Source organism: Lacerta agilis, chromosome 7, assembly GCF_009819535.1.
Source record: "Lacerta agilis isolate rLacAgi1 chromosome 7, rLacAgi1.pri, whole genome shotgun sequence".
Taxonomy (NCBI): domain Eukaryota; kingdom Metazoa; phylum Chordata; class Lepidosauria; order Squamata; family Lacertidae; genus Lacerta; species Lacerta agilis.
The window spans coordinates 25,209,682-25,331,942 of NC_046318.1; the positions used below are offsets into that span (position 1 = coordinate 25,209,682).

At 42.3% G+C, this 122,261-nt stretch overlaps 1 protein-coding gene across 1 annotated transcript; it reads right to left on the reverse strand.

Moving 5' to 3' along the window:
• Nucleotides 1–19,518: 19,518 nt before the first annotated feature.
• On the reverse strand, nt 19,519–113,628 carry OFCC1 (orofacial cleft 1 candidate 1; the record flags this gene model as incomplete). Its single annotated transcript, XM_033154646.1, has 14 exons — nt 19,519–19,741; nt 52,186–52,307; nt 56,054–56,142; nt 68,802–69,003; nt 69,639–69,902; nt 85,629–85,868; nt 89,443–89,557; nt 94,048–94,118; nt 98,229–98,395; nt 98,851–98,865; nt 100,715–100,798; nt 104,699–104,785; nt 113,041–113,217; nt 113,538–113,628. Coding segments are annotated over 14 exons (1,947 nt in total), but the record flags the coding sequence as incomplete, so codon positions are not given.
• Between the last annotated feature and the right edge of the window lie 8,633 nt (nt 113,629–122,261).

Below are 122,261 nucleotides of genomic sequence, written 5' to 3' on the forward strand. Positions count from 1 at the left end.
GAGGAAAGAAAGAAATGACAGGAGAGTGCGCTTCTCCTTTGCCACCACTCAAAGTGCTCTGGTGAAACAGTTTGCATATATGCTTAAGTATTGTGGAAATTAACACCTCCTTTCCAGGTATGGGAATCAGAAGTCTGACAAGACGACAATTAATTAGGTTCTTCTGCATCACTGCTTCTACATAATTAATGTGCTCATTATGGATTTTCAAGTATCTTTTTTTCTTTCTTTCAAGAATCACCAGCAAATTTTAGAAATTCCTAAATGTTCCTAACATTTTCATAGTTTTCCTTAAATTTAAATGAATGGCAAGCAATGAAAATGTCTCCAACGACATCAAGTTCACAGATGTTTTGTTTGTTTTTCCCCCTAAGCAAAACCCCGTTTGTTTCACCATGACATTTCATTTTGCCTGAGTCTGTAGTGTGGAACGGCTGCACATTGTATTGGATATCGTGTGGCAAAGTAAAGGATGCTGTGAGCAGCTCCTGAGAGCTGTTGCTTGCTGACTCTCTCTCTCTCTCTCTCTCTCATATTTATCTTTCTTCCACAAACACACCACCATGTAATCATCTGATCCGGGGATGCAGGAATCCATGACTTGGAGTATTTTATATAACCATTTTAAGCCAGGTTTTATTCTGTTTCCTTCTTCATTATTCATAAAATAGGATATCATGCCACCAACATAGGACCGTGCAGAGTCAAACAGCAGCTGCAATCTGCAAGACTGTTTCCATTTTCCATTAGGTTACTGGTGGGCAACATTCATTCTTCATTAGGATAATTTATTAAAGTAGTCCTTTGTGTGCGCACATCTGTTAAAATGTTTTTTTAAACTTCCTAACATGTTTTATGGGCAAATGAATCTTGTTTTTTGTCCAGCCTGCATTTAATTTTCTTCTCCTAATCTCTATTTTCCCTTATACACACATGTAAAAGAAGAAGAAGAAGTGTTTGTAGATTTTGAACCAAGAATTTAATGGCAGAGATCTTTGCCACACTGGTCTAGTTAATTCCAGGTGCCACACAAAGCTACTCTCCCACCTCTTAAAGATATTCACTTTTTCTGATTACTGGGCCACAGGGAAATGAAAGCTAATATTAGTGAATGGTTGTTTATAATCACAGTTTTCACTTTCTTTTCCTCACCCCTTTCCCCCCTTTTCTTACTTTTAAGAGGTGAGTGTCACTGTCACTGGAGTAGGAAGGGCAGGCGTAGGGGGCGGGGCGCCCCGGGCAGCGGGATCTCAATAGGGTTCCATCTTGGCACATGCCACACCCCTGCAGGTGGCGCGCCATGCCCCCAGAACGTGTGCCAGCCCCGCCCCGCCTGCTTCCTGCCCCCGGTGCTGGAGCACGAAGCTCCGCCATGGTCACTGTTTATATAGCAAAGATGGCAGCATGCTTGAGGGAACCCAAAGGGCAAACTCCTCTCTGCATTGTGCCTGGCACCATGTTGGTGTGTGGCTTTCGTTGTTTTGCTTGGATCAATCTGCCTATGCCCCATGCCTATGCCCCAGTATTGAAAAGGGAAACAATCTAGTTCTGCTAACAAGAAAATCATATGGTTATTCTATAAAGTTGCATATTCAGCAAATACATTTGCTACGCTGCTGAAAAAATTAAATGAAAATAACCAAATGATTTTAAAAAAAATATAGGGTAATATTTTTTGCTGTACGTTATTTTTGCATAGCTTTAATTTTGGATTCTAAATTCTTTGTAATACTTTATTCAGTTGTGATGGCATTCCTTTTCTAATTTCTTTTTGCAAAGTGGTGAAATCCATAAATAAAGACTGACTGCACTTGGAAAAGCATTGCATTCTTTATTTTTAGGGTTTCAGTTTTTCTCTGCAAATATCACTGCTAGGAGCCTGGTGTGCTCTCTCCCTCCCTCCCTCCCTTAAACAAAAGCTGGTGTGCACCATTGGCAGCAAAAGAGGAAAAATGCAGTAGAAAAATCAGTACCCTATCTGGATACTTGCATGGAACATGCCCAATGTAGATTTGGAGGACCCATTTATTAACTTTTCCAAATCCTTGAAAAGCCATATTGAATTTATTGGACTTGATTATCACAAGGATATCTCTTGAAACTGAACGATGGAAGGCAACATTAGATCCTTTCCAAAGCAAGGATTTTGCCCTTAACTATTAACAGGTAATTAATGCATTATGGAGGAGGAATAAATAGGTGGCAATTAAATAACATATATTAATGACTTATTTATTAACATATTAACAAGTTGGCCTGAGAGTAATAAATGCAAATTAGTGTAAAGTGCCAAAAATTGTATCGATAATAGGCCCCCAAGTAATTTTGTGTGTTCAACCTAATTACAAATATATTTTCTTTTCAAAAAAAAAATTACTGCCGGCTAATTTTTTATGGTTTCCTATAATATCATTTTAGAATTAGAAAATTAGCCCTAATCAGTCTCATTTCCAGGAGCAATTGTCCTGTTATCTTTGAGGAGGCAACGTTCAAGCCATGTCGTTCAAGGATTTCAAAGAAACCGAGTGGGAAATTCTGCATACATGAAGAGCTTGAGCTTTGAATTGAGGCAATGATATTTTCAGGTTCATCTCAGTGTTTTCATTGGACAGAGTTCCTCCCAAGAATATGAGATGATAAGATTTACTAGGAACTCCGTGGAACCAAATTCACTTCCAACAAAAGTGCTTAGGATCCAGCTGCATGCACTTGCCTGACTTCCCTCCAGCCAAGTTGCGACTGCATATGAGAATGGAGACGGGGAGAAGTCAAGATGGCGGCAAGTTTTGGCATTGTGCAAACATGCCAGCAGGAGCACCGGATTGACGCCACCAGTGCATTTGCAGCACCCTGACCACTGCCTCATTTGTTGCTGGACTTCAACACTTATCAGCCCCAGCCAACTTTGCCATTATTTAGGGATAAAAGGATGCTTTCGAATTATGGTACTGGAGGAGATTCTTGAGAGTCCCATGGACTACAAGAAGATAAAACCTATCCATTCTGAAGGAAATCAGCCCTGAGTGCTCACTGAAAGGACAGGTCCTGAAGCTGAGGCTCCAATACTTTGGTCACCTCATGAGAAGAGAAGACTCCCGGGAAAAGACCCTGATGTTGGGAAAGATGGAGGGCACAAGGAGAAGGGGACGACAGAGGGCGAGATGGTTGGACAGTGTTCTCAAAGCTACCAACATGAGTCTGACCAAACTGCGGGAAGCAGTGGAAAACAGGAGTGCCTGGCGTGCTCTGGTCCATGGGGTCACGAAGAGTCGGACACGACTAAATGACTAAACAACAAAAACATTGGGAGGGTCACAGCTTCCCCATCACTGTTCAAGGTGTCGATACCTGTAACAGCTTTGGGAACTGGTAGACAACCTAGCTGTTTTTCATGTGGCATGATGATATATGAATGGGGAATTAAATGCCACAGTTCAGGCATGCTGGCAAATGAAGGCCATATGTGTCTAGGGTTACCCCATGATAAGCATCACAGTGAGACTGCAGTGAGACTTACCTGAGACTAAGTTCCATTGAACTCAGTGGGACTTACATCTGAGTAGGCATGAGGACAAGTGCAGTGTAAATTAATTTGGTCTCGAACTGAAATCCCATTCAATATTCACCTCATTCACCAACAATTAGAACACAAATACATTTGTAGACATGCAATCTATGTACTTCAAAATATTATTATCCCATTGTTGCTAATGAAGGTCCTAAGGCACACATTGATTAAATGTATACATTTCCATGGGGGAATAATTAGGTCAATGATATAAAATTCATTGTCCCATTATTTAATTGCAAGGGTGAATCATGAATACAACTTCTAAAATTTGGTTTAATGAAAAACACTTCATCCTGACCTAATCATATCAACCTTATGCTATCTAATTAAGGATGTAAAAAACATTAGAGTTGCAAAATATGACTTCCAGTTCCAGCTGCTAGCTGCCCATTTATTAATATATATTCTCTTAAAAATTAAAAAAAACCTTTTGATAAATACTTAATGATGGGAATGTGACAACATTTGTATGTTGGCAAATTATTTTAATAGAGTGATTCTTGACTACAGAAAGTGACCTTTTTTCCTATTTAATGGATGGCTAAAAATACTTTTGAAAATTATGATATGGCTGTCTTTCTGCCAATGACAAATTGCTTGTCTGAACAATGTAAAAATTATGAAATAGAAAAGCCTTAAATTCTCATTATACTGTAAATGTATCCTCGACTGCTGCATTTATCAATTTAATAAAAGGAAATTAAGCATATTTTAAAGTATGCCGTTGCAAGGCAATTTTTTAAATCTAGAGAATAAAAATCAGAAGCAAGCAGATAAGGACAAGAAATAATCCAGGGACACAGTAAAATCCCACTGAAATCAACAAGGCATGACGTGTAACCCTATACAGAAGTCCAATTGAATGAAACAGGACTGACTCCCAGGTAAGTGTGCACAGGATTGCAGCCTGAACTACTTAATTACTTGATCACACTCCACTGATTAGTCCTTACCTAACTCTATTTCAGATTTGGTAGTTATTTGCCCCACTCTCAGCCAAATCCCAATATTTAATATATAAATTAAGCTGGTCTTGTCCCTACGACACCCACAGTCCCTTTACTGGCGTTGCATTGGTTTAAAACCCACTAGCCTTGGTTCAGCACTCCTGAGTCCACTTTTATTCATGGAATTGTTACCTGTAGACAGGTGCACCAATTGTAGGGGGGAAAGATGTCACCAGCACCATCAGTATTCGTTATCGGGGGCCCAAGTTTGAGAGGGCAGAGGAGGCCAAACCGCCAAGCCAACTGTGGCATAGAATCAAAGGCAGGCTCCTCCGCTGCCCTGGGAACCTTATTATGGGAGCCACAAGCTGCTGCAGCAACAACAATGGAAGATTTCCAAAACAAGATGTTGTTTCAGCACTGCAAGAATTGCACTGGTATTAGGGGAGGGTCTCAAGGTACAGAGAAGGGAAGGATTCCTAGAAGGAATGTGAACAAAAGGGAGAACACTGTGGATGCTGATGGAGCTTTGCTTCCTGATTTCACCTCGGTGCTTTCCAACATTCCGGAAACACAGATTTCCACAGTGTCTGTTCAGGAACATCACACAATGGATTGCTTCCAAATAAGACCTAGTCATGCATTATTGAGCACAATAATCAAGCTGCCCTGGGAAGCTGTGAAGGATGGGATATAAATCAATAAAATAAATACAAGGAAGGAACAGAAAAGGTCAAGATCAGTGCCCATAGATTTGTAATGATGTAAATAGATTTGTCCTTCAGACTAGAGAAGGTTCCAGAGCTATGCTCTGTTCTGGGGAAAGTTCATCTGAGACGGATTTTCTAACAGGATTTCTTTCAAATTTCCATCTTGGTTCTGAGTCCTGGAAGTCATGATGCCTTCTTTGCAGGCCTTTCTCAACTGGCCTTGGAGGGCAGGGCCCTGACTTACTGCAGCTACAAAAGCTGAGGCTGATGCAAGGCCAGAGACCATCTTGGCTGCAAAAAGCTAAAGCAACTGAACATAATCTTTGCTTGGAGTATTGTTTAGGAGGTATGCGGTGGGGGGGGGGGCTGTTGGTGTTTTACGATATTATTTTTTTGTATCTTTATTTTAGATCTTATTAATATTTTTGGGAAATTGTTTAATTTGGTTGTGTACTTTTTATGTTTTATTTATTGTTTATGACAAATTTATGTTTGTAATGAAGCATTTTTTTGTCACATTGTAAATCTCCTTGAGCATGATTTTAACTAAAGAAATGCAGCATACAAATAAAATTATGCATGCATGTATGTATGTATGTACTTTCTGGAATCCGTTATAAGCCATGCCAAAAGTCAGTATTAAGTCAGTTTGTAAGCAGTATATCGAAAGTTTACCATTCTTGACTTTGATCCAATGAACTTTTTGTATTTAAAAATTCAGCTGGATTGCAAGTTAATTGATATAGCCTGAATGACAAAACAGCTAGTCTCTGCCATCTTTGCACATGCTCAGATGTTTCCTAATTAATTAATTAATTAATTACCTGCCTGTCACTCTAAGGTCCCGGGACAGTGAGATGGAAATGAACAAGTCCTGCCATATTATGCTATAGTACACATGCTACTTTTCCAAGATATTCTTTGGTGTCATCCAAAGTACTTGGAGAGCTTCAGGCTAAATAGAAGAAATTTAAAAATTAGATCCTGCTATTATTATTATTATTATTATTATTATTATTATTATTATTATTATTATTACTACTACTACTACTACTACATTTTGGAGTATCTTATACATATACTGGGATGCGGGTGGCACTGTGGTCTAAACCACAGAGCCTAGGGCTTGCTGATCAGAAGGTTGGCGGTTCGAATCCCCGCAACAGGGTGAGCTCCCGTTGCTCGGTCCCTGCTCCTGCCAACCTAGCAGTTTGAAAGCACATCAAAGTGCAAGTAGATAAATAGGTACCACTCTGGCGGGAAGGTAAACTGCGTTTCCGTGTGCTGCTCTGGTTTGCTGGCCACATGACCCGGAAGCTGTACGCCAGCTCCCCCAGCCAATAAAGTGAGATGAGTGCTGCAACCCCAGAGTCGTCCACGACTGGACCTAATGGTCGGGGTTCTTTTACCCTTTACTATACATATATTATTTGTGTATGCTGTAAGTCATCATGGGAAGACTGCATATTTGGACAGTAGCATATGAATTCATTAAATACTTGAACTAAATAAGTTTTCATGTTAATTTGTACCACTGGATTGTGACAAGGTAAGTTTGCCCATCACTACTAACATGCTACTAACATGAGTTTGGCCAAACTGCGGGAGGCAGTGAATGATAGGCGTGCCTGGCGTGCTCTGGTCCATGGGGTCACGAAGAGTCGGACACGACTGAACGACTGAACAACAACAACAACAATATATACCACTCACAGAACTATCATTACATACAAAGTAGAAATAAGGTTTAATATGATTGGTTTAATAAGAGAAGATGGTTCTTATTGGGGATTTTGTTGCCCTTCAGATGACAGATGCTGAACTGTAGCTAATACTAGTCCTACTCAGAGTAGATCCATTGAAATTAATGGACATGCATAGTTGGATGCAACCCAGTGGTTGTATTGTGATCTAAACTGAAGTTGGCTGACTGGGCTTGAATTTCCTGGCTTCATTTTACTCCTCTCTTAAAAATATGAACATGCTTGAACTCTCCTGTAATCTCCTAGATCTTTCCTAGAAAGCTCTTATGGTGAACTGAGTGTATACTGAGTTTATTCTGAAAGAGGTTAAAGTCCTTTGTCAGGCAAATCCGTGTGGAAAGCATTTCCTAAAGATAAAATTTTCCCTGAAGGTAGAAAGTTTGAAAACTACCACAATCTCCTGTTACATACCAGGTGCTAAATACTGACAAATGCTGATTTCCACAAATGCTGATGGTCAGATTTTAAACATTTAAACCAGATATCAATGGACTTCAAATTCCAAATACTAAAACATTCACTGAATATTTGAGCATTGAGAGAGCATCTAGAGAAAATTAAGCACCCAAATTCACAAAGGAGAATTTCAGGCACTAATGACTTCACAAATGGCTAAGTGTACAGTATCTGCTTGTTCAATTGACACATTCACCTTTTTATTATGTTTTCCAGGGTCAAAACTCTCGTTGAGAAAGAAACTGGAAAATAATTAGAACAGCACCAGATGTTTATAGCAGTGACAAGTGAGGCCATATATTTATACAAACTGCTGATCTTTCTCAGTTAAAGCTTTACAGACTTTGCATCCTTTTAGCTGCAGTGCTTTTTTATTAGACAGAATCCCCACATTTACTAATTTTTCACTCCCACTGCCTCCATATTAACCAGCCAAATAACAGAAATGCCACTGCCCCACCTAACCCACCAACAAATTTCTGGGCTGGTCTACATGTTTAGGGGATTTCCTGAAAACTGAAAGCTTTTGCAAGCTCTCTTAACTACTTAAACACTTTAACATTGTGGCCCAGTGCATCTCAGATAAAACTCCAACTGAGGGGAGTTAGACTTACTACTAGGTAAGCGTGTATTGGTCTATAGTAAGTGGATTATGAACTGGCCTCCTTGAGCCACTATCTTGTTTCCTCTCCTATGTCCTGATTCCTGATAAATGCCTTTAGGTGATTCTCCCTGACCAGATCCCTGAGTCAGTTCAGTGGTCAACTTGTCCTCATCATGCCTTTTAATGCCGCTGGTCTTAATACTGGACATTTCACTGGCTAATTTATAAACCCAGTTTCTGAACTTTCATAATATAGTACTATATTTACGTGAATCTAATATGCCATAGGTAGTGGCACCCGCCCTGTGGAACGCCCTCCCACCAGATGTCAAAGAGAAAAACAACTACCAGACGTTTAGAAGACATCTGAAGGCAGCCCTGTTTAAGGAGGCTTTTAATGTTTAATAGACTATTGCATTTTAGTGTTTTGTTGGAAGCTGCCCGGAGTGGCTGGGGAAACCCAGCCAGATGGGCAGGGTATAAATAAATTATTATTATTATTATTATTATTATTATTATTATTATTATTATTATTATTGAATCTAATGCACATCTCAACTTTCAAAACCTTGAAACCAAAAAAGTATTTGCTGGCACCATCAAATCTAATGCACATCCTAATTTTTGTGACGTAGTTTGGCCAAAAATGATGTGCATAACATTTGAGTAAATACAGTATGTGGATCGGGTCAATCATACCAGAATTAACAAATGAATTCCTCAAACATCCCTATATCATTCAAAGATGAATCAACTTTTTAATAATAAAAAGAAGAAGTTAAAGATACCCCTGAACCACCATGAAGCAAAGCTTTGATGGTATATTATTCTACTCACTTTTCGTTTTTCACCATTGATTCCTCTCCACTGTTCTGCCTTTTTCACAATGTAGCTCAACTCTTGGTTGGAGATTTCCAGGTCAAATGGAACAAATAAAGTTGCCTCATCACTCTGAATCCTTTTGAATATATCCAATAACCAGCCTTCATTGTACATCCTGAAAGGCAGAAAAAAGCACCCTTCACTGCTGTAAAAGTTATACTGCCAAAATCTAGACAAACAAAAAAGAAAATAAGGAAGCAATATTACAATGAAGTATTATCATTGAACAGGTATGCTGAGGAAGGAACCATATCAAATGAAAGAAGAAGAAGAAGAAGAAGAAGAAGAAGAAGAAGAAGAAGAAGAGTAGAAGAGTTTGGATTTGATATCCCGCTTTTCACTACCCAAAGGAGTCTCAAAGCGGCTAACATTCTCCTTTCCCTTCCTCCCCCACAACAAACACTCTGTGAGGTGAGTGGGGCTGAGAGACTTCAAAGAAGTGTGACTAGCCCAAGGTCACCCAGCAGCTGCATGTGGAGGAGCGGAGACGCGAACCCGGTTCCCCAGATAACGAGTCTACCGCTCTTAACCACTACACCACACTGGCTCTCAGAGAAATACCTAGCTCTCGTATTATTATTTTTCTCATTCCTTTTATTTAAATTCAATTTTTAAAAAATGTATGACCAACAAAACCACTCATGAAGCTTATGATGGTGATGAGTCCTGTCTGTCTCTTGCAAGGATTGAGATGATAACTCACAAAATTTCTCAGGGAGCCTTTTTAGTTGTGGCTCCCTGATTGGAGAATGCTCTCCCCAGTGAGTTCTGCCTGATGCCATCATTAGCTAAAACCTATCATCTCTGATGATAGCCTGACATGCTCTGGTCCATGGGGTCACGAAGAGTCAGACACGACTGAACGACTGAACAACAACATCATCTCTGTGGAATGAATCACATCAAAATTATATGCCAAATTTGAACATTTTTGTTCTTTTTCTAGTTGTAATGAGAGTCAATAAGTCATGCAGAGAACTGGATCCCCATTCCCTGAAAACTGGAGTGGAGAAACCTGACTAAAGTTCCTAAGTCAGGCAGATATATGTATTTGTTCGTTCGTTCATTCATTCATTCATTCACATCATTATGGTTGGAAGCAGAAATGTTTAACCTTTTTCATTAGGCTGAACCATATCTGCATATGCCTTTCATTCTCCTCCATTTGATCCTTGATATCCTAATTGATTTGCAACTAACCTTTGTCAAGGTTAGCTACACCTGTAAAGGAACTAAGCTCTTGGAAGGATCTTGGCTTTGTTCTAATTATCTTACGGCACAATTTTATATATAGATACCTGGATGTAATTTCCATTGAGTTCAATGGAACTTTCTCCTGAGAAACTACACATAGGATTGCAGCCTTAATTATCAGCTTCATTCTAGCCTGTGGGAGGCAAATCTGGTAAATAATCAACAGAAGTAGTTTCGATGGATCAGTTTCACAGTTGGTTATTTGCCATCCAAAACAGGTAAAGTTTGCAAGTCCTGAGTTAATTTCATGTATAAAAAGCATTTCAGTGAGATTTGTGTTGAAGTGTAAATGGGCAAAAGATGCAAAGTTGATGCATACAAAAATGTCTATGTGCACATTAAGCCTAAATATCTTAATGTGCAACAAGATACTTCCGTAGCCACTCAGAAATGCATTTATCAATAGACATTTCCGTGCACAATAAAACAAAAGTGTTTCTTTTTAAAAATCCAGGTATAATTATATTGTGTGCTTTGTATCTTCCACGGAGCGAAATGCTTGGGAAAGCTTCTGTAATGTAACCAGCTTTGTCATGCATGCTTTGGTTTATTATTTTGTTATGAAGAATTTTAAAAGATGCATTGTCCCAATGAAGTACCTTTTTTCCTTTATTGTAAAACATTATGCAAAGATTGATCCAGAAGGGAAAGAATCTTTGATGATCCCACACCTGTTCCCCAGACAATGAAGATGTTCATAATATTCCCATAAAAATCTGCCTTACAAATGTTTTAATTTAAATTAATTTTCCTGAGTAATAAACGACAGCAGCTAAAACTTATGAAGCCATTCAAAACTATTAAGTCAATGATTAAGAAGGCATTAACATCTCAAAAACTAATTAACTAGACTACCAGTACATTGGACTTGTGTACAGCTTGCAGGAATGTAGAAGATTTGAATTCCCTTTGTAGGGTTTTAAATTGCGTATTCCCTCCACCCGCCCCGCTTGATGCAATGGCGCTTCTGATAATATAAAGACAGAAATGATTTACTTGTGTGCAAACTATCCTTCTCTAGCTATCTCATTTGCCAGTCTGAAAAAAAAATATTCATATTGTTCAGCTAGCACACATTTCTGTGAATATTAGCATTAGCTTCATTTCCCCCCCCCCACCACAGATGATCTGTGCAAGGGTTCCACTCTTCATTCTCCCCATCCTAATGCTACTTTCAATGAAGAGAAAGAGAGAGAAACATTCATGTAATGTTAAACCATGCATAGTTCCACACCCACCATAAAAAAGGAAGTTCAGGTCAATGGGAACCTAATAGAGTGGATTAGCATTCTAAGGACAACTTAGGACTGTTATTTATGAACAAAATCTAGGCACCAAATCACTTGCTGTAAGCTTTGGCGAACATGCCTTACTCATCAATTGCACTGATATTATACCTGTTGGTTTACAACTGCATCACGGTTGATTCACTATCTGTGCTCTGTTTGCATTTCATGCATACAAATGGACAAAGGGTTGTATCCAGTTGAGTCATACACAGAGCAGATCACCTGAAATCAGAGGATGCATCTGTTCAGTTGATTTCAGTGAGTCTACTCTGAGTTTGACTTAGCTGGGTACAACCCAAATAGTATTTCGTAACTAGGAACATGAAATGTGGCATTCTGGAATTGGGTAGAGGTCTACTGGATATCAAGCTAGTCCCTGTGCCATTGCATGATGTCAGTGGGCCTGACTGCTGCCCCAGTTCCAAGCTGGTTCAGCAATTATCCTGGCCCCCACCTTCTGCCCCAGCTGGCTGATGGCTGGGGTTTGGATAGTCCCCTAAATTAGCCCCAAAAAAGTATTAGTCCATGCGACAAATCCCCAACGCTTTCAATCAATTTGAAAGAAATTTAAAATTTTAATAAATTTGAAAGATGAAGGAAGTCCAGGGGTGAAGCAATTCACCCTCAAATCCTTCCGTCCTTATTTTAAACAGCTCTATATTTCTGGACTTCTTAGAAATGAGAGCCTAATTCCAGCTTTAATGGCCTATTATCATAACCCATCAAGGCTATTTGAATGAACAACCTCTTACCTACAGTAAAGGGCCTCCCTCAGCATGGATCCTTTGCCTTATCACCCTGGCAAATTTGTGGCACTCTAGGTTTTCACCCCCCTTGACCCTTCGGTGTGACTCTAAGACACAAACTATCCTCTTTTTCCTTAGGCAAGTTTTACCCTCTCTTGAGTCTTCACTTCTTTGAGTTTTGATACACTGCTAGAACAACTAAGACGATTTTTCTTGGCACAACAAGGATGAATTTTATTTTTTTGTAAACATAGTTTTTAAAGATTCATGAGGTTACAATCTTAGTTGCATTTATACATCAATTCCATCGAACTTTTACTTCAAGTTACCCTAATCCTAACCAAAACACCCACTATCCTGGCCCCACACCTTTCTTCTTTCTTTCTTTCCACTCTACGCTCCCCACTCTCTCCCCTTCCAACTCCCAAAACGGCTGTTCCCTCCTTTTTTAACCGGGAACCGTCCCGCCCCTAAAGGACGCGCTGTCAGTTAAGTTGGAGGTGGATTAACTCTTACTAAGCCAGAGTGTGATGAATTGTCCATTTTAGGGCTAATCTGTTACAGTCCACAACATGTTGCAAATGCACAGCCCTCCTGCAGGCCATCAGTAGCCTGAAATGGGGCAGGAGGGAAAAGCACATTGTGGCTGTTATTCTTACTTACTCCAGGTAAATAGCTGTTTAAAGGCCTGAATTTAAACTTAAAGCAAGTTTAAGAATCTCTCTCTCTCCATTTGCTACACCAAATCCGGCATCTTGTGCCATTTTGTTTGATGAAATCATGGCGGGCCATTTGGACACAGAGGAAAGAATCTTACATTTTGACATAGTGAAAAAGAAAGAAGAGCTTACCTCACAAAATACAGGTACAGGGATGTAGACGAAATGAGAAACAGCATTGTGTAAAGCAGTAGGGTAATTAATATGCCCAGAACACCAGATTCTTCGATTCTTAAAAAAAGCCAGTACATCTTGGCACAGTCAGCAATGGGTTTGCCTGGAGCATAGTGAAGACGCTGAAACACACACACACACACAGAGAGAGAGAGAGAGAGAGAGAGAGCATAGTAAGAAGGTCAGTCAGTCAGTCAGTCAGTCAATCAATCAATCAATGGTAATGGTGGTGTTATCACTTCTATTTCATTGTTCATGGTGGTCCACAGGGATAGTTAAAGGTTGACAGCAACACTAAAGCGACATGGCACTGTGGAAGGTGGTTTCTCTAACCTGGTGCTGGAGGAGTTGTCCATATTTAGGATTGAGAAGCCATGCAATTGCTATGAGCTCGACCACTCAGTGTTTCAATGGTCTGACTTGAAAAGAAACTATATTCTGTCTGATAACCAATACTATGGCCCAAAGGCCAAAGCAACCCCATCTCACCCCAGTGGGCCACTTTATAGAACATGAAAAGAAGGGCCCTTTCAGTGATTTTCAGTGCAGTCAGGTGGTGACCCCCCCCCCACCAGCCATTTTTTTAGCCTCGTTTTGCTGGCATGTGCCATTCCACTCTCCCCAAAATGACACGCCAATGTGATGTAGCATCACTGCATGGCATTCAGGAGGGCAAATGTCAATACCAGCCAAATGAAGACCAGAGGAGCTGCAGAAGTGGCTTGCAGGTGTGTCCAGGTGCATGGACAGGAGTACAGTTGGCTCTGGAATTGCACCCTGGGCTTGCACTTCCCCCTCCCTGTAAGCAGCAGCGACACCCTTGCTGGGAGGCTGTTACTGCAGCTCCACCCCACCTGGGGAGAGACACTCCTGGGTGAGTGGCACAAATCACACTACAAACATACGAAGGGGGGGGGGATTTCACCCTCTCTTTAACCACTGCAAATACTGATTTGAGAACTTTCACCCCAGTTCTCCTAAAAAGCCAGTACAGATTCTGTCAGGCTTAGCCTCTGAATCGCTGGATTCTCCCTTAGGTTTATTCCTGAACTGCCAAGTTTTGCCATGGCCCTGTTTGGAGGGCCTGCATTTTCAAAACCAATCATTCTCTTTATTTTATTATTTATGGGGCCACCCTTGATTTTACATAGCAGTCCCAGAACGCTTTCCAACATAATCTATAAACAGAATATACAGAATAAAGCCAAGCAATATTAAATAATCACATTGGCACCTAATTATTTATGGAGGAAACAGAACCTCAGATATTTGCAGGACAGGGTTTCTGCTTCATACTGTTTATTATCACATGTCATTGCTTTTCTTTGTTTTGTTTTTTAAGTGCACTGTCAAGTGATCTGTACTTTCCCCTTTAATAATAATAAAAAAATGAAAGTGAGTCAACATGGGTCCCTATTTTCCAGGGTTATCAATCTGTCAACTTTCATAAGCGCTAAGTTCACTTAGAATTTTTAAAAAAGATATTAGATCATTAAAATAACTCATGTCACATTACCACAACATAACATTTTAAAATGCTTGATCTAAAATAAATTGATTGGCAAGTAAATCTGAAATAGCAGCCGAAGGAATGCCAACGGCGGGAAGCAAAATTGCAAGTACAAATATGGAAAACACATGTAAGGGATTTGGTTTCATTCTGAAATGGGATATGCCCCTTTTGCGTGGCACTCAGTCAAATGCATTCCTTGTGCGGGTAGTTTTGGTGGAAAATGTTGGCAATTTTCAACGCAGAGCACGATGTATTTTTCAGAACTTCTCTTATCAAAGTCAAATTAGAGGCGGTCACAGGCATTCAATTCTCAGATCTGTTTCCGCCTGAACTTGCTGCAGAGGATGGCAATTTATCCAAATTCATCTCATCATTTTCTTTAACCAGAAGCAGGGGCTCTGATGTTCTGCTAAGTGTTTAATGCATGTTCGAGCAAATAAAATATATATAGGGCGAAACCTGGTCTGTTGACATCAACAGCAATTTGAAAAGATGTGGCCCAATATTTCCCCGAGTAAATTGGCAAAGAATGTTTTGGGTTTTTGTTTTTTTTGATGGCGCTTATTACCAACATGTGTAAGTCATAGCAGTTCAAGAATCTGCTGGTTAAACCTGGTTCCCAGGGTATAGGATGCTGTTGCTTTGTCCTGACTGCCTGGTTCAAGATGTGCATTGCCAAGGCTCCACCACAGACCCCAGGCAGTTAGTGGAGGGAGGCAACTGGCAAGCTGAGCTGAGAGTCCTGGGGAAAATCTGACACACACCCTCCAGTTAATAAACAAATTTTTGTTTCTGATTCCTTACATATCTTGAAAGCACTATTCATACACTACCTGCATGCAGAATACTCCCAGTTTCAAGCTGGAGCAGGGCTGCGCTCACATCCCACCCTGACCCCAAACTACTGTGCTAGTTCTGCCCTTTGAGTAACTGCTGGTGCGTGCAACTCCTTTGTGCCAGCAGATATTCAAAAATAGCCATGGTTAGATGTTCCAGTCACGTGGAGCATCTGTGCATGAGCAACTGTTTGCACAAAGGCTGGTGTCCCCAGACAGACAACCACGCTCAATAGGAGAATGGGTCTTTTCCGTGGTACCCTTTCCATGTGGAATACTCTCCCTAGAAAGGGCTGCTTTGGCATCTTCCAGGTGCCATCATGCAGATACATTTTTTTATCCTCCTAGACCTTTGGACAGTGCTGATGGTGGCTCTTGGTATTCATTCTACATGGAAGGCATGGACATTCCATGCTGTTTTAGGTGACCTTTGGTTTTTTAAATGGACTTCATACTTCACATCACTTTGTGAAGTAAGATGCAAATAAACAAACAACTTGCAGTCATTGGAAGGAAGTGCTGGTGCCCATGGAGGCTGGTCCATTAAGGTGACCGGATCACTGCCCCACCAACCTCAGCCTGCGCAGTAAGCCAACCTCCACCTGCCTGCCTTCTTACTTAAAACCAGACTAGGGGATGAGTTTGGCCAAACTGTGGGAGGCAGTGGAAGACAAGAGTGCCTGGCGTGCTCTGGTCCATGGGGTCACAAAGAGTTGGACATGACTAAACAACAACAGGGGGTGAGACTGCAAGTCAGCTTCCTCCTTCTTAGTCTCAGTGTTGCCCTTTTAAAACTGAGCAGGGAGGAGGATGGGGACCAAACTAGAATTAGCTGCCTCCGCCTACCATTGGTCTCCTTGCCTCCCACCATACCGATCCCAAAAGGGCACCAGTGTCTACGGCAACAATGGTTGTGCATGTGAAAAGAGCAGCCTTGATGCAGCTTGAAACTGTGAGTGCTTTGCACATGAGTAATATGTGAATTAGGGCTAAAACCTTCCAAACTTGGTCCACTCCACTGGCCAATTCTCTTCCTCCAGAAAGCATTGGAAAGGGCTACTTTTGCTTCAGTTCACAGAATGCCTTGGGAGTGCCTCCTTTTTACATAGTGGAGGAGCAGATGCACCCACAACCCCCTGCAATTAGTGCCCACTTCTATGCTCCTTCTCCCTTAAGAGAGAGGGGGAGAAATAGCATAACCAGGCCCTCCGTACAACCATCCAGTGACATTGTGTGTAGAACCTTCCTTCCAGTGACATTGTGTGTAGAACCTTCCTTCCAGTGACACTGTGTGTAGAACCTTCCTTCCCCACTTGCAGAAAGACAATACCAATATAATGCCTGAAAAAGTTGTAGACATGAATGAGAGCAAAGGTTTGTCATTACAACTGTCAAAGTTTTTATTAAAAACAAAAAAAAACCCACATTTTTTCTACACATTTTATGCTATGCAGCTATAGCTTTTGGGGAGGGGGTTGGGAGACAGAAGTTATACTACATTATTTTTAGTTCCTTTCTTTAAAAATATTCCTTGGCTTTCCTGTGATATTGCTGTCGTCTCTAAGGTTGCTGCTATCATCAGAGCATTTCACTTTCAAATTTTTTTTTTAATCTATGTTTTTAGTTTTTGTTTTATTTATTGGGTAGCATTGGGGAGAAGGGAGATCATATGTCTTTCCATCAAAACTGTGATTAATAACATAAAATTTTATAATTTATTTTATTTTTTGAAAAAAAGAAGAAGGAAGACTTTTGTATGCTGTCGCCAGGGGTGGAATTTCATATCATTTGATGAGTCATTGAAGAAAACAAACTTTTACATCAAGGACTCATATCAAAGTTATTTTAAGTGACTTACCCCCAGGAAGGCATCCACTACAAACACTGCCAAAGGGTCCAGCATTGTCCACAGTCCCCAAGCAATGATCAGCTTTGACAAGTAAGAAGGGAATGAGCCAAACAACAGCTGACAGCCCCATCTCATCAGAACCATAAGAAGCATCACTGTGTTCAAGGTCAAAGGTCCCACTACAATCATGGCCAACTCTTCACTAGTGCGTACCAAAGAGTTCTGGTAGCACAAATCCACCGTATGAGGATAGAACTGGAATCTGGAAATAAAAGAGGGAGCAGAGGGTTCAAGAGACAGGTAGGTTATCTTATTTGATGGTATACATCACTTACAAAATTATTTATGTTGTGCATTTTAATAAGAAAGCAGCCAAAAGATGTATCTTATTGTGCCTCTCCAGTGATGAAAGGTTGCTTTGACCCAGCAGAGTGGAAGGGGGATGTGATTTCTCCCTCTGCAGGCCTCTTATCTGCTTATGAGGGCTGGGAGAGCTTCAGAATGACATTGAAAATGACACAGGAGAATGGGAATGTTACAGAAATCACCTCTGTGTTTTCACTCCATGCCTCCTCAGGAACAAAGAACCTCCTATAGGTGGAGGAACACCGATACAACTCTGGATATGTTATGCAATCATAACTGAACAGAATTTGGGTGGGCGTTTTTTAACACACACACATATGCCTCTTAAGGCACACTCAGAAAAATGTCATGGAAATCAGGGGGGCCATCTAGTGCTCTTTCAGAAGGCATGTCCTTAGCAGAGTGAATCATAGAATCATAGAGTTGGAAGAGACCACAAGGGCCATCCAGTCCAACCCCCTGCCAAGCAGGAAACACCATCAAAGCATTCCTGACAGATGGCTGTCAAGCCTCTGCTTAAAGACCTCCAAAGAAGGAGACTCCACACTCCTTGGTAGCAAATTCCACTGCCAAACAGCTCTCACTGTCAGGAAGTTCTTCCTAATGTTTAACTTAAATTTACAGTGAGTAAATTTATCTCCCGTGCTTTGACATCAAGACATTCTGATCTATGGGAGCTGTGGTCCTATTGTGCTGTTTTGAGCAGGTGGTGCTGTGAGTTAAACCACAGAGCCTAGGGCTTGCCGATCAGAAGGTTGGCAGTTCAAATCCCCGTGATGGGATGAGCTCCCATTGCTCGGTCCCTGCTCCTGCCAACCTAGCAGTTCAAAAGCATGAAGTGCAAGTAGATAAATAGGTACCGCTCCGGCGAAAAGATAAATGGCGTTTCCGTGCACTGCTCTGGTTCACCAGAAGCGGCTTAGTCATGCTGGCCACATGACCCAGAAGCTGTACGCTGGCTCCCACAGCCAGTAAAACGAGATGACCCCAGAGTCGTCCGCAACTGGACCTAATGGTCAGGGGTCCCTTTACCTTTATGTTGTGACCCTGCAAGGTAAGGTTTCAGTGGAAACCCTGGACAGCTCCATGCAAGTCTTAGACTGCAGAGTTGAAACATTGCTTCAGCAGCAGTCATCGTCAAACTGAACTTTAAGTAGGAGCTGCAGCTTTATCTCAGTAGCCAGATTCATCTTCCATGAAAGGAACTAAAGGGACCCAGCTACTTTAGCAATCATTGATTCTGACATAGTGGGGGAGACTGTGGTTCCACTAGCGCTTCTAAGCTGGAGTCAGAGGACTTCCTCAGGCTGGAGACATGCTGGTATTTTCGCATGTACACCTAGGGCTGGACCAGAGGGCAATTTCCTTTCTCATTCCAAATACCTGATCTCATCCCCTGAATTAGGGGAGTCTGGCCCCAAGGTCATGACACTTATCAAAGTCATGACCAAAGGGAGAAAAAATCCAGAACTGTGAAAATATCAAAACGCCAAGTGTAGGATTTGCTGCCTGAATGTGTGTTTCAGAAATTCTGGATTGATTTACAGACTATAAAGGCTTGATTTTAAGCTCTTTGCCTATTGGCTAGTCTTCCTTTCAGTAGTGTGGGAAGAAGACAGAGACTGAATGAGATGCCTATAAGATACTTCTGCTGTCAGCTTTCATAGATAGTCCACACCACCATTCCAATCTTCACAATTAACCAAGTGAATGGGAATTAAATAAGAATGGAGCTGGTTGCCCATAGACCCAAAGGTGATGCAAACTTTATGGTGCCTCTTTTTGTGACATTATGTAGCATAGTGCTATGTTTTCCAAAACATAACTTCATTTCCATACTTACTTCGTGACAGGAACTGAAATAGTGTGAAGTAAGACCCACTGGCTGAAATAATGAAGATACAGTCGGGCAAACCAGAGTAAAACCACTAGCAGCATAATGGACCACAGGTCCCAGGAATACCAGTGTCCCCTTCCAAGTTCAGAAAAGATGGCATATACACCAAAGTAGAGGTGCTTTGTGATGCTTGTGGACACTCTTGTTTCAACCGCAGGATGGCAGCTGCAATGGCAGAGATAGGAAAGATGATACAATGAACATAGTTGAACACAATGGACTCTTAGCATAAATATGAATGTGCACATTGTTTGTCAATGCCTTATATACTTTGTATCAGTGCTGGATTAAACCTTGTGGAGGTCCCTAGGCAGTCAAAAACTCGGGAGTGGGTGGGCTTGGCTTGTGCATGCACTCTAGTGAGATAACATTGAACTAAGAACGCTTAATTGTAATTTTCCTTCAAGATCAAGTCAATATTATTTCGATCTGTTGTTGTGGAGCCCCTAAACAGTGTGGGGTCCATAGGCCAGTGCCAACTCTGCCTATTTGACAATCCAGCACTGCTTTGTATTTGAAGTAGTCTGCTCAATTTTATTCAGGCGTGTTTAGGGCACAGAACAGAACAAGGAGTTGCTAATTACAGAAAGAGAGGTGTCAAGGGTCTCGCCTACATGAATAGTAAACTCTGCATCTGAGACACCCTTTGCCTCTTCTTAGGCGACTCACAAAGGTGGCTGCCAAGGATGGCAGTGGGTGAGGAATGAGTGGGTACATAACCAAACCGTCTAAGCCTGAAACTGTATTGTGTGACACTTAAGTTAGCAGTATGCAGAAGGACAGAAGGAAACCATCAAGAGGAGGAACAACTGGCATGGTGAGGCTATGCTGCTCACCTGACCTCCATCTGGCTGCAATGCTGCTGCAGACTGGGACAGAGAAGGGGATGGAGAGGTGGCAGCAAGGTTGCATGGTGCAAGTGTGCTGGCAGAGCCAATCCGGTGTTCCTGTTGGTGCACTTGCAGCATCATGCTGACCTCACTGCCACCTTGCCCATACAGCTTGCTCCTTCGTGGTGCGCAGCAGCAATGCAGCTGGAGGGAGGTCAGGAGAGCCATGCTGTTTGCTATTGAAGAGGGGAGCAGGAGGCCCCATCAATGCATACAGAGCTTCATGCCTCCAAAACTAACATTCAAAATTATAATTAATGGTAGTAATAAAATAAATGAATGAGGATTTCACAGATGCAAGCCAGTTATAAAAGGGCACTTATAAAAAAGCAGTAGATAGAAGATTGTTCATCATAAAATGAGAGATAACCTTGGGAAGCTTTGGCTAGTCAGCGGTTGTTTGATCTTTTAAAGGTTCTAAATTGCACTCTTACAACAAAATTTGCCGTTGGTTAAAAATTAAGCCACCACAGTTTTAAAACCTCGAACAAATTAATTAATGCTGATAATGATGCAAAAGCGCAAAAAAACAACCTTTTGGAAGAGTTCAGGATCTCTTTAATTACATAGCTTATTTGTTCTCTGTATTAGCAATAAGGCCCATTTCAGAAGGGAATAATTGTGCCAGCGCTATTGTATAGATTTTTGTTTCACAATCAATGAGTTAAGTGTTTAATGGTTCTATGATGCTCATTGGCCCATTTTTATATATAAACCAGCCTGAGAGCTGCTCTGAAACTGGCTGTCATAGGAGAGAGAAAGCAGAAAGGAAGTTGCACCATGCAATCATTTACTGCTCAATGTGGTGTGATCTGCCCTTTAGTTAATTACTCTGCTTCTTCAAAGCAAAGAAAAAAGGCAGACACACAGATGCAAGCTTGGCATTATGTCTGCAAGAAACTGGAAAATCTTTGCTGATTCAAAGCTGAAAAGACAGTCGCTTCTTTGACCTTTGGAAACTTCTAACTGTTGTGCATATCTCCATTGATTAAAATGACTAAGCAGCTCAGGCTGCCAAGCAGGATGTCAACACACTTGTAGCATTATTTTTATATTGGTGCTGTACTTTGAACATTCAAAAAGCCTAAAGGTCTTGCTATTGAAGCGTGCGGGGAATGCTGCTGTTGCTGTTGTTACTGTTTTTAAAAGTGTCCTATGAAGACACGCAATAACCAGTGCTTTCTACACACTGATCCCTATTTATTTAACCCAATTTCTTGACATGCAAAAATCTTTCCCCCTAAAAAGAAGAGCAATGGTGTGCTCTGTCCCTTCTGACTTTGGTTCGTAACAGAGGGCTTCTCACGTATCACAGGGGTGAATACTGCCAACGCAAGCTTGGAAAATGAGCACCACTCCCATCAAGTAGCCTAGCTATGGCTGACCTGAGATAGCATCACCAGTGCATGCTGGCTGGTCAGGAGAGGAACTGATCCTGCACCACCACTGGATGGGTCAGAGAACAGCAGCTGTCAGATGATAGAGGAAGGAGGTGGGGAGATGCAGGGAGAGGAAACCTCTAAGTGCACATGGAAGTAGCCCAGAGTCATCCTCTTGATAATGGGGTCACTGCTGTTTACCTGGATGAAGCAAGGTGGTAACAGGTATAGGTGCAGGTGACCATTGTGGCTGGGGTGCCTTTGCACAGCTTAGGCTGCTGTGGGTCCTTTTTCCATCCCTTGATAGTCATATCTGCCCACAGCAGCACATGCCTTAGTTGCATGACATTTAGACTGCTGTAATGTAAAAGGTAACAGGGACGCGGGTGGCGCTGTAGTCTAAACCACTGAGCCTCTTGAGCTTGCTGATCAGAAGGTCGGCGGTTCAAATCCCCATGCCAGGGTGAGCTCCTGTTGCTCAGTCCCAGCTCCTGCCAACCTAGCAGTTTGAAAGCATGCCAAAAAGTGCAAGTAGATAAATAGGTACCGCTCTGGTGGGAAGGTAAATGGCATTTCTGTGAGCTGCTCTGCTTTCGGTGTTCCGTTGTGCCAGAAGCGGCTTAGTCATGAACTGGAAAAACTGTCTGCAGACTAACACCAGCTCCCTCGGCCTGTAAAGCGAGATGAGCGCTGCAACCCCAGAATTGTCTGCAACTGGACTCAACTGTCAGGGGTCCTTTACCTTTACCTTTAATGTAAAAGGTAAAGGTGAAGGACCCCTGTATGGTTAAGTCCAGTCAAAGGCGACTATAGGGTTGTGGCGCTCATCTTGCTTTCAGGCTGAGGGAGCCGGTGTTTTTCGACAGACAGCTTTCTGGGTCATGTGGCCAGCAGGACTAAACCGCTTCTGGTGCAACAGAACACCGTGATGGAAGCCAAAGCTCACGGAAATGCTGTTTACCCTCCCGCTGCAGCGGTACCTATTTATCTACTTGCACTGGCATGCTTTCGAACTGCTAGGTTGGCAGGAGCTGGGACAGAGCAACAGGAGCTCACTCTGTTGTGGGGATTCGAACTGCCGACCTTCCGATTGGCAAGCCCAAGAGCCTCAGTGGTTTAGACCACAGCACCACCTGCGTCCCTCTTTGCTGTGATATACTGTGTATGGAGTTGTCTTTTAGAAGTGTTGGGAAACTTCATTTGATCCAGAGCACTGTGGTTAGACTCCTGAACTGGTACTGGGTATCAGGAATGCATGATTCCTTAGTTGCAACATGGACTTCCAATTCATGTTCAAGCCCAAGGCAGATTGCTGATTATGACCTAGAGATTGCTATGACATGGACTATGTCCGATTTCTTGAAAAGGCATACATCTGTTGACTTGAAGACTGCTGAAGGATCTGACCCTACAGATGCCCTATTAGAATGCAAATCAAGCTGAGCTGAAAAACAGAAGTCAAGCCACCAAATAATGCTTCAAGTCCAAATGGACTTTGAAAAAAACCATTGCCTGTAAAACTGATATCACGGAGCACAATATATACCGAATCCCAAGGAGTTCCAGAGTGCCTTTTCTCAATTTATGAGTGTACTCCCCCCCCCCCAAATGCTAGGCATGTAAACTCAGCATGGAATCTAAAACTCAAGCTGTGTTATTTCTAGCTCATATTTCATCAACTCTGTTAAAGATCCTGAAGGAGAAATTCTGCCCTCAGTTACACTTGGGCAACTCAATTATCTTAAAATGGAATTATACAGGAACAACTCAGAACCTGGTGGGGGAGGGATGCTTGCACCTGTGGACCTAAAATGCAGATTTTTTAAATATAATTTTTTATTTTTGTAGCTGAAACATTTCCAAGGTGCAATGGCAGGCACCTGATGCTAGCTCTTCTCTACCCGCCTTTTCTAAAATGAAAGACTGGAAAGGCTACAAGTTTATTGATGTCCATGAAACATACATGAGATAATAGTGATGGCTGACAACTCTCCTGGCTTTCATAGAACTGTGATGAAATCAGTCTTAGACTGAATTAAAAGCCATTGTTCATGAATTTTTGGGCGGAAATGCAAATTAGGTAGGTTCTCATTAAAAAGCAAACTGAACCAATTTTCTCTCTCTTCCCTAGAGAACAAGTGATTTTCTGTCTTAGCAGGCAGGCCTGTACAGGTGGAAAGGGCAGTTTTCAGCACCCAGCAGTCCGTCAGGATACCCTCCCTGGGAGTTCCCTCAAAAAGCAATAAAAATACAAGTAAAAAACAATAAAAACAAGTCAGGTAAACCATAATTGAAAACAATAAAACAGGCAGTAGAAACCAATTGCAACACATTTTCAAATCAGCTTATGGTCTGATTTGAAGGCCTGTCTGAATAAAAATTATATTTCCCTACTAACTTTGGAGAAAACCTGGTATTATCTTCTACTATGCATTTCAAAAATGCTTTGTCTATTTTTGATAGATTCAGCTGAATATCAAGATATTGTTGCCAAAATTAGCACAAGGGTTTCTGCAGTGGGAGTGTTTGAATCATGGGTGCCATTTTGAGTAAAGATGGCAGACCAAAATGAGACTTTGGCATGACTTTTGACATGCCAGGTCCAATGTGTTCTGATCTGGAAGCCACTGAAGATATTGTTACACCATTTGGAAGGACTTCACTAAATTTGGCATCATGGGTCCAGCCTGCTCCAATTTGGATGGCTCTGAAGACACCGTTGCCCAATTTGGTGTGATGAGTCGCAACTGCATCAACCTGAACGCCTCTTGAAATAAAGCCACCTGACTCAGCATGAGGGTTCCCAAGGTGAAGGTGACTGTCTTCTTCGATGTTTTGGTGTTGAGTGTCATTTTGAATAAAGATGGCAGACTGAAATATTTTCACCCATGTTTGAATGCTGTAGGGTGCAATGAACCACGTATCAATGTGTGTATGTTCTCGCGCACACAGAGCACAAAAACTCACCAGCTATAGAATCCATTTAAAATTCTCTCCTTTTTTGTTTCTTTGAATTCTCTTCAAGACTGAGTCCACCAGATATTGGATGCAAGAAGGTTGCATGCAACGCACTTAAGTGGCCAGATGGTTTTGACCTTGATCAGGAAACACCTCTAATGCTAAACATATTATTTAGGGAATTAAAGTAGTACCGAGTAGCAGGAAAGAGGCTTGTGGATGCAACAAAGCAATAAACACATTTCCAATTTAAGGCAACCAGACACACACAAAATGAAATATCCTAGGGGGGTAAACCATCTACAGAATTTCCCCATTTTCATTTTTTAAAAATAATAATAATAATACAGCGAAACATTCTGTAGAAAAGAAAGGGAAAGAACAACAATAAGCAGGCTTGCTTCTGCTCTGAGAATCCCTTGAATATGGTATGTTGCACCTTCCCTACCTTGACACAGACTATCTCCCCAAGGACATTTGCTTTATCTAGAGAGGGGAAATTTCCGTCTTCCTCCAGACTAAATACTGTTTGAAATCCTGAAATGATTATTCACTCAAACACCAGCTGCAACCTGAAGGAAAAGCACATCTTTGCTTGCAGGGCACTGGGGAAGAGACTCTGGAATTGCTTGTCATGAAAGATCCCCTCAGTATTAGTTGGAACTTTACAGCAAAAGTAGAGCAATTCTGTGAAGAAAAGCCAGGCCATGACAGCTAGGATTCTGGTCACCTTTGTCAACTTCCAGAGATGGAAAAAGAAATCATTTTAAAAAAAAAAATACTTATTTGGGGATATATTCATTGATAATTTTGTACTGTAACTTTTGAATAAGTGTTTTTTTTTAAATTTAAACAAATAAATAAAATACTTATTTACATGACAACAAAGGCAGAAGAACCCACTGAAGTTAGCAAGTCTCACTACTGTCGACATTCCCCTTTCTACTGCAATATAACCACATTGCTGTTGTAGAGTAATCTTATCCCCTGCCTCCTATGTTCTTTTTGGTAGTTTCTGCCCAGGTGCTTCAGTAAGTTATCCAGATTTGTGGATATGCAGCAGGCTGCTCACCTACTAGAGAATTATGTCTCTACTATCCTATTTGGAACTGATGAAATGGCTGTTGAAAGATTGCTTCCAACTCTGGAGACTGCATATCTTTTCACAGCATTTTAAATATAGCTTACTATATAATAAAACTGTAAGGATGCCATCATGCTGCAGTTTGTGCAGCAGCCCCTAATATTTTTATAATTCAGTTTTACTTGCTATTTTGCTGTTTGCTTTTATGCGTTTGTGGAATTTCTTCTTGAAATGAAAGGCAGCATATATATTCCTTTAACAGATAATGAAACAAGCAAACAGATAAATATTATCTCAGATAAATTGTCACAACAATCTTATCAGATAGGTCACAATTGTCAATACTCTGTTGCAACTGAGGGGCTAAGGCTGAGAAGCTGATTTGCTTCAAGTCACCCCATGAGTTGGTGGCTGATGAAAGATTTGAGCTGGCATTTCTTAGCTTACTTTCCAGGCCACTATGCTACAGAAGCTCTCATTTTTAAGCGTAAAGTTTAGATCGTAAAGTTTGTAAAATAAAATAGAAACAGTGAATGCAATTAAATATTGGAACAGAATACTCAATGAGTTTGGTTCTGCCTAATTAGCAGAAATCAAAACCAGGCACCTTTCCAAGTACATTTAAATGATTTGGTGTTCTAGTACTAGAGAAATGTCAAAGAACCTAGAGTCCATGGCATTATCTTCTACTTGTATTGAACTCTAACCATTGTCAGATACATTAACCCATGCTTAACATAATATTTTGCTGTTGGTAGATGGGAGAAACAAATGTTCAGGGGGAATAATATATTTGAGCAAATTTTGCAAGCTTTTAAATGCAAATCTTATCCATGTTTCTTGTGACTTGTCTCTCAAATGGAGACAATGGTGCTATTTTATTAAGAAGCATTAAATAAGTAAAGAGGGAGCCTCTATTAGAGGAGATACAAGTGTTATTAAGAATCAATTGAATAACGACAGATTTTGCTTTACTTAAAACTCTTTTGAATGTCTCTCTTTAGCGGGGAAAGTTCAATTGGTAAGAGGAAGATAAATGGGCTTGGAAAAATTTCAGTAAACTAAAATGCATCATGGAATTCCAGCATTAAGTTTTTCTTCTCCATTTTATAGCGAGCTATAGTAGTTAGTCAACTCTTTCAGAGTGTAATTTGGGCTGATGGCTCTGAAGAAAATCCAGCCATTGAAAAATAGATTTAATTCCTTTTGAACCACTCTGATTTTTTTTTTAAAAAAAATTATTTTTAACATGTCCCAGCACTGCAAAATCTGATGAGAAATCCACCTTGAACTGTGCGCACTTTGACACACAATCTCTCTCTCTCTCTCTCTCTCTCTCTCTCTCTCTCTCTCTCTCTCCCTAGGGCAAAATGATCCTATATTCAGCAGGGTTTTATCACAGTATTCTAAAGGACTCACACAGAATGTACCTGATAGAACTGGACCAGAATGTCACCCATGATAGAAATTACGATCAAGACATGGTGGATACATAATGAGAACCTTATCTATTTTGCAGTGGGCTGTGATTGGTAGAGAGTACCTTTAGGGGGTTGTTTACAGAAATCAGGTCTCCTGCATTAAAGGGGAAGAGGAAGGATACTGTGTAAGCCTTTATGCAGTGTTCTTTTTGTTTGCTTGTTATATGACACAATAGATACTGGCTTTATTTATGGTATTCAGACAATGCACAAGCTTGCTCAACTGCTCTTGGGGAGTTGCTTCCTTACAAACAAAGCCTCAAAGCCCAGAACTTCAATACAATATTACCCAGGTAGTTTAGAAAAGAATAGCATCACCATTTCCTCTGTTTCCAATTCTCAGACTACGAGTGCCTTTTCGATCATGTAGCCAGAATGCCACCTCAGTACACAAGAGGGAGGTATCAGTGGCCTTGGAGGGAGCCCAATATTTGCAGAAGAACAAAAGGGATTTGGGGGAATCTATTGGGGGTCCCTCCTAAACAGTTGACTCTGAATTGAATGTGCACAATGGCCATGTACAGTGGTGCCCCGCTAGACGAATGCCTTGCTAGACGAAGAACTCGCTAGACGAAGGCATTCGTCTAGCGGAAGGCTGCCCCACAAGACGAATTTGTCTATGGGGCTGCCTCGCAAGACGGGGAAAAAAATTTCGTCTAGCGAAAACCGCGGTTTGCATTGGTGCTTCGCTAGACGAAAAAATTGCTAGACGAAAATACTCGCAGAACGAATTATTTTCTTCTAGCGAGGCACCACTGTAATGCTAACTGATGGTGGAAGAAACAGGGAGGACAGAAAGGAGTGGTTGGAATCCTGACCCCCCGTACTCCAGAATGCAACATTTGGTTGCAGTTCCTGCTTGTTTCATTAGCAAATTCAGTTGGTTGAGGGATGGAAGGATCTGCCCATTTTGGTTCTCCCAGTTTCTCATTTTTTCAGTCTTAAATTTGATTCTCCACATTTCTGCAACAATTTGCAAATTTTATTCTTAAAAAAAAAACTCATGAAAATTCATCAGTATTTCAGTGCAAATTTCCCCTGATGCATTTTTGTGTGTAGTTTTGGCTATTGTACACATTTTTGCAAGCAATTGCTCCCGATATAACACGTCTTGGTATGCTGTCTCCATTAATATGTTCATTTTAGCTAGAATGTGAATTTTTGTAAACAATGGTTTACAAAATAATTTCAGATAATTTCAAAGGATGGCTGTATTTTTGTTCAGATAATTTCAAAGGGTGGTTGTATTTTTGTTCTTATATTGTGTTGGGAAGTGTGGATTTCATAAATTTGGCTTTAAATGTGAACTGAATCAAATCTCTCCCCTACCCCTAACTGCAATAGTTTGTTGCAGATCCCACTTGCTGCATTCTCCCTTTGAAAGATATATACAATCATTTGCCCTCCAGATGTTGCTGAATTCCAATCCCAATCACTCCCTTTGGCTGGTCAGGGATGATGGGAAATGTAGTTCAAAAATTCCCCATTTCCATATTAGTGCCTCTAAGTGCATTTATATGACCCTGGCATCAATGACAAATCTACGAAAACATTTCTTCAATTCATATCTTCCTGCCTAGATGGTATCAGATGCAATCACCTCTTTTCTTGGCATGATCTCCTGAAACCGAGTTCTGATTGGTGTGTGGCAAAGAGCAAGTCACCTACAGTCTAGTTTATAATCACATTAAGTGCTAGTTTGTTGAACTCAACTGGATTTGACTTCAAGCATGACCTCCTTGAATTGGGCCTGGAAGCACATAGGCAGATTATGAGAACATTCTCTTGTATCTTCTGGAAATGTTATCATATTCTAGCAGTGGCAAATGCAAGAAATATCAACCTGTTCATTATTTCACGGAAATATGCATTTTATGGTTATGATATATACAGCAGTCTTGTATAAATCATCTACATGTGACCATGTAGAAGACACTCTAAAATAGTATATATTAAGTAATATTATTAATACAGTGGTACCTCGGGTTACAAACGCTTTTGGTTACAAACACTTCAGGTTATAGACTCCGCTAACCCGGAGTTAAGAACTTTACCTCAGGATGAGAACAGAAATCATGCGGCGGCAGCAGAAGGGCTCATTAACTAAAGTGGTACCTCAGGTTAAGAATGGTTTCAGGTTAAGAACAGACCTCCAGAACGAATTAAGTTATTAACCCGAGTTACCACTGTGTTAGAGTTGATATTTCTTATAGCTATTTGTTAAGATACCATCATGCAAACTGGGCTATAATTTCCTATAAAAGAGGTGGGTTTTTGAGTTCATTTGTTTTTTGAAATATTTCTTTCAAAAAGAAAATTAAAAGGAAACTCAGCTATGAATCTGATTCTAAGGAGTTTACAAAAACTTTTTGTCCTTGCCCCTTTGGACTTGGTTCCCAGAGCCCTTCCCCCCCTAAAATGCTCTCCTTTCCTTTTCTTTTTTTTAAAAAGGGGGGCGCCATATTTTATTTTTATTTTGCTGTCAATATACATTTCATTTTCATTCAGCAGAGCCATAGAACACTTTTTCTTTCCTTGCAGAGATTTTGAGGCATTCAGCACATTCTTGAAGTGGAAGAAGAAATACAGAGGAAAGGGGGAGGACACTCCCTTGGTGATTTATACATCTTTCTGTGTGTGTGGGTCATGAAATGTACCACTGCACATGTCAAGAGTTCCTCGTGGCATTTATTGGAGGTCAAATGTGACAAGAAATTTCCCAGCGCAAAGAAGAAAAGTGAAGGGACTTGAAAAGAATAGGTTCAGATTGCCCTAAGAACAATCATTGCAGGAAAATAAGGCAAGAACTGTTGAATGAATTCTATGAATTGTGATACGCCGATAGAGCCTTTTCCAACCTCCTGCTCTGTAGATGCCTTTGGACTCCTAACTAGAAATGGGGGGGGGGGGAGAGAGAGAGATGCAATTCAGTTTGCATTTAAAGCTGTAACTGCCTAAATTTGTGCCTTTTGAAACAATGCTCAAACGAAAGCAAAGCTGTCGCTTGAAATCGGCACTTCTGGACTAACTGTGAGAATTAGAGAACAAAACGAGAAAAAAATTCTTGATGAATGGAAATATTTTGTTGAATAATTGAAAAAAAATCATGGTTATGTTAAAACGCATGCAGGATTTGAAGTATAGCAAGAAATGAGAATTTATAGTTTAATAATTTAGAATTAATGTACATATAGTGGTACCTTGGTTCTCAAACCTAATCCGTTCTGCAAGTCCATTCCAAAACCAAAGCGTTCCAAAACCAAGGCGTGCTTTCCCATAGAAAGTAATGCAAAATGGATTAATCTGTTCTAGACTATTTAAAAAAAACAAAAACAAAACCCTAAATCAGTAATTTAACATGAATTTTACTATCTAATGAGATCATTGATCCATAAAATGAAAGCAATAAACAAGGTACTGCAGTCACACAATCAATCAAGCAATCAATCAGTGACTGAACTGGGTTCCACACAGTCACAAAAACGAAATGGAAAGAGCCGCAAAAACAGACAGACCTCAGCGTAACACTCAAAATGGAAGCATGGCACTCAAAATGGAGCATGTTCAGCTTCCGAAGAAAGTTCGCAACCCAGAACACTTGCTTCTGGGTTTGCTGTGTTTGGGTTCCAAGTTGTTTGAGTACCAAGGCGTTTGAGAACCAAGGTACCACTGTAATTGATAAAATGTAATCAACATAGCAGCTTTATAAGGGAATAAAAGAGCACCATGGAAGGGTCAACTGATATAAGAGATTTGTTCAGATTGTATTTTAAAACAATTGGTAAAATTTGAAAATTTAATTAAAAATATTATTTTAAAAAGTATTTTGTAATGCAGTTCTCCAGCCAGTAATGTGCACCCCCAAAAAAGCTTATATTAAGGGAAAGTGTGCATAAATATGCATATATTCATGAAACTGAAATGCATTATATTATGGGTAAACGTGCATCTTAGGAGAAATTCGCAGTAAAATGCTAATTCATTTTCATGAGAGCTTCTTTAAAGTGATCCGCAAACTGATCAGAAAAATGTAGAGGACTGAACTTAAATCTGGGGGGGGGGGAATGAGAAACTGAGAGAAACTGAAACTGACTGCTTCCTCCATCCGCAACTCCAGTTGCCATCAGGTCTAGACCGCATGGCTACTGGTCAGGAGGGTAGATGGAGCCACAATCCAGTAACATCTTGGAGGATGCCAGGTACGGGAAGCCAGCACGCCTATTTCCTCCTCTTTAAAGTTATATATTAAAAATCAGGAATACTCTAGTCTAGTCCTAAAAAAACTTACTAGGTGGTAAAGCCCATTAATCACTGTGGGCTCTACGTCTGAATAAACATGCATAGGATTGCATTGCCCTGTTAGTGCATTAGGATCTATCCTAGCGATTGGCTGCTTTTGGAACAAAATCAGGACATTTCATTCCTTATTGAATTAGCTAGAGCCAAGCAGCTTAGATATGCATAATGATACAAAGAAAACTTAATTCATGATGTTTAATAGTGTATTCACTGTATCTTCCATGCTTTGATGTGCCAATTGCCTTTAATCGAGTTACTCATGCTCTCTCTTTTTATTTTAAAGGGCTTGTTTCACAGAAACTGAAGCAAACCCATTTATGATTGCTGGAATCTTTCCATGTGCTTTTCATATTGTCTCCAAATTGCTGACCTCTTAATAGTAGGGAGGAAGTGTAGAGTGAGTTAGAGGGCTGTAAAAATAATCATTCCAGCAGCCCATCTCTTCAAGCAGCACACCCACACAAGTCTCAGTGAAGTAAATGACGGCAGCTCTCATAGTTTGTTTGGGGAAATACCTTCCTTGAGATTGGAGAATCGAGCCTGATTACAAGATATTAATCTTGCATTTCAGGAGTGTGTTTGCATTCTGCTCAAATGCTTTCAAAAAGCATGAATTGTTAAGAGGTTCCTGCAAGGGGCAGATTCACCAGCTTCCAGCAACCAGTGCCATGCGGTGGACAGAGAATTGAACTCGATCCGTAGAGACTCGGTTTCAAATCCCTCCTCAGCTACAAAGCTCATTGGGTAGCTCTGAGCCTCTCACTAGCTCGACCACACAGCAGTTTGGGGGAAAATCCAGGGTGTTACCATGATTATTATTTACCTCCAACCTAAGGTCCCAGGGCAGGTGACAACAATTAAAACACAATGTTAAAACAGTTTAGAACAACGCACAATCACTGATATAAGGTAGAATCTAAAAGTATAAATCTTAAAAGTGTCAAAACCAGGGTAAAGAGGTGTGCCTTCTGTATTTGCTGAAAACTGTGTGATGAAAATGCCAGACACCTCTGTGGGGAGGGTGTTACACAATTTACGGGCTGCCACAAATAATGCCCTCATCCAGATTGCGCCCCTGGCAGAACCGTCCAGATTTAGCCCCCTAACCATGGACAAATTAGCTCTTCTTTCCACCTCTCCTCCAACCCCCCCTTCACCCATGCAATTCCTCACACACTTCACCTTGATATTTTTATTTATAGACATATTTATGGACATATTTTAGCCAATTTTGTGCCCCCCTTGCCTGTGCCCCCGGTGGGGGCCCACCTCATCACCCTCTAGCTACAGCCTTGGGTTGCGCACGCGCGTACGTACACACACACACACACACACACCAAGCTTATGAGGCTGTAGGAACTACCAATAGAGCCCCTCTGCCTATCTTAATACCCAAGGGGGTATTTAGGACTTAAACACTAATGTTCCCTTGAAAGAAGGCTGGAACCAAAAAAATGTGGTAATAAACAAAGTGTCATTATTTCCACAGTTCTGGGCTCTAATAGTCATAGTCCCATTGAATGATTTATGAAAGACTCTGTTGTAGGATGCAAAAAATAATAATGATTTGAGGGGCACATCACTAAAACATATTAAGACCAACAGCAAAAAAAAACCAAAAAAAAAAAACCAAAAAACCAAAACAAAACCAAAAAACTGCATTGGGCGTGAGCAATGTACCAAACATCAGGAATTTCAGCATCCTGTGCTATTTACTTAGAAAAGTTTAATGAGATTTACTGAGTAAATACTCATTGGATACTGTCCAGGAGAGCTATGATACTGCTTCCACAGAGTGAAGTTGCTGTGAGATTAGATCTGGGATGAGTGGATATACCTATTTCTAGTCAATATCACTTTTTGCATCCTTTTACTCAAAACTCTGATCTTCATTATTCAGCCATTTTATATTTTAAAAAATCCTCACAAGATATGTATTTAAATTTGTTTTCTCCCCAAATAGCATCTAAATGTGTTTTTTCTCTCTCATCATTTTTACTTAAATGCATATTTTGATATATTTAAACTGACAACAATTGCATCACAACATTTGGAGAAGTGTGACATCCAGTGGATGTTGAAGTTCTGATCCACAGTTTAATGCAAGCAGTGCAGATGAGGTCATTTCATATAAGATTTCGGAAAGACTGAATTTTTCAAACATCTCAGACTAGCTGGCAAACAGAGCAAGCTCAGCTAATTGGCTGAACGATGTTTGAATACTGAGATTCCACCAGATATCAAAGAGTTCTAGGGACAAAGAAGGTGGCAGTAGAGTGTCATTTACGAAAAGATTCTTTAAGGTTCGTGAGCTGTGAAGAACAGTGGCATAATGCAAAACTGAAAACAAAAGCAAACACTTTTTGCAATTAAAAGATAGTAACACTGTACTCTAATTAGTTCTCTCAGGAAGTAAACATGTCTCCAGTTAAGTGAATGAGTGACAATTACTTGGATTATTGTCATACTTAAAATGTCAGAGCTGAACGACCGCTTCCAGCTCATAAGAATAAATTCTACACATTTAGGTGTCAGAAACAATAAAGTTACATATAGACATGTTTTAATGGACATAAAAATTCGCACAGAGAGAAAGAGTCCGGCAGAACAGTGTACTAAAAATGACTAATGATCGATTGGGCATGCTGTCTCCCTCAGAATAATCACAGTTAACAAATATAAAGAAAAGTTAATCTTATGAGCACTGATTAATACCAAACTTGCACATAGTGGAGGATGGAAATCTAAGCACCACGCCAGAATCACTGCACTTGGACAGAGAGGGAGCGGCAGCAAAAAGGTTAGTGCTGTGTGGATGCATCAGAGGGAACACAAGATTGGGTCTGCCCATGCAGCTGCACAGCACTGACCTCCCTGCCATATTCCTTTCCCTTTCCTGGTAAGCCGATGCGAAAAGGCCAGGTGTGCACTGCCAACAGTCCCTGCCAGCTGCTCCGGGCTATTGTCAGGCACCTGACATCCTTGTGCAGTTGCTGTGGACCAGTACTCTGTCAGGGTCTACTGCTGACACCTGTCTTGCCCATCCTCATGCTTTATACCAGGCTTCCTCAACCTCGGCCCTCCAGATGTTTTGAGACCACAATTCCCACCATCCCTGACCAGTGGTCCTGCTAGCTAGGGATCATGGGAGTTGTAGGCCAAAAATATATGGAGGGCCGAGTTTGAAGAAGCCTGATTTAAATGCTCTGACCTGGCGCTGGGAGGAGCCCTAGGTAATTTTCACCACTTTTTTTACTACTACTACTACTACTACTACTACTACTAGGCAAACAGCATTTCTGTGCACTCTGGCACTCGTCATGGTCCTCTGTGCACCAGTAGCAGTTTATTCATGCTGGCCACATGACTTGGAAAGCGCTGGCTCCCTCGGCCTGAAAAGCGAGCAGAGCACCGCAACCCAATAGTCGCCTTTGACTGGACTTAACCGCCCAGGGGTCCTTTACCTTTTTTTTTTTACTACTACTAATACAGGCAGAGACCATTTTACGTGTATTCGGTTGACAACCACAGACACGCTCATCGCCGCAGGCCCTGAAGTAACCTGAAAATGGGGCAGAATGGGGCAGAATGGGGCTGGGGCTTATGGAAGCGGTTGGGGGCGTAACAAGGTGGGGCAGATTTATGCATGTTCCGCTGATGCGCGGAGGCCAGGAAAGCAACCCCCATGCAAAAGGGGAGCTGCCTGCAGCAGAACAACAACAATACCAGAAGTGAAAAGCCGAAATGAAACCCTCCCCAGGCTTCTGCGCATTTTTAAAATGGAAGAGGTTGGGGCAGGAAAATTGTGTCCCTTTTGGAATCTGCTTCCTGGAGCAACTACTCCACAATTTTTCCTAATAAAAGTGTCCCTGGAATGAATGAATGAATAAATAAGAATACCAGAATAAATGAGGAGCATTGCCTATTGCATAAAGTGGTGAGAAATGAAAAAGTTTTTTTTAAAAAAATATTGCATGGTGAATGTATTTCCCCCACACACCCCCACACTCCTAAAAGGAATCTGCTTTTTTAAAAAAAAAGTCACTCTAATTGTAGTCAATGCCGACATTGATTGGTTTCAGACCTGCTGTGAAATTCAATATGTGATTGTGTGATGGGGACACAAAACTGTGTTTTTCTGCTGCAGAACACACCAACTGTGATGATTTATCATATGATTGCCGTGTCATTAATTTTGTCTATACTATAGGAGATACTTATTGCTACCTTGTCATTTTGTTTAATGAAGAAACAACATGGCTGCAAGCCTTCTTCATTGTGCTAGGCCAGGAAACTATTTTCATTTAAACATACCATAATTTGCTAATTGCTTATGTTCCCAGTATCTCAAACATTGCTTCTGGCGTAAAGACTTCCTATTAAAAAAAAAAAAAAAGGAAAGAAGCAGACACACTGCCAATTAATTAAATAGCAAAGCAACTATGCCCACGTATTCCAAAAAACATCTCTAGCAGTGAATGGTAGGTGAAAAAATCAATGACCTGCATGCACGTCTGTGTCTGATATTTTGTGTGTTGACACATGTAAAAGGGGCTTTGCTTCTTATGTAAATCCCAATTTGCATGCAGAACCAATTGTGAGCTCGCATAAATGTAGAGAACAGCTTGGAAAAGAGAGCATAATTGACAGTGTTGCTCAGAGAAAGCATGAGAAACTTGTGGCTCAGATCCAGGCCTGTCCTTGACTTCTTCAGCAAGAGAAAGGGGCAGCTAATGAACTATCTCACAGGGTTACCATGAGGATGGATCAGATAAGAATTGCAATGGACATTGAAATCCCATTTAAGACAGCGGTTTTCAAAAAAATGTTTCCTCAGGGATTTAATATCCACCAGAAACCTATCAGAGCATCGTCACTAAGGCATCTGGGAATGGTGGACACAAGAGTCTGTTTGTTTCCTGGTTTTCTCTGCAATATGTAGCCATGGGAGAGTGTTCTGGGTGAAATTCATTTGGTGTAGAACAGGAGTAACATTCTCTTAGGTTGGGTCTGTTCATGTGGCAGAATGAAGTGGAAATGAGATCAGGCTGGGGATTATAACATTCTAATGTTTTCCCACTAATCAACACCCTTGCAAACAGAAAGCGAGCACGTCAGGGTGAAATGTTCTAGCTTGCTTTTCCTTGTGGGGAATGTTTCATGTAGAGCAGGGTTTCCAAAACTTGGGTCTTCAGCTGTTTTGGGCTACAATGCCCACTGGTTGTGCTAGCTAGGGATGATGGGAGTTGTAGTCAAAAACAGCTCAGTTTCAACAGGAATCAGTGAGCAGCCTTCCATTCAATACTTCCGCTTGACTTCATTTTTCATAACTCATAGAACTAAAAGAGAGAGGAAAGTACCCAAAACAAATTTAGGTGTTGTTGTTTTTTTAATTTGCTCCCTAACACTCACAGAAGGTTTTATAGTAAACAACACGGGAGATAATGAAAGGTAAAATTTCCATCTCAAAAGGCTTGATTCATCCAAATTATTGGGACAATCGCTTAGGTTAAATATTTAGCCCAGAAGGCAGTATAAAATTTCATCAAAATTCAAGCCATGCATAAATGATCTCAACCTGCAGCATCTATTTACTCCAGACAACATGCCAGTCACATTTCTCACACAGCAGATTGGAAGTAATGATCAAACAGATAAGGATGAAAGACTAAACATGTGCTATGCCACCCATATATAATTCAGTTGGAGGCAAACCTATTAATAGTGTCCTGCAACAGCTTACAGGTTTGTTGTTGTTGTTGTTTCCCAGGCAATTGAAAAATATGTGTCAGCTATTACAGAAAAGGAAGGGGAAAACAGTAAAAAAAAAAAAAGCTAATGAAAAACATGTGGCATATACAAAGAAGCCAGATTTGGAGGCTGGGGGATGATTTAGCAAAGCTGTAGGATGCTTTTTGGTAGGTCATTGAAAACAAATGTGCTGCTAGGAAACGGACATTGGAATATGTTCAGGATGATGAGAGCAATAAATGTCCCTCAAATGAGAGATGTTCATTTAGGTGGCTTGGTTCATGTGCACATATATTTTCTATCTGCCACACATATGAGGATGAGGGAAAAATTGTTCCAGCTCACATTCAGAGGCAGGCCTTTCTAATTCACATTTTCTGAGGCCGCATTCGCACAATACATTTAAAGCACTACGATACCACTTTAAACTGTCATGGCTTCCCTCAAAGAATTATGGGAGCTGCAGTTGGTTAAGCATGCTGAGAGTTGTTATGAGGTGCCACAATTCCCTTACAGAGCTGCAATTCCAATAGTGGTTTAATGGTCAATCCCTCTTCTCAGGGAACTCTGGGAACTGTAGCTCTGTGAGGGGAATGTGGGGGTCTCCTAAAAACTCTCACCATGCTTAACAAACGGCAGCTCCCAGAATTCTTTGAGGGAAGGCCATGACTGTTTAAAGCGCTATCATAGTGCTTTAAATGTGCAGTGTGAATGTGGACTAAAACAATGCGTGGGCAAAAACACATCCATCTTTCAAAAGCCGCGCTTCTCTTAATTTTGCAATGCAGTCCTCCAGCCAAGATGTGTGTACCAAAAAAATATATGCATATACTACGGCAAAGTGTGCGTAGAAATGCATATACTGGAGAAAATAACATTAAAAATGCACTATGTTGAGAGGAATTGCATACAAGCATACGTTTATCATGAGAAATTTGCTGATTAATTTTCATGAGGATTTAAAGGGGGGAAATAAATCTCAAACTTATGGGGAAAGGACTGGGAGGAAAGAGGAAATTGAGGGAATCCAAAATGGGTGGATTCATCCATCCTGACACACATATCACCATTTAGTGTAACATTTTGAACCACTCCTCTGTGGCCTGGAGATAGCATGGGGAAGGAAAGGACATACAGAAACAAGGATTGGGGAAAACAATTTAGGCAGGCCACATCACACAGCTGGACAGCTGGACAGTTCATTGCATGGAGCTGCCCAAGCCCAGAGCTCATTATGACAGCTGAGTGACAGGAAGCTGCAGCTACATAGGAACTGCACTGGGAATGATGGTTATGTATGCAATCATGTGCCAAAGGAATGGATGTCCTTTAGTGTAATGCAAACTTCTGGGAGCTAATTCAGAGTGAAAAATAAGCTGCTTTCCTTTCTGTGAGGCTTGAACTTGAGCTAAATTCAAATCCATTTAACCCAAGGAGGTAAAGTAAAAGACAAAGAGAAATATCATATTCACCTCAAGAAAGATCCCTTGAGATCCTGCTCACCTCAGGCGAGATAGGGCTCAGCAAAGGTCACCATTTGGGAACCAAGGCTTGACATAATTTAGCACCCCAGATAAGTCCAGTGTCAGACTGGAAAAGAAATGGCTTCCCCCCCCCCATCCTGTCTTCTCCCATTTAATGCAAAGCAGTAAACGAAAATGCTACAAGGCACTCATGCTGGCATGACAAATTTCAAGTCAATAAGTCTTTCTTGCTGTTGCCAAGATGTACACTGAGATTTGGTGCTTGGCATTCAAAATTAGATAACCTTCCTTGAGTAACTACATTCACTGTATCTACAAGAACGAGGAATAAATCAACAATAATTGAAGTACTAAAAGTGTCTAATTTCCAGCACAGTGCTTCAAGCAACAACTGAAATTAAAAAACTGTTAAAACGCAGCTACATACCCATACGATCTTGTCATGAATGCACTGAAGCAGAGGTTAAGAAAAAAAAGAATAAATATGCATTCTTAGTTGAAAGTAATGTTCTTCCATAAACGGGTGGGGATGAATGGAGGAAATGTCAGGTCTCATGTGGGTACCATGCACCTCATATGCAAAGATTCTGTATGAGCATCTCTCAAGCAATAAATGGAATGGCTGTTGTGCATAGGCTTTGCATAGGCAGCAGTGGGGATGGGCTGTTGTGTAAACCTGCTCCTCCAGTCCCATGTTCAACACTTTTAACCGATATTCAAAAACTATCTCCCTTATGACTCCCAGAGTCATTTCTGGGATGCGTCTTCCCCCTGGAGCACTGAATCAGAGGATCCGCCTGCAAAGGAGCCAAAATTCACATCTGAAACTCCATCAAGTGGACAGCACATTTTAAAATGCTTTTTACCTGCTGAGCCAGTTTCTATTTTTAAGCTGCGGCTGTATTCCTTTTGTGGAATTGCTTGGATTTCAATCACTGCAAGCTGCCCTGAGTAACGTGAATGCACTAGAAGGGTGGGGTAGAACAAGTGCAAGTCATCACCTGAATCCTTTTTCAGTTAATGCCAACTGTTCCCAGCCCTGTCCTTAATGAGATCCTCTTCTGTATTATATATCATGCCCACCAGAAAGTCTTTTCCCTATAGCTGTGACCTTTGGTCCCCACTTTGTTCATTCCCTTGGGTTTTGTATTCACTGGACAGCTCCACCTCTACTCCCCCCCCCCCCGATGCTCCAACCCTCTGAATTGCTGCAGGAGCCAAACTTTTTCAGCTTTACCTAGTTCCCTTCCCTTTCCTCATCTCCCGGTCCCCATGATTTTAAGCTGTGCTTCTTGGTTTTGTTCAGATTAGTCCAGACCTATGCAGGAAACCATTGCCTATTTTTAACCATATCCATATAAGGAGCCTTCCTAACAGTAGTGGACTGTGTGGTGGGAAAGGGGAAGAGAAAGCCTGAATGCATCTGGGATTGGGTAGAGAAACAAACTATGGTTAAGGAAAGGTGCTAAGTTCACACATAACAACATGCAATAGTTATGTCAAGTCAAGGTTCACTAGCCAGCAAAACCCAGGGACGAACGTTGGTCTTTCAAATTTCAGCAGCACCCTGTGTGAGGCCAAAGTTTGGCACCCTCATCCAGTCTCTTGCTTTCTGTTCTGCTCAATTCACTACGTCATAGTTGTGATGCCCTGTGGCACTCCCTAGGCTTCGTGCTCAGTGCAGCAGAACCAGTGGTGCTGCTCTAAATCCATCTCTGAACAAACCATGACTTCAGACCATCATTTGAGGGAAGTAAACAAACTATAGTCAAGCTGCTGGGGAAGGTTAGCACATAATGTTTAATAAACCATAGTTTAATAAAAAAATGGCTTAGCATTATGTGTGGACTTGGTCAATGTCTCAGGGTCCACATTTGAACTTTATATTTTAGTTCCATTTTAGTTTCTGTCTAGTGTTATTACTGCAATAAGACCATCCTGTTTTCTTATTTTTATATAGCCATTTGGTAGTATGCTTCTTCAAACTAGAAGATTTTGAATCTGGGCACTTCAATCAGAAAAAACCCCAGTGCCAAAACACAACAGAACACTCAGACAGTACATTCTGAGTCGAGGGCCAAAACAAATAAAATTAGGGAACCATCTCCATCTCATATGGTATACATAGCTGCTTGGACTGCCATTTTGGGGCTTTACAGGCAAGCAATGCCTAGGATAAACATCAGAGGCTAATTTAAAGCTCTATAAAATACTCCACCATGTACAGTATATCTGATAGGGAAACATTAGTTTTTACACTTTGATTGAAAAGTTAAAGGGAAAGCGGTTGTTTCTCAGAGAAAAAACAACTTTTAAAGAACAGCATGCGGACATGCTGCAAGCAAGGATGATTGAACCAGAGGATTTTGTCTCTCACACGGCCAAGCTAAATCCTGCAAAAGCAAACTGCACAGAGTGTTTTCAATCATTATACCTCAGTGGAAAACTAAAAATCAAAAGTGGGCAAGATCTAGGAATGAGCACTAGGAGCCTCCCCCGCCCCTTGACCGACCGCCTGCCTAAATCACACCAGTGCGCTCCCTCGTCTCTTTAAAGCTCGGCTAGAGAATGTAATTCACACCTCTGTAGCATTCGTGAACAACTGCTGCAAATTCCCAGTTTGCAGGGCTTCCTGTTAAATCAGGAGACAGATAAAGTATAGTTTTATTCACAATTGAACAAGCAGGCCTTTAAACACATCCTGTTCATATAATCCATTTGCCTAGCCTCTTCCTTCCTTCCCAGTTTCTCTTCTGCCTGCCAGAGACATTTCAGACAGATCTGCAAAGACAAAACCAAAAAACCAAAAAAGCATTTCCTGCTCCCTGCTAACCCCAAGTAGTCAGATGTTCCAAGATCAGTTTTGGACCACAACTGGAAATAAAGATGAAAGGAGTGGGGTATGGGTTGAACTTGGGACACATTTAGGAATTGCAAGACTCTCTGCAGAGGGGAAAATAAAAATATGGGATGGGTAGTTAATGTAAAGGAAATCAGTTGACCTGCACTTCAAGAGCCAATACCTCTGCCCAGGGTGAGGGACATGATACATTATTGGCCCTTTACCCACGACACACAATTAAGGATTGTAGGGAAGCCTCTCCCCTCCTGGGGGTCTACAACTCTGATCAGGTGGAGGTTCCATATCCAGCCCACAGGACCCATAACCCAGAGCAGCAGGTCTCAGGAAATGCCCATCATCCTCCAGGGAAACCCTAGAGCTTTAGATGGTGTACAACCAATATAAGCTAGAAACCTCTAAGGTGTTTCTTGATCCTGCAGGATTATATAGATGGCTCTGAGTGCTGATGGTGTTGTATGAGATGTACTAATGATAATGTACAGATAATGCACATCCCTTGGAATCATAGAATGGTAGAGTTGGAAGGGACCCCAAGGGTCCTCTGGTCCAACACCCTGCAATGTAGGAATCCTGCCCACAGCTGTCCCTGGGTGGGCTCGAACCATCAACCTTCTGGTTAACTGGCAAGTGCACTGACCCGCTGCACCACAAGGGGGCCATTTGGTGGGGAAGCACAGCTTGATGGATCCCTATTCTTTGCCAACACACTGCCATATTTAAGGAGAAGAAGGGGTTCTCTTTGATGATTCCGGGATCTTCTCGCCTTCCATTGTAGCATGTGAATGTTCACTTGCTTGCTTGAACTGACCATTGGCTATTGTCTGGGTGGTTGGTGAGAACTGAATTCTAAGACACTTGTCCTGGAGGCACTTCTAGCACTCATGAATATATGAAATTCCCTTATACTGAATCAGGCTATTGGTTCATCTAGCTGTCTTCTCTCCAAGATCTCATGTAGACAGCCTGGCCAATTCTACTATCTGTGTTCTTTTTGAATAGAGATGCCAGGAGCCATCTGCATACAAACTGTGTGATCTGCTGTTGAGCAGTGGCATCAACCCTATGCTCCTCGTGGTCTCTCTTCTTACAGCTCACACTAACCTGGGTGAAATGGGACATTACAGAACATCTGGATGATATTGAACCGATAGGAATGTTTGTACTAATAGAAACCTCCCTCAAGCTGGAATAAATGACTTTGAAGCCTCTTTCATCTCTGTTGTTCTATGATTCTACAGGTACTAGCATATCCTCTGGAATAATCCTATTACAGTAAATGGGATTTCTTCATAATGAATAGACTCTGAGCTACAACTCTGACTCACATGCAAATTAATATTCCCCAAATATTTGCAGTGCTGTAGCTTAATCTTGTACCCCTTAATAAGAGCCAGAAGCTCCTTACAACACTTTTGTTTTGTAGTTCTCTTAAAAGGGAAATGTTGGGCTCAACATGATTTTTCTTGTTCCTTATTGTTTATTTGCATCACTTATTTGGTTTCACATGAAATGCATCACAACCCTCATGTCAACCATCCTCTCAGTGGGCCTTTGAAGCAGATAGTTGTTGCCAATTTGGGGATGAAAAGCTGAGGATGGTATGCAGCAATTTATTCATTACAATGATTCACTTACTTGCATGGGACTTGTGAAGTCTAATCCCATCCCATGCACCTAAATATGGTTACAGTCCCACCCACTGACTTCAGGAAATTGACAAAGGGCCATAGCTCAGTGGTAGAGCATCTGCTTGCATGAAGGTCCCTGGTTCAATCCCCAGCATCTTCAGGTAGGGCTTTGTGAGGACACTGCCTGAAACTCTGGAGAGCTGCCACCAGTTGGTGTAGAGTATACTGCACTAGGTGGACCAATGGTCTGACTTGGTATATGGCAGCTTCCTACAGGCTTGATTGGTCATCCTGTGTACCACTGAGGGTTGTGGCTAACTGGTGGATCTGAGAGTGAAGTCAACCTTCAGGGATACCAGAAGTCATTGAATCTGGATAGTTATTCATGAACAAACTGCAGAGAACTAGTTTTGGTAAACAAAATGATCTGTTGTTGTCATACTGGCAATATAGATTGTGCATTTGGGGCATCCTAAGGACAGACACTACCACCTCTAAGCCAGCTCCTAACTCCATGGTCACATATATGCACTTGAGGAACAACCCTCTCCTTAAATCCATAGGATCTCAAAGTGATAGCTGAATAATTACCTTCCCCATACCCAGGGCCCCTAATGTCCATAGCTGAAACAGAATGAGAGTCTAGGTAACTCTGGAGCATGTTCACCAATACTTCAACTGTGGTTTGAGGTTGACTCAGTGTATATATTTCTTTGTTAAAATTTGAAGGGGGGCCACCAAAGGGAAGAATGAATAGCAGAAAGTTTTAGGTACCAAATTATTTCCCAGTATGCTTTGTGTACATATTAAAGCAACAAGCATGAACAATAATGGCACTTAGTTCCATTCGTTTGTTTCCTTGAAATGCACCCAAGCTATAGTTTCAGCCATGAAAGTGAATCACAACTTAAATATGCCACTTATCTGCTTTATTGTTCATTTGAAAATTGTGGATCTCCTTTAACTCCAGATTGGTACATGTGTTCTTTCATCATATGAATTATATATATATGGCATCTGCACAGCAGAATCACTCTCCCTCCATCTCTCCCAGTTGCAAGATATCTGAAACCTTATCTGTTGTGTCATGTTGGATTACAGACAGTCAAGTCTATAAATTTTGGTCATCTCAATCCTCAACTCCCCAACTGCCTTGGTAAGATTCAGACTGAGTTTGATTGTGTTCTCACCAAGACCATCTCTACTCAGAGTATTCATTTCAATGGACTACACGGTGGTTTCCCTTTTTTGTTTATTGAAGGAGGAGAAGGAGAGGGAGAAGGAGGAGGAGAAGGAGAAGAAGGAGAGGGAGAAGGAGAAGGAGAAGGAGAAGGAGAAAGAGGAGAAGGAGAAGGAGAAGGAGAAGGAGAAGGAGAAGGAGAAGGAGAAGGAGAAGGAGAAGGAGAAGGAGAAGGAGAAGAATATACAGGTCCATTGAGGCATATTATTTAAACAGAGGTGCATAAACCAGGTTCATATGGCAGAAACTCAACTCATAAACTAAACCAGGTTCATAATGTTATGAACCTAGTTTAGGCACCTCTGTTTGAATAACATACTCCAATGGACCTGTATATTTTCATTAACTGGTGTAAAAAAAAAATCCCATTTATTTTATTTATTGAATGTTAAGGGCAGAAAAGAGATGTGGTATAAGGCCCTTTTCAATGGGAAACACTATTTTTCACCTTTTTTTCTCTTTTAAAAAAAGCTCTTTTATCAAAATGTGCTTTACATGTGAGAGCTTCATAAAGCAGATAGGGAACAGGGCACATGTTCTGTGTAGGCAGTTTCCGGAAAAGAAAATTTAGGTATGCATGCTGGGGGGGGGGGGAGTGATCATCGCCATTCCTATCACTATCCTACAAACCTAAGATTGCTGACAAAACTACCTTAATATATTATCCTGTGTATGAATCATCTATAAAGTTTACATGCATATAGAGGTGAGGAGCAAAGTTAAGGCAAGGAAATAATTGGTTATAGGTGAATGAATGAAAAAATGAATGAATTTTGTATGGGAGCCAAGGAAAAAAGTTCTTTAAGAGTGTGAGATGCTTTATAGGCATTTACACAAGACCAAGACCAAATCTGACTGCTTATTCTTGTTCAGGCAGTTTTACCTACGATTTGGACATCTGTAGAAGTGGTAGCATTTTGACCAGAAGTGAAGCTGAAACACTGAAAATTTCCCCCTTTTTAAGAAGAAAACAAAACACAACATAGTCTAAATAAAATGTAAAATAGATCTCAGGAAGAATCCTAAGAATTTTTTTTTCAAGCAGCCGAGATTAATTTCAAATATTTTGAACACACAGGCAATCATTTGCTTCCAATGGATAATTCATTCTGCTCCCTACTTACTCAGTGTAAAATCAATCTGTTCTGTTTGTATGACATAAACAACAAGCAGTTTCACAAGAATGAGGCAAACCATATGTGAAGGTGTTTAAGAAAGCACAACAGGGAATACACTGTGCAAAGAAGCATCTGCATTTATTTCAATGTCAAATCACTTGTGTGTTATAAAAAATGAAAGTTTATTGTTTTTGTTAAAAACAATGCCACCACGGCACTGCAGCGCTTACAATTAACTCTTGCTTTCCTTCAAGCTCTCAGATTCATGTGTCCCCTATGGGAAGCAGGTGGAAATAAACCTGATGGTTTTTAAACACTGTGATTTCAGTGCCAATTTTAAGACTGATTTCATACACTGCCGAGTACATTATGGTTTAATGGAACTGACAATGGCTAATCCAGCCTCCCCAACTTGGCATCCCTCTGGGGTTGTGACAGTAGCAGTCGGCAGAGCTAACCATCACCAACGTCACTGTGGCTTAGTGAGAGGGAGAGGGAGAGGGGTAAGGCTGCAGCAAGGTTGGCACAGTGCAAATGCACCCATAGGAGGTGCCATTGATGCATTGGCACTGTGCGGACCTCCCTGCCCTCTTGCACCAGTGATGGGAGGTCAGATAAGTTTTGCTGCCCCCACAACCTGCTACGGAGCTGCAAGCTGACAATACCCATTGGCCACAGGCAGCATACAAGAGAAACACAACTGAACAAAATTCGAAAAAAATATTGTGACCGAGAAAATCATAGCTGAACTGTATTGTTACCTCTTTAAACATATACTGTATCATTGAGAATGGAGAAAGAATCGAGTTTCTGCTAGGCAAAGAAAACGGAGAAGGTGAGAGTTTTCTGCAGTCATCAAATGAAATGCTTTCTGGGCACTGAAGACTCTTGTCTCCTACATGAGCATAAGGGCTCCTGCTCACAGAGGGAACTGGAACCCAGCAGAGGTTCCGCACTGGAGGATAGGGATAGTTCCACCAGTTCCCCATTCCCTTGCAGCCTCCTCCACAGCCAGCTGTGTAGCTGGATGCTCGGGTGATAGGTGCGGCCCGTGCATTCTGCAGCCAGGGGCAGGGCGCACTGCCTGGAGCCTACAGCTGTAGGGCAGCTGGAGAGGCGGAAGGCAGACGCAAGTCCCATGCTGCCATTTCAGAGAGCGCGGAACCTGCAGGTGCACAAGCCACCACGTCACTTCTAGGAGAGATGTGTGGCTCAGGCACACTGCAGGCTCTGCAGTAAGTGCTGGCCCCCGTGGTGTGGCGCCCAGTGCCAGCTGCGTTTCGTTATGTTTGTTGACTGAACTAAAAAGTTTCGTTAGCCCAATTTTTAATTATTTTTTTAAACTCATATTTTTGTCATTCTGTCACCCCCTCAGCGATGACACCCGGGGCAGCCCACACACCCTTCCTCCACCACTGTCCACAGCCACCTCCTGCACTGTTCTGGAAAGTTCCTCAGTCATCTGGTGCACTTTTTCAGGGGGCTGCAGTAGGAATTGGTAAAAAATAAAAAAAATGTATCACCCTGCCCTTTTCTTCCCTGCGAGTGGAACTCCACCAGGGGCAGACCAAGACATTTTGGTACCTGAGGCAAACCACAAAATGGTGCCCCTCCTCACCGTTAGGGACAAAAAGGGGTGTGAAGAATGACACCAGGAACAAGGAGGGAGTAAATATCTACACTGGAATCTGCTGCCCCTGTGGTTCCTGCCACCCGAGGTGGTTGCTTCAACTACCTCATGGTTGTGCCGGCTCTGAACTCCACTGAGCCCATCTTCAGATCCAGCTCAATGTCTAAGTGCCCCTGAAGTAAGTGAGCAATAGATTGGGCCCTGTATGTCCTTTGGGGTTTGCAGACTCATTTTATAAAGATTTCAAGGCTTGTCCACATAGGGCTTCACATATTATTGAAGTATGCTATGAATTATAGCATTATAGAGACAAATATTGGCGGTGATAAGAGTAGTAGTTTTTGCAATCACTTCAAAAAAAAAAAAGTTTCAGGGAAACCCTGTCTTAAAATACACACTTCTTGGCTCCTGTATTCCAATTTTATGTTATTTTCAATTTTATTTTTTTACAAGGCAAAGATAGTGGGGCGCCAGGATACTGAAAAAGCCCAAACCATTTTCAAGGCCATTCTTAGCTGATAATTAATGCAGTACATGTATCACTTTGAAGATGGCTGGTAGTACAGCATTTTATGATAAATAGACTTTATGGGGTTGTTGTTTTTTTAAAGCAGGATTTTGTAAAAAGGCTACCCCAATAAATGATTTACCAGCTCCAGTAAAAGATCAAGGAAATTGCTCAGATTGCATCTCAGAGTATCTAAAACTCTGATGTTTATGGAAACCTAAAAAGCTCCTAGACCTAGAGCCCCATTATTTTTTATTTTTATTTTTGTCTCTAATCATCTAACATAATATATTGTTAAAGAACTAGCAGAGGAAGGTCTGGGATCAGAGAAAGGGAGCAACCCTCCAGAGACAAGTTGGGGAGACAGTGCGGGAGCAGAGAAATGAAGAAGATAAATAATAGACAGCTTAGGGCCTACCCTTTGTTGATCTCATTGCTACCCAGCATTGCGTAGAATTTTTGTGCAGCAACACACTGATTTGCTAAGCCTCTGCCTCTAGGGTGCAGAGATGTTAGATATGAGCCTTTAAGGCATAGCTGTCAACCCTCCCTGCTGTTCCCCACTGCTATATACATAGCTGTCAACCCTCCCTGCTGTTTCCCAATGCTATAATAAGGGAATTTCCTGCAAAAAAGGGAAAGGTTCACAGCTATGCTTTAAGGGAAGGGGTGCATAGGAAACTGCATTATACAGGGTTGTTTGTCCATATAGCCCAGCGTATCCCGAACTTGGGTCTCCAGCTGTTCTTGCACTACAGTTCCCACCATCCCTGACCACTGGTCCTGCTAGCGAGGGATGATGGGAGCTGTAGTCCAAAAAAAGCTGGAAAGCCAAGTTTGAGAAACCCTGATGTAGCCCATCATTATCTACTCTGACTGGCAGTAGCTCCCCAGGGTCTTTGACAGACAATCATTTGGCTATCACGTGCTGCCAAAACTTTTGGTAACTGGAAATGCCAGGGACCAAACCTGGGGCTTTCCACATGTGACACATGCACTGCTCTGTCACTAAGCTATCATTCCCTCCCCACAAAGCCATTGGTCCCTGCTTTTCTATTAGGGCTAGAACTGGACACTTCCTGCTCTACAAGCAACAGCTCTGAGTGACAATTCAACAAGTCTCTCAGCTGGGGCAGGGTATGGGTGGGCCACTGAACAGAGTTCCCAATTTTTGATTTGATAGCAACCTTCCTGGCAGCTGGTGGATCTAAGGTGGGCCAGTAGTCAGTAGACAAGCAGTGGGATTTAGGGTAGAGCAGGTAAGAGAGGGGTAGAGCTGGGCAGGGCAGGGTGAATCAGATAAATAAGAAATAATAATATTTGATTATGAAACAAATATTATTTGCAACGATCAATCCTTCTTATAAGGGACGGAACAGAGATTTGATTCAATTCAAATTTAAACGTGGATGTACATAATTAGCACTTTCAATGCGCAAACTGAAACAAAGCCATCCTTTGACATTCACACCGAATTTTGCAATGCAGTTTTCCAGGCAGTTCACCTGTACAAAAATGCATTCTATCAGTGGAAACGGATTTGTAAATATTAGGGAAATTATGTATATCAAGAGAAATTTGCACTAAAATGCTGCCAAATTTTCACGAGGATATTTTTTTAATAAAATAAAATAAAATAAAAATTGCAAATAATGATGTAGAAATGTTGAGAACTGAATTTAAGATTGGAACAAAATGAGAAACAGGAATTGACAGATTCGTCCACTCCTACTTCCTTATTAAACTTCTTCCTGCCCGCTCATCATTTCATAATCAGATTCTGAAAGCAATAGCCTTAATTGTGCTCTTGTTCCGCTTGCGACGCCATTATGGGTGGTCGTGGGTCGCTTCGGCTGCGAAGCACCCAGTTCATCCCGGGGGTCAGGAGCCCTGCAGCCGCATAGCAGGGCTCCGGTTGGGGTGCGGGAAGAGCGTCCCGTGCCCTGGGCTCCCCGGCTGTGCCCGTTGTGGCTCCGAACCCTTCCCCCGCACCCCCTGTAAAGGGGGAGTGGGGGTGAAGGGACTACGGAGCCGGGCTATAGGGGAGAAGCCCCAACCGGGATGAAATTGCGGCGGCAAAGCCTGTGATGAGCGTCTAAGTTCTACCTGTCATTAAGGAGCTGATAAGAACCCGGAGGCTGTGAGTAATTGATTGACTCTTTGTATTTCTGGAATGCTCTGGGGGAAAGAAGAAAGGCAGCCCGCCTCCCTCCCTTCGGCTGGTGAAAGAAATTAACTCTTTAAGTGACTGCTGCCACAACAATCATTAGAAAGTATTTGGAATTTGAAAACTGAGTCTGTTGAGACCTCCCTTCGGGGGTTAACTGGGGGAAAAATATCTCCGTTTGAAGTTTGGATCTTTATACTCCTACCTCGGAGAAATGGCGGCGACTCGGAGTGTCGTAGGAAAAATTTGAAACAAAGGAAGGAAGAGACAGGAACTGAAATCTGACACTCACCCTCTCTCTCAAAATGCTGGACTTCGCGCTCACACTGGCATCGAACTCATATTTAAAGGATGAGGAAAAGCTCACTATTTTACAGATGGAACTGCTTGATCGGAAACTACAAGTCTTGAGTGGAATTATTCATAAAAAAGATCTACTTTCCACAGAGGAGGCTTTTCAAAAGTTCTATACAATGGAATCATGCCTTGGCAAAGAGCTGGGAGAGGCGTTTGAAAGATGGTCTGAGATGGCTGGGCAAAACCGGGGAAAGCAACTGGAAATGGGAAAACTTATAATATCCAGACCCCGAGGTGGCAGCTCGGGGGCGAGGGACATGGAATTAGAATTTTTACAAGAAGAAGAAGCAAAAGAAACGGAGGAGCCCAGAATGCAGATGAGGAACGCCTTGAGGCTTGATGCGGGGTTTGCTGTGGATGCAGCCTGGATCTGTGGACACTTGGAGGAAGACAATGGGAGATTTGGCGCTGGAGAAAGACAGGAAAAGACAATGGACAGAGGAGGAGTGGGTTGAAGAACTAAATGTATAATCTAAATGGTCTGCCATGGTATCCGAAGTCGGAGTGTGAAGTCTGTTAATGATAAGTTTATTTTAAATAAGTAAGGAGATATTGAATTTTAAGTTAAAAGCAGCATGATAAAGGACAGAAGAAATAAGTTTAGCTATAAGAATATTTGGTTACGATTTAAGGTATAATGCAAAGATGGAGATAAGTATGTTTTCTTTTTTTTAAGTAAAGTTAAGTTTTTTACAGAGTAAAGCTGTTAAGGAAATAGTATATTGAATTAAAACCGAAGGTGAAAAGGCGGGGGAAGTCAAGCGTCAAGATTCAGAACTAGAAATTTTTTTTTTGTAAGGTTACAATTAAGAAGAAGAATCCTGACTTTATGTGTATTTGTAGTTGTTTTTGTATCTGTAGGTGTGGGGTTGGGTTTATGTTATATTATGAAAATGTTAATAAATTCTGTTTAAAAAAAAAAAAATTGTGCTCTTAACTGCTCCGCATGGGGCCAGTGGGGATTGTTTGAAATCATAATGCCAAGGCGAGCATGTACCTCTTGTCTAATAAATCAGGCAGAAAACGGGGCTGGCAGCATTTTGCCACTTCAGTCACTTCTGTTTTAAAATTTGCAACATGGGTTTGGGTTGGGGATATAGATATGCATGCCCTATTCTGCAGGAAGTGTCATCACCTAGTCATAGTGGTCCTTTCCTCTCTTTCACTCTCTCTCTTAAAAAAAATATGTGTCTAGGAAACGTTTCTGCACAAATTGTTAGATTTGAAGAGATAAGGAGTTCTTGTAAGATGCTTCTCATAAGGTGGAGCAGGCACTCTGGAGCCAGAAGGAAAGAGGGAGAGAGAGAGAGGGGGGGGAGAGAGAGAGAGAGGGAGAGAGAGAGAGAGGCAGCATGTTTTGTCTAACTGAAAACTCCAGGCAAAATACTGAGGCTGGCAGAATATAAAATAAGGATTTGGCAAGAATCTTGTGGTTAGAGCAGCTACTTGTGCAGCTACTCTTTTAAAAAGAAATGCCCAGGGGTCTTTAATAACCACAAATGGCCAGGAACTCATTTTTATGGCTGATTCAAACGGCATCACTTCCAGCAACAGAAGAAATGAAATGTATTTTTTCTGATTCCAGAAATAATGAACAGCCCCGGTACTAAATCACCACTTATTTCAACTGTCATGTTTCCTTAGATAGTTTTGCTTCTATCCTCCCTCCCCCCCCCCCGCCCCACCCTGGCCTAAAGAGAAAAAACAACAACACGTTTTGCATAGTTCTAAAGGAGTAAACCAAAAACAAACTGAAAAATCAGTTTGCTCACCATACGGAGAATCTGTGTTTCTCTAACTCCTCCAGATAAGATGTTACACGGAAAGCTGGTTCGTCTAGTCCTATCCCAGGACTTCCTTGGCCACACACGTTGCTCGGATCATTCTGGTTTGTCTAAAAATAACAGTCATAAATAAGGGAGATTAAGTGGCCAAAACAATGCACTAGAGATTTTACAACTCCTGTTTGAATGGCCTTGTTTGGGAACTACTTTATATATCTGAAATAATCCAGCGAACTGCAGTGCAGCACCACGGTTTTAACACACAAATAGCAAAGGAATTTGGTTAGCATTGACTCACACACTTTCATTTTTGTCTTTGTAAGTGCACCCAATTTGTCACTTGGTCCAAGGACTGGCTTAAGAAATGGGGAATAAAACCCTAAATGTTCAGCCCGGGCAATATATCTTTAGAGCAGATAGGATACAAAGTGGCTTTGCACAGTGATGAAATTTGATTTTTCACTGCAAAATGATTGGCATATAACATAATTGCAGAGACAATTAGGCGTTGGTCTAGGCCACAGTGCAACCACCTGCAACCCTGGAGTTGGTTAATAATGTCTTAATATTCTTGAACTGCAAGCCCATCATCCCCCAGCCAGCATGGGCAATGCTCAGGGTTGCTTGGAGTTGTAGTCCAGCAATGTTTGGGGATTCGTTCTAGACAACAGTGGTGGCTCATTTGGGAGCAGGGAGTGGAGGCAGTCATGTTCTCTCGGCAACAGCAGTGCTGCATATGCTGTCATGTGGATGGGGTGAGGCAGAAGTGAGGCCAGGGGAGCTTTGGTTAGGCAGCGGTGCCCCTGCAGGTGCCCCTGTGGGGCTGCCCCCATCCTAACTCACCCCATCTCTGCCCTAACAAGCACAGCATTGTCACAACTTGGAGTAAACCAGGGCCTCTGTTCCCCCACCACCTCAACCTACAATGGACATAGCTAAAGGGGGGCAGAGGGCAGCTGCCCCCCTCTAGATCAAGTTGAACAATAGAAATACTTAACTGATCAATCACGTTAGTTCTGCCCCCTCCCCAAGTCCTGCCCCCACCAACAAAAATCCCGGCTGCGCCCATGCAAGCTACCACTGCTAGACGGTATGTAAATTGGAAAGTGGGACCCTCTGTCAGATACTCTTGGTTTTGTAGCCTCACTCCTCCTGTTTTAGGTATACCCATTTATTACTGCCCCTTTTTGCCTCTTGAATGGGATATCATCCACATACAAGGAAAACAGGACTTCTAGTTAATGGCACATCCTAATTCTCATCATAATCTGACAGTTTTGTTGAGCCATAGATTACTACGTTTAGATGCAACAGTAAACTATGGTTTGCCTTGGTTAGAAGTGGATGTATCTCATCCTGTATTTTCCCTTGTATGCAGAGGAAGAGGGGAGGGGAAGAGAGAAGGGGAAGAGGGGAGGGGAAGAGGGAGCAGGAGTGCCAATTTGGTATCGCAATCGTGGGTGCCCAGGGTCAGCATGCATGGCCCTAGCAATGAAATTTTGTGAGTGCCCGGCCCCTTCATGGGGAATTTTGTGGGTGCTCAGGCACCCAGGGCCCCAGGGAGTTGGCACCTATGGGAGGGAGCATGTGAGCATGCGGCAATCAGAAGTTTTGGCAAAGTCATCTGAATGCAGCATAGTGTTGCACATGCAGGTCTACAAGAAGACTGAGATTTCAAAACTAGTTGCCTGTGCAAAGCGTTGACACACTCTTTGCAAGCTTATGAGTCAGAATTATAGCGTTCAAGGTGCAAAGCAAAAAGGCATTAAAACGGATTATACGTGAACTCCACTGGGTTGTGTTTGATCATGCACATGACTCAGAACCAGATCTTATGTCAAAGGCATGAGGGTGTGGCTCCAGGAAGCTTTTACTTTCTCACAATGATCGCATGGGCATAAGCACTTTGTGCCCTTTAATAACAATACGTTAATAACTTAATTACACACAGTGCAATGCTCTGAACAACATCAAATAAGATGTCACTGCATTGCTCTTTAGGCCAACAAAACATCAGAAGAACAAAAATAGCAGTAATTAGGCTGAGGCATGGAAGTCCCTTAGAAGGCTCTGAACATCTCTCCTTCTCCAAATGTGACTTCTTACATTTTCCTCCAGCAAGGGTGCTTTTGTTTTCTGGGTTTTGTTTTAAAAGTACACTGGACATGACTCAGAGAAAAAATGAGGTGCACTTAAACCCCATTGAAATAAACACCACTTAACTGCTTAGCTATGTACATACTTATTTATGAAGCTTTCTCTCCAAATGCTTGAGGTACCTAACAAATGCCAATATAAACAATACAAATTTAATAAATTAACTTAAACCGACTTATTAATTTGTTTTAAGTTTATACCACCCTTCAATTATATACCTGGAGCAGCTAACCCTTCAATCATATTCCTGGAGCAGCTAACAGAAGAAAAATAATGTAGCATACACCCACTTACTACTATTGCTCTGGAACTACTTCACTTCATGAAATAATACTGCATTATCATAAATAATGGGTTTATTGCCCATACAAGCAATGGGTTGGTTCGAGACTTGTATTGGATGGAACTTTCCTAATAGAGAAGAAGTGGGGAGTTCTTATCAGGTTCTGCATGCAGGCTACACCAGTGTGGTGTAGTGGTTAAGAGCGGTAGACTCATAATCTGGTGAACTGGGTTCGCGTCTCCGCTCCTCCACATGCAGCCGCTGGGTGACCTTGGGCTAGTCACACTTCTCTGAAGTCTCTCAGCCCCACTCACCTCACAGAGTGTTTGTTGTGGGGGAGGAAGGGAAAGGAGAATGTTGGCCGCTTTGAGACTCCTTAGGGTAGTGATAAAGCAGGATATCAAATCCAAACTCTTCTTCTTCTTCTTCTTCTCATAGGCATCTGGTTGGCCATTGTGAGAACAAGATGTTGGACGGAATGGGCAAATGACTTGATCCAGCAGGACAGTCTTATGTTCTTATGAAGATAGCCCTTCAAGTATTAACTTCCCAGGTTGTATAGAACCTTACAGGTCATCCTTAGCACCTTGTGTTTGATCTGGTAGCATATTAAATATTAGGTGTACCATGCCTAATATTTAGACTTTGAAGAAGCATGAACTCAGGGCGAAAAGGAGAAGTGAGCTAAGAGGAAGGCACATTTTGCAAACTCTCACCGTGATCAACTCCCACCCGGAAACCTATGTCCCCACCGTGAAAGGACGTGTGGATCCAGAATTGGCCTCCACAGTCACGTACGGACTCACTGTTAAGACCATGTTTATGGAGGACAATCTTACTTGACTATGAGTGATTGCCAAAGAGGAGGAGGAAAACCATGACTACAAGTATTTGTTTAGTGATGAAATTCCAGAGTTTTTTGGGGGGAGGGGAATGCAAAAAGTACAAGAATTTAAAAAATGGTTTTTGATGGGTTGGTCATTTTCCAGAAGAGAATCGATCAGTTTCACTATCATCACATGATGGACTCTGAAACCCAAACACCCTTTTGAAGGGAGCAGGTAGAAGCAGAAGTGAGAATACCCAATAAACCATAAAAGTTCAGCAAAGAAAATAACCAGCTAATTACCACTTCAAAGATTGGCAGGTATTGGTGAGCTGTTAAGGGGTTTATTTAGCCAAAGTCTTTGGCAGAGCGGGGAAAAGGTGTGTTCTGAGTCATAAAAAAAAGTTTTACTGCCACTGCTGAGTTCACAAAATGTCAGCAGTTTTCCTCCAGATGCACACAAAAAGCATCCACTGAAAGCCAAGGATGCCTTTTGAAATAAATGGAATTTATAAGGCAAATGGAGAGAGAGAGAGAGAGAGAGAGAGAGAGAGAGAGAGAGAGAGAGAGAGAAAGTGAGAGATCCTTACCTTGCTATATATACCATGAGCTTCCTTCACTGGGACCAGATCACAATTCTTATCAGATGAACCAGAGTTGATTCGATATGGCTCATTTCCTAAGCAGAGAAAGCACAACAAATATGTAATTCAAATGACTGAAAATATACTTGTTTCCATAATCACATTAGCAAATTTTAAATAATTTAAGATTTATATTTTCAGCCTCAAGTATGCTGCCTGTTTTGCTGTATATCTCAAGAACTTGCTTATAATGTTCACAAACTGAAACTAGTAACAACAACAAACAAACAAACAACAGGCACAGCAGCCTACTATCGCTGATGTCCATGAGCTGGAACAAATGCAAGAAAACAGATTCAGGTATTAAACCCATCAAAATTATGTGCTTGCTTGCTTGCTTGTTTGCTGGTTGTTTTGGGAAGAAACATGCAGCACTTAACCAACTGTTGCATGAGATGCTTTCTCATTTTCAAATGGTTCTTTATTAATTAAAATTACTTATACAAACATTGTGTATTATCACAAATTAAATAAAAATAAAAATACAATTTTAAAGGAAAAAAGAAAGGGGGGAGAGAAAAAGAATTAAATAAGCCAACAAACAAAGAAAATCGGAATAAGACAAAGTTGTATACATAAAAAAGCACATAAATGGTGTTTACACACAGTCCTTCCAATCATTCTCATTATACTGTTTGTTATATCATTATTTTTTCACAGGCTTATACTATATAGTATCTTTTCTTTCTCATCTATATACAGTTCTATTAGTCATTTTCTTCACAAATATCAATCAATTTCTGCTAATATAGAGTTGTTTGTACAATAAAGTTTTAAGTAATCTTTAAATATAATCCAATCTCTAAATGTTTTCTCTTTTGATAATCCTCTAGCTGATCCCGTCAGTTTTGCTAATTGTAGGTATTCTAACATAAGTATCTGCCATGAGATGCTTTTTCAAAGGCATTGGGTTAGCCAAATTTCAGTAGTAAAATTCATGTGTCTGTTCTGTTTTGTGTCTGGTGCCCATGACATTGATGATGATGAATAAGTAGAACTCCGATAACTCTCCTCTCGTGCATTCAAAGTACACATGAGGGGAATGGCAAGGCTGTGCAGGCTAGCCCTCTCCTTTCCCCACCAAACCCAGGGTAGATGCAGGGCCGGATGTAGGTTTGATGAGGCCCTAAGCTACTGAAGGTAATGGGACCCTTTATGTGTCCAGCTGTCCTTTATCTGCAACAAATTGTCACTGTTTTTTGTGTGGAATATATGCTATACAGTGGTGCCCCGCTAGACGAAAAACTCGCTAGACGAAAAACTCGCTAGACGAACGCATTCGTCTAGCGGAAGGCTGCCCTGCAAGACGAATTTGTCTATGGGGCTGCCTCGCAAGACAAACATTTTTCCGATTTTTTTTTCGTCTAGCGAAAACCACGGTTTACATTGCCGCTTCGCTAGACGAAAAACCTGCTAGATGAAAAAACTCACAGAACGAATTATTTTCGTCTAGCGGGGCACTACTGTATGGTAATTTATGGACCTAATAGGTATCTAAAGCCATTTGCACATAACAAAATAGGTATTTTATCAAAGTATTTGTTAAACTGAAATACAATTAAGAAGTATATTAATAGTGAAATACAATTAAGAAGAAGTATATTACTAGTGAAATAATTATTAAACTCTAACTTAAAATGATTTTTTATTCATGTATATCCAGTCTTTTTTTTCTTCTTCTTCCAAAAAATGGGAGCTCCAAAGAGAGAGGGGCCCTAAGCTATAGCTTGTTTAGCTTATACGTAAATCCAGTACTGGGCAGATGCTTTCAAATGCACATCATAAGCATCTCTTAGTGCACATTTAAGTATCATGGATATCGTAAAAGGACAGCCAATTGTTAGTTATTTAATCAATTATTTTCATATTTCCACTGTGTCATATTTATTGATTTATTGCCTCAAGTGACAAAATTATTGGATGGGCAACAGGTACTAACACCTTGATTTGGAAGGGGGGTGCCAGTTACTGCTTTGCCTTAGGTAGTGAAATGTCTTGGGTAGGTGAGCTTCTTTGAGGAGATTTTTCCATAACTAAGACCACACAACAGAAAAGGCCTAGTAGTCACCCACCATTACTGTTCACCATTGGGTTACCTCAATAAGGATTTCTAAAGGAGGCTCCCAAGTTCTTAAAGGCAAACCTACGGGTCAGAATCTGGAAAGGGGCCTTTTTATCTGAGAGTTTCCTTTCCCCCTGCTTTATTTTTCCTGTTTTAGAAGCTGAGCAACCATTGCTGAACTACACTGGTGGCGGCGACAACTGACAGGAGGGAAAGCCCTCCACCACCTGTGCTGTTGTGCCACCATTTTATAACACTTTCTTCCTTCTTCAAAGAAAATTAGGTCAGTATGTAAAATATTACAGTGTTGCCCCGCTAGACGAAAATAATTCGTTCTGCGAATATTTTCGTCTAGCGAAGCAGCAATGTAACCGCGGTTTTCGCTAGACAAAAAAAAAAAAGACAAAAAAGTTTCGTCTTGCGAGGCAGCCCCATAGACTTTTTCAACTCACAGGGCAGCCTCCCGCTAGACGAATGCCTTTGTCTAGCGAGTTTTTCGTCTAGCGAAGCATTCGTCTAGCGGGGCACCACTGTAATTAAAAAGCTAGGTCTTAGAGAACTTAAGAACCTAAGACGAGTCTGCTGGATCAGGCCAATGGCATAATGTCTCTGACAGTGAGGTAGAACATAGCTTCCATGGTTAGTAACCATTGCTGTGTGCTTCTGCCTCTTTAGCAACAGAACATAGAGGGGGGAGAGGGGGAGGGAGCATTCTTCCAGACAACCTATTTATTGAGCCAGTGTGGTGTACTGGTTAGAGTGTTGGACTAAGACCTGGGGAACCAGGGTTCAAATCTCCACTTGACATGAAGCTCATTGGGTGACCTTTGGCCAGTTACTGTCTCTCGGTCTAACCTACCTCACAGGGTAGCTGTGGGGATTCACTGAGGAGGACAAAAATAATATTTGTTGCCCCAGCCACTCCATGTATGCTACCTTGAGCTCTTTTGAGGAAAAGGTGGGGTATAAATGCAATAAATAAATAATCTGATTTGCTTGAACAATGTTTACGTGAAGGTTAGACTATGATCTTTACTGAGCATTCATTCTCTCTCTCTTTTTTTTTTTTTTTGCAGGGACGTTATATGACAACCAGCATTGATCCTGAATTCATCCTGATTTGTTTTGCAGTGGTTGTTGTACATCTTCCCGTTAATCATTTGTTCATCCCAAACTTTTCAGTGTGTTTCTCCATCACCTTCCCACAAATACATATATATATATTTAAATGCATTTGTGGCACCAGCATGATAGGGTGGTTTAATCCATATTCATTGAGTAAACCTAAATTTCTCATATGAGTTCCCACAAAGTACAGAGAGCCTGGAGATGAAGGGGGAAAGGGAAAAGGAAGGATTGGTATGCCTGAGTGAGACATTGGAGAGGAAAACAAATTGAATATACTGTTGCTGAATGATTTTCCTGTGGGCGGTTGTGCTTTGGTTGGTGGAGGGTTTTTGTTTTGTTTTGTTTTTGAGCTTGTATTCTTCCCTTTATTTTCTGTATCACTGAGCTCATTACTTTTAACTCTAGATAGATTTCCTGGTAAAACACAATGTATTTCTTCAGCAGCCATAAACTGTGTGGAGCTGCTTAAATTAAAGATCAATAAAAAATTACAGGAGGAGAAAAGAAAATGTATCATAAATAAAAGAGAGAGATGCTCGAAAAAAATGCTGTGCAATTAAACACAATGAAAATCTGAAATGAAATTAAATTTTGTTGTAATACATTTCCCATTCTTTTCTTCAAGAAAATTACCTCAGAAGTGGAAGGGATTTCTCTTCCCCTCCCCCTCCCCACGTAATTTAAATGTTAAGCGGCCAGATGTGTGTCTCATGCTTGAAGAGTTGAAGCTTTGCATTATTTAGCATATTAAGATTCACAGAATTTAAAAAAGGCTTCCTTTATTGCCTGAAGGTTCTAATTAAGTAAACCTTAGCTTGGTACATTTAAAACTTGCAATACAAGAGATTTTGCTTCTTTCTTGGATTTTTCTTTCTGTTCTTTCTACAGGCACATCAGTATAATAAATGTGGAAAATACTTAAGATGCTATAATTTTTCTTTGGCTTGAGGAATTAAACCTATCTATTACTTTAAGAAGATTTTAATAGGGCCAGCAATCAGAAAGACATCTAACGGCTCCAGACTACTTTTTTATCATAGGAGTTTTTCATAGTTGCTAGAGAGGAAATGTGGCTTATAAAATTCTATGTAAAAATTCCCTCTCAAATACACACTACTACAGTATTCAGCAAATTAGCCCCATGGAAAAAAGAGAGAATTGCACATTTTGTCTCTGCTAAACTGCATTCTCTCTTTTTTTATAACATTTTATAATTGACCGCAAAATGCTATAAAGTGCTAATTAGATGCCCTATCAACTATGAGATGATGGAAGGAGTAGAACAGCTGCACTAGAAATTGTAATTAAAATGAAAATCCCACTGACAAGTCTAGGGACAATTATAAACCATACCCAAACATAAATATTTCTGCTTTCTTAGAAAAACAATAGGGGGAAAGATCCAACATTGCCACTTTGCTGTAATTATTTTATTTAGTAAGTCAGCTCCAAAATCATTACATTCTTTGGCCTCCTGCATTTTCTTAAACCCACTGATTTTACAAGATTAAAAGCAGATTTCAGATTATCAGGTAAAAGGGCATGGTACAGTCCTTTGAGGACTGCACCATTCCAGAATGCATCTTGAGCTATGATGGGAGACAAGGGAGTGGCACTTTATTGGTTCTCCTGGACATCTCAGTGTCTTTTGATACAACTGAACCACGGTAACCTTCTGGAACAGCTATCCAAGTTGGGAGTTGGGACTTGGGGCACTGTTTTGCGGTGGCTCCATTCTTAACTGAACAGTTGCCGCCAGAAAATGGTGCCGGGGGATTTGTGTTTGGTCCCTTGGGGTTCCACAAGGACAATCTTATTCTTCATCCTATTTAATATCCACAAGAACCTGCTGGGTGGGGACATCTGGAGTTTGAAGCATGCTGTCACCAATATGTGGATGACACACAACTCTATTTCTCCCTTTTTTCTCTCCATCAGATACAGTTGTGGATGTTCTAAGGCAGGTGCCTGTCTACAGAAATGGACTGGTTGAGCACCAACAAGCTGAGGCTCAAGGCAAACAAGATGAAGATGCTGTTTGTAGATGGTTCCTTGGTCCAGATCGGATCTAGAGAGGGTTGCACATTTGGAGCTACATCCACCATTGTCCCTGGAGGCAAAAGTAGCCTATGTTGCATGAAATTCACTTTGCCACCTTAGTCTGGTGCCCCAGGTACATCCCTATCTGGATGGGGATATCCTAGCATCAGTAAACTATGTTCTGGAAACCTCCTGTCTAGATTACTGCAATGTTTTATATGTGAGGTTGCCTTTGAAGGTGGTCCAGAAAGTTCAGCAGGTGCAGAATCTGGCTGCATATTTACTACCAAAGATTCACAACCTACCACACCTGTCTTTGCATGCCCTGACTGCCAGTGCATTTCCAGGCCAAATTCAAGGTGATAACATTAACTCATAGAGCCTAACGCAGCTTCAGGACCCTAGTACCTCAAAGAATGCCTCTTCCCATATAAGCCTACTTAGATATCAAGATCATATACAGAGACTCTTCTTAGGAGGCCTCCTCCATTGGAAGAGTGGAGGATGACAATGAGGGGAAAGGACCTTTTCGGTGGTGGCTCCCTGACTACACAATGCTCTCCCCAGGGAAGCTCACCTGGTGCCTTCTGTGGCAGTTTTTTTGGCACCAAGCAAAGTCTCTCCCGCCTTAGTCTTTTTGGTTTTTTAGCAGTTTTGTTAGTTTTAACAGTGACACTTTTTAAGGGCTTTGGAGTTAACATTTTTTCTTCTGCTGACAGTTTTTAAATGTTGCTTCTTGGAGATGTAATTTGGATGGGGAAACAGATAGTTATTATGATTTTTTTTAGATTTATATACTGCCCTTCATCATACGTTCTCAGGGCAGTTCACAGAATAAAATACAGGATAAAAACAAGTAAATAAGTAAAACAAAACAGCAAAACAATACCCCCTCCTCCTTCTCACAGACACATTTAAAAGGCTGTAGAATATTAATCAGCCAAAGGCCTGGTTGAAAAAGAACTTTTTTGCCTGGCGCCTAAAATATATATAATGAAGGCACCAGGCAAACCACTAGTGTTCTTATGTAATTTTGTTTATGGATTGTTTTTATTGTATTTCCTATTTTGTATGTTGCAATTCGCCTAGGAGCTCAAGGTGACACACACATTTTAAAATAATAACAATAATTGTTGCTGCTGCTGCTTCTGTTGTTGTTTCCTTGCGTTGGGGATTTTGTTATGTCATGTGTACACCGGGCTCTTATTAGAGAACAGTTTCTAGAAAACAGGCTAGAGCAACTGAAATGACAAGACACCAATTTCTTTCGCGACATAAATAAAATGATATTATCTGCCCGAACCCAAGACCCTACCCATGCACAATCTATCTAGGCATGGGGGAAATGGAGGACGCAAACTCCTTTATTTCAGCAAATGTCACTGACCCCTTTGAAACACTGCCTATAAGGAATTATTGATAGGAGCAGCTTCTGGCGTTTTATCAAGTAATTACGTTTACATCCTATATATACAGCAGACACAGGGAAGCATGCTGCATGCTGGAAGCCATAGCCCCATTGAAGTTGTATAGAATGGGAAGTGGAATAAGGAAAAGCCTGCTGCATTTCCACAGCAATTGCTTCATAAGTCAGCTAGTGAGCATAAATGTCATCTCTCCTAGGGCCTTTCCGGCTGATACAAGCTTCATACTCCCCTCTTAGCTCCCTTTGAACATGAGATCCATTCCAGAACCAGCAATGTGACCCAACGTCCTGAATGAAGCCCACAAGCCATGTCTGGTGGCTCACTGGAGTACGGAGCGGATCAGTTGTCAACCTATTTCTGTCCCATGCTAATTTCACGTATGCACATAAAACCAGCTCTGTCTTGTTCCATTTGTGGGTGAATGTTTTTTTGGGGAGGGGGGTCCTAAAAAATCCACTGGGTTGTACCCTCATTTCGCTCACTCACTCACTTCCCAAAAAAATTACAAGGCAGTCTGAGTTGTGCCTCTTTCTTTCTTTCAACATTTTACAGCTGCTTGGAATAGCTAGTAAATCCACCATGGTCGCACAATTAAAAGAAACTTTTTTAAAAAAAAAATGCTCCCTGGAAGTAAGCATACATCATAATGTGGAGTGTCACTTCCTGGGAGCATTTTTTTTTAAGCCACAGAGGAAGTATTAGCTGCTCTAAGCAGCTGTAAAAGGTTAGCAGAAGGAAGCCCTCGGACCACTCCTCATAAGTACAGGACAGGCCTAAAGGCATGGATCCGTTTATGGATTTGGTGGCATAATCTGCAAATTTGTGTTCTGATCCACACACACAGAGAAACAGTACAATAGTTTGGAAAAGTATTTTCCCATGGCTGCTGGAAGATGAGAGTTTATTCCGTTCATCTGAGCTGCAAAATGATTTTAGGATCGTGAATAAGGCAGGCCATTTGGGGAAGGAGACCTCTGTTGGCAAAGAGATGCTGCTAATTATACTGGTGTGGGGAGAGAAAGGGGAGAGCGGGAGACATCATGATCTGCAAATATAAACCGCCAAATAAAATGCAAAGGGGTGTAAAAATGTCGTAGAAACACCACCTCTAATCTGATGTTGTCAGTACACTCCACACACACCTTGTAATTGCAAACACATTGAGCCTAGACACACACACACACACACACACACACACACAGTGTTTTAGAGAGCAGCACGGCCTTTCTGTACCTTTTCTGCAGGGCTCTGTTTGATCCTTCACATTTGATTTAAACTTGTCCGTGGCTTCGCCTGCCTAGTGAAATAATTGACAGACGGTATCGTTGGGGGTGTGGAGATGTGTGTTTTCGTAATCGAAAGACATATGCAAAGCAAATCTATTTTCAAAGTGTTAGCAAATTATCCGGAGCGATAAAAGCTCTGACCTGCTGGAAACATTTCAAGAGCTGGTCCTTTCTTTTCGTCCGAGTTTCTTTTGACACGCACCGTTCCCAACCTTCTGCAGCATTAAACTGCTTTCCCACTTCCTTTTCAACAGTGGGAATACTTCCCTTATGGGTGTCAGAATCTCTCGGAGAGGTCAAGGGTTGCCCTGCGGAGGAAATAACAAGCTGTGAAATGTAAAAGAACAATTCCTTCCACATGTTCCCTTGCTCCGAGAACAGCAAAGTACTGTCAGCCACCATCACTTCGGGATGGCCCAGGCCCTTGCAAAACAGCTCTGTCAAAACAAATTTACCATTAAAAGACCCGCGCAACTCTTTAAAGCTTTTTACTACCCCTCCAGTAGATGAGAACGTTGTTCACTCAAACCAAATGGGGTGCATTAAAAGTGAGGCCACCAGAGAAAGAAGAGCCATGGCATGGTCCAGCTAAAGCGAATGAGGTGTGTGTACACATGGATGTAAATGCATTGTTTTAATTTGCAATGGGCAGCATGTGCTTCCCTTAAAATGGAACACTTTGGCTGGTTTGTTTGCTCAAAAAACAATGACATGTCACAGGAAGTTTCCACATGGGGGCTTTATCCCACAAAAGGGTTGTTCAGATCCAATGTTTCTGTGTTTCTGTGTATGTGATTAGCTTCCATAGTTTCCATTCCCCCCCCCCAATCATGGATCTTCGTTGCTATTCTTGCCACTTGCCATCCACTCCAGTGGGTGGAGCTTGGTGGAAGGCTTCATCTCTGCTGTGTTTGTCTTCCCTTTCCCATAGTCACTCCTCTCACACCTTCCACTTCCTTGTGGTCTCTTCCATCTCTATGATTCTATGAAATTGGGAGAAAATGCTTATAAAATGTGCACATTAGTCAAAACCGTATGCAAAAATGTGTTTATTGGGAGAAATTTGCACTAAAAGGCTGGAGGTAAATTCCTGAGGATTTTAATCACTAAAATCTGCAAATTGCTGCAGAAACGTGGAGAGCTGAATTCATCCACCCTTACACCCCTCATCTCTAGGCACTCATCTAGGGTTTCCAGGTCCAGTTCCAAACACTTGGGGGGGTGGGTTTGCGCCACTGCTTTCCCCATGAAAACCCGCTGCAGAAAACCCAAATTTCTGTTTGCTCCAAGCAATAAATATCAGGTTTTCCTGTGGAAAGTAACAAGGGAGGGAAAGAGTGCTTTGACAGGGACCAGGAAACAAAAAGTGCAGAGCAAAAGGTAAGTGTTCATAACCCCTCAGACTGAAAAAGAGAGAGAGAGAGAGAGAAACTGTACCAAACAGAAACTGACCGAAACTGTGTCCACTCCTATTTTCTACACATGTCACACTCAACCTAATGACATATATTTCTCCAGCATAAATTGTTGGGCTGGATTTGTGTCTGTTAGTTTATTAAACATGTGGTGAGAGAAATCAACTTCTGCTAAATCACCTCCTTGCTTTTGTGTTGGTTCTCTATTTTCCCTGCTACTTGCTTGCAGTTTAATTGGATAGACATGCTTTCAGATTTCAACAGGAAGGAACAACAGGGAGACGCATCTGACAGTAGCGTTACTCATGTTATGATAAATGCATCACCTGACGGAATTTGAATCAGAGATCAAAAGGTGCTCAGACTTGAGAACACGCGCAAAGTGGATTATTCGAACATCTTCCTCCTTGCAAAACACCACATTACTTTTTCAGGTATAGAATCTCTCTCCACCCGCCACTGCCAACTTTCAAGTGTGAATGAGCTGTCAATGTCTTTTTCACAACCAAGACACCTGCTATTAGAATCTAGTCTGGGGCCCATGTTGAATTTCACAAAAAGGCTGCCGTCAGATTGTGTTGTGTCTTGATAAGAAATGAATAATCACCACTCCGCTCCTTACATTAAACATTACCTTGTGGTGTTTTTTTTTTAATCATTTTCCTGAATGATCTGCTTTGCTTCTCTTTAAACATGATAGCTTTCTGATGTTTTATTTATTGTTTATGACTTTTGTTATGTACTTTTTCATGTTGCAAGCCTCCTTGAACATGGTTTGAACTGTGGAAAGGCAGCACACAAATAAGATCATGTAGGTACAGTATCAAAATATGTTTTCCGCCAGCATTATGAAACGTATTATATAGTGACTAGTGGTTTAAGCCCATTAAAATAATGGGCGCTAGAACATACGTGGTAAACATGCATGCTTACTCAGGAGTAAACAATGGGACTTAACTGCAGGTAAGCATACATGGGATTTTCTATCACGCAGTGCCTGCAAGCCTATGCACACTTACAAAGGAGTAAGCCTCATTTGAACGCACTGGGATTTCCGAGGAAGCCTGCATATGAGCAGACTGCAGCGCTATGAAATTTTGTATTTAATTACCAGCTGAGCAATATGCCTCCCTTGAGGGCGCAGAGACCCACCCAGCCACCTTTGAGTGCAAAAAGGGGCTCCCCATATGCCTTTCAATTCGAGAACTACAGCCCCCACAACCCCTTGCGCCAGCGTGGAACGCTTCGGGAGGCCGGGGTCCTCCACTCCCATGGCTTTCCCACCGCGGCTGCCTGTGGTGCCGCCTGCTTCCCTTTCTCTTCATGTCCTCTCCGAAACAGCCTCCAGCGCGGGAAGGCTGTGCGCGCAGCCCCGGTGAATTTATCCAGAAAAAAGTTGGAGTAATCCAAATTATGATGCGGCATGACACATGTGATGCTCTTGTGATGTTCCCAGTGCTTTTTTTCTTGGGGGGGGGAATGCAGGGGTACGCATACCCCTAAACATTTTGTGAATCTAAGTTTGGCCTCGTTGAGGGGCAGTATTTCAATATGAGTGGAAAAATATGAGTACCCCTAAACATTTTTTTTTTTTTTAGAAAAAAAGCACCGGGCTGTTCTAACACCTCAGCAAATCTTGTTAAAGACTATAAGCACCCTCCTCATTTGCAAGAGACTTTTCTTACGTTTTCTGATTTGTGTCTCAGCATTAGCAAAGTTTTATGTTGTGTCCTAATAGATTAAATACAGTATTTATAAGATCTATCAATGGGCAACAGCTTGCTGCAGATCATAAATGCATTTGTTCTGTTGGAAATGGCAACGCTGTACATTTTGTCACGTGGTCCCCAGTTCCCTAAGGTTTGCTCCTTTAATTGTAAATAGCCAGAAAGTCATCAAGCTGGTGTTTAATAAACTTTTAATTTGAAATGGATTACCACATGTTGTGTTTGTTTGCCTATTATTAAATCTCTTAGCAACATATCACCAGCAGAAACAGCATACTGTAGCACGGCACTGATATATATTAGAAAACAAACCCACGGGGAGATATTAACAGCTAATAATATCTTTAAAGAAGGCTCCAAGTAAATAAATAAATACAAATGATAAAGAAAATTATTCTGAAGGATTTCTGTTGTGTCAGTGGTTGCAAGCTGGGTGTGTGTGTGTGTGTGTAAGGCTTCAACGTTCAGCACACCTTACCTTTTGCTATGCACAAATGCACATGGATGTCAGTCACAGAATTATCTTACGGTGCTGTGCATCTATATCTGCACATTTACATGGCATAGTGTGACATATGCAATACATACACATGTACTTTCAGGGAAGGATTATATATCTAATTAGGAAAATATTCTGATTAAAGGTCTTTGAAAGCCAGCTCCTGGGTTAGAAAACAGCAAGAACCCCCTCTCTCACACACACAACCTCATTTCAGACTATCCCTGTTTGGTTCCTGGTGTTATTGGAGCACACTCTGAGCATGAGCATTCAGACTTTGACAGATGGGATGTTGGGAGCTGACAATTAAACAAATATCATACGGCATAAATACATGAGTTTCAAAACTAGGGCATTTATGGGCTAATGTAGACATAATAAAGCATGCAGACCCTGATGCCTACTGAAACTGCCCTTGGGTATTTTATGGTGGCAATTCCCCCCCCCCACTGTCAAATTCATGGACATGTCATGGCCTTCATATCCAATGATTTCCCCAACCTGATGTCCTCCAGATGTTTTGGACTACAACTCCCATCATCCCAGACCATTGACCATGCTGGTGGGGGCTGAGGGAAGTTGTAGTCCCTGGAAGGAACCAGGTTGGGGAAGGCTGACCTCGATCAAGAAAGGGAACCTGGTGTTTCCAGATGTTGCTGGTCTAGAACTTTCATCAGCCACTGCCTGCACTGGCTGGGTTGATGGTAGCTGGGCTTCAGCAACATCTAGAGGACATCAGGTTTCCCATTCCCATCCTTGATCATCTTACCACTTGGATGGAGCTTGTCACTCAACTGAGAATGGTGCTTTCTACCACAGCAGATGTGGCTCCCTTCTTTGCATGGCTGAGGCGCTATCCATGGAAAAGGAGAGGCTGCCTTTATAGTGCAGACAATTATCCATGTCTTCCTTACTCTCTGAGCACTAAATAAGTGAAAAGCTGGAGTCGGTCAAACTTTCTAACATCCAACATTGAGTGAAGGTGGAAGAGAATTTTTAAAATATGAAAACCAAGGTGATGTGCCCCTCACAATAAATGATATCTGATATGTTTTCTGTTTCCTGAGGGATATTGATTTATTTAAAAACAAAAAACAAAGAGTATCTAACCTTGAAGTGAGGCAAAAGAACATATTGAACGGCAGTGTGGTAGGCATGAACTTTTTGGTCCATTATCTTGTAGTCCGCCTGTTGTTTCCTTCTTCAAGACTCTATCCTTCTCAGCAATGCTTGAATATGCAAGGTCTGAAGAGAGCTGTAGGGCTGCCTCATATTTGTTCTGCTCATCTGAATACCGCGGTAGTTTAATTATCTGATAAGAGAAAACCCTGTTATATGAATAGGTCAGCCATATGCAAAATTATTCTTCTAATATTCTCAAACTTTCAATCAAAAAGGTTGATCTACAATTCTGTGGAAACGCCCACTGCAGGGGTCCGCCAGTCATTAGTTTCTTCTTAATTCACATAATTCCTGTTCTAAATGCTCTCAGTGTGCAGTGCAATAATTTAAAGACACAACTGTCCGTCAATTTGCGAATCCAACGATCCAATTATTCCCCCACAGCCACAAGCCTCAATGGGTCCTTTAAAACTGACTTTGAAGTTCAAATATGAAAGCAATTTTCAAGTCTTACAGTTTTAAATACTGCATTGCAGCCTAATATAGCCACAACATATTTTCAACAGGGCTTTGGTTTCTGAACAAGTTGCCTTCCCCTGGTGTAAAAGCTGAGAAAGATGGACTTTCATCAAGGTCTACTGCTGAAGCATATCCCTTCCACCATTGCTGTAAGAAAGAAACTGTTTCACATGAATGTTGCTTTTCAACCTTAAAATAACATTAAAGCTATATTATAGCAAATAGGTACTGTAGGTAGATTTGCTGTAAGCATAAAAATTGCATCCTTAGGGTGGATGCAGATTAGGAATGCTGCTTCCTACAAACCTGGAAATAGAGGTTGCACAGCCAGTGATCCAAGTCAGAAGAAATCCATTTTTCAATTTTTTGGAACCTATCAATTTTAGAGTTGTAGTGGCCTCTGAGGAAAGGACATTTAAACTTCCCATCCACTGTGTCCAAATTATTATTGCACAAAGGAAATGCTCCCCAGCCCACAACTCTGTCAATGCAAGTACTGGTCCCGCGAAGGAGAAAGAGTTCAAAGAGAAGTATCTCCCCAGGCTTCCCATCCTTTCTGGCTGGAACATCCTATTGGAAAGAGGAAGAATCAACGATATGCATATTTGGAAGAATGCCAACATAGTTTCAGAAAGGTTTTGAAAACAATGTCAGATAATAGCAGACATAAATTTGAGGGGGTAAATGTAAGCAAGTTCTTCTAAATCAAATCCTGAAAACTTTCTCAAGGAGCTTCCAAACTGATGCTGTTTCCAGGTAGGATTCCATCAGATACCAGTAAATTCAGGTCGTGCAATTTGAGTTGACTGGGAGCTCTTGTGCAACAAACCCACTTCCCCAAAAAAAGATTCAAAATTTTGTCATAAGTGATGGGGAAATGCACTGAAAAGTGTAGGATAACACTTGCTGGACGGATGCTCACTAAACATCACCCAGCCTTCCAGTAAACAAATCAGGATGAATTTTCAATCAGCAGGTTCTCTGGAAGGGGCAATCATTAGACCATTTTAATTCTATTTTATTTCTGAATGAAATATATTTTTTTTAAAAATTAAAAAGGTCCAGTAGCACCTCAGAGACCAACTAAGTCTGTTCTTGGTATAATTATTCATTATTTCTAAATGCTTTCAATTGTGGATATTGCAGAAAAGTCTAAAAATATTGACAGGGCAGTTATCAGAAATCATTTGATAGCAATACTGATTTTGTTTCACCTCTAAATGGCACAGTATGTTGCTTCTCTTTCCTTCCTCCTGCCACTTTCAGTCAAAAGAACCTAAAACAGCAGCTTCAAAGTGCTTGGTGCAAGCAGGAGCTGCTTGTTGCCTTCCCTTTCAAGAAGCTGTCCACATGTGCAAGGGGCATGGAAGTGTGTGGCTTAATTATTCCATGGCATTGAAAAAAGAAGCTACCTTACACCAAGTCAGACAATTGGTCTATCTAGAGCAGGCTTCCTCAAAACCTCAGTTTTGAGACTACAATTCCCATCATCCCTGACCACTGGTCCTGCTAGCTAGGGATCATGGGAGTTGTAGGCCAAAAAAACATCTGGAGGGGTGAGGTTGGGGAAGCCTGATCTAGCTCAATCATGTCTACATTGACTGACAGCAGTTCTCCGGGGCTTCAGAATGGCAACATTGAAGATGCAGGGGATTGAATCTAGGGCCCCCTGCATGCAAAATAGGTGTGCTACCACTAAGCTAAAAGCACATTGACAGAAGTGTACCTAGGTATCATGGACTGATTGGATGCAGAGGAATTGTGGGAGGAACCAGCAGGGGGACCCAAGGGAAGAAGGCTCAGAGCTTTCTGGTGGTGGGATGACAATGAGTGGTCAGAGGGAGAAGACTGGGAAGAGGATGTGTTGGAACCTGAGGAGATAACAGGGTTTAGTGAGCAGGGGGGGGGGGCTGTGGCAGGGAGGAGTCCAGAATCAGAAGCAGGAGAGGTGGGATGCCAAAAGGCAGAGATGAGTCTGGCTGGTGAAGAAGCACATGTGCCTCCCTGTGACAAGCTCCCCTCCTTCTTAGTCTCCCAGAACTAGAAAAGGCATGCAGAGGGTGGAGGAGGTTAGCCTCATGCAGGAACAGTCTCAGATTGCTTGGGGAAAACCTTGGTGAGGCAGGTACGTAGATTTCTGTGGCGAGGTAGGGACCTTTACTTTCAGTAACTGCGCTATGGGGCCAAGACCTGCCAGAGGTGAGCTGCTGTACTCCTTAGGCCTGACACTCCTGTGCAGATTCTGGGTTTTGTTTTTTGCTAATAAAGAGTTAATCCCAATGTGCTTAGTGTGATTACAGTGGTACCTCTAGTTGCGAACACCTCTGGATACGAATGCTTCAGGCTACGCACGCGGCAAACTTGGAAGTAACGGAAAGGTTTCCGCCACATGCGCAGAAGTGGGCTACCACTGTGCGCACATGCGCAGAACATGCGCCTCTGGGTGTGAATGTTTTGGGGTAAGAACGGACCCCGGAACAAATTAAATTCATATCCAGAGGTACCACTGTACTGCTGGATTGCTTCTGTCACTAGGCTCCCTTGTGCCCTTAGCAAGGAGATGTTGGCGCCCAGAACAGCAGAGGAGTGGCCCGGGGAGATTGCGGACAGGCTTCTAGCCACTTCAAGCCAGAGTGGAGAAGCACAATTTTTGTGCCCCCACTCGCCCTCGCGTCTGCACCCTTGGCGGAAGCTAATCTACCTAACCCCTAGGTACCCCCCTACACATTGAAGCTCCCTCGTTGAGCTTTGGATTCCGGCCATTTGACAGAGCAGCAGAAACAGCATTTTCAGATAATCGAATGGTTATACTTGCATGGCTTCAGTTGGGGGGGGGGGGAATGCAACTAAGCACTGATAACAGGGGAGAACAACATTTCAAGGTTCCTTTCTTTTCAAAGTGTATACACAGTGTCACTCCTGTGTATAGGCTTACTTTACATGAATGGTTTGTGAACGCTTAAGATGAAACAGAAGCACCCGCTGAACAATGCCATAACCCTGTAGCAGCTGCTCCTAAGCCATTGACAGGATCGAGTTTCATTTAAACCAGATTTACCATTTTTCAATAAATAACCCATGGGGAAGTTAAAAAACATTAGTTATCAAATTACTGACAGAATATGCCCCTTATCAAGGCATTTGGCTACTTGGGTCCCAGGCTCATGCGTGCAACAAGTTCCATTTAAACTCGGCATGTGCTTCTTCGTTGATTTCAGTGGAGGAATGGATCGCACGTTCCCTCTTCTCAAATAAAGTTAGCAAAGATATTTCCTTATATTTCTGGGAGTAAGGGGGGGAGATAAGGAGAAGTAGTGGGCTCATTCTAAGCACATGTTCCTCCACTCAGAATTATCATCCCTTCACTAGTTCATCTTTCTTGTCTGTCTTACTAACTAACTTCTCCTATGCAGTTACAGAAACCTGGATTAAATTAGCCTTAAGTATTTTTTCAGCCCTAAACCCCAGTTTATGCTCCATTTATTCATGTTCAAAAGTCTCCTCAAATTATGCACCAGCAACTGAAAAGAAAGACATTCAATTCCTTCCTTGCTTTGTACTGAATAGCACTGCGTTTAATTGAATTAAAAGATATTGAGCTAAGAATCATCTCTTGATACTATTTCTGAAATCAACAGCTTTATATTAATTTTGTTGTCATAATATATTTTACTTCCCCATATGCCACTGCATTACAACATGGAAATGCTCAAGAGAGAGAATGAGGTCTATTTGAATATTTCAAATTAGCAGGTTCAGTTGGGGGATTTTTTTATGTGTGCCACCAAGAAGTCCAACTTGCTCTTGGGTTTTTTGTGGCTAAAAGAGAGATAAATCTATACTTTTTTTCTTTGTTTTCTTTCTACCCCCCCCCCCAAAGGAGCTGAACTTCAGAGAGTACTGCACAAAGCCCATTATTTTTACAGTCCCAAAATGACAAAGCCCCAGCACACATAATGATGTGATTTTTTTTGAACATCTGCTATACAATTAGATCAGCATCTACCAAGTCCCAAAACTATATAGCATAACAATACAATCAAATTTCAATATTACTGAATTTGTGGCCAATTGCTCCTTGTCAATAAAATCTTTATTTTAATGCCTCTAAAAATCATCTTTGTGGGACCATATTCTTTGTAAGTCAAGTGCAAACAAATGCGAACAAACAAGATGAGGTAGCTATAATTTCCATGAACACAGCATTGATTATTAAACAAAGCTCTGTCCAGACCTTATTGCATGAGGGAAATGCTAAAGAATAAGAGTTAAATGGAAGAAAAGGCAAAGGAAAAAGAAGTAAGCATGGGTGAAATCAAACATGAATTCAATTCACTAAATATTTCCATGCATATAGGATGGAAGGAAAGCTTGGGTGGCAGTTGTCCAGGGTTTTAGGTAGGGGCTCTCCCAGTGCTATCTTCAGGCACAAGGGATGAAATCTGAGGCCTTCTACACACAAAGCTCACTGAGGTACATATTCAGTATGGTAATTGAATTCACTGAAACTGTAAATGCTTGTAGGCATTACTATGTGTTGAAATTTGGTTGGTTGGTAACTGAATCCCAGAGAGTTCTCTAGTAGTTCTCATGTGACTCACTAACGTTGGTCACTTGGGAAGTATCTAGTGAAGGAGAGACCCCATTTTATGCGAAGCAAGATGGCTGTGTTTTATAATCCACTGTGAACACTGCTAAGTGGAATGGAGTGTTGGAGTGCTTCTTCTCTGTTTGGAAGAAAGAGCAAAACTGCAGGAGAAGGTGAAAGTGGGAATCATAGGAGCTGCAAGGTATGGCCTAACTGAGATACAGAAGGCTGAGTGATGAGCTCTGAAAAGGGAGGAAAATACAGTTGTTTGGAAGTTTTGAGGTTAGAAGAAGAGACTGTAAGCCCATGCTTGGGTAAGCATGATTACTGTAAATTGTTGTGTGTTGTTGTTTAGTCATTTAGTAGTGTCTGAATCTTCATGACCCCATGGACCAGAGCACGCCAGACACTCCTGTCTTCCATTGCCTCCCACAGTTTGGTCAAATATTGACTGTAAATATTATGTTTGAATACATCATCATCTGCAAGTAATGTTTCTGAATGTTAAAGTCTGGACATTGGTTTGATTTCCAAAGAAGGGTGTCCATCATATATATGATTTGAGCTTCTTAGCTACGATTTCGCTACCCTTACTTCAACAGTACAACCCTTCCTTGTTGCAGAAGCATCTCCCACGTCACATATAGTTCAACTCTGACACAGCTGCAAGTGCAGAAACATTCTCAAGACCATCATGGCATAAGAGCCAACCCTCTTCTCAGCAGTGGGGACAAATGCCTCATAGGTCCAAACATTGCTTCTGTGTCGGAATACGTTTCACGGATCAGCCATGGATTCATATTTATTTGGTTATTTAATGAGGTTTTCGAGATCTACTTTTGGTATAACTACGCGCAAAAGCGAAAGTGAAAGCATGAATGAATAGTGTGGTTCACTTATGAGATTAATCCGCCTTTATTTTATAGTTCCGGTCATGTTCAAAGTTGTTAATGAGCGTTAAACTTGCTTCCCGCCTTTTTGGAGGGCAGCAACAGTGATTTTATTGGTTGAGGCATTGATGATGATGTCACGTTTGTTCCCTAATAAAAGGCAGAGGCACCCCCGCTTAGGCACGTTTTTCCTTGGTTTCTTTGGTTTAGTCAGTCGACGTTCTTTTACCTTAGTTTAAGTTCAGGGTTTAGTTTAAGGGTATTGGGAGCGGGCTGGACGGGTTGGATGGGTTTTTCTTTAGTTAGAGTTAGATCGCGGAAGATCATTCGGTTTAGCCTTAGACAGGTTTCTTTTAGGTTTAGCCTAGGGCTAGATTCGCGGAAGATATTTCGGTTTTAGTGTTATTTAGCTAGCCTCGCGGAAGATTGGGCGCGCAGGGACTTTAAGCTTAGGTGAACTTAGCTTAGGGGACGAGCCTATGCGGGTTCTGCCGAAGCCACTAAAGATACAACCGGTGTCTGTCTTCCTTTGGGGTAAAAGGGGGGAGTAAAAGGTTTAAAGTAAAATTTTATTTTTCCTAAGTTGGTCCATCTATTCAGAGTCAGGGTATATTCTATTTCACGAGGCAACTTTTCACTAAGAAGGCAACTAGGAACTCATACACCTTCGGAGTCATCAATTGGCTTACTCAGCTTCCTTCGGATTGTGAGACTTGGCCGGCGACCGTGCTCAAAAGCACGCGGAACGCTGGCCGCTTTCCCCGCAACTGGTACCTCGTGCATGACTAGTTCAAGTTGTGCACGAGGAGCTCCAGCACCCAAACCCCGACACTTCTGCTTTATTCTCACAAAGTATTAGGTCATTAAAGCAGAATTTGCTGTAATCTCACGGGCAGTGCAATGGAAATGGGCAAGAGCACCATAAAAATATAACCCCTTGTCTTTTTTAGATAAAGGAAAATAATTGTTGCATCCTGTGTGCTTTAGCCTCCACATCTGGTGGCAATTGCCTTGCCCTCAAAACATCTGGTGCCAATATTTTTGTCTCTCTTCTATGACCAGCAGGGAGTAGCATTGCAAGGCATGGCTATTGTTAACCCTGACTGCATTATGGCCTTCATATCACTGGCCTCAGTTTCTCCTGAACTTTTATATCTAGATGCTAGCCTGGCCTCTCTGGAAAGGAGGAGACAGGAACAAGTGGGAAAAGAACAAAGATCAAAGCATGTTTTTATTTCTAACTAGAGCATGAGTTACATATGCAATATGTTAAAAGTTTGAAGATCTCTCAAAGGTTGAGGACTCAGGTCTATTAATCATCTACTTCTATATTTCTTTGGCTGCTATTTCTTGGATTAGTGGTATGAATGGTCCCACCCATTCAGAGGTTATTCAGTGAACAGATTATTATTGATAAATTCATTCTCTGGCTTAGGTATATTTGGTCAAAGAGGCTAGTTATTGTAAGTTATTATTGTAAGTTATAATGACATCACAACACTATGTGATGTCTGCTTTGGCCATGTGACATCACTGAGGGTAAGTGGGGGCAACGTTTTCCTGAGACCTGAATTTCTTGCCAAAAAGTAGAGTCATTTTTCGACACTGCAGAAAATGCAAAAGGGAGAACTGAATTCTACTTAATACTCATGACATTCTGAATATTGAAAAAACCAAAGCTTGAACTAGAGGTAAATATTTTTGCTTCGTGTAATTTTATAGATTTCCTAAATAAACTCTAGTCTGTCAGGAGTAATATTTTACTTCACCAGAACAAAATGTGAAACTGCTCATCACATAGGATCGTGTTATAAGCAGACCTTATAACACAATCCTATCCATGTCTACTCAGAGGTAAATCCCTCTAAGTTTAATGGGACTTACTCCAAGGTTAGTGAGTCCAGGACTGCAGCCTAAGTATTTCTGAGTTTTAAAAGTCCTTCCCATCTTTTCTTTACAACATTTCGAACGCTTCGTTTCAGTTGCACTAAACATTTCCTTCACCCGTATTGTGTAAGCTGTGTTAGAGCATAGTGCAGGAATATGAATAATAAAAATAAAAATAAAAATCTCTAGCTTAACTAATAAGACTTCATTGTGCTGCTATTAAAAGCATCTTAGCTCCTAGTTAGATGCTGACATGGAGAAAATAGAGGCTCAGGAAATGTTGGTCTCATCATATTTTAAGAATTAATACCCTGGGTCATGTTAATCAGTTTCTGATATATGTAGCTTTCACAGAGTACTTCAGGGGGAAATTGTGGGTGTGACTAATAATGACAAGGATTTGAACTATATTTCTCATACTGATCTAATTCTGAGCATAACCGAGGACCTGTACCGTGATATGGATTTAAAGAGCCTTACATTAAAAAAAAAAAATTTACCTTTTGCGGTGAAATTGATCAGGCTTCTCTCCAGCTCCTTCCTAGGCCAAAAACTTTATTATTTTGGTAGCTATAATTTAAAATGAGTGCCAGCACCAGCTCAATGACTGGATGATAAGTGTCTTGAAACTTCAAGAGAAGCCACTAAATTTTTCACAGCATTTGGGTTTCATTTTCAGTATAATAAAAATATGGTGCCCTTTTAATAATGAATAATAGATTCCTCCCACAGTTTGATTTACATGCATGGATTAAATGTCATGTTTGAAAAGTTGCCGTTTTATTCACCCTGGATTTCCCTTAAGTAAAGCAAAAATGGTGCACTGCTACACTTAGGGCACTGCTACCTTGCCATATTGGCACATTAATATTAACTCTGGTGATATACTTTTTAAAAATCTAAAGATATATAAATCCCTTCCCATCAGTGGTTGCGAACTTTATAGGCATATGAAATGGCCAGTGCTATGAACATGTTATAGGTTTTCAAAGAGAAGATAGCAATGGACAGCTGTCGTTGTCTGTGATACACCTTCTATTCTTCTTGTCCAAAAAATATGCTATTAAAAAATTGGCACCTTGATGTATATTAAGGACCATGGTGTATATTATAGAATTTGCCACATATCCACTACACCAAATACAATATTACCAATAACATAACTGCGTTTTATTGTTATTTTGCATTTTTTGGCTATATATTAGATATTGGATTTTTTTTATTTAAAAAATGTTGTATACCTCCTTGGTCTATTTTTTAGGAAAGGTGACTAAGAACTTTTATGAATCAGTAAATATACACTACCCACCCCACCCCACAAAAAAGAGCAGTCAGTTAACTAACAAGCATAATAATCACTTATTGGTGTCAAACCAAATGTTATGCCCATAATTCAGAATGAATAAATATATCTCAGACTTGTTTAGTTTATGACAATCAATCCAACCAAATCTAATAACAGTGCCCTGCATTATTAGTAAAGCTGTGCTGCTTATGAACCAAAACCACAACACATATATATATATATATATATATATATATATATATATATATATATATTGTTCATTTAACTGACTTCACAGTATGCAACAGTGCATTGAATTGGATTTCCATTTACTAGAATATGGCCAATTAGCAGACTCTTCTGTGACATTACCACTTCCAAGCTAGACTCTGGAATAGCTAAAACAAGCTCCCAAAAGAATAGCAATCACTTCTGCTATTTTAGACTCAGGCATAAGCAAACTCAGCCCTCCAGATGTTTTAGGACTACAACTCCCATCCCTAGCTAACTGGACTAGTGGCCAGGGATGATGGGAATTATAGTCTCAAAACATCTGGAGAGCCAAGTTTGCCTATGCCTGATTTTAGACAACTGTACATTTTGGAGTGGTTGTCATGGGTATCTACTGTTGGGTAGTTGTTGCTATGTTGATAGCTGTCTGGGAACTTTTTTATACATACTTCTGCTAAGTTTGAGAAATGGAAGAAAATGCAAAGGAAAAAGAAGAAGTAAGCCTATGACATGAGATCCAAAACCGTCTCGCTTCCCCCTTCCCCCATGATTGGGTCTTCATAAACCCGCTCCCAGGAAGTGGACTGCAACAATGATTCATCACAGCCATGTACACCTTGGGTGGATCTAGACACAGGGGGGAAAACATGCTATAAATAAGTCAGAAATTAAATCGTTATAACAGAAGAATAAATGCTATGGAAAATCACTTATAATTTTTTTTTTTACTCTCTGGCGCCATCGGGTGTTGCATCCAAAATGCTGTTTCCTGACTATGGTACAGTAGCTGAGTCCCTTGCGCGGCCATATAAAACCACAGGTTGTATGACCAAGGAGGAATCCCAGATGGGTTCAAAAGCATTAATCTATTGGGAGAAGAAACTGAGTTCTGACCCCCCCCCCACTCCCATGAAGCTTACACCACCACAGTGCCCCCCCCAAGTCTCCAAGTCCCCAATCCAACTGATCCTCCCTTGCAAGCTTTCTGAATCAACTACAAATCAACTTTTCCTCCCATCCCACATGTATGTACACCCGACATTTTACTTTAAAGACAGCCAACCATCATGCCTTTGTAGAGGATTACAGGAAACCATTCAAATGAAACCTCACTGCTATCACTCAAGAGTTAAGAGAACCTGACAATTTAAGCCAAGGGGATGGTGAAAGGGAGAGGGAGAAGGAAAGGAAACTAACAAGCTTAGGCAAGAAGCACTGATTAATGAACAAAAAAATATTTTGGGGGAAAGGTCGGACGTTCAAGTCAGACTAGCCCCCAGGCAGTTCTAGCTTACATGACCAGCACTTTCTGTATGCAGCAGGTAACCCATGCCGACACTGACTTTGTCGACATGAGAGAACTATTATTTTTGGAAGGATGTAGCGCTCTGGAACAATATCTCTAATGTATTAGTTACAAGCATGCTGTCTTTCAACATCAGGCATGCATGTTTTATTTTTCACCTTATTTGTCTTGTACCCCAGTTTCTGCATTATAGCCAATGAAAACAAAACTCTACCCTTCACATTAGCTGTCTGGTATTTTCTCCTGTAACAAATCCCAAGGAACGAGCACTGCATTTCACCTATCTCAGTCTTTCTGCACTTGCTGGACAACATTTTAAAGAAGGAAAAGACTAAACTCCAATTTGCTCATGTGAACCTCTTTTCTAAGGGTCAATCGTAACTTGGCAATATGAGTTTAAGCTGCAAACCAACTTTAATCCACCAAGAACAGGCGTCCCAAATATATTTTGGAATATGTTGTTGGAAGCTGCCCAGAGTGGCTTGGGGGACCTAGCCAGATGGGCGGGGTACAAATAAATAATAATAATAATAATAATAATAATAATAATAATAATAATAATAATAATATACACACTATACCGTTAGGTACATACTACCCATGTCTCCTTTCTAGCCTCAGGGTTCCGTCCTCTCCCCCATGTTTTTGAATATCTATATGAAGCTGCTGGGAGAGATCGTCAGGAGGTTTGGGCTGGGTGTTCATCAGTATGCAGATGACACCCAGCTCTACCTCTCTTTTAAATCGGAACCAGTGAAGGTGGTGAATGTCCTGTGTGAGTGCCTGGAGACAGTTGGAGGATGGATGGCGGCTAACAGATTGAGGTTGAATCCTGACAAGACAGAAGTACTGTTTTGGGGGGACAGGGAGCGGGCAGGTGTGGGGGACTTCCTGGTCCTGAATGGGGTAACTGTGCCCCTGAAGGACCGGGTGCACAGCCTAGGAGTCATTTTGGACTCACAGCTGTCCATGGAGGTGCAGGTTAATTATGTGTCTAGGGCAGCTGTCTACCAGCTCCATCTGGTATGCAGGCTGAGACCCTACCTGCCCGCAGACTGTCTCACCAGAGTGGTACATGCTCTAGTTATCTCCCACTTGGACTACTGCAATGCGCTCTACGTGGGGCTACCTTTGAAGGTGACCCGGAAACTGCAATTACCATAATCCAGAATGCAGCAGCTAGACTGGTAACTGGGAGTGGCCGCTGGGACCACATAACACTGGTCCTGAGAGATCTGCATTGGCTACCAGTACATTTCCGAGCACAATTCAAAGTGTTGGTGCTGACCTTTAAAGCCCTAAACGGCCTCAGTCCCGTATACCTGAAGGAGCGTCTCCACCCCCATCGTTCTGCCCGGATACTGAGAAGCCAAGTTACAGGGAACCAGGCAGAGGGCCTTCTCAGTAGTGGCACCCACCCTGTGGAACACACTCCCATCAGATGTCAAGGAAATAAGCAGCTATCCTATTTTTAAAAGACATCTGAAGGCAGCCCTGTTTAGGGAAGTTTTTAATATTTAATGCTGTATTGTTTTTAACACGATCGGGAGCTGCCCAGAGTGGCTGGGGAAACTCAGCCAGATGGGCAGGGTATAAATAAATTATTATTATTATTATTATTATTATTATTAGGATTGCTTTTATGCTTTATTTTTATTTCTTATCTATACGGCACCATCAATTTTGAGGGCTCAAAATACAATATACTTTTTGCATAGGCAAAAGGTACGTCCTTGTCCCAAAGAATTTGCTATTTAAGAGTCAAAGTACATGAGATTCTTTGTCACATGAATGTTTTCCCTGAAGTTCCTTTATTGTTGTGATTTAGTAATAGGAGGAGGAGGAGGTGTAGGTTGATTTTGGATGAAGGGCAGTGTATAAATTTTAAATAAATAAATCTGAATATTAGAGATGGATGAGAAATTCAGTTCACTTGCCTAATTTGTACTTCTGAAAACAATACATGAACCAAAATGCAGCTGTCCTTGGAGAGGCACACTTTTTCAAATTTAGCAATGCATCCCTCCAACGGGGGGGAAAGTGTACAAAAATATGAAGCTATAAGGAACTCCTTGTTTGCACAGGGTTGTATTCCTGGCCCCCAAGCATATTGGTGGAGTGCACAAAAGCCCGCAACTTCCTGTTACTCCCCCCATTTTTTAAACCCCCCGGGGCCAAAACAGTATATGCATTGGTGGTCTTGCGCCAATTGAACATGCACAAAATGGTCTCAGCCTGTATGCATAAAATACACACATTAACTAAAGTAACATACAAATGTTCATCATGTTATAAGAAATTGCAAAAATTGTGCATATTAGGCAAAATTGCAAACAAAAATGGGTGGATTAGAAGAAACGCACACTAAAATACTGCTGAACTTTCATAAGGACACACACACACACACACACACACACACATTTATGAAACTGATCTGAAAATGTGGAGAACTGAACTTAAGACTGAAAAAAAAATAGAAACAGAAAAATCACAGTTGACATATTCGAGCCAGTGTAGTGTAGTGGTTAAGAGTGGTATACTCGTAATCTGGGGAACCGGGTTCGTGTCTCTGCTCCTCCACATGCAGCTGCTGGGTGACCTTGGGCTAGTCACATTTCTTTGAAATCTCGCAGCCCCAATCACCTCAAAGAGTGTTTGTTGTGGGGGAGGAAGGGAAAGGAGAATGTTAGCCGCTTTGAGACTCCTTCGGGTAGTGATAAAGCGGGATATCAAATCCAAACTCCCCTTCTTCTTCTTCTTCTTCTTCTTCTTCTTCTTCTTCTTCTTCTTTTATCCCTAGTATTTATTCCCCAAAGCAGATTGCATGCTCATAGGCTCTCCTAGCCTTCATTACCCAGCGAATAATCTTAGCTTAATGGGGTCTCCAGCAGGCATGTCTACCAAACCAAGAATATCTATGATAGCGAACTAGTCTTCCCTGGAACCTTTCAGAGAGGAAAGTGCTGCTGAACATACGTAGGGTGCATTTTGCTCACAGCTGAAGCACTGAGCCAAGTGGCCCCAACCCCACTATTTTATAGGGATCATAGCAACAAAATGCACAATAGTTTTGCTATCCTACACTTACAATGTGTAGAGTAATCCACTCTTTAACCGTAATTTAATTATTTCAGCAAAAGTTGAAAAAGCAGAGAAATCACACAGGTAAAGATTACACATCTGAAGCACAGCAAAAAGGCTCAGGAAGAGCAAAACTCAGCAAAATCTTTAAGAGGGTTTTTAAAACCTATTTATTTTAAGCTGCTTTTCCTAATTTAGACCTTTATTTGATGAGCTTAAATTAAAGAGCTGTTTTAGAATGTATAGCTCTATTTTTTTTAGCAGCTGGGATCTATACTGCTGTTTTATTTATTTTTAACTGGCCTTTCTTTTTTAAATAATTGTGTGCTGCTGTTATTTAAGTTGTCTGGATCTGTTTTGAATTGCATTGCATTTTCAGGATATGCAAACTGCCTAATGTAGATTGCACTAAACACTGTGGCCTATAAATGTAAATAAATAAATAGAAAGAATACAATACATTTGACAGGGAAATGATGAAAACAAAATTTACATGCACTAAAGCTATAAAACTGTTATTGCACAGAGACCAGAAAAGCAAATTATGATCATATGACTAGCCCATTAATTCCAGTAGGTCTTACCGCCAGGTAATAGCGCTCTGAGAATCCCGCTTTGTAAATGTTTGGGTACCAATATCCCTAGCAGCATCTCCTATGGCACCTGGGAAAGGTTTCAGGAAATGACCTCAAAAGGTCATAGATGTGGGACTGTTTCCTCTTCCTGCACTCGCACTGCACTTTTTGCACTCGCTCAGTCTCTCCTATACTGAACACACACTCTGAAACTTACCCACATTTTATTGGATACTAGGACTGGACTAGGGCTGGGCAATATCATCTTTCAACATCGCGATATACCACCAGCCGAACATCACGGTCTGGCAATATACCGCGATGTTGAAAAAACAAGCTTCATTGGCCTCAGCCGGGTGAAATTGCTGCATCTCTCACCATGGGAGCTGAGGCAGTTTCACCCCAGCGCCTAGCGGGCTGGGACAATGCATCTTGTTTGTACGGCTCAGCTGGGGCGTGAGAGGGCTCCCCATCCCCGGCAAGAGCCATCCCCAGTGCTGGGGGGAGCAGCTCAGCTGATGGGAGCAGCAACCACACAGTCCTCCGCCAAGCAGTTTAAAGATGCAGAGGGAAGAACAAGCTGTATCAGTGTCTCGCCCTCTGTGGAGTATGAGGGCAGAGTGGGATGGCAGTTTCACTCAGTGATATATCGCTGGTGAAACTGCCACCACTCCTGAGTCCCTCTGCTAGCAATGGTTGCTGGAGGAAGTCACTAGCAGAGGGACTCAGGAGCAGTGGCGGTTTTACCAGCGATATACCACTGAGTGAAGCTGACATCACAGTCTGCTCCTCATACTGGTCCTGTGTTACATATACATATCAGACCATACCTTGCCTGGACACCCTCACTCCATCCTAAATAGAGGAGTTTTTTTCTATAAGCAGTGCAACAGTCGCTGTTATAGGTGCCTTTTCCCCATTGATGTGGTAGTCATGCCTGTACCATTCTGTGGCCTTGTCTTTTATTGCTCTTTTAGATGTGGCAGCCATCTTTGTTAAATCCCCACCTCCCAGCAGCCATTTTATGACTGGCGTCCATGGCACTTTCTCAAAAATTCAATTCACCCACTGGCCCAAAAGGGTTGGCTATCCCCAGCCTATGGGAAGCCCAAATTCAAGGCATGAAGTCAGCATTTCCCTCGACCTTTTCCATAAAACAGACACAACAGGGCTTTTTTTCAGCCCGGAACTTGCTGGAACTCAGTTCCAGCATGTCTCACATGGGTGCCATTGCCATTATAAGAGAACAAGGGAGGCGTTCATGGTGAGTTCTGGCACCTCTTTTTCTAGAAAAATAGCACTGGACATAAATATTATGAAGTATGAGTAGCACCATTGCGTGCATGTTTCCAGCATATTTCCATTCAAAGCGGCCCAATCCGGACCTGATCACTGCTTGTGTGCATTTTAAAATGAAATGCAATGGAAGATGCATGCATGTGTCCTTCATATCTGACAGGATGTGTGAGTAAATGTCATTAATCCTTCAAAGGATGGGTACAGGTCTTATGGCACAAAATCATACATTGTATCAATGCATCAGCTCACAGTGTCTGTTCTGCTCTCCTCTCCGATCAACCAACAAGCAACGGTTATTCCAGATGTGAGGAACCACCGACCTTCCAGATGTTGTTGGACTACAACATCAGGGACAATGGTCAGGCGTGATAGAAGTTGTAGTCCAACAACATCTGGGTGGTCACATATTCCCTATCCATGAATTTATTCACTAAAGCACTGTATACGGCTTTAAATACCACAGCAATCGCACAAGGCTCTTTCCGCCGGAATCAAAAACATTCAGGAGCAGCGAGGAAGCTCATGCTTATCAGACAAATTTCTTCCAAATCAAATGATTCAACCAGTTGCAGACATTTGTCTCCATGCCGCCAGAGCCAATGACACATAACAATTCTGCCCCACGCAGCATGCAAAGGGGATCGGAATATCTATGTACACTTCAGTCACAAAACAGAGCCTCAAGTGCGCTTGGGTTTATTCCAAAATAATCCAAATGCTGCTTTTTTAGCAAATGGGGGTCAATGAAGCTCAAAACTCAGACAAGGATTTGAGCATTCATGTGTTTATATACACCCACTCGTTCATTTATTATTCTAAAGCTACTTTACCCAAATCGAATTACATAGCTGACAAGCTGCATAGATAAGAAAAATGCAGACGAAATCTAAACTCAGCTGACAATGCTGCATGATATAGTACATTATATCATTTGGCATTTTTCAAATGAGTGGATGAGGTTGCATTGGGGCGGATGGGGCAGGAAAGACGAGCCTGCACGTACCTAAACTGTACCTTTAACAGGAACATAAAGGAATGTATTCAATATACGTATATGTAGCCCAAAGGAGAAATCACTGGGTGTGTGTTTTTTTTCTTTTCTAAATGCTCAACCATCAAAGCAAAAGAGAGCATATTGAAGAAACTTTGCTTACTGTGTGTACACTTTGGTCAAAACAGATCTCCACATCATAGAAATTCCCATGGTGTCTGACGGGCAGTGTGGTTGCAGCCCACTGCTGACCCTCTGCTTTAGACCAATCAAGCACTTTACCACCAAGCTGTCCGCGGAGGGAAACCTTGAGAACGTAGCTGCCTTGTGGAACTTTGTCTTTAACACCACGTAAGCATTTCAGCTGGATCTGAATGGGCTGAGGTTTTTGAGACCAGTCAATCTAATGGAAGAATAGATGGGTGTTAGTGGGGAGAAAATACAAGAGGAACACACTTGGCTTGCAATAGTAAGAGCACACAATCGAAAGTGATCTGGTTCCAGTCAAGGCCGTGCCTGCTCTTCCCATGGCTTTACCAGGTTTTATATGAGCGATGAGCTGCACATGCTTATGAATGCCCTTCAGATCTTCTGGGGGTTTCAAATGCATGTGCCCAGTGCATGTAGGGATATTGAAGACTTGCGTGTGCAAGTTCAAGCCCTCCCCACTTTAAGCCACCACATCTTTTTGTGAGCGTTTGAATAAAGCTACAGTCAGCAAACTCTGCCTGCACAGGTAAGGAATTCTAGATGATTTGTTGTATCTCCTCGTTCACAGCTTTGGACCATTCATAGAACCGTTGTGTTTTTCTGTAGAACTACCAAATTCCACCTACTAAAAGGAAACAATGCTGACCGGACTCTTACACAATCATTTCACTGATCCTTAAATTGAAGAGGCACCCTAATCTTGCAGGGGATTTGCGAGTTGATTATGGTCCCAGGTTTGTGTTATGGGGTCAGGTTTGTACACCACCGTGCCACACCTCCCTAATAACATGCAGTTGGGGGAGGGTGAAATGATATCATCACATCTGCATTTCTCTGCTACCCACAAGCAATGGGCAACAGCACACTTTTCCTGACATGAGGGCATGCTTTTCACAATTTATTCTACAGCCATGATGGCTAGAAGTGGGGGAAGTTTCAAGAAAGCCCTGTGGTCACATTGAATTTCTCACACACTGCATTCCCTTTGAATAGGCAGCAGGCAGGTGTGCCTCCAGTAGGTTCCCTGCAACCTGCTGCATGCCTTCATGCAGGCCATTCTAGAGGATGAAGGGGAGGGCCAGAGCCAATCCAGGACCCATTGGATCCTGAGCTGGCCTAATGCCATCACATGGTGGCAACCAAGTACAATTGCAGGTGCAGCAAATCTGCCTTCTGCACATGAACTCTCCTGACCAGGAGGCTCAGTGAGGCTATGGATGTGGCAGCAGCCCCACTATTAAGTTCACCGGGTAGCAGCTGGGGTTAGGACTGCACCACAAATCACCACAACAGTGATTTGGAGCTTTTCCTTGCTCATTTCAAGGTAAAGCAACCAATTGTGAGAGAAGGTGCCTCACAGTACACAGCGTATTATTTTAATATGCTTCGCTTCCCAAAGTGTTTCAAAGCCTCATGATCCAAGCCCATAGTGACCAATAATCTCCCTCCCTTCTTTTTTTTTAATCCGACCTTGGATTTATATTGGAAGAGACAACATATTTCCATATAGATAGAAAGCTTGTGGAGTTTAAATTAAGCAGTTAAATAAACACTTGAAGCAGTTAAACCTCTTCTGGGTTTTTTGTTTTGTTTTTCTCAACACAAACCGTACTTAACAAACTAATCTGAATGACAATTATTTTCATTTAAATGAGAAAAAAAATAATTAACAATGGAGATTTAACATTAATATTTTGACTATATATATATATATACACACACACACACACACACACACACACGAGAAAAATTAACATCATGTGAATGAAGAAATAAGACAATCTTTCTAAAACCTCAAGGCAGGATTACTGATGCAGGCAGTCTGAGTTATTAAACACATTCTAAATTAAACGCCTCTATGAATTTTATACTGAAATATATTTTGATAGTTTTGCATGCCAAATGTGACATTTTATATTTCAGATTCATCTTCTGTAGTAATTTTGGAAATGTCATACAAACAAAGATTTTGTCATTTACCAATGGAATTACTATGCATGGCCAGTTAGCCTTCTCTCTTTCTGGCTCTCCTAGTTGTTTCAAGTCAGCAAGCCATAAAAAATCTTTATCTCTCTGAAACACAGCAATTTGGAAGATAATCGAATAGTGACTGGGGGGCAAAAACGCCAGTCTGAGGAATTATACCACAATCTCTCTTGCATTTACAACCTTCCCTCAAAGCGAGTGTCAGTTGAGTAGGAAAAGGAGATAGGAGATTCATCATATCTCAAGCTTGTCTCATTTACATGGTGGCAATGCTGCCTTCCCTCATCTCTCCCAGAAAGACTTTGCTTGGCCAGTGCCGAGGAAGTGTTTTGAAGAACTCCAGCCTTGCCCAAATGATTCATCGTTAATGCTTTTAGACATTCCATTTAAGCATACAGTTGCATCTGCTGGGATGCATACATTTAAGCCTGATGAAAAACTAATACGTTTATTTTTAAAAAATGGGAAGGGAAGGGATTTCATACGAGGGAGTCAATATAATTGATCTAGTCAGTTTGCAATTTATATTAGGAAAAAGAGTATGTACGTACACACACACACACACACACACACACACAAACACGACTCACCTCCTCAAACTAGAAGACACCCAAATGCCCTGGTTAACACAACGCCAACTACATGCCCTCTTAAACAATCCAGCAGCAAAATCTGCAGCAACCAGACCCCTGACAACCTTTGAAAACCTCATCCAAACGACAAAGGGACACGGCAAAGGGATGGTATCCGCAATATACAAAATACTACTCCCATGAACTCCCTAGACGCAATCAAAAAACAATGGGAGGATGACATAGGATATGAAATCAACCCCACCCAATGGACCAGAATGTGGTCTAAACCCCCCTTTAAATCCATATCAATGAAAAGAAAAGAACTCACCCTGAAACTAATCTACAGGTGGTACCTAACGCCAAGAAAATTAGCGCTAATATGCCCAGGAACATCACCAAAATGCTGGAGAGGGTGCACCTCCACAGGCACATACCTCCACATGTGGTGGGAGTGCCCCAAAATCCAACTATTCTGGACAACAACCATATGAGAAATAGGTAAGATAACCAAGAAAGTGCTAGAAATCAACCCAGAATTGGTCTTACTAAACATCTTCCAAGACAATAATGCCCACTTACAACACAAAGAACTCATAATCCATCTACTCTCAGCAGCCAGAAACATCACAATCAGATACTGGAAAGCCCTGTCAGGAGTAAGCATGGATCAATGGTACAAAGTAGTATGGGAAACAGCCCTACTAGAAAAACTAACCAGTAACCTGAAACTGACATGGGGACTAACAGAAGAAGACACCTTCACCCCAGTATGGTTCCCCTTCATCACATAAACAGCCCAACAAGACAATGACAAAAATCTACCGACAGCATACAAATCAATATGGCTAACCTGACCATAAACACTCACCCACCCCACTCACACAGGAAACCAAAAATCACCACAGCCAACCACAAATGAACAATCACACCCTACGCCAACCCCGACTTCTCTCACCGCCAAAGAAACACAAGCAAACAACATAGAACCTACACAAACAACGCTGACACCAAACCCTACATATATTAAGTAAAATAGAAACATCGTCACCCACCCCACCCATCTCCCCATCCCACCCACCTCTTTCCCCCTTTTCTTCCTTATGTCTCAACAAACGAAACTGACTTGTAAAAAAATACGATTGAGACATTGCACTACATTTGTAAATCAAGAAAATCTTTAATAAAAAAAATACTTAAAAGACTCACCTCCCAGCAAAGACCTGCTGCTCCATTAGATCCATTATTCAGTCCTGCAAGGTTACTAGACTTGGCTGCGGTCCCTTCATTCGGTGCTGCTTTCAACGCCCGACTTTCTTCCATGCTTCAGCGGCAAAGGGAAAGTGCGGGTGGGAAATTTAATAAAATGCATAAATTAAAGAAAGTGTTGACCCTTGAAACCTACATGCATTTTAATGCATTCCTTAAATATATTACAAAGAATGCAGCAGTGATGGGAGTATTGCTGTTCAGGGCAGATGGATGTTTAGCTTTTGACAAGTGGAGAAGGAATAAAATGGGATAACTTTGGTAATGACACAACTTCCATTTGTCAGTCTAGACTGGTGCCAAAAACACAATGGGCCACAATCCAGCAAGCACTTTAAGCTCATATTTACTGGCCCATGGCCATGAGGTATCGCTCACAGGACCCAGGGAGCCAAAACAGGCTTGTACACCAGACAGAACAGGAAATTGGTGCTGGAACGACAGCAGAGCATGGACAGAGAAACCACCAGTGAACTGGTGCTGCAGCAACATCACAACTTGGAAAGAGATGCCACCAGTGAACTGGTGCTGCAACAACAGCCCAGCATGAATGGAGATACCACCCACATGTGGATAGAAACAGGCCAGCTATCTTCACGGCCAAACTAGAGTGTGACCATCCACTTCCATTGAGAATAAGTAGCTTCAAGCTATGAAGCACTTCTTCTCATGTCATAGATACTTGATATATGGTGGTGGAGGAGGAGGGGGGGCTTAGAGGAGAGGTTTAAGAATATTTGAAAGGATTCTGAAATCCTGGCCCCTGTGGTAAAGCCTCACACTCAACCTAATTTGACCAAGAACGGCTGACTTTATTTGACCAAGAAGGACTGACAAATAATGAACAAGGGGAGATTTTGCAGCCTTTTTTTTTGCTCATTGACTCAACTAAAAAGCTTCCCCTAAAGCTGGCACAAGATAAACAAAGTTTCTGTGTTCCTAAAATAATTCTGTGTCCTGGTTGTAGAGGAAAGTTTTTGCTAAAGATGTATAATGATGGCGCCAGGCAGAAAAGGCCCATTCTCATGTTGCCACCCTCCATCTTTCACAGAAAGAGCACATGGAAAAGGGCTTCAGGTGATTATTGCAGGGTCTGGGTCAGTTCATATGGGGAGAGGCAGTCCTTGAGGGACTGTGGTCCTGAACCATTTAAAGCTTTACAGATCAAAACCAGCACTTTTAACTGGGCCTGGAAACTAATTGGCAGCCAGTGCAGTTGAGCCAGGTTTGGCATTATATGCTCAAATTGCCTTACTCCGACGAGCAACCTGGCCGCTGAATTCTGTACCAGTTGAAGTTTCCGAATTGTCTTCAGAGGCAGCCCCACAATATATATATTGCAGTAATCTAACCTCTAGGGGCACGGATGGTGCTGTGGTCTAAGCCACTGAGCCTAGGGCTTGCCGATCAGAAGGTCGGTGGTTCGAATCCCCACGACGGGGTGAGCTCCCATTGTTCGGTCCCAGCTCCTGCCCACCTAGCAGTTCAAAAGCACTTCAAAGTGCAAGTAGATAAATAGGTACCGCTCTGGCAGGAAGGTAAACAGCATTTCCGTGCACTGCTCTGGTTCGCCAGAAGTGGCTTAGTTATGCTGGCCACATGACTCGGAAGCTGTCTGCAGACAAACACCGGCTCCCTCGGCCTATAGAGCAAGGTGAGCACCACAACTCCAGAGTCGTCCGTGACTGGACCTAATGGTCAGGGGTACCTTTACCTTTACCTTTAATCTAACCTCTAGGTTAGATGAAGCATGGTCTCAGAAGAAGCTGCCCAAGTACATATTCTAAAAGTAAGCATTTACAAATGTAATAGTAAAGTGTGCCTCAAATTTTAATTGCAGGGGATGGAGAGAGAAAATGCTTCAGCCATCACAAGTATGGGAAACACAGTCCTAAATAAACACCTCAGGATTTTTTCGGCATCCCTTTCTCGCTTGACCTGAAGGTTAGACAAAGCTTAACCTAATTTGCCCTAGAAGTGGAATTGAGTCAACTTGTATTGTGAACTTTATTATTTAAAAGAGAAAATCTCTTTTCCTAGGAAGAATGGTCCGTTTGAAACTTTGTACTTATTTAGTTTCCTCATGATGGAAATTATTTCACTTAATTTGGTTAGAGCTACATTGACACAGGGGTTCATTAGGACACCCATTTGCTTGCAATTCAATTTAAAATTAAATACACTTTGTTGTGGATTTTATTACTTTTAAACTACTGTATCTATTGCCTTTATTAGCAGCTAATACACAATTATGAAGGTAAACAGTTTTCATTACACTGTTTGATCTCTTTTAGGGGTGCAACATTTTTCTCCTTTTTCTTTCACATAGCCAGAAGTTGAATTCTGGTGAGTAGCAATCAATTTAGCCTCTTTTCCTACCAATGAAACCTCATACGCATTTTGAATTGCCATAATAATACATTTTGGCTATCTTTTCAAATTTTGCCAGTTCTATTATTGGAAACGCAATGGAGATTACAGAATCAGCATACCTGGTTATCCTTCAGCTGTAGGTTAAGTGAAGGTTATGATGGTGCAGATTTGGATTTAAATATTTGCCTCCCCACTTTTTGTTTGCTGAGGGTTAACTAAGTTGCAGAACTGGCTTTCTCATCAGTAGGTGTCACTATAGTACTATTTGCACAGCTAAGAGACCATGCTAGAGCACTGAGTGGCAAAAATAAAGGAGGAGACAGCCCAGGAATACAGATGGTCTTCCACTCATCTCTCTGGTAAAGAGCAAAGAAACCTATCCAGCTCTGTGGTACTAGACTGTGCTTATTTTATATAAAAAGGCAACCATTGCTATTATTTATTTTGTTAAGTTGCTCTATCTTGTCCAAGGCAACCCAAAGCGACGTACAACAATTATGAAGAAGACAGGCTAGATAAAGGAGGTGAGGTGACCTACTGTTCTGAAACATAATAGAAGACGTTTTCTAATTTTGAACACAAAAGTATCTAAGGAATGCTAAAAATGTACCCAGCCATTTAGGTTTCTCTAAATGAGGCGCTGCTGCTATGTTGTTCTAGCTGAATTCACAATCACAGAATCATCTGGAGAGTAATTCCTTACCCTAAGAAACCTTGTCCCATTCCTAATTGGATTGTGCTCTCCAATTCATTAAGCACCGCAAGTACAGGAGAGAGATGTGTATACTGCAGCATGCTAGTTTAGGTGGGAAAGATGAGGCTTTTGACATGGTAATACAGAACAAAACGCCTAAAGCAAGTGGTATGTTTAATAATGAAAACCCTAATCTTTCAAAGAAGCAAGCCATGTCACACCTTCTATATTGCTCAGTATCAGCAGCCGCCCCTATACCAGTAGAGCCACAATCCTGGTACCAGTTACACAGCAGATAATCAGGATGGAGATGGGGCAGGGCTGTGTTGGAGTCAAGACTGCCCTGAGATGCATGGATGGACCAGTGGGAGTGTTTGATTGGTTCTGCCAAAGTGTCTGTGGAACCCCAACATAGCTTCAGCTTCGCCATTGTCCCATCCCCATCCAGACAAGTTGCAGTGTCACCCAGGGATGGGAGGTGGGCCCCACAGCTCTGCCCCACCACACCAAGCGTTACTGCCCTGCACTAGGGCCCATAGAAACCAGCATTACAGTTTCTAATGGTTTAAGCCATCGTCAACTGCACTCAATTTTTAACAAAAGTTAAATACTAAAGTTGATGTCAGGGGCTGGTCTGGATTGGAAGATTGGGGAATGCAATCACAGGGAGATCAGCTCCTAACAGAAGAGAAGGGGGACTATTCGTTCACACACACACACACACACACACACACACACACACACACTGCTTCCAATGCTTCCAGAAGCAGAGAGACAGGCAGACACAGAAGCTGCTCAGATGAGAGAGGAGCTACCCAGCTATGAGATAGTAGCTAAGCAACCAAAAGGAAGGGAGCAGCTGAGCGATACATCAATAGAGAGTGGGGGGAGAACCCCCTCCCTCTCCCTGAACTTGGAGGTCCAAGCATGTCACAGAACAAAGGAGACACAGGGGAGAAGGAACTTCCTGTTGGCGCACTTCTTGCTGCGGAAGTGGGGAGGAGTCAGAGTAAGCAACTGATATCCTTGCGAAGGGTTGCCTGTCTGTACTTGCAACATAATGCTGTAATAAAAGGACTATAAATCTACCAAATGCTCTGTTAATTCTTACTGTTGAGCTACCAGAAGGGAGAGAGGAACTTGACAGTTGCTAGCAAAGGCTTTACATTAATAGCACTGGCATGGTATATACTGTGGTACCTCAGGTTAAGAACTTAATTCGTTCTGGAGGTCCGTTCTTAACCTGAAACTGTTCTTAACCTGAGGTACCACTTTAGCTAATGGGGCCTCCCGCTGCTGCCACGCCACCAGAGCACGATTTCTGTTCTCATCCTGAAGCAAAGTTCTTAACCCGAGGTACTATTTCAGGGTTAGCAGAGTCTATAACCTGAAGCGTCTGTAACCCGAGGTACCACTGTAATAGGATTCTCAGGTAGAAAGCAATGGAAGGGTTAAAGACTTCTGTTGCTAATACATACCTTCCAAAGATTTTAGGAAGCCGCCTTCTGAACTCCTCTGTGTGCTGGAAAATGCCTTTAGGTTTAAAACCCTATACAAAAGAACATTTGAACTGTTATAATTCTAATATCTTTTTCGTATAATTTTTTTTGCACATTTTCATAAAGTCATTGACATAATTTTAAAAGACTATCTTCCCTTCCACCTATAATATGCATGTCTTTGGTATAGTTTTCTTACACACCCAAATTGGACATTATGCTAATTGTGTGAGTGCAGTTAATGTGTCTAGTTCTTAACTGAAATCGCAACTGTGACTAGGGCAGGGTGGGTGGACCAGAACTGAGACTGGCACATTGGGAAGGTTTTAACCCTTACTGTATAGGTACTGTTATCTTGATTAAGCCCCCACAGCTGCTATTTGCCCCTGGGAACAACCTTACATTGATTTCAATGGAATCTTTTTGGTACATATAGTATAGCTATTGCGTGATCATAAGAATTTACAAAAAACAACAACAACACTTCCTTCTTCAGAAAAAGAAAATCAGTATGTACACATTTCTATCACTTCTCTTCAACAAATCCCAAATTCAGTTATGTAAATATAACACTGATTGTTTCAGGGTTGTACAAGATAAAGATAAAGAAGATGCAAGTAGTTTAAAAATACTAATATTTCCCTCACGAGAAAGCAATTTATGTAGTCAGAATATTCACTAGAATACAGTATGCAGACTGGTGTGTGTGTGTGTGTGTGTGTGTGTGTGTGTAAAGCTATTGTGCTGATGTTCTGTGCATGTAGAATAATCATTGTTATGTCGCTCGTCAACTCTTAGGAGGAAACTTTCTGAGGAAATCTTCGTGTCTTCCATATACTAATATTAACAGCATTAATATTAATAAAAGCATGTGTTGGGTACTGCATATTGAACTATGCAATGCCTAGGAAGGCATTGTCTAATACAGATAGATGCTGGAGATATGATGCTGGAAATGACTGCTGGGGCATAAGATGGGAGCATAAATATGCAGTTATTTTTTTCTTTGTGGTCTGAAGCTGTTATCTGTATTAATTTTAAATGGGCGGAATCCTTGATATTTGAGGATGTTTGTGTACGTTGAAATTATATTCCTGTAGTATGGCCTTTGGCATGGAATCAACTTGATCCCCTCCCCCTCTTTCCATTTCCTTTTGTGATGGAACTCCTATTTGGGGACTTCCCTGGCTTTTTTTCTGGCACACATAACACCAGCCTGGATAGTTGGCCTTGGTGAAGATTTGATGCTTTCTTCCCTAAACAGTTTTTTTATTTGAGTTTCTATTGAAATGGGGCTGCACTTTAATGTTGTATTTTAATCTTGTTTTTTAAGTTGTATTTTAATCAATTGTTTTTATACCTGGCGTTAGCCGCCCTGAGCTCAGTCTTGGCTGGGGAGGGCAGGGTAAAATGTAAAACCCTTGCTACATTTTAATGTACTTCTTATAAACTCAACTTGGTTAGGACATTTGGCAAGAATATATCAAGCCATAAGTGCAAACTAAGATGGATGTGCTGATTATTAATAATGTGAACTGATGGGTCCCCTCTCTTTATTCTAATTCCTTTTTTTTAATAAATTCACAATAAAAAGTGGTTTCCGCTTGCCCTACTCCTTTGCCAGGGAAACCCCACTCTTTATCAGAGCAAAGGTCAATACAGAGAAAACCTGAATTGCCATTTTGCCTGACTGAACACTAAAGAGTGGTTTTCCCTTGGAGAAAGCAGCAGGACAAGGCTGTGGACAATCCTTTATTGGAAGTTTTTAAGTAGAGATTGGATGGCCATCTGTCCTGGAGAGTGTTATTGGGTTGTTCTTGTTTTTATTTTGATTATGTATTCTGTGTTTTTATATCATGATTTTATCCTGCAGGTACAGAGCAGTATACAAATTAAATAAATAATTATTATTATTTTAGTTGAGATTCCTGCATTGCAATGGGTTGGACTAGATGACGCTTAAGGTCCTTTCCAACTCTGCAATTCTATGATTCTATGATAAGAGGAAGTGTGGATAAGATCTGAGTTAAACCAAAATGGACAGAAAAATGGTGGGTACCTTACACCATGTCTACTCAGACATTAGGTAATTGTGTGGTCTTAAACCCAGGTAATTAGGATTAGAGTGTACTCTTAGGTTGCAAACATAACTGGGTTTAAGTCAAATCATGATGTCAAACTCATTAATGGCATGAAAGCATAATTAGAAGTATTATTTTTCACATAAATAGATATTTGTAGATGTTTATTTATGTCTGTTTTATTTGTATGATATTTGTGAATAAAAAGGCAGGGTTTTGAAAATGAATTCAGAGAGAAAACTACATCAAAGGGCTGGTGGAATACAGGATCTTCTCAAAACTACAAAACAAAACACAGAGGATATATCTGCCTGACTATCTGATTATCTGAATATAAAAGAGTTTGAGGATCTTTGAATACTACTGTAGAGGCAAAATTGTTTGGCTCAGGGAGAGATAAAGGCACTAACATTATGCATCTCTGGTGTTTCCCGCTGTCAAAACCAGAGCAATATATATTTTACCACTAGCGTATTTTTAGATGGTTCTATATTTGCATATCTTTCTATTTTAAGTGGTAGTGGTATGTCCAAGTGGAGAAGATTACAGACAATTGGGGCAGGAGGTAGAAACCTCCAAGGTATCATGTTAAGTAATGTAATACCTTTGAGTCAGTACCTGAAGGCAAGTGACAAATCAATTAAGACTACCATAAAAAGGTAAAAACCCAATTAAATAATTATCTCTTCCACTTGCGACTATTAAGAGCTAATTAAATTCTATATGTTCTATTACATGTAGATTCAAACCCTCCCTTGCCAGTTAAGGAAAGGTATTCAATGGTTACAGATGAGACTTCATAAACATTCAAATGCCTTTTGTGATAGGCTACGGCATGGGATTTTGTGGTAAAAATTAACTTTTACTGATGGCTGCATTTAAAAAAAAAATCAAACCCACGTATATCTCATGGCATAAAAAGGCATTAGACTGAGAATTTATTGCTTCTATGTATTTGTTAGACTGTGTACCACAGTATCATAATTATTATTTTTCATAAAATGGTGATGCTCTTGAAAAGTTTAAAGATTTTAGTGATATATTTAAGAGACAGGATTTTATCTTCACAGAATTATTATTATTAAATTGTTTTTTGTTGTTATTTGATTTTATGTGATGCCTATACAAGGTGCCCCAGGCAACTCACAATTATAGACATTTGTTTATTTTACTTTACTTATTATTAAATGTTCCTCTCTCCTTTCCTCCTAAAGGAGCGCAGGATGGCAAGCATCAAGCGATAAAACGATATAAACATCTTAAAAGCATGCAATATTACAATGTAAAAAAAATTAAATGCATCAGTTAAACATCGCAATCACCTAAACCCTTAATAACCCAACCTCTCTTGGAGCTCAGAATTGTGTAACTCACAGAGACCCTTGTTCATTGATAAAGCAGCCCTCCTCAATAGCAGCTGGTAGGGCAGGGGAAGAATGGAAGAGGGTTGCTTAACTGGCTTCCTAGTTGGCTTCCTAGTCGGCTTGCTGCCAACCTAGCAGTTCAAAAGCCCGTAAAAGTGCAAGTAGATAAATAGGTACCACTCCGGCGGGAAGGTAAACAGTGTTTCCATGCGCTGCTCTGGTTCACCATGCCAGCTCCCTCAGCCAGTAAAGCGAGATGAGCACCGCAACCCCAGAGTCGTCCAAGACTGGACCTAATGGTCCTTTACCTTTAATGGGAACATCACTGCCAGTAACCAAGAGGGAGAGGAGTGAGGCAGCAGAGAGGACACAGCGGTGGGAGTGGTGGCTTGGCTTCACTGCTATGACCCCACCTCTCCCCTTCTCCCTCTGCTACATTACCCATCTTTGTCAGACTTCCCCCTAGCCGTGACCACCATAACTGGGTGCCCCATTCATCCATGCTTTTCCTGTCCAGAGCAATTCCATCATCCCAACCTGATCCTTCAGGGGGAGGATCCTCTGCAAACAGCATCTCTGTCTTTTCTGTCTGTTTCAATTTATTGGCTCTCATCCAGTCCATCCCCCTTGACTCTCATTTTTCCATCGCCACAGAGCATGTTTAAGAGCCCATTGGGTGTACTCTCCCTTAGGGGTGTTGGCACTCGATGCTCACCTGTTTCAGTGGAAAGTTGTCAAGGAGAATAATCTCATCTTGAACACTCTTCTCAAACTGCTCAATGTAAGGGCGAGTGTCTTCATCATCACCTTCCTCACAAAGTCCACTTGTCTTGGTGAAGCCAGCAGGCCATGCAGAACCTAAAGCGTCTTCATCTGGTTTTTCTAGAAAAAGAAAGAATGCAGCAGATTAATTTTACCACTAGAAATTCTCTCTCTTGCAGTTTATAGTTCAGATCCAACAAGCTGCAATACACGACAAAATAAGTTTAATTTTAAAATGTTGCTGTAGGAATGTTATGGGTGTATACAGTGGTGCAGCAAAAAGAATGGTAACGCCTTGCCGCATTGACTCATTAGTATCATGTCTGGCACAGTCATTTGACTCAAACTTTCAAGCAACCAGCAAGGACAAGAAAAGGGCACATAAACATGTGGAGTGGAACAATGAAGTTTCAGCCTGCCTTTCAGCGATGGATGAGTGACTCTGTCAATTTCAGTTTCTCTCTGTTTCTCATTTTTTCCCAATCTTAAATTTGGCTCTCCGCATTCCACATCAATATACACATTTTTGTGTACAATTCCCCCTAACAGAATTCATTTCAGTATGTTATTTTCACCCAGTGCTTTTTTTTCTGGGGGGACACAGGGGTATACGTACCCATAAACATTTTGTGAATCTAAGTTTGGCCTCATTGAGGGGCAGTATTTCAATATGAGTAGGATAATGAGAGTACCTCTAAACATTTTGTTAGGAAAAAGGGAACTATTTTCACCAATAGATAACTTTATATGCATACTTTACCCTAGTATTTCTTTTGTTTGCACATATTACTTGGTTCACCTTTAAATGCAGGCTGATGCAGAATTCTTGTCTGCAAGGTCATTAAAGTCCTGTGCTTGGACCAAAACAATAGGCAAAAATTGAAGTCCTTTTGGGCAATAGTAAAAGTCGAAATGAAACAAAATAGTCTTCTTTCATCCCAGCATTAATATATATTTATTTTTCTCACTGTTACAAGCATATGCTTGCATTTTGCAGGACTTTTGGATTACAACACTACATACTCTTCTGCAAATCATACCATGACTTTTGTTCTGATACTTACAGAAGTTAAAGTCACAAATAATCAAGAGGATTCTTTTCCTCATTTTCCCATATTAGGATCACTAAAAGATGACAGCAACCAGTTTGTTCACATCTCCCTTCATCTGGGTTACATGAAGAGAAATCCATGTTTTTAGATTTGTCTACTCCCTCCCCTCCCCCCCCACTCTGTGGGAAAACATCACATCTAAGTTTTTTGCCTTCCATACGTTCAGACACAGAACTGACTCCAATATCTACATCTTATATACATTTTAACTTTTGCCCAGTTAACATTGTTCAGCGATTTCTGAGTACCAAAGCTGTGTTGAAACCCTACCACCAAGGGATGTGGAGCTTTTTAATCTGATATATTTTGAATTCCAAGTGTTCTGATTTCTCGTGAATAAACCAGTTTTGTCTGCTACACTAATTTTCCTCCAAATTTGTACACTCTGTAACTGCCTATGCACTTAAGACTGTTGTCCTGTAACCCCTTACCTGGGAGTAATTTCCACTGAACTCAGTGAAATTTACTTTTGATTACGCATGTACAGTATAGGCTTGTACTTTGAACAGTATTTTGTGCTATACACGATTGGTAAATGGATATATTGGTAATATAGGACAGGTGCCTAGAGGGCGGAAATAAAATATTAAATATTCAGTATTAAGTGATAATTTTGAGTGGTGGCAGCAATGACTACCATTTTGTGATTTTTTTAAAACAGGGAATTGTCTGAGAGTGCAAAATTAAGAGGCTGGCAAAAAAGCAAAACACACAAAAAAATTGCTTGGCCTTTGGCTTTAACACAGTATTACACCGTCTTAGTTTTCAGTAGGGTTTAGGGGCCTGGTGCATTTGTTGGATAGCTTGTAAATGTGGATTCGTGTGCCTGCTTGCAATTATTTTGTGACCTATGTATCATTAATGATTTCTATGTAGAAATCATGAAAATTCACCTGGTCACACACACACATTCATTTCTTGTTGATTACAACAGCAAGACATTATTTGCTGTTGAAGTTGGATCACCACAGACCAAATTTTGGAGCATCTCAAGCACACAGTTCTTTTTGGCAGAGACAACTCACACTTCACCTCTCAGGTATCAAATGCAGAGTAGTTGGACACAACATAGATGGGGAGCATGTGGCCCTCCAGATCTTTTCGGACTTTAGCTCCCTTCAGCTCCAGCCACCATGGTCAACAGTCAGGACTAATGGGAGTTAAAGATCTGCAACATCTGTAGGACCATAACTACTTCCTACATCAGCATGAGAAACCAAATGATAGTTGGGAAGTTGTGGACCAACTCTTATTACATTATTAGATATGAATGAGCCAAAAACAACAACAACAACCTAGTTCAAATATGTGAATGAAAGATGTTTACCATGTGACACCAGAATTCTATTCTCTTCATCTAGAAGGGTCATCAGTTTGTCATAGAGGAGTTTCTCATCCAACTTCACAGGCACTAAAACAAGAGAAGTAATGGAGGTCAGATAAGTCTGGATAAATTTCAAAAACTCTTTAAGTGGGTATGTAACATGGCACGTAATAAGCATTTAGAGTGCAAGCTTATGCATGGTTTCTGAGATTTAAGTCTCACTGTGTTCAGTGGAGCTTGTTCCCTTGTAAGTGGAGCTAGAGTTACACCTTTAACAACTCTCCTGGACACCAGCAACTTCCACATGGCTGGGAAAGGCAACAGCAATATTGGAAGTGAGACAGAATGGCCAGCTCTCAATAACAGTCTATTGCTGGGATATGGAGTAGGGCAGGAATCAGTAATCCCTTAAGAAACAGAGCACTTAAAGTCACAGAAACCTTTGTTCTCTCAGACCAGGACTACTGCAATGCACTCTATGTGGGGCTACTTTTGAAGTTGACTCTGAAACTACAGCTAATCCAGAATGCGGCAACTAAACTGTTGACTTGGAGTGGCCTCTGGGACCATATAACACCAGTCCTAGAGGATCTACACTGGATCCTAGTACATTTCCAAGTACAATTCAAGTTTTGGTGCTGACCTTTAAAGCCCTAAGCAGCCTGTATACCTGAAAGAGCATCTCCACCACCATTTTTCAGCCCGGACACCGATATCCAGCTCTGAGGGCCTTCTCGCAGTTGCCTCACGGCGAGAAGAAGTTACAGGGAACCAGGTAGAGGGCCTTCTTGGTAGTGGTGCCCTCCCTGTGGAATGCCCTCCCATCAGATGTCAAGGAGATTATAAGCTACACAACCTTTAGAAGACATCTGAAGGCAGCCTTGTATCAGGAAGTTTTTAATGTTTGATCTTTTATATGTGTTGGAAGCCACCCAGAGTGGCTTAGGAAACCCAGCCAAATGGGTGGGGTATAAATAATAAAATTCTTAGTATTATTATTATCATTATCATCATCATTAGACCAAGCTCCTGCACAGCTGGGAGTAAGGTGGAGGTGACAGGGTCATGTTTACCAGTTGATCAGACCCATAAGCAAGCCAGATATGGGAGTTTTTATAAATGTTAGGTATAAGGTAAGGGTAGCCAATGTGGTGCTCTCTCAATGTTGCGGGGCAACCATCATCTTCGATTATTGGCCGTGCCATCAGGGTTTAATGCCATCCAGTGGAGCAACATCCTGGCAACTCCAGATTGGCTTCCCCTGATATGAGGGGTTTCTTCATCTGGTCAACTTGCCATTTCCTTTCTTGGGCAGAACTGGGTGGAGATGTACAGGCTGGCCACTCCACTTCTGAGAGTAAGATCTGCTGTAGACTTTACTCCCTGGGGGTTTCCCTTTTGGCTTTTTGTTTGCTACATCCCAAAAGCAGTGCAATATATAAATGGGTTATGAGCAAAGGATATGTTTTATAAAGAAACACCAAGGTTAAAAAGGCTAAACCACCCCTTGCATATATTTTCACATGTTTAAACTTCCAGGGGGAGGGAGGAGAGAGGAGGAGAGGGAGAGGGAGAAGAGAAGCAGGGGTGATGGAAGGAGGAAACATGTATCATAAATTGGGCTTTTCAAAAATAAAACTGTGTCTTCTGGACACATCTTATGCAAAGCTCTCTTTTCCAATCTGTGGCCTCATGCTGATCAAAGTAATTATGTCTGGAATAAAGAAAAAGCTCAGTCTTGTGCTGTGGTTCTGTAGATCTTAACCAACCTGGGGCTGCCTGCCGTGGCTGACATACCCTTAGTAAATTGGACTTTCACATGGCTTTCAAGTGACAGTTGTGCCAAAGACATGGTAAGAGAAATTCAAAAAGACAGCCATTTAGATATGGCTCCCCGAGACACAGGGAGACCTAATATGGTAAGTCAAACAAAAGGAACAAATTGGACGGACTTTTCTAAGGGCTTTTGTCTGTTCCACATAACAACCCAAGGGAATGTTTAATATTCATCTTACGTTGTTCAGTCTCCCATTCCAACAGGCTGTGGACACCGAGTTGATAATATTTGAATAGGTCTTTGATAACATTCCTGGAAGATTTAGGGTGTTTGTTGTATTAAGTCTCTGTGTATTTACACATTTTATGGCAAGATAGACTGACAGAACTTTGAACCATATGGCTTGCTTCACTGCGAGGGAAGATCATGGCTTTCAAAGGTCCATCTGTCACATTCAGATATCAAGGGCACGTACAGTGGTGGCCTTGAGTTATACCACAACAAGGGAAATCCCCGCCATTGGAGGTTTATAAAAGGCAAGTTCTGAACATCTTTAGGGTGGCATTTTTTGCTCTCTGTTAAGCTGGTAGAGATATGGTTCAGCTGGATTTAAATTGATAATTGAATTATGTCTTGGAATAGCAAGGAAAGGTCACGTGGAACCTGTTCACAAGAACAAATTGGCCTAAGCCTCTATGCATGTCAACTTGAAAACACTGGCCATTTTGTTCCTTCTGTTTCACATCACCCTTTATAATATGCCCAAGGAATGGAAATACTGTGTGCTTGTGTGTCTGCATATAAGTTAACAGGCACATCATTGACTGATGGATTTGAAGACTGGCTACAGGGAAGTTTGGGGTGTGCTGAAGGAAGGTTCTCTTGTTGCAAACTACTGTATAAGGGCAGCAACTGGTAGAAATCAAGAAGGAGTACCTCTATAACAAGGGTGGGCCTCCAACAATACAGTCAATGATAGAAGTCCATATGCGATGCCCAGGTTTCACACCCACTTTTTGCATTATCCATCTTAATTGTGTGTCCTTTGGTTGACCATAGAAGTGAGTTATGGAGTTTGGAATGGGAAGAGATTTTCTTACGGCTTTCCTCATATAGGTAGCAATTCAATCTAGTGGTACAATCCAACCCTAGATCCTCCAGAATGAGCAGGTTAGGATGTGTCAGATCTTTGGTTCAACCAGCAGTTTCCTAGGTCAGCCAGGCTACACCAGTATAAGCCCTCAACCCCAGCTCAGCGTAACTACCTTATCCCAGCTGAGCTGGGGAAAGCCAGCTGAGCCAGGAATGGCAGAACACACGCTGGAAAATGGGCATTCTTGGGGAGTGATTGGACACTGGTTTGTCATGTGACCTACCAACCTAGCTGAAATTACACAGGCAAAATGGTGCTAAAGGTTTGTTTTCCCTCTGGCAGGTTTAGGTCATCTTAGCTGACAGTATCCCTGCTACTGAATGGAGTTTGGATTTGGCGTATTTTATGCCAGTTTAATTTAAGATGATGTACCGGTAAGTTGTGCTGGCTTTCTAGGTGTCTTTCAGATACTTCCCCTGTGCAATCATATTTGTCTCTCATTCATGCTGTTGTCTTTTTTAAAACGGCAACTTTTTTATTTTAATGTATCTAACAAAACCTGGATTACAAAAGGAAATTTCCAAAAGAGAAAAATTAAGACACTTATTCTACCTGTTCTACCTAACATTCCCCCATCGTGAGATTTAAAATCTAGGAAAATACTTGATTGTTGTCTTTTCTCAACAAAATCCTGATTGTGAACCCACACAGTCAAAATAATTTAGTTCTGCAGTAGCGTTATTCAAAGCCAGGCCTGCAGAAATTCTACAATTTGCTATGCTAGTCTTGACCGGGTATTTTAAACATTTTTTAATTAACTCATATGCTTAGGTGGGTGTTTTTCCACTCTATGCCTGCACTCAAGAAACTCAGTTTTAAACACAACCTGTAAGCAGAATGCCAGGCCACACTGAGTTGCTTGTATCTGCCCGCTAACACACTGTCCTTCATCAAAGACTACCAAGGCTTTCCATCACATTTAGAGTGGCTAATACTTATAATTTAAATTGTAAGCTGGATATTTAAATGGAACCGAATTTGTGATCTTTGTCACCTCATTTCCATGAATGGGAAAGAATATTCTGACACAAAAATTACATACTTAATTCCACCTCACCTTCTTTGCTGACCTCCATCCCACACTGCCTTGGGTTTATTTCCTCATCCATCAGAGGGTCAAAGTAATTTCTGCTGCATTCATTTCCTGTGGAAAGTACATGAAGTAAGGGTCAGTGATTATTAGAAGCACATGAACCAAAATGTTAATTTTGAAATTTGACACCGGCACACAAGAGGGACATTTCTGCTACTACTTTATAAGATTTCTTAAAAAACAAGTCTTCTAAGCTGACTGGCTTCATAATTATCATCTAGGGAAAGGTCAGAAAAGGTAATTTTGGAAACAAGTTCAGTTTATGTTACTTTTGCTCAGAACCTAATGAGAAAATTCTCAAATGTAGATGATAGGTTGATAAAAAAAGAAAGAAAGAAAGAAACAAGCCACCTAAAACCTAATCCTAAACCAAAATTATTATTGAGATGGGCTCTGAAAGTGACTGTTAAGGAGATTGTGTTTCACAGGTGACCCCCTTCAATTTTAACAGTTTTAAGTTTCATCACTGAGCTTTCAACATCTGGCGCATCTTTAATGCTATTGCCAGCCATGGAAGTGTTTAATTACAGAGGAGATGCTGCAAATGCTGCCTCATTAATCTGAACAGCAATTGTATTAACTTGGGCTCAGCATCCGCAGAATGATTTTGATGAAATAAAAGTACTCATTTAGCAGTTTCAATTTCCACAGCTAGCCATACAGAATGCTGCAGGAACTAATGAAATTGATAAAAGGAAATACAGCTGCTGGCACATGATATTATCTTTATGGGCTTCCGTACTCTAGTCCTGCAAGAGGGCTCCTTGTGCCCAGAGGGGTTTTTAGTGGCACAAGTGGAAAGCTGTACCTGATCCAGCCACGGAGAGGGGCCACCACCAGTACACAGGGATACTAGCCATTAAGAAGTGATTGTGACAGGTCATATTTGTACTAAACTCCTAGCAGCTTTCAGTGCTGACATCTGTGTAGGAACCCCCATTAGTGTAGAACAGGGATGGGCAAATCTGGTGTCAGTTGCCCTCCATTTCTAATTTTTCCAATCTTAAATTCAGTTCTCCACATTTCCACACATCAGTTTGCAATCTTTAAATAAATAAATAAAATCTTCGTGGAATGTCATCAACAGTTTAGTGTGCATACTTCTTTATCTGCACATTGTTTGTAAAGCAATTTTGCCTAATACATATTTATGCAAAGCAATTTCCTCTAAAATACAACATTTGTGTGTGTTGTTTTCACGAATACATGCATTGCTTTGCAGAAAACACCCCAAAAACACCCCAGTGTTTTTATAACACACTACTAGGGCCGAGTCTCAAACAAAGATGTGCTCTCCCACATTCTCGGTGCACTCCTGCCTCGGTGGTGTCTATGCTGGGTTTGGTCATGCCCACAGAATGAAAGATGGCAGGATCCTCAAGAACGTGTTCTATGGGGAGATGGCTTCAGTCACCAGGTTCACTGGCAGACCATGTCTGTGCAACAAAGATGTGACAGGAAGGCTGCTAACACCAACCCCACCCTGTGAGAATCCCTTGCAGACAACTGCAGTGTCTGGAAACAGGCAATCAGGCTTGTATCTATAGCAGTGACATGAGAAGGAATGACCACTGACTGGGAGGAGCACAGAGAGAAGAAACCGGATGCCTTCTTCTGCCCCAGCTGCAACCAAACACGTCTCTCTCATATTGGTCTCTAAAGCCCAGCAGGTGCTTTAACCTTAAAGCAGTTTGACTTCACCCTCAAAGGAGCACTCCTCCATTGTCTCCTGAGACAGACAGATGCCAACTTGGTTGGAAAACTGCATTGCAAAATTCAGAGAAAAGTGAATTGAGTGAATGATGGCTGTGTTTTGGTTCACATATATTTCAGGACAGTTCTGATTTGATAGTCCACCTTTAAATGCAAACTGGATCTAATTTCTCCTCCAATCCTAGTGCTGGGTTGGGACATCAGTAGGTGTACCTGCTTTAGAACAACCTGTATTGATAGCAGTGGTATACCTGTGAAGAACTGGGAGGCCCGAATCTCCCTCCCTTAAAGAATTCAGTCATGGTAAGGGATCACATTTGGTCCTCAAGTCTCAAAAATTGTTCTGAGCCCCTTGTGACATAAACCTGTTGCAATTGTAAGCTATGTGCAGCAGGAAGGTGACATGTTTTGGTTTACGTTACTCCGTAGAACGCCATTAACGTGTTTGGCAATTTATAATTAATAATACATTTACCGGTATTGTTCATGGTTTTTATTATGAGAATGAAATAAAAACACTGTCCACATATTAAACGACTTTTTGGAAAACGGATGTATGAAAACAGTGTACACTACACTGCAGTTATATTTTTAAGGGGGTGGGGGATTCCAAAAATCAAACATGTGACAAGTATAACATATCCAAGGCATACTGCAGCAATCCACAGTATATTTGGTTTAGATCTTTAAAAAAAAGTAATCCAGGCAGCAGCTCCTTTTCAGAGACTAAATGAAACTTTGATATGAAACTAGGTTTAATTTAGATTTCTGGACCAGCACACTTTGACTGTCAGGCTCTGTTCTTTCCATGCAGTAAGTACAAGACCTGAAAATTTGCTTTACCTTGAGGTCTCAATAAAGAAAAAATAAATGAGTTTCATTTTTGTTACTTTATCTGTCAACAACTACTAGGCTGGTATGAATCTTGGCAGTATGTAATCAAAGTCTTATGTACTGCAATAACAGAGCTAGTCTACCTTATTCGGTGTAATTGTTTTCCTCTAGCACAAAGCACTGTGAGAACATGCTCTTTTTCAGAGGTTGGCAGAATAATTCACTTGGGTGTTAAAACAGAAAATGGTGAATGCATATCTATGGACGAGTCCTCCATCCCTATACATGGACTTGCAAATGCTGCATAAGAAACAGGCCTAGGATCCATCCTCAGCCAATCATGTTGAACTATAGTATGCTTTTTAAACTATAGTGGTTTTTAAAAAAGCAACAATCTGAATTAAAATGAAACATAGGCAATAGCATTGGGTTTCTTTGTTCAGCACCAAGAACCATGTGAGCACCATATTTTTGCACTTCCTCTTCCTTATCCAGCACATGTTCATCTGGAAAACTGCTCCTGAGCACATTTCACCAGATCCATATGCAGAAGGTCCATTTATACATTCAAGGGCTTCTAAAGCATTTCACTGATTGTACTGGAATGCAATGGGCAGCAGAATCCATAATCAACGTCAGTGATGTGCTTTCTCACAGGATATTAGATGCAATGCAAAATTAGACAAAACCTCATGTCTTGCCTCACTGAAACTCAAAGGAAGCCTGCATCACTCTTCTTGCATTATTCTACTGAGTCACGGCTCAGTGACAGAACATCCGCTTGGCATACAGAAGGTTGCACGTTCAATCCCCAACATCTCAAAGAAAGGTTGAGAGAGACTCCCTGCCTCTCCCTCCTTGGAGAGCCACTGTCAGTCAGTGTAGACAATTCTGAGGTAAATGAACCAATGGGTCTCACTCAGAGTAAGGCAGCTTCCCATGTCAGTTTCTGGTTATTCTGGTTGCTAGCCAGAGGTAGGTTTGATTAATATATTGAGAATTATTATATGATCATTGGAGTGTTTTAGCTACTGTTGACATAATATATATTTTTAAAGCATCTGGTTGTATTTGATTTGTAGTGTTTGTTTTATTGTAAGTCACCTTGAGACTTTTGGTATAAGGGGATAAATGAAATAAAGTAAAGCAGAATACATTTTAGCATGCAATACCCAGCATTTATTCATTTAGTTTACTTTTGGGATAGTTATATCAGCACCAGCAACACTGTGTTAAGGGGGAACAGTCCAGTGTTGACTTGGGAAGTAACCATTGAACTAGGAAGCTCCTATGGGCAGTGCTTGCTTATATCAATTGAAACTTGGAGCCTTGATAATGGAGAATGCCATTTTTGGTGACGCTCATACCTCACAGGTATGACTTAGGCATATGACTTAGGATTGTGTTTCAGGCAGGGACTGGGAAGATTCCTGGGCACCACACATTTTAGGGAAGCTTTAAACTGTTTGTCGGATGGTTTTATTAGAGCAGTTTCTCAGCTCCAGAACCTCTTTTTCTCCTCCAACGTGTGGAGGGGGGAACTCTCTGAGTATTTGCCAAGCACCTTTGCCTTCACACTGAGAAACCATAGGATATCCATATGCATTTGGGTTGAGAGAGGACAGCTTTCAGACCAGACACTTTATGCAATTCCTAAAGCTTGGTTTCAATATATATATATATATATATATATATATATATATATATATATATATATATCCATTGCCAAAGGTCCACTTTCTATAAGGAAATGCTATGGAACCCAAGAAACGGCTCAGCAAGTGAAGCCATTTTGATTTGTTGTTTGTTTCCTTAAAATTTTTAAATACACTAACATCTCTATTAAGCAAGCACCAAAAGCATTTTGCTAATTATGTGAATTCATGAATAGATTGGGAATTAATTACTCACTTGCTTTTGGAAATATGCAAAAGCATAAAACATGCAAATGAAGAGGTCCACTGAGAAATTTGTGTTCTGCTTCTTTACACAACACATATAATCAGGCAGTTAAGCTAAATGCTAATACAGCATTAACATTACACAGAAGCAGCTTTAGGAACACTTGCAAACATGTTCTTTGATTTAGACCTGAGCTATTTGGCACTTCCTGTACTGCTCGTTGGCTCGGAAAAGAGAAAACCAGAGCCTCGACCTAAAATGTGCTAAAAACCAAGCAGTTTTTTTTTTCTGGGTTCTGTTAAAAACCCTTCATGATTGAGAAGAAGCTTACAAGTTTTATAATGGTCTTCTGAGTTGATTTATTTAGGGGGGGAATTATAAACTGGTTATTCTTGGATATGCTAACTCCTCTCACATGATAGCTGAATACAGGTACATGAAACAGGGCTAGTTTTCTCTGGTGTTACTTGACAAGGTCTAAGGATCAACAAGCTAAGCTTTTCTATTTGCATGGAGCAAGCTGTCGAGAAAGACCAAAAACTTCTTAAGACAATTTCCATGAAAGGCAGGAGTTGCTTTCATCAATAATATTTTCAAGACAGCTTTCCATTTTACAGGACAATCCAGCAAACCCATTGCAGCCTTACTGTAGTTATTCTAATCAGTTCACACACTGATCTGGCAAAGATCCTTCTTCCATAGTGGAATAGTCACATGGAGATTCGTCAAATTTTAAGCATTTAAGTTCTGATTTGTGCAAGAGTTAACCAGATTGTGGTTTTTATCTGATTTAAAAATCTAGTGTACCTCACAGAAGTCATGAGAAGAAGAAGAAGAAGAAGAAGAAGAAGAAGAAGAAGAAGAAGAAGAAGAAGAAGAAGAAGAAGCTCAATAAAGTCATTCCACTGTGTTGGGAGAAGCATAACAATAATCACATTCCAATCCAGATAACAATTGATCCAATTTATTTATTTGCTTACTTATTGTATTTACATCTCACCTTTCTCTCCAAGGAGCTCAAGGTGATGTATATGGTTCTGGCCCTCCTTATTTAATCCTCACAACAACCCTGCAAGGTAGGTTAGGCTGAGAGACAGCGACTGACCCAAAGTCACCTGGTGACCTTTCGTGGCCAAGTCGAGATTTGAACTCTGGTCTCCCAGGTCCTAGCCCAATGCTATAAGCACCACACCACATTGGCTCTCCTTGCCCACTAGGCATGCCTGTCCCATTGGACATCCATGCATGGCCATAACATTTGAGAGGGCTTACGCACCCAAAATCCAGTGTTTGTAGGTGTGCAAAGGCTAATTGGCTTCCCTCATATAACCTGGGAATAGAGCAATGAATTTGTGCAAGGAGGGAAATCACTTTGTTGAATGTACCTAATGCCTCATAATTCCTCTGCTTGGAAGGCTTGTGTATCAGTCAGAAGAAGGCTTTGCACCTCACCTTTTACCTGGCCTGCTGGTTTTCCATATGCAGGCAGATTCTGGTGTGAGGCAGCTTTTAGACAGGTTATTCCCCAGATGCAACTGGGAGTGGTATTGTCTCAATGCTATGTGCCTATCTCCACATTTAGCTCTGCTTTAAAACTGTCACTGTTGACAGGTCCCGGATAATGTTTGTGAGCATTAAGCAGATTCAATTCCCGTCTGTCTAGGATGGTTTGAACATTCCTTCCCTATCCATGCTTCTGCCCTCCCTTTCCTCTCTTTGGAAAACTGACTGCATCTGCTCATGTTTGCACATGTGATGCTGCACGCACAGTGTCATTTTGTTGGCAATTCTTTTTTTACTGCAGGCAGCAGAGGGCATTGTGCCAGTGTGAGACCTGCTGGCTTTCCTGGGGAAATGCTGTGTGTTGAATGGCTCAGAAAACACTTGCTGGTGTTAACTGAGCCTGTTAATAAGCACCATTCAATAATGCGGTTTTGATTCAGCTGTTTTAACTATTGGAATTTCAGTCCATAAGGAACCAGACAAAACCTGAAACATGCTTAAGGGCAAGGAATCCCTGTAACCAGTGTTGTTGTTTTTCTAGAAAAAGAGGTGCCGGAACTCACCATTAACACCTCCCTTGTTCTCTTATAATGGCGATGGTCCCCACCTGATAGGTGCTGGAACTGGGGGGGGGAGGGGAGTCCTGACTGTAACACAGTATCATATTGCGGGGGGGGGAGGGAGGGTGTCATACCTTCCAACATTTCTCCAATGAAAATAGGAACGTCCCATTCCATAATGATAATTTTACTCTTTATACCCCACACATCTTACTGGGTTGCCCCAGCCACTCTGGGTGGCTTCCAACATATAAAAACAAAATAAAACATTTTTTAAAAAAAAACCTTCCCTACACAGGATTGCCTTCAGATGGCTCGGAGGTCGGATAACTCCATACCCTCCAACATTTCTCCAATGAAAATAGGGATGTCCAAAGGAAAAGTGGGACATTCCGGGATCAAATCAGAAACTGGGGCAGCTTCTGTGACTCAGCAGAGAAGATCATAGAGGTGCAATGGCTAAGGCTACAATTGAACATACACTTTCCTGGGAATTGTTGCTGGCATCTGTCTGTCTTGAGAGACAATGGATTGCGCCTCCAGGGCTGAAGCCAAACTGCTACATTAGCGACACCAAAGTGACCTCCCCAGGCCCCAAGCCCTGGCAGTGTATATGGAGGTCCTGGGCTGCCCAGACAATGAGATCCTCCCCCTCTCATCCTCGCTGGTGTGGTTCAAAGGAAAGCAGAGCAATATGTTTGGCACCAGCAATGCACTTGGTACCTCACCTCCACTCTCACTCAATCACTGCTCCCCACCCCCACCCCGGAAGCAAAAATTGCATTGGGTCCACTTGTCTAGCACCTTCATTTTCTAGTGCTCTACTTCACCATGGGAATTTTTCTAGTTTGAAAAACACATCATTTCAAAACAAATTAATTCTTAGTATGCAAGTCAAATCGGGAAATGCAAGGGTGTGTGTGGAATACAGTACCTGTCAAATCAAAGCTATTGTGCAACTTTTTCCAGGTGGTTCTCCCTATGAAACAGACATATGAATGCACAAATCTCATCAGGCATGCTGAAATTCAGAGCATGGCTGGAAGCAGAGATGGGGGAACCCATGGCCTTCTGGGTCTTCCTGGACTCCCATCAGCTTTGACAGATGGCCTGCTGACTAGGGATGATGGGAAATGAAGTCCAGCAACACCTGTAAGGCCACAGGTTTCCCACCCTTGGCCTAAGGGCAGATGACCCAGCCACTGTGCTGCTGCTAAGTGGGTCTGGGTTTGATCAGTACCAGGATGGATGAGCGGAGACGCGAACCCGGTTCCCCAGATTACGAGTCTACCGCTCTTAACCACTACACCACACTGGCTCTCTAAAAAGAACAGAATAAATTAAGGGAGAAATATTGGTTGACAGACAGCATTCAGGCGATAGCTGGGAAAGGATAATTCGTGGTTGTTGCCTAATGAAAAAGCATTCCCTCTAATCTTGGAGCCAGCACTCTTGAATTCAGTGCTGCCTTACTTCTAATGCAACATAAATATTAAGGCAAGACAGAAGAGGGCACCTTTCAATGAAGCTTATTCTGGCACTGATCACCATGCATTTCCCTAATAATTATGAACAGGATGTGAATATAAAAGGAGGAGAGGGAAGAAAGATCTTCAGATGTGTATATGTCAGATGTTTTCAGCAATCATTTTGCCCTCCCAGTTTTAGCTTCCCAGGTTTCTATTGGAACGCGTCAGGATGGAATGTCTAGTACACACCATGGAATGCACAGGTTAGATCAAGAGCATAACCACTGTCACTCAAATCTGATGGTGATCAAGAGTGAAAGCTCACCTCTTGGTTCAGCTCGGGCTTGCAGCCTGAGTTTTTGTTGGTGAGCTGCAAGGGTGCTACCCGGCTTGTCACGTCTAATAACTTCCTCCTCTGAAGTCTGATATGCTGAAAGATCTGTGCTGCTGATGTTAAAAGCTGGATTTGCAATGCCTTCTGTTGCAACTCTCCCGTCTTTTCCTATTGGGAAGCAGGGGCGAGGGGGGGGGAGCAGCAAGGTCAGAGGAACGCCCGAAACAGTGACAAGCATAAAATTCCTTCTAATAATTCCTTTTACTGAAAGACTTGAGAGTTATCAGCATCAAACGGCACCAAAACAGAATTAGGTTAAAATTAACTCTTTATATAAAAAGGAGAGGGGGGGGAGAATAAATGATTAAAATAATTACAAATTGCACCCTGACAAGCAAGAGCAAAATTTTGCCCACAGCCATTTGTCTGTAATTAGTTAATTAATCCTTACACAAATTATGAGCAATAACTCATCAAGCAAGGCTCACCCATCAGAAATTCAGCCGACTTGGATTTCTTCTGCTTAGTTTGTTTCAGAGCCTTCTGCTGGAACTTCTGGAGGGAAATTGTTAAATGAATAAATTAGCTTAAGAAAGAAGATTACCCTTTATGATCCACAACCAACACAGTATTTTAAATATGGGATGGCATTGAAATGTCATTTAATTTACATCTCCGCTAAGGGGTCAAACACTAATTGAACAACAGAGTGGAAGAATTAAATAAAAACAGGAGAAGGAAAGTTAAGACAAATGCCAAATGAAGGTCACATTAAAATACTTCCTTTTGTATTATTTTGTATTATAATTAAGACAAAGACTCTTCATCAAACTTGACCTTGGATTCACTATTCAGTGAACTGAACTGAACTGGGTACAGGGGGGAAACAGCATCAAGTGTTGTTTATAATGGTAAATGCATTTTTATTTCTTCAGATTCCTATTGCCATTGCCAAATAAGGTTATACTTGTGTCCTCACAGTGTTTGTAAAAATTAGCGAAAGAAAAACCAACCAACATGCTGGGGTTTTTTTTTTTTTGACACTTTACCCCCAAACAATGAAAAACCAGAGGACAAGACTTATCTAGAGGACCAGATTTATCGCAAATGCTCAAACTGTACTTAGAAGCAGCTCCAATGGCATATAAAACAGTGTGCAGATGAGAATGGGCAATCCTTCCGCTGCTCATGGCTGACTTCTGCACACTGTATCCCTTAATGGCATTTCTCTTTCTCAACCACCAACCCTGCTGCTCTCCACTATCAAAAGTGAGCCCAGCTGGAAGAAAAGTGTCTTAGAGAGAAGCTGTGAGGATGGATGTGTTAGTTACAGGTGGGTAGCCGTGTTGGTCTGCCATAGTCGAAACAAAATAGAAAATTCTTTCCAGTAGCACCTTAGAGACCAACTGAGTTTGTTCTTGGTATGAGCTTTCGTGTGCATGCACTGAAGAAGTGTGCATGCACACGAAAGCTCATACCAAGAACAAACTCGATGGATGTGTTTGTTTGCCTTCCATCATTTATAGTCACCCATCTGTCTATGAACTGTTCAATGCATACATGCAAAACCAAAGGCAGAGGGCTCAGGAACATCCACCTCTGCCTCATTTTTGCTCTCAAGAGTGTACCCCCACCTCTGCTTAATATATGACTGGGGGAAATTTGAGTTTAGGCAAATGGGCTTGCTGTCATCATGAGTACTTGGAGCCCAAAAGCTAGGTTTATTTTAAATCATGCATTAAATACACACACTTAAATTGTTTCTAAATTGTTTGAAACAAAGTTTCAAAAGCTGGGGCAAACTTATGTGTGCAAAACTTTCTCAATAATAAGTATCTGAGTACCAAAAGTGGGCTACCCTTTGGTCCTGAACCAAAGAATTCACTTGAGAACTTTCAGCCAGCCACCATGTCTCAACCTGAAAACATAGGGATAATGTGACTGGCCTGCCTTATAGAGTTCTTGCACAGATTGCTGAGATAATGTGTGTGTGTGTGTGTGTGTGTGTGTGTGTGTGTGTGTGTGTGTGTGTGTTTTTAATTTTGAACATTCTGAGGGGTTTTATAGGTGTTCAGAATGGCATTAGCAGGTCAATACTCAGAGCAAAAATCATCATCAGTTCCATAGAGCGCTGGAAGTGGTTTGGACACACATTCACTGCATTTTAAAACATTTGTGTAGTGGGCAGACAATGTGTGTTCCAAGTAGTGGTGAGCTGAAAGCAGGGGTGAAGTGTCTTGAATCTCTGCTCATCCAGTCCTCTTCTATGCCATCTTCCTCTCCCCAAGGTGGGAGCCGAGAGATTCCATCAGACACAGGAGTCATCTCAAACTTCCCCATTAGCTGGAAAATATGTTGGCCAAAGTACAAGCCCCATCATCCCCATTTCGAATCATTTCGATGGTGGACTGAGCCTTTCAAAACTGCACTCTCTTTTAGTTTGTTTCTTAGACTTCTTGAGCAATACTGAGTACAAAGCTGCTCGTACCTTATAAGGAAAGAAGGAAGGTGCAAAGGGGTTCCATAGGTCCTCCTTATCTTGATCCACTGAGCTGCATGGATAATTTACTAGCTTAAAGGTGGCAATCATAGATGGTAGCAAGTTGGAAATTTCATATTTATCCACACAAACTAAAGGCCAGCATCAGGGGTGGGCAGCTTCAGGCACCTGCCAAGACCCATGTCTCAACAAAGAGTCCACTGTCAGCCCAATGAGCTCTCTGGTCTTCTTCCTGCTCCTTGCTGATGTTGCTTGCTTCCCTGCCATCTCTGCTAGATGGGAGCAAGGAGATGGAGGGGCGATGTCATGGACTGGTTGGACTCAGGGGAATGGTGGGAGACTTCAGCTGGGGAACACCCAAGGGAAGAAGGCTCAGAGCCCAGGGACTGGCGGTGTGATGGCCTGGGAGTCAGACTCTGATGCTGAACCTGAGGGATCCCAACCTGCACAGGATTCCCCGCCTCCAGAACCAGCTGAGCCGGGGCCAGGGCTTGAGCCTGAAGGATCCCCACCTGTGCTGGATCCCCAGGTGCAGGCATCAGCAGAGTCTGCTCTGGCTCCTGATGGGAGGGAGGACCCATTGCCTGCAGGTGCTCCACTCCCAGCCTCTTCAGAGGAAGCTGAGGCATCCCCTGGGTCCAGTAACCCACCAGCCTCTCCTGAGCTACAGAGGCTCAGGGCAGAGAGGCGAAGGGAGTTAAGTGTCTGCAGGAGGAGTGCTCGCCTCCAGGCCCGGAGGAGAGGCGAGTCTCCGGAGGATCGGGACCGCCCTAAGCATAGGGCCAGATAAAAGCCAGCCAGACCCAGCCCAAGTTGCGTGAGCAACTTAGTTGCAAGCGTGTGCTCAACCTGCAACCTTGTGCCTGGACGTGCCTTGGACCTTGACCTGCTCCCTGCCTTGCTCCCCGCCGGACTGACCTCCTTTGGACCCCTAGACCCAGGACTGGACTTGGACCTCGCTTCTTGGACAAACCCTTGGGGCCAGCACAGTTTGCTCACGCCACACCCGCACTCCCCCTTCGCTGGGGTGCGTTCGGGAGGAACTAGTAGCCATGGCTGACCAGGCGGCTGCGCTGGTGGCATTGGCCCAGGAGAACCAGGCCTTGACCCACACCGTGCAGCAGCTAAGCAATGTGGTTACGGCGCTTCAGCAGCGTTTGGATGCCTTACCGGCTCCTGGGGCCGCCGCCCCAGCTCCTGGCAAGTACCCGGTGGCCCTGCCAGAGAAATTTGATGGGTCCCCAGCCAGCTTTCCCATGTTTCTCGCCCAGGCCAAGCTGTATATTCAGGGGCGAGCTCGGGATTTCCCCGACGACCGCACCAAGGTGCACTTCCTGATCAGCTTGCTGAAGGACCAGGCGGCCAAGTGGGCGTTGCCGCTGCTCCGGCAAGACTCCCCCTTGCTGACAGACTATACGGGGTTTTGCAATCATCTGGAAACCACGTTCGCCAACCCTCAGAAGGGGAGTCAAGCCAATCGGGCAATTCGGCGGTTGAAACAGGGCAAGTCCACAGTGGCCACCTACGCCACGGAATTTCGGCTGCTGGCGCAGGACTTGACTTGGAACGACTCTGCACTGCGGGACCAGTATCTCGAGGGACTTTCAGACGAGATACTGGATCAGCTAGCCACGTTGGATCGCCCTGCCACACTGGATGCCCTCATCCAACGGAGTCTGCAGATAGACGATCGGTTGGAGGACCGTCGCCAGGCCCGGGGCCGCTGGCACTCTGGGCTCCCGGCGCCGGTGCTTCCCTGCAGTTCCGTGGCCAGAGCTGAGTCATTGGAGGAGCCGATGCAGCTCGGGGCAGCGCGGCCTCGCCTCTCCCCCTCGGAAAAGACTCGGCGTCGGGAGGGGAACCTGTGTCTCTACTGCGGTGGGAGTGGACACTACGCCCGAACCTGCCCTGAGAAACGCCAGCCACAGGGGAAACGGCCAACCCCAGTAGCCGATGGCCCAGGCTACCTGGGGTCCCAAGCATCGCATGATGGGCCCTCACCAGTGGAATTGCAACACCTCATGATACCGGTGCGTTTATACCCCCCCGGTGGACCCTGGATTCTCACCCACGCGCTGGTGGATTCGGGGGCAACCCGCTCCTATATGGACTCTGCCTTCGCCACTCAGCATCGGGTGCCGCTTCAGAACAAGCCGGAACCGGTACAGGTGGAGGCAATTGACGGACGGCTCCTGCGCTCGGGCGCTGTTACTCAGGAGACCCAGCCCTTGGTCCTGTGCTACCAGCAGCATCGGGAGGTGCGATCCCTGGACATTGCCACCATGCCCCGGTTTCCCCTGGTGCTCGGGATGGACTGGCTGGAGTCGCACAATGTTCAGATCGACTGGGTCAATCGGACTGTACGCTTCCCAGACCCGGGTTCCCATGCTCAGTCCGAGTTAGTAGCAGCTGCCCCCATGGGGCAGGCTGTGTCAACGCTCCCTACCGTGTACCAGGACTATCTAGACGTGTTCACCAAACTGGACCTCCGAGGGGCCTACAACTTGATTCGGATCCGTGCCGGGGACGAATGGAAGACGGCATTCGGGACCCGGTATGGGCAGTTTGAATACCTGGTTATGCCGTTCGGATTATGCAACGCGCCCGCCGTGTTTCAACGGTACATCAACCACGTGTTCCAGGACTTGCTAGACAAATACGTGGTGGTGTACCTAGATGATATTCTGATATATTCCCGTGACCCAGCTCGTCACGAGAGTCATGTTCGGTCCGTGTTGCAGCGCTTGCGGGAGCACCGTCTGTACGCCAAGCTCAGCAAGTGCGAGTTCCACCAGCGGTCCGTGGACTTCCTTGGACACCGACTCTCCCCTGACGGGGTGCAGATGGACCCTGGGAAGGTGGCTGCGGTTCGAGAGTGGGCAGCGCCCCGGAACCGCAAGGACTTACAGCGGTTCCTAGGGTTCGCCAACTATTACCGGACCTTCATTGCAGATTATGCTCATCGCACCACCCCATTAACCCGACTGCTGCGCCCCAAGACGCCCTTCTCCTGGGATGAGGAGGCTGAAGTGGCATTTCAGGGGTTGAAAGCCTGTTTCCAGAGGGCGCCGATTTTACAGCATCCTGATCCCTCTCGTCCCTTCGTGGTGGAGACTGATGCCTCCAGTACGGCTCTCGGTGCCATCCTGTCTCAGCAACACGGACCCGATGCGCCGCTGTTACCCTGCGCCTACTACTCCCGGCAGCTCCTTCCGGCGGAGCGTAACTATACCGTGTGGGAGCGGGAACTACTGGCCATCAAGGTGGCCTTTGAGGTCTGGCGCCATCATCTTGAGGGGGCACGACACCCGGTGGAAGTGAGAACGGACCACCGGAATCTGGAGTACCTCCAGACCACCCGCAAGTTGAACCAAAGGCAGATCCGGTGGGCGCTGTTTTTCTCCCGGTTCCAGTTCCGGATCCGCTACATCCCTAGCTCCCAAAACCGGAAAGCGGATGCCCTGTCCCGGAAACCCGAGGATGTTGCAGACACTGTACAGCAGGCAGTACCAACGACTATCTTACCACCAGCCGCATTCCTGGCCACTCAGGAGGCCAAGCCGCTGCAGGCTCGGGTGCGAGAACAGCAACGGGTCGACGCTTGGGCTCAGGAACGGCTCCAGGAACTGTCTGACGGGTCATGCCCTCGATATCCGGGGCTGGCCCTGCACCAGGGCCTACTGCTGCACCAGGGTCGTCTATACATCCCACCAGGACCATTGCGGGCTGAGGTTCTCCAGATGTCCCACGATGCCCCAGCAGCAGGGCACTTTGGGCGGTACCGGACCACCCATCTGGTAAGCCGGGAATTCTGGTGGCCCCGCCTGAAGGCTGATGTGGCACGTTACGTTGCTGGTTGCGATGTCTGCCGGCGGGCCAAGGGCCCTACCGGGCGACCCCCCGGTCTGCTCCAGCCATTACCAGTCCCACCGCGTCCCTGGCACACGGTCTCGCTGGACTTTGTGGTGGACTTGCCCCCATCTCGTCACTGTACCTGCCTCCTGGTTTTCACAGACCATTTCACTAAGATGGTGCACTGTGCCCCCTGCCCGTCCATACCCACAGCTAAGGAAACGGCTCAACTGTACCTGCAGCACATCTTCCGCCTGCATGGCCTGCCCGAGCGTGTGGTTTCTGACCGCGGTGTCCAGTTCACATCCCACTTCTGGCGAGCCCTGCACCAGACCCTTGGGACGGAGGTCTGTCTATCTTCGGCCCACCACCCGCAGACCGACGGCCAGACGGAACGGGCAAATGCGGTGCTGGAGCAGTACCTCCGGTGTTACTGCAGCTTCCAGCAGGATGACTGGGTCGATCATTTGCCATTGGCGGAATTCGCCTACAACAATGCAGTGAACGCCTCCACCCAGCAGACCCCGTTCCAGGCCTCCTACGGCTACCATCCACGTTTGTTCCCGGACGTGCTGCCAGCTTCCGCGGTCCCCGCAGTGACAGACTGGCTTCAGGAGCTTCAGTCCCAGCAACAATTATTGATGGAGCAACTGCGCCAGGCCAAGGATGCATACAAGGCCCAGGCAGACCGACATCGTCAGGAGGGGCCAGAACTCCGTGTTGGCGATCGGGTGTGGCTCTCTACCCGTCACCTGCACCCTTCTCGGCCCTCACGAAAGCTGGATGCACGGTTTGCCGGCCCATTCACCATCACTGCGCGGGTGTCGCCGGTGGCGTTTCGCCTCCAGTTACCTCCATCGCTCAAGGTTCACCCAGTATTCCACCGGTCCCTACTAAGTCCAGTCGCCCCGCCCGACGAGTTCCACCCAGACAATCCACGACCGCAGCCAGTTTTGGTTGAGGGGGAACCTGAGTACGAGGTGGAGCGCATTCTCGACTCACGATACCGCAGGGGGAAGCTCCAATACCTCATCGACTGGAAGGGGTATGGGCCTGAGGATCGTTCATGGGAACCAGCGGAAAACATCCACGCACCTGCCTGCCTCCGTGATTTCCATGCAGCTTACCCCAGCAAGCCTGGTCCGGCCCCTCGGTTGAGGGGGAGGCCTGGGAGGGGGGATGGTGTGATGGCCTGGGAGTCAGACTCTGATGCTGAACCTGAGGGATCCCAACCTGCACAGGATTCCCCGCCTCCAGAACCAGCTGAGCCGGGGCCAGGGCTTGAGCCTGAAGGATCCCCACCTGTGCTGGATCCCCAGGTGCAGGCATCAGCAGAGTCTGCTCTGGCTCCTGATGGGAGGGAGGACCCATTGCCTGCAGGTGCTCCACTCCCAGCCTCTTCAGAGGAAGCTGAGGCATCCCCTGGGTCCAGTAACCCACCAGCCTCTCCTGAGCTACAGAGGCTCAGGGCAGAGAGGCGAAGGGAGTTAAGTGTCTGCAGGAGGAGTGCTCGCCTCCAGGCCCGGAGGAGAGGCGAGTCTCCGGAGGATCGGGACCGCCCTAAGCATAGGGCCAGATAAAAGCCAGCCAGACCCAGCCCAAGTTGCGTGAGCAACTTAGTTGCAAGCGTGTGCTCAACCTGCAACCTTGTGCCTGGACGTGCCTTGGACCTTGACCTGCTCCCTGCCTTGCTCCCCGCCGGACTGACCTCCTTTGGACCCCTAGACCCAGGACTGGACTTGGACCTCGCTTCTTGGACAAACCCTTGGGGCCAGCACAGGCGGTGGGATGACAATGAGTGGTCAGAGGGAGAAGAGAGAGAAGATTGAGAAGGAAATGTTGGAAGCTAAAGGGATAATAGGGTTTGGTGAGCAGGGAGATTCTATGGCAGAGAGAAGTCCAGAATCAGAAGTGGAAGCTGAAGGGGGGGGCAAGAGGCAGAGATGTGTCAAGCTGGTGAAGAAGCCAGGGCATCTCCCTCTCCTGCTGCAACAAGCTCCCCTTCCTACTGGTCTCCCAGAACCAGAAGAGGTATGAAGAGGGAGGAACAAAGACAGGTGCACCAGTTGAGTCTCAGATTGCTTAGGAAGTACCTGGGGGAGGAGATTTGGGCAGCTGTGAAAAGAGAGGAACATTTAGTCTCCACAACTGGCTCATAGAAGCAAGATCAACTGAGAAGAGTTGCAATGCCCATTAGGTCTGGCAATCCTGAGCAGCCCTTGTTTCTTCTAATAAAGAGTTAACTGCACTTACTCGTGTGATTTATTGTTGACATGCTCCTGTCAGGCAGCAGCTAAGCGCTCCCTGACCTCATTTTCTGGGCAGCTTGCGACAAGAGGAAGAGGGGCAACAAATGGGCAGCATCAACAGCAGTAAGGTAGAGGGTGACACATTCAGGAAAGAGGATCCATGGAGGTTTCCCACCCAAGAGCTGCCAATAGACCCTTCCCCTCCATCTCCCCACCAATGATTTATTTTATGTAGACAGGCTTTGCAAACTATCCACTCCACAGGCACATTACAAACTTCATGAGTTCACTCCAGAATAAATTGTATTATGTTTGTAACTAAATAGAAAAGTTTAACTCACAAACTGCTAGGGCTATTATACTTTTCAGTGCAGTGCTTATTTTTCAATGCCAGATTGTGACAAAACGACATCCTATGCATCCTCAAAACTGCTGCCATGAATGGAACAATTAAAATATTTATTATCATTTATCATTTATAATTTTCTGCCTTTCTCTCTGAATGGTAAAGAGAAAAAGCACAAAATGATGTATGTCATAGTCACAAATAATACTCTGTCAAAATAATTAAACTATAATCCAAGTGATAGTAAATTATAGTACAGGCAGGT